Below are 144179 nucleotides of genomic sequence, written 5' to 3' on the forward strand. Positions count from 1 at the left end.
TTTAAAGTTGTTCATATTCATCTAAGCAAAACACACAAAATTTATGGAGTCTTGTATCTTACGGGCACTGGCCCAAATTGAATATGGACCTAGAACCATCTTTGCTTATGAGACTGGATGAAAAAGTGTGGTATAATATTCAGGATTCAAGAGAGATAGAGTCAAGTCTGTGTTGATTGTAAGGCTCCCTATATTAGATATTCCTCAACTCTCCGATAAGTAGAGAGTCATGCAATTCAGCTTTCACATGGTCCAATTATAAAATTTGATTCTAATGTCTTGTAACAAATAGCCAGAGAAGTAAAATAAATAGAGAAATTTCCATGTTTTGCTTCCATGCCATAAAAAAAACTTTCACTAAAAAGTTTATAAATATCTACCATGTTTCCCCAAAAATAATACAGGGTCTTGTTTTCTTTTGGCCCCCAAAATAAGCACTTGGCCTTATTTTCGGGGAGGTCTTATTATTTTGGGGACGAGCGTGGTCACCTCGTGATTGCTGCTGTGTTGCAATATTTTCACGGAGGGCTTATTTTTGAGGGAGGGCTTATTTTAATGCATGAGATCAAAAGCCCAATTGGTCTTATTATCCAGGGAGGTCTTATTTTCAGGGAAACAGGGTCGTTCTGATCAAAATGGGTAACATGGTACCATTAAAGGAACAGTAGTATTGGCTATTGAGTTAAAAAATCTCAGGTACCTGCTCATGATTAGCTTCTGGATAAAGGCAAAATGCCTGTGATGGATTTTGGCTTCCATTATCTGTACCCTTGGAGGTATCTATGAGGGAAGATGTCAAACATTCAAGTCAGTGACTCAGTCTGTGTGATTTGAAATCTTCCCATTTTTTAAGTGCAGCCATAAACTTGGCTTTTTTGACCTCTTCTTGCAAACATCCCTGTGGGTCTCTTTACCAGAATAATTTGCATTGTTAGATGGACTCCAGCATCAATTAGAGTTAAAAATCTTACATCCTGAATAAGTTTGAAATTTGAAGCATTTTAAAGGAAGAAAAAGGTAGAAAAATCTGCCTTTGGGGGCAAGTCTAATATTCTGAGGTAATACTTATTCCTGCCTAGTTGTTTGTATTTGTTCTTCCCTAATTTAAACACTTTAACAGCTGAGATTATCCTAAAATGCAGCCCATATGATTCAAGATGATTGAAATTATTTATGCCCAAAATGTACTGAAGCAAACTTCAAAGATAGCTGTCTGAATAAAAGGACTTAGCTATATATAAAAAACTAGCGGCGTGTGTATGTTCCAGCATAACTCTGGAACGCCTCTAGCAATTTCAACCAAACTTGGTACAGAGATTACTTACATTCTGGAAACAAATACTGTGGAGGTAAGGCACCCATAACACCCCTCGGGATGTGTGTTGTGTAATGTCTTAAATGGCTTCATTTATTTTAGTTATCAAATATACAAGCAACAGGCAAGGGAACTAAACTGAAAAATTGTATTTGGCATCTTCAGAAGTTATTTGTAAAAGAAAAATAGTTATCTATGGAAATTGAAACTCAATGGTAAATTTATTGATCTATGTTCCTGCCGTTACCTTTTCTCATTATTCTATCAAAATTTATTTATTCTTCTTGTTTTGATCATGTGATAGCTCTCAAGCATCAGGCTATGTTTTAAAAAGATGTTATTTTAAAAATAACTATGGCCATTTTGAGTGATTTCTTTGTTTGGCATTTCTTTTTATTGTGCTTAAGATAGTTGACTAAGATTTTTTTCATTGTTTGTGTTGCTTTCCCAGCCCAACCTTCCTGATGGTCAGGTTCATTATAACATGGTTTATTCTAATAATATGCTATGCTGAAACAAATACACCGCCTGCTTTAATATGATGGACTCATTCACACAACATTTTTAAGACAATGGCTCAGTTTTCTACATCCTGTTGAATTATAAACAATTCAATCAACCTCAGTCTATGCTAATTGTGATGGAATCTGTTCCAGTGTATCGAAGATCAACTGCTATAATCTTTCAATCATTGGCCATGCTGTTTTAAGGAATTATGGGAATTAAAAATCTGAAGACCACGAGATTGAAAAACAGTGCCTAAATCAACACATGCTTTGTGAATGGTCTTAATGTTCCTGAAACAGTTTATTAACTACAATGGAATCTTTTAATAGTTTTTATAATGGCTTTCAACACAGAGATAATTTTTAAATCACAGAAAACAATTGTTCTTTATTCTGACTGAACAGCATTCAGAAAAATTAGAACCAATATAGATCTAGGGAACAGAGGCAATTACAAGACTAAAAATCAAGTCCTATCAGGAGAAATTGAAGGTATTATGAATATTTAGCTTTGAGAAGGGAGGATTTTTGGATATGATAGCATTCCAGAACACAGAGCACAAAAATGGATTTAAATTGTAGGAATATAGATTTTCAATCACTATGAGAAATGATTTCTAATATTAAGAGAATGGAATCAATTATCCCAAGTAGTGAGCTCCATCCTAATGGAAAACAACAATGGCTTCAAGCAAAGTCTAGGCAGCCATCTGTCAGTGGCTCATTAATTTGGATGTTTGTGCTGAGTAGGAGGGTTAAAACTATGCTTCTGTGATTCAGTAATCTCCAGTTATTCTGAAGAGATGTTAACCTGCTTGGCTCTTAATTCCCTTTTAACTATTCTCCAGGGCTCCAACGCTTTCTTCTGAGAAATGAAAAGAGACAGCTTAATTGTGAACCTTTGTCAGAAGCTGGAAAATTGGCAAGAATACACGCTGTGAACCCCCCCCCCCAACAAATTAGGTGAAGTCTGGCCCAATAGTTAAAAGCAACTATGGTACATACTCACAGTGTGTGGAATAATCAGTGTATTTTTCTCCCTATGAGCACTCTGAAGCATGTGAAATAGTTTATTCCTACAAAATTAGTGCTAAGTGTCCTACTTTAAATTACAATATTTTTCTAATGAATCCTTCCCATAAAGCAGAGAAGAAAACTACATAATAAAGTCTTACTGAAGAAATCCTTTAAAGCTAATCAAGAAGATTGCTGAGGTTGTGGTTGTATAGTTCTAGAGGAGTTCTAAGGGGATTGTAGCCAGAACAAAGCTTTTAAGAGTTGTAAAAGCAGAATAAAGGGACGCGGTGGCTCAGTGGCTAAGACACTGAGCTTGTCAATCAGAAAGGTCAGCAGTTTGGCGGTTCGAATCCCTAGCGCCATGTAACAGAGTGAACTCCGTTACTTGTCCCAGCTTCTGCCAACCTAGCAGTTCAAAAGCACAGAAAATGCACACAGAAAGACCGTTGGCTTACCTGAACGGTCGTTCTCGGGGCACTGCGAAGAGAGCCCAAATGCTGGGTTAACACAGCCTATCTGCCCTTGGACTGAGTGATGATTTTCTTGACCACGCCTCCCTTTGCCTGCACATGCTCAATTCGAAAACGAAGGAACCGTCCTGTAATCAATTACAGTCAATACAGCCACATCGTTCAAATACAAACACCCGGGTGGGTTTGGGCTCTCTTCGCAGTGCCCCGAGAACGACCGTTCAGGTAAGCCAACGGTCTTTCTCCAGTGCACTGCTCAGAGAGCCCAAATGCTGGGACATGCCCAAGCTATTGAGTCCCAGGGTGGGGAAGCGCCGAAGCCTCTGGCATTTCAGCCACTCTTTGTAATACTCTTCTGCCAAAGGAGGCTTCGGCTGAGGCAAAGGTGTCAATCTTATAGTTTCTAATAAAGGCCGTGGGGGAAGCCCAGGTGGCCGCTCTACAAATGTCTAGGATAGAGGCCTGGGTTGCCCAGGCTGCAGACGTTGCAGCGCTCCTGGTGGAGTGAGCGGTGATTCTTCTCGGAGCCGTCTTGCCCTGGTGCTCATATGCCAGTTTGATGCAAGCACGTAACCAACGTCCCACAGTGTGAGAGGAGACCTTGCGGCCCAGGGACGCAGGGAGGAAGGAGACAAAGAAAGCCTCTGACCGGCGGTGGTCCTTTGTTCTCTTTACATACGTGCGCACGGCCCGTCTCACGTCCAGCTTGTGCCACTCACGCTCCTTAGGGTGAGAAGGATGGGGACAGAAGTTGGGCAAAATAAGTTCTTGAGTCCTGTGAAACAGGGAGTTAATTTTCGGAGCAAATGACGGATCAAGTCTCAATATTACTCTGTCCGGGTGAACTACGCACAAATCCTCCCTGACAGAGAGCGCAGCAAGCTCGGCTACCCTGCGAGCGGATGTAATGGCCACCAGGAAAGCGGTTTTGATGGTGAGGTAGCGCAGACTGGTCTTTTTCAAGGGCTCAAATGGGGCTTTGGTCAGGGCCTTAAGCACAAATGGAAGATCCCATGACGGATACCGGTGAACAGTTGGAGGGCTGATGTTCGCTGCTCCCTTGAGAAAGCTCTTGATCTGGGGAAGCTGACTCAGCGAGCGAGAGGAGCCCTTTGCCAGGATGGTAGACAACGCTGCAACCTGGCGTCTGAGGGTGCTGACTGCAAGGCCCTTATCCAGACCCTCTTGCAAAAAGTCTAGGGTCTGGGGGATCGAGGCTGAGGAGGCCTCTATGTTCCTAGTCTTGCACCACCGTGAGAAGGCGGCCCAGGTGGCATCGTAGATTCTAGTCGTAGAGGGCTTCCTGGCCGCTTGGATTGTTCGAATGACCTGGTCAGAGAATTTTTGCTTCCTCAGGAGCTCCCCTTCAAGTGCCAAACGGCTAGCTGCAGCCACTGGGGCTCCGGATGGGTGATGGCCCCCTGGCTGAGGGCAATCTTGTCCCGGGGGATTCTCCAAGGTCTTTGAACTGAGAGGCTGACCAGGTCTGCGTACCAGGGCCTTCTGGGCCAGGAGGGAGCCACCAGAATGAGGTCTGCCTTTTCGGTCAGGAGCTTGTTCACCACTTGAGGGATGAGCGGAAGTGGAGGGAAGGCATACAGAAGTCCCTGAGGCCACGCTGACCTCAGAGCATTTGTTCCCTCCGCCTGGGGCGAGTGGTAGCGACTGAAGAAGCGTGGGAGCTGTGTGTTGTTGTGTGTGGCAAACAGGTCTACCTGTGGCTTGCCGAACCTCCTCACGATCTGCTGGAACAGGTCCGGGTGCAGGCGCCACTCCGAGTGGTCGATGCGTTGGCGGCTCAGCCAGTCTGCTTCCCGGTTGCTTACGCCGGAGATGTGATCTGCACTGAGAGAAGCCAGATGACGTTCTGCCCACCTGCCCAGCGCTTCTGCCTCGAGCATGGGGGCCTTTGATCGAGTGCCCCCTTGCCGGTTTATGTGCGCTTTTGTCGCCACATTGTCTGTCATCAACAGTACATGAGCCCCTCTTACTAGAGATGCGAACTTTCTCAGCGCTAGGCGAGCTGCCCTCAGTTCCAGCCAATTGATGCTGTGGGCGGCCTCCCTCTGAGTCCATCGGCCTTGGGCTAGGTGGCCCTGACAGTGGGCGCCCCACCCCAGGAGGCTGGCATCCGTGGTGACAACTAGTCTCTCCGGCTCCTTGAACAGGCAGCCCTTCCTGACTGCCTTGGACCTCCACCATGCCAGAGACCGGATCACCTTTCGTGGGAGCCGAACCCGCCTGAGTGAGTTGCTGTTCCTGGCCCTCTGCACTGGCAGCAGAAACCACTGCAGCTCCCTGGCGTGAAGGCGAGCCCAGGGAACCACCCCCAGGCACGAGATCATTATCCCTAGGAGCTGGGACAGCTGAATGATGGGTACCGACCTGGCAAGGCTGCAGTGCTTCACTCTGCGTCTCAGGTTCGACAGCCGGTCTGGCGAAAGAAATACCTGGCAGGAGGTGGAGTTGATGACCGCACCCAGGTGCTGTATACAGGTGGATGGTCGGAACTGGCTCTTCTCCATGTTGACAGAGAAGCCATGGTACTGCAGGGTCTGCACAGTTAGAGAAACATCGCGGTGTGCCTGCTTGGTGGTGAGAGAGTGAATGATTATGTCGTCTAAATAACATTCCAGACGAACCGGATGGTTGCGGAGATGAGCCGCTAGCACTGCCAGAATTTTGGTGAATGTTCTGGGCGCAGATGATAGCCCGAAGGGAAGAGCCCTGTACTGGAAATGCTTCCCTTCCGCGTAGAACCTCAGGAACCGCCTGTGGGCCACATGGATGGGGACATGCAGGTAGGCCTCTTTGAGATCTATTGATGTCAATAGGTCCCCCTCCCTCACACAGCCCAGGATGGAGTGGAGTGACTGCATCTTGAACCTCTTGTAAGCCAGATGCTGATTTAGGCTCTTGAGGTCCAAGATGGCCCTCCACCCCCCTGAACTTTTGGGCACTAGGAAGAGGATCGAATAGAAGCCCCTCCCCTGCTGATCCCTGGGGACTGGCTCTATCGCCTCTATCTCTAGGAGATGGCAGATTTCTGCCCTCATGCGTTCCCTCTTTTCTGGGTTCCTGGGGGTAGGACAGCGGATAAACTTTCTTTGGGGAAAGGATAGGAAGTCCAGGAGAAGGCCCTTGCGAATGGTGTTGAGGACCCACTTGTCCGATGTTATCTCCTCCCACCTGTCGGCATACAGCCGTAGCCGACCCCCGATGGGGGGATCCCTGTGACCGTCACTTTCCCTTACGAAAGGGCCGGGATCCACCACTGTTGTTTCCTCCTCCTCGGAATGGTCTCCGAAAGGAAGACTGGGATTGGTTGGCACGAGCCCCGAAGGATCTGTCTTGGTGCCTATCCCCCCCCTGCCTGAAAGGGCCTCTGATAGGAGGAAGGGTGAGAAGATTGCCCTGTTTCCTGGCTCCTGTAGGGTCTCTTACGAAAGGACCCCGCCCCTTTCCGGTCACCCCTTTTAAAGGTTGCCAGAAGGATCTTGCGTTTGTCCTTGGTTTCGGTGACAAACTTGTCCAGGGCCTCTCCAAACAGAAAGCCCCCTTTAAATGGGGCCGATGCCAGCTTCCATTTAGCCTTCATTTCGGCCTGCCAGTGCCTGAGCCATAGGAGGCGGCGGGAGGTGATATTGGAAGCTAGAGCTCTGGAAGAGAATTTTGCTGCTGTCAAGGTGGCATCCGCCGAATACTCGACAGCGGTAATAATCTTGGTTAGCTCATGGCGCCACCTAGATTTCCTTGGCGGGGGTCTGGACCTGAGTTGGCGCAGCCAGAATAGGGTGGCCCTAATAAAAAAGGAGGCAGAGGTGGATGCCTTGATGGCCCAGGCAGACGCCATGTGTGTTTTCTGACATGCCTTTTCTGACCTCTTATCTTCTGCCTTAAGTCCCTCTAGGAGCTCAGCTGGCAGATTGGAATTGGAAGTTAGAGACACGACTGGGGCATCTACTTCTGGGAATTTGAGGATTTCCTCCATTTTATCTTCTACTGCATATAGAGTTCTATCCCCCCCACTGGGGTTGGTCAGGGTGCCTGGCTGTAGCCACTGGCGCTGTACCACGTCCATAAATAGGTCTGGCACAGGAATAACCTCGGGGGTTTCTACTGTCTCTTTGAACAACCCATGCTTAAGATCCTTGGAAGTGGAAGCCTGAGAGGCCTCAGGTCTGGAAGTGGGGCCTAACTCTGTGGCCGTCATGGCTTTGTGCAAGATAGACTTGAATAATGACGGTTGAAACAGGCCAGAGAATTTTGGCTTGTCAGGGGTGGGGTTTTCGTCTTCAGAAAGGGCGAAAATCTCCCCTTCTTCCTGCTCAGAACTTGATAACCCAGAGTGAGAGGGGCTTGAAGATGGGGAGGAGGATACAGGCTCCTTAGAGGTGGAGGCCCTAGGTTTGCGTTTCTCCTTTGGGGCCTTGCCCTTGCTAGAGCCCTTGCGCTTAATGCCTTCAGCTATCCCTTGGGAGATGGCTAAGGCAATTACCTCCCTCATTTCATCCGAGAGAGCAGAACTTTTCCCCCTTTTTTTCTTTTGCTTACTGGGCCTGCGCTGGCTAGGCCTGCCTGAGCTGGATCCACCCTTCCCAAGGGGGGAATTCTGGACAGAATCTCGTTCCTCTCCGATGGAGGAGCTAGGGGAGTCAGGGTACCCCCAAGATGCTTCAGGAGATGGATCCCTGGATGCATAGTTATCCCCAGACAAGAATTCACTGTCCCCGGGGGATTGGGCCTCACGATCAGGGGAAGCTGACTCCCTGCTGCGACGGTCTGGGCTAGGTTCTGGCTGAAGGGGCCTTGAAACCTCCCTGGGATCCACTGTGGCTCTTGGAGAAGACCTTTCAAGTGAGCCTTTGTGCCCTTTGCCTTTATTTACAGAGGGATCCAGCTTGCAGCGCTTGCTGGAGGGCCCCACCTGATCCCCTAAGGCCTCCCTGCATTCCTCAGCCATTTCAGGTCCCCACGAGGCCTGGGAGATAGCTGGAGCTGGGATGGGCACGCGCTGGCCTTTGCAGTCCAAAAGCGCTGGCAGAATCTCCAGGAGGGAAGGGCCGCCTTGGGGTCGGATTTCCTTCCTCCCACCGCCCTCGGTTCCCCGAGACTTAGCTTATTTTCCGGAGGGAGGGGCTAGCTGGCTTCCCAGACTAGCCCCCAGCCTCCCCGCGGTGTTCTGCAGTCGTTGAGGGCTCGCTGAAGCTCCGTTGGCTGGCTGGGCTCTTCTTGCTGCCTTGTTCCTCGCACGCTCTGAGCTCTGCCGCTCTGCCCGGTGAGTCGGAGCGATCCAAAATGGCGGGGGGTGCGCACGCAGCCGCTTCCCGCTCTTTCCAGCCCTGAAGGTGTGCGAAGGCTCCAGCCGTCGCTGCTGTTGCCGGACAAAATGGAGCAGGCGAGGGAATCCCAGCAATCCGGCTCACCTGCTTTAGAGCCTTCTCAGAGCCTTGCTGGACTTTTCCTCCCCCTGGGACGCCCCTGTTCCAACAGGGAACTTGGTTTATCCCACTAACTGCTCCCTTGCTAGCCAGCCCCCGCTGTGCAAGCCTTTTCAACCCCCTGCAGTGCTTGCAATTAGCAACAGCAGGGAAAAACCGGCAGCCCTTCTCTTAAAGCGACGGAAGCCTCACTGGAGGCAAATAGACAGACCTGATGTAGAAGCGTGATTTCCTCTATCTGAGAATTTAAACGTGGTCCAAATTGGGAAACTTTTTCCAGCCTTTCTGCTCTTAGACTGGAGCTCTCCCAAAACAGCCCTAACTCGGGCGGACTGAGTTTTCGAATTGAGCATGTGCAGGCAAAGGGAGGCGTGGTCAAGAAAATCATCACTCAGTCCAAGGGCAGATAGGCTGTGTTAACCCAGCATTTGGGCTCTCTGAGCAGTGCACTGGAGAAAAATAGGGACCACCTTTGGTGGGAAGGTAACAGCATTTTGTGCGCCTTCGGCATTTAGTCATGCCAGCCACATGACCACAAAGACATCTTTGGACAGGGCTGGCTCTTTGGCTTTGAAACGGAGATGAACACCTCCCTCTAGAGTCAGGAACAACTAGCACACATGTGCGAGGGCAACCTTTACCTTTACTTAAAGCAGAATAAAAGTTATGTAAGCTATCCTATAGACTTAGAACACATTAGTGTATAACAGCACCTTCACAATCTTTATCTTAAATATTAAGCAGGGTTAATTCTGTCTCATATTTCAAAACAATTTAACCAAATATGGAAATTTTGGGAGAGGATTTCTTCACTGGTATGAGAAATTCACCTTGCTGACTAACTGGAGTAGGAATAATGTTTATTTAAGAAGAAAAATGCTTAACCAGATCAGATGAAAGTATACTTTGTCCAGCAAAAATTCCATGAATGCCCACCAAAAAGTAATCAGTATAGAATGTAATACTGTTTTTGTAAACATACCTGCTTAACTATGCTTAATCTATTTTTCAGCAGCATTTTTAATTCAAAACTACCTATGAACAAGAAAAAGGGGGAACACAAGAGTTTAAGCTATACAGAAAAAAAATCATTTGCAAAAGTTAATTCCAGTGAATCACATGAAAAATCTGTCGTTTGGGTTTCCAAACTGTTTAAACTTGAATGCTTGACTGGAGAATTGTTGGCATGATATCCATGCCTCTTTTTTTCCCCAGTCAGAACCAAGAATGACAAGATGAAATCCTGAACCCAGGTAGGACAATTCTTCATTTATGACTGCTGTACGGGTAGTCTGTCAGGGTTCCAAATAGCATCCAAAAGTAAATCAGAGTCCAAGGCAAAGTACTGCTCAAAGTTTTAATTTATTAAGGGCCACGTTGGCACATCTGGGAAAACCCTAATCTGAAAGCTTCCTGGTTTTCCCCACCTAGTTGAAAGTTCAAAATCTTCCCCCCCCCCCCACAAGTCCATCATATGGTCCAATCTCCCACTGCCATGCTGGCAGTTCCACCCATCCAATTTCGGTAAGGTGCAGAGATGCAGAGACAAAGGATGACCTTGGCTTTCTGAAAGAATTTTTTTGTGGCTACATAGTATGTAACTCTTTACAATCCCCCCTTCTATTTTCCACAATAGAAAACGCATAGCAGAATAATAAAAATTGTGGCAGGCCAAAGACCCAAAAGAAAATATGGCTGCAGGCCTGACATAATCCTCACTGACCGATCGCTATTCAGAGACCATTCAACATTACAATGGCGCTGAACAAGAGGGATTTACAAAGGCTTCTCATAGGTGCAGCCGTTCCAGTGTCCCTATAGTTATGTGATCTTGGTTCGGACAGTTGGCAATTGACTCATAATTTTGAGTCACAGTGATCTGCAGTCACATGATCACCATTTGCGATCTTTGCTGTTGACTTCTCATCAGCGAAGTCAATGGGTAAGGTAGCAGATCACAAATGATGTGTGTGTGTGTGTGCTATGAAACAGAATTCACCTATCAAGAACAACTGCAGAAGGCCGTGAGTTCAAGTCCCTGTCTTAGCCATCAAATTGTGACTTTGGGCAAATCACTCACTCTCACTCCAACTCGCCTCACAGGGTTGTTGTCAGGGAAATAGGAAAGAGGATACTTTGGATATGTTTGCTGCCTTGAGCTATTTGTAAAAATAATAAAGGTGGGATACAATCAAATAAATGAGTGCCATAAATGCTGTAAGTTGTCACAATCATGTGATAATCAGACTTTACAACCATGTCATTTAGTAATGCAGCTCCCAATGATCATTTTAAGCACAATATCTGTGTCTGCAATGAGAGACAGTTTGGGGTAATGGTTAAGTGAACTATGCTAGAAATCGAGAGACCAAGTTCTATTTCTGCCCTTAATCATGAAGCCATCCAGGCAACCTTGGGCCACTCTCAGCCCTCTGAAGCAGGCAATGGCAAATCATTTCTGAAAATCTTATTAAGAAAAACTGCAAGGACCAATCCAGGCAGTCACCAAGGGTCAACACAAGCTTGAAGGCTACTTCCCTCTAATAATCTGCAATGAATTGAATCCCCTTGAGTTTGTACCTGCTGTGTCACCCAACAGATAGAACCTGGGTTGTGCATATCTAAATATAATCTATTGAAGTTAGTGGGTATCAGTACAATGCGCTATCTTGACTATGATCTGATTCTGCAAGGGACTGGCTTGTTGATATGGGTAGAAGTAGGGAATGTATTTATCAGTTAAGCTTTTAAAAAAAAATCATTTCAGACTTGAATAAGTGTTGGTTATCACTTTAAAACTTGGGATCTGGGTGCTTGAAAGCTACCTTTCTCCTATTGAAATTTCTCCTATTGAAATTTCTCCTGTCTTTTCCAGAGAAGATAATAGAGGAACTGTTCTTCACTGTGATACACTGACTAATATATATTTTTATCCCCGTGGAGGGGTTGCCATTGCAACTTTACACAAAGGGTGTTTTATTCTCTCAGGAATTTAAAATTCTGATTCCATTGGTTTTATTTGTAGTTAAATTTTAGGACCATTATTTCTATTTTATTTCTGTAGTTCTGATTGGTTATAGGTATTAGAATATTATTTAAAATATTATTTTTGTACAGCTGGTCCTTGACTTATCACCATAACTGAGCCCGGACTTACACTGGAAACTAGAAAAAATGTCTCAAGTTGTGGTTATATGATTGGGACACTGCAAACATCTGAAGTGGTGAGATGGTTGCCAAGCACCCAAAATGCAATCACATGACTGTGTATGGGTTGTTAATTTTGAAAATGGGCAGTAAGTAGGTTTTTTTTGGAGGAGGGAATGCATCATAAATTGAGGGCTACTGTAGTGAAACATGACCAATGAAACACTTTTTGTGAAACTCTATTTTGCTGTTGTTGAAGATCATTGTTATAATCATCCTGATTTTTGTGGCAGCTGAAAAACTGCTTAAAGCTTACAGGAGGAAAATGGTCTTGCTTTAAAATGTTAAAAATGCCAGCAGAACATTTTAATAGCTTAATTTAATGATTAACCATAACATATGGAACACAGATCACGGTCACATAACTATTTTGTTACATAAACATGCGAGACAAAAGTGCATCAAAATTTGATAAGTTTTTAGTATTTTACTATTTACATTCTAGAATGAATAAAGATGATATTGCAATTTTTTTTTCCTTTTGTAATTCCAGTTGTATTGGTCAAAATACATCATGATACAGTTAGACATAGGATTGAATAATGTGGACTGAGTGTGGTAACATTCTTGTATACATATTCAGAAGAATGTAAAACTATGTAAACTATTGAAACAAAATTAAATGTTGTACGCCATCTTTCAAAGTGTCATTTAATGACTTAGGAAATAATGGGTTCATCTATTCTTGCATTTTTTTGAAAGACTGAAAGCATGAAAAATACATAGAAACCTACAATGCATCAAGTTTAGATCAACATTTTTTTAATCCTGTGCCTATCAGATGTTTAGAACTACAAACCCCTCCTCAAACCAGTAGTGAAAAGGCCAGATACTTTTTTCCAAGGTCTATCGCAGACGAATTAAACTGAATGCATGAACAACAGTGAATACTGATTAAGATAATGAATTAGCTAATGATAATTTCAACAGTGAGATGCAGTTGCATGCACTTATTTTAAGCTAACCCCTGGAACTATCACAAGATTTTTCTGAAAATGTAAACTTCTAATTTACCTGTAGTTCTCCTCGAATATTTACTTTGCCAATGTTCTACCAGAAAAAAACAAATACTTACTAGCAGAGTAAGTGATCAGAGCTTCAAGTGTGGCTGTACAACTTCTAGAATTCCTTACTCCTGGGTATCACTAGTAAATTTTTTGGAGTTAGTGTTCGACTTAGAGAGCTACAAGTCTACCACCTCTTGTTATTTTCAATATTCTCCATTTATTGATTTGTGAATGAAGAACACCACATATAGTTGTACAGTAGCTTCAAATACTGAACTATTTGATTTCTTAATTCTAGGTGAGCATAACCATGACCTGAAACTATTTAATCTGAGATAAAATGTATTCTTAACATCAAGTTATTTAGCATTTACTTTAGAATTATTCCATATATTGTTAAAAGGAAGGAAGCTTTCTCTTCTACCTTCTCCCTCCCCCAATCAAGTTATGCTTTGATAGCTTTCTCAATGTGAAATAGTACATCATTTTAGAAAAAAAAACAGGTTCAGAGATCTAGGGAACCACAACATCCAGAGATTGACAGAGACTGCCTTGTTCATTTCCTTAATAGGAAAAGTTTAAAACTCACAAGATGTAAAGGTTAGTGGGGAAAACTTTTTATAAAACATTAAGTATTCATTTCAGTCATCACTGATAAATTGATGAAGAAAAATGACTAAGATTCCATGAGAGCACCAGTTCATATATGGAATGCTGAAAACAGCATTAAACCTTGACAAGTGCATTTCCTAAATCATATTAAACACATACATATTGCACATAAATATATCCGCCTTTGGCATCTTCTCTTCACTATAATTAAATAATAAATGCACTGAAACATGTAACAGCAGACATTCAGATTTTTTACTTTATGAAACCTGCATAATAAAATCAATATAAATATTCAATACCATGCAGACACAAAGACGACATGTACAAAACAAGTGGAAGCTGATGTCATTTAAGAAAAAAAGCAGAATTTTGTTACCATCCATCAATTTATAAATATAGAATAAGCATATTTATTTGGCTTTCATTCAGAACACAAGAGAATTACTTAAACCCGCTTTAGCAAAAGCTTAGCTTTTGTATTTGCTTTGTTCTCTACATACAACTGTGGTCAGTCATTAAGCAGTGTGACATCTGTGCTAACATACCAGCAACAGAGAAGATTCGCTGAGCACTAGTATGATTGGTGATACTTTACTAATTTTAAAATACTCCCCAGGATCATGTCCAATTCCAACTAAGTGACTTTTCTAAGCACAATGTTTTATAGCTATATTTAAATAGATAATGCCACATACAAGTATAATAAACATCCAAACATCCAATTTCTAGGAGCTGTTGAAAAGTGTGATAGAAGGAAGTAAGTTGGTACTATCTAAAGCAGTGTCAGCATGTGTCACTTGTTTGTAGTTTAGTATCTCAAAATAGAGAAGGGGTGACTGTCTCATTCTGCCCAATGCCAAAAGCAAGAACAAAAATGATAACGCTCTAACAAAAACTATCTTTGTGCTCTAACAAAAACTATTTTAAAACATTTCTCTTGCTTTATGGTTTTGAAAGCTCCAGTTAGCATTCTGACCGCACGTAATGATATTGTTTCTTACTATGAGCAAAATAGAGCCTCTGAGCCTGCCTAAGTTGAATAGATTTGAAAGCAAATTCTTTTCCCTCTTCATTCTACAGGCTGTAGTGTAAACTTACATTCACTTGCAATGGAGAGCAGCATGTGATTACGAAAAAAAGGATTATTTTCCCTTTACAAAAACTTTTCAAATAGTATTATGTGGCTGCAACCAGCCCATATTGAAAGGTCTTCAAAATGACATTAGGACATCATGTTCTTGCACACTGGTATAAAAAGGTTGACCAAAAAGAAACGAATGTAAACCAGGTTTGAGCTTTTCGGCAAAAGCCATTATTATGTTAAGATCGCCCTCTGCTGTTAAGTCCAGATCTATCTTCAAGTTACGAAGAGATTTAAAAGGCTTTTTTCCTTTTTGCCTGTAAGTTGAAGAATAAAGATGTGGTTAAGCAGAAAACTTTAAAACTATGTCAAGATGCAAACTAGCCAACCCCATTGTTTCCTTTGACTTTACAACTCACGTATCATCTTCGATGTATTTGATGAGAGTTAAGGCTTTTCTGTGAAGGACTAAGAGGAACTGTGCAAGGAACACACTCCTTAGAGACAATCCAGGTTTCAAATGAAAGACCTGTTAAGAATTGGCACACACACAAATTACATCCTGAAAAAATCTCCTTTAACTGGAGTGCTCCCCCATTTTCCTGCAAACACTACCTTTATTTATTTTTATTAAACTTATATGATTGCTGCAGACAATATTTTTTCAAAACTTATTTTGGACTACATCCCCAATAATTATGAAATTTTATTCCCAAATACCTGAAGAATTGCTCAGCCTTGCTTTATGTGCTCTAAATACATTACATATTTTCTAAAAAAAATAAGTTTTCAAGAAAAACTATGCAAAATGAATATTTAATCATCAATGTGCCGTATTATTAGTTTTAAGTAAACTGAAACAGAGTTACCTGATCTAAGAAAGCTTTTACTAAAGTATCTTGGTGCTGAACATCTTGGAAAACATTCCTGCAGAAATACAGAGGAACAAAATAAAGCATAAAAAGAGAAAATCCTGGAACACTGGGGACTATTTTTAACTTGCAAAAAAAGGCAAACAAGAGAGGACACAATAAAAATGGTTTTAAAAAAACCATGCACAATATGGAGAAAGAGGGGAAGAAATAATAATCTCTCTCAAATTACCAGGACCAGGAAACAAAATGTAGGGAGATTTAGGACAGACAAGGAAAACTGTTGTTCACATAGCAGAGAATAAACAGTTGGAATCCATTACAAGAAAAAGTGACAGCTATTAATTTGGAAAGCTTTTTTTTTAAAGGATTAGATAAATTCACAGAGAACAGATCTATCAGGGATTATTAGTCTTGAGAATCAAATATTGTCTGAAAACTGGGGACAAGGTGTCTGCAGTTCCAGAGGAACATTAGTAGAAGAGGACTACGTCTCCATTTATTTCACAGGCATCTTGTAGCTCACTGTGAGAAGCAAGATATTGAACCCAGGTTTAGCTTGACCTGATCTAGCTATTAACATGCAGAAGGAAGACAGAAACCGGACTTACCCTACCCCTCACTTCACAAAATGATCCTGCCCTGCTATCTCATTGGGACAGGGAGGTTGTTCTTGGGAGGGATGAGTAAGAAGGTCAGAAGTGATTGCCACAAGTATATACGTTTAGCAGGCTCACCAAAGGCCTGAACGCAATCCCAGCTACCAACAGACAGAGGAAATATTGAAAGGTTTCTGGAAGTGAACAATCATCTTAGTGACACCGCAAAGCCACCTATCACACTGTGCAAGAGAAAGCAATGGGAAACCCCGTCTACATTTTACCCCAAACCCTGTGCACAAGGTACAGGGAGCCCTCGACTTACAGCAGTTCATTTCGTGACCATTCAAAGTTCCAAGGCCATTTTTCACACCTATGACCACTGCAGCATCCCCAATTGGTCATGTTATCAAAGTGGTCATGTGATCAAAATATGAGCCAGCTTGGCACCTGGTTCATATTTACAACAGTCGCGGTGTCTCAGGGCCATGTGATCCCCTTCTGACATGCAAAGTCAATGGGGAAGCCAGATTCGTTTAACAACTGCATAACTAACTTAACAACTGCAGGGATTCACTTAAGAACTGCGGCACGAAAGGTTGTAAAATGGAGCAAAATTCACTTAACTGTCTCACTTAATAACAGAAAGTTTGGGCTCAATTGTGGTCGTAAGTCGAGGACTATCTGTATAGTGATTGAAACTATAGATTTAAATATAAAAAATGAATTATAACAAACACAGCAACCAGCATTAGAATTGAAATAAAGACAGCGAGATGATAGATAACTTCTTCCTTGATGATCAACTATTAACAGGATGGAGATAGGGAGGGAGAGAAGGAGGGAGACGGACAGACAGACTGACACAGGCATGTAAGCACACACACAAAAAGGATACAGATACTATATCTGAATGATGATGAACACCAACATAAAATGCACATCTATATTCAAATGTCTGCTCACTGTATTTACTCAAATGTATTAACTCACAACGGACAGTACCAAATAACATTTTGGTAAACTCCTCAAAAATACATACAAGTCAGGAGTAAAACTTTCATCCGTATAGATGATGGTATCTAGAGGCATTTCTTCATCCAAAGTAGCTCTCCAAAATGCTGTTAGTTCAGATCTCATGTACCGTCGTTGATTGTAAATATGTTCATGGCATGGAGGCATCTGTTTCACTGTGTTAACATCTACATCTATGTGCGTGGTAGGGTACGGGGCATACATCACTTGACGGAAAGGCAACACAAAGCTTCCAGTCACATCCTGCCACAATAAAATTTCAAAAATTAAAAATGCAAAATATCATTTTGAAACAATTGTCACTCTTTGTCAGTCTTAAAAGTAAGACTGTCCTTTAAAGTTTGACTTGTGTCCTGAAAATATTCAAGATTCTACTGTTTAAAATATGCATTGGTACTCAGAAATGAAATCTATTTCAATTCATTGGAATACAATTGCTAGTACTTGGATTTAAATAGCTGTTTCCCTATACATTAGTGAACAAAAAACATGTGTCTTCTGAGTAAAGATTACAGTATTAAATATAGAAAAGTTGAGCCAACTGAACTTTGCTGTTATTAAACTCCACCGACAGTCCCTTAGAAACCTTAGCTATCCTTAAATGACTGAAAATGTATGTGTCAAACTGGAAGTGACTTCATAGAAACTCACAATGTATAGATCACAATGAAACGTTGGAATTTCTTTCCAAGGATACACAGATCATGACTCTCCAATTGAATTCTTTGTGTGTCTACCTCAATAATGTTGGACAGCTTTTCAGTTACAACCATTACACAGTCCCTTGAGGCAATGATACAATCAGTCCTTCTTACCTCAGTCAGAAACATGGTTAGAATGGTAGTTTTACATTTCATTCATGCAATTATCTGGTTTATTCTGTTTATTTTTAATGTTACAACTTTTAGAAATGAAGCATAAGAGGTCAGAATCTAAAGTAAATGAATCTAGGAGTAGCTTTGTTCTTTGTAAGATCAGGGTAATAATGTAAGTAAATAATTAAAAATAGAAATAATTCCATCAATAATATTCTAACCTGTAGAGAAAGTGTTCTGCATATGAGAAGGAAAGGCAAAGATGTCAATTTTTTTCCCTTTAATCAAACGAACTCTAATGTACATTAAACTAAGAAAGCAGCAGGCTTTACTAATTAGATAACTGAATAATTTATGTCATTGAAAACTACGTTTTCTTGACTTTAGAAATCTACTTAAAAGGAAAAAGCAAGATGGAAGAGATCATCTAGAAAATAGTGTAACTTACAGAATTGTTTTGATTAGAAAAGGGGATTTCTAATTGCTTGGTTTTTAACAATACACATAGGTTTTGATTAGTATGAGTGATTCAATACTCGATTTAAGTGTAGAATATAAACTGATACCAGGTCACATTTAATGTGAGGGTAGCGCATACATGGTTGGGAATAGCACATGTATCCTTGCTTTTGGGGTTTTAGATGTTAATTGTTCCATGTGCAAAATGAAGAAAAGAAGGTTCAAGCTGAGGAAAGCTAAAAAAAGAAGAGGCTCATTTTGAAGAACTATACAAGAATATAGATGACACTTTGATTATGAGTCTATTCTCCAGCTTTTCTCCTTTATTCACTTTATTTATTTTAAATATTTGTAAAATCTATCTAGAAGGCCTTGTGGCAGGTTATAATGAAGATTTAAAGAAAGAGACAACCAATCTGTCTCGGTTGATAAAAGTATTTTGACAACCCTTAAAGACATTTTGTCAGTGTAAGTTTACCTTTAGGAACGATATTTAGAATTTGGTTTTTTATTTTGCTTTCTAAAACTACTTTGTGACTTCATTAAAATAAATTTAAATTGTAAGTATAGTTTTAATTTTTTATTATCATATTTAATTACCATATAAAATTTTACGTCTGGAAATTTTCATTACCCATATCGATCAAGCAGGAAACAATTAGCCTATTTTCCTCAGAAATATCGCCTCAGATAGTGTGAATCTGAATAATGCAACCATTTTGTGGGATTCATTATCCGCACTAATTGAGACCTTCCTGTATGCATGAAGAAAGAAAATATCTTACCTTCAGTAACCCTTGCACAAATAGACCTGACTCATACTTAAAAGATGTTTCATTTCTACAAAGGCGAGAACATTTTCGCTCTGCTGGCGTGAGAAAGAGGCACAGTGTCTGTACTATCTGTAAATAAATAAATAAACAAACAAATAAATAAATAAATAAATGTATATGTATATGTATATGTATATGTATATATGTATATATGTATATATGTATGTATGTATATATATGTATGTATGTATGTATGTATGTATGTATGTATGTATGTATGTATGTATGTATATATACTGAAATAATGTAGAAAAATTGTCAAGAATGTTTGCAGCATGACTACTATTAGGAGACAACCCAGGAGCAAAACACAGCACAGAGACTTAGACATTTAATAGTGGTTTAAATACAACATATACAGAAATATATGTGGTAGTAATTACCTGATAAGCAATCAATCTTCTTAACTCTACACGGAGAACTTAACAATGGATACTGGACATAAGGAGAGAGATATACAAGGAGAGAGATACACACTCTCATGGACTCCTTTATATAGACAGCTTTTTAAAGTGGCAATAACCCGGCTTCTTAAGCGGCTATACCTCTGCTGACTGACTCATCCTCATTTCATCATTTTAGGTTACAGCCTTACATTGGCTGGTCAGCTTTAAATCATCATTACCTTGACAAAATTTTTGTAGATTGACAGTTCTGTTGTACTTTTTATATAGGGCAGAATTACAGAAGTACAGAAAACCCCTGGATTTCCTAGAAAATTCCCTGAGGGCTAAAACACGTTAGTTTTCTTGATCAAACCTTAAAGTGTGGTTATTATGGGATAAATGTTTGCCATCTTGAGTTCTTGAATAAAAGCAAGATACAAATCAAACATATAAATAGTACTTGTATACAAATCTCATGCATGACTTTTCTGTATCCAGATCAGGAATTCTTGAATTTCAAACTTAAGACAAGATTTGGAAACGGCAGATGTTTATGGGTAAATTGAATAAATTGATATTAAAAATTTAGCTAAACAGATCTTTCCTTCACCCCCTAACTTCTTCCAAAGCACTAAATATTTCTGCAGACAAAATAAAATTATTGCTTCTATGATTTTAATTAAATCACCCTATTTGGGAAATAGTTTCCATCACTGTATAGAAGACACATACCTTATTAACTTTTTCTGCACTGCTTCCTATAACAACTGAGCAACCACAGGTTTGCAGATGTGAACTTATGGCCCTGAATATTAAGCAGAGGTTAAAAAAGTGATTTTTAAAAAAATTTACAAGTTGGAGCCAAGTTTACATATTTCAGAATCTTATTTTTTAAGTCTTTTAAAATAGTGCCCTTAATCTAAAATCTGAAAGTTCACACATACCCTATTCATATGCAAAACAAAACTTGAAAATACAATTTCAAGAGTACATATAAAGGTAGTCCTTGACTTACAACCGTCATTTAGTGACCATTTGAAATTACAATGGCATTGAAAAAAATGACACGACTGTTTTTCACACTTACAAACATTGCAGCATTCCCATGGTCATGTGACCAAAATTCAGGTACTCGGCAACTGACTCATATTTATGATGGTCATGTGATCCCGTTTTGCAACCTCCTGACAAGCAAAGGCAATGGGGAAGCCAGACTCACTTAACAAACATGATAGTAACTTGACTATTGCAGTGATTCACTTAACAATTGTGTCAAGAAAGATTGTAAAATGGGTCAAAACTCACTTAACAAATGCTTCACTTAGTAGTAAAAATTTAAGTCAAGGACTATCTATATAGAGCAGTGGTTTCCAACGTGGGGCCCATGCCTACAGGGGGGCAATTTGATTTTTAATGGGGGCAATTTGAACCTTGTTTAAACCAAGTTAATGGCATTTTAAGCTTCCTTCTTGTGAGTAGAGTTCACTTTTTGAGTAAAGTAAGAATTATATGTCACGGGTTGGGGGGGGAATCAGGATTTTAGAGATGCTTAGATGGGGCAGGGCCAAAAAAAAAGGATGGGAACCACTGATATAGAGGAAAGTTTGGATAAGAAAAAGAATGGCTAGCCATATTTTTAAAGAAGACCCATATTTCATTGAATACACTTCAGGTTCATAATATCCATGATCAAATCTCTTTTTTTTTAAAAAAGAAATTCTTTCATAAAGTTATCAATTACAACTATATTTTATAGTTATAATTTGAAGTAAGAATTCTAAAAACAAAAAGTATGAAAAATAAAATATCTTCTGAGCTCCTGCTTGTTGCACAATGAAGCTTTATCAGAAGTACATTAGACGTTAACCTGAAGCTTTTCATTTCTGGGGAGTGGTGGGGGTTCCCCCAGAGAAAGCAAGTGTGAAAGAAGAAAACTGCAAACCCACTTTAGTTGTTATTCCTTCTCTTCACAAATGGCATTTAGTGTATCCCCTTTAAATTTCATCATACCTGTTTCCATGCAGATAGTCCTCAACTTATGACTTATCACTTAGTGATGTTCGAAGTTCTGACAGATCTACCTGGGGGTTACTTATATCCCAGATTCGAAAGTCTTATGGTCTCGCCCCATCCCCCTGGTCACAGGACTGCTCTTAGAAGTTTGGCAACAGGGTCACATGACATTTTGATATTTTTGACCAAAACCAACATTTACTTCTGGTTTTTGGCAAAATACACCCATAGCAATTTATTCACTCACTTACTGACTGTGGCAATTCACTTAATGACCTCCACAAAAAGGTTGTAAAAATGTCATGAGTTACAACCATAATAGGCAGGCTTCATTATGGTCATAACTCAAGAACTACCTGTATTTGTAAGGCTTTTGTGCTTTAAAAAATTATCAATTTTTCAACTGAAGTTTTCAAAAGAATTTAGGCTCTCTTTAAAAACCTGCTTTAACTTTCTGTAACAAAAACTAATCAATTTCTATCCCAACAAGTCCCCTATCTACGGGATCCACCATTAAATCTCCACTTTCAATGTGTTTTCACAAAAGTGTAATAAAAACAGAACATACTTAAGTAGGAAACTTTCGTGACAACTGTCACCAATGTCATCATCACTAAGCACAGTATCATGTATCTGGAATACAATGAAAAGAAGAATAAGGTTCAGTTATTATGAAAATCAGAGATATGAACATATCAAAACTGATTTTTATTTTTGAAAAAGCAAAGTCAGAGTTATTGACAGTATGAAATTATTATCCTTCCATCTCCAACACTATCCAATACAACTGACGAGGCTTCCAAGATAGGAAGCGAAATGTCTTTTTCTTCTAAAAAAAAAAATTACTCCAGTTGCCTTTTCAAAAATAAAAACCACTTCTGATACAACCTAGATGCCTGAAAATATTCATAAACACCTATATAAAGATATTTGATGACAATGAAAAATTTAAAGACCCCAACATCTTCCAAAAAATTCTCATAGCAATAGCAATAACATTTACACTTATCTATAGTGCTTTACAGCCCTCTCTAAATGATTTACAGAGTCAGCCTACTGCCCCCAACAATCTGTGTCATTTTACTGACCTCGGAAGGATGGAAGGCTGAGTCAGCCTTGAGCCAGTCAGGATTGAACTCCAGGCAGTGAGCAGAGTTAGCCTGCAATACTGCATTCTAACCAATGTGCCATCACGGCTCATAGAAAGTTAAAAAAATAATACACTGCAGTCAGCCTCAATAAGTATTTCTGCCAGCGTTAAGGAGCGTACAAATTTCTTATTCAAGGCAATTTTTAGTTTCTGTCTATCAAATGTGATGTTTTAACCCAGGTTGTCAAACTTGATTTCATTGAGCGCCATATCAGTGTTGTTTGACCTGGGGGGGGGGGGCAAGGGGGCCAGGGACAGCTCAACGTCACTCATGTCAGGGGCATCTGTGGTGGCCAAGTGCTAAGGCAGGACTTCCCTCAGATCCTCCCTACCTCTCATTATATTTCCCTTCCTTCCCTTCTTTTTCTTCCCCTCTTCATTCTCCTTTCTTCTTCCTTCCCTTCTTTCTTCTTCCTTACTCTCTTCCTAGCTTTCTTTGTCTTTCCTTTTTCCCTTTCTCCTTTCCTGTCCTCCCTTTGATGCTCAAATGCAAAAGGGAAAACATTTCTCCTTTTGTTTTGTTTTGTTTTTAGTTTGTTTGGCTAGCCCGCCGAAAGCAAAAATGGAGCTCAGGAGGACAGCCACAATGGCCTTCTGCAGCTTTCTGCCAGAAAAAAATGGATCTCCCCGAGCTCTGTTTTCACTGGCAGAGGGCTGCAGGAGGCCATTGCGGCCAAAAACGGGACCCCGGGGTTGCTGCACAAATGGCCTCCCCATTTTTGCTGGCAGAAGCACCACGGGCCAGCCCTGCATGCCAGGTCTAAGAACCCTGCAGGCTCCATCTGGCCCGTGAGCCTTTAATTTGACACTTCTGTTCTAACCCTTTCTCACCAACACATGATAAAACTGGACATCTGTGGTCAAATGTAGATTGATTGCCAGGAGGGAGGTGATGCATTCCAGGAAACCAAGAAACAGCAAAGTTTAATTTGGTTGTGAGGAAGAAGATCAAGACAGCTTCTCTTTAGGAGTTCTTAAGAGTGTATCTTTAATGATGCAGATAGCTTTAGTTTGGCAAGATTTCTCTCTACGGGTGTGGAATAATGAAAGAAACTGCTTAGAAGAAATTCAGGATGTTTTACTTAGTTTTTTGGAGTCTGACATGATATTCACATGTTCAAAGGCAGACTAAAAGTGGCAGCTACCGTGTTTCCCCGAAAATAAGACAGGGTCTTATTTTCTTTTGACCTCTGAAATAAGTGCTTGGCCTTATTTTTGGGGAGGTCTTATTATTTTTGAGGTGCAGAAGGCAGCGACTGTGGTTACCTCATGGCTGCTGCTGTGTTGCAATATTTTCAGGAAGGGTTTATTTTCGGGGAAACAGGGTAGTTATATTCAAAAAGACAAAAAACAAAGCGGTGGAGGTTGCATCAATGCACTCTTCTTGGCAGAGTAAAGTGTCTGCTGTTGCCTTTTTTCAATGTTTTAAAATTTCCAATATAGTTAATATACTTGGAATTCTCAAGAGGTCCACCACCAAAGGATTAACCAGGTTTGACCTGGCCTAGTTTCAGAGATAGTCAGCCACCTGCTGGGACTTTAAAGTACATGCTTCGGCTTTACATCTGTACATCTTACATTTCTAAGCAGCCAAAGGAATAAATTGTTCACCACACATTAATATTTGCCTAAATGGAATTCAAAATACAGGTAGTTCTTGACTTACAACCGATCAGTTAACGACCATTCAAAGTTACAATGACACGGAAAAAGATGACTTATGACTGTTTTTCACACTTACTACTTAGCCGCCCAGAGTCCCAATGGGAGTGAGCGGCATACAAATTTCATTAAACTTAACTAAACTAAACAACTGCTGCATCCCTGTGGTCATATGATCAAAATTCATATGCTTGGCAACTGGCATGTATTTTTGACAATTGCAGTGTCCTGGGATCAGGTGATTATCTTTTGTGACCTTCTGACAAGCAAAATTAATGGGGAAGACAAATTCATTTAACAACTGTTAATAATTGCAACAAACTGTGGCAAGAAAGGTTATAAAATGAGGCAAAATTCACTTAAGAAATGTTTTGCTTAATTGGGCTCAATTGTGGTCATTAGTCAAGGACTACCTGTGGTTAAAAAAAAACTAAGGAAGTCAGGTACTTCCTTTCATGCTCTGTGCACACGCATGTGTGTTGTCAAGTATACTTTTGACTCCTAGTGACTGCCTGGATTAGTTCCTGCAGGTTTTTTGGCTTTGCCTTCTTACCCTTGCTTTCTTCCTAGGTCTGAGAGGGAATGACTGGCACAAGGTGACCAAGATGGGACTAGAACTCACAGTCTCCTGATTTCTAGCTTCACGTCTTAACTGCTACATCAAATTGGCTCTCTTCCTTTCACATAAAGATTTACATCTATTTCTTCTGATTTCTGACTCTCTTTAGCACAGGAGAAGATAACAACATTACAACCACATTTTTTTTTATTCCCTTTACACTGTTTCCCTTTACACTTCTTCCCCACCACATTTCACAAGTTTTCTTTTCTTAGTTTTAATGTTTTTTTTCTTTGTATGTTATACTTGGATAAGCCAATATAAAACATTTAAATTCAAAGACTTACATCTATTTCTTCTGGAACACTGTGTGATTTCATAGATGATAGGAGTTCCATCACAGGAATTACCTCCCCTGTCAGCATTGGAATGATACTCTGGCCCTGTACAGTAAATCAATTTTTTATTAAATAAAACAAAATTGTAACAAAATTGTAAGAAAAGACTATTTAACGACAAAAAGGTTTTTGAAGGAAAAAAAGAGAGAAATTAAAAGTAATTTTGAAAAAAATATTTTTTAGATTTATTCTAAAATCATCAAAGAAATAGGAAATCAAGAGTGAAAATGTGTACATTTTTAAATCAGGGGGTTAAAATTGAACTTATATAATGTAATCTGATCTAGGATGGAAGCAAGCTAAAAATGAAATGAATATAGAATTGTACTTTATAATTAAGAGATTACAAAAGGAAATCTTTCGTGCTTCATTTCTTATTCAATATAATGTAATAAATCTCAACTATGTATAACCTAACATTCATGCATATTGGCAATTCTTTTTCTGATAGATGAATGATGTAGAGAAATCTTTTGACAAATTGTTCTACTTTGTTAGGAAATGACCACTCTTAAAGACACTCCCAATTCATCTTAACTGTTTTTGTGGAATAAAAATATTTAAATATTTAGATTTCCACTTTCTATGTGGTTTAACATAATTTAACTTCATATGGCTTTTCTGGAGCACATAACCAGACATGTCACTAAGGCAAAATCATAGAACTGTGTCTCCCTAACTTTGGCTGTGCTATGGGAGGGAATTCATTGGAGAAAGGTAATCTTTGAGTTACCAACAGGTAATCTTTGAGTTACCAATGTAATGGAACCTGCCAATTACATTCGTAACCCAAGGATTCGTAGGATCAATCACGTAATTTGAATGTGATCACTCCCTGCTTTTGCCCATGCATTTGCTAATCGAATGTGTGAATCATTCAGTGAATGAGGTATCTCAGGGTAAGGAAGGCCATGGGGGGCTTGGTGCTTTTGACAACCTTAAGGCCTCCCTCGACCCACCGAGATATCTCAGGATTTCCCCCAATCCTGCCTGATTGGGTCACTTACTTTATGTCCCAGGCTCTGTTGTCATCAGCAAAGGACTTGAAGAAAGGACTTTGCCGCTGTAAATGGAGGCCCAGAGGGATACATGCACCCCTCCCGGGCTCCATTCTCGGCGGCAACGACTTTTTACAGAGACAGCCAAAGGCTTTGCAAATGGAGGGAAGGCTTTGGTACTTCAGGCCTTCCCTCCATTTACAAAGCCTTTTGCCACAGATCTCATCCAGACCTCCATTTGCAGAGAACAGATGCCTAAAGTACCGTGAGATCACATAAGTTCTTGTGGTACTTTAAGACTCCATTTTCTGCAAACACACCAAAGACTGAAGACTGAAGCAGGCCAAGAAACTGTCCTAGTGCCTGTGGAGATGCAGCGGGGCCGGGGGGGGGGGGAGCAGGGAGGGGAATAGACAGGGTGAATGTTACAGTGTCTATGGGGTCGTTCATAAGGGTAAATGACTGCCATGGTGTTGCAATATTTGTAACTTCGGGAGTATGTCAAAAATACTTGGTGTTATGTTGTAACTTTGAAAGGCCGCTAAGTGAAACTCAAGGATTGACTGTATGAAAAGTTAGTGGTAAAAGGAAACCAGGCCACCAAATAGGTGGACACAATCAAAGCTGACACCAGGCAGAGCATAGAAAAACTCAAAAAAAAAAAAAAAAAAACCAGTGCAAGATCAGAAGATGTGGAGAGAGAGAAAGACAGACTTGGCCCATAGAATTGGCAAGAGTCAAGAGTTGACTGAATAGATAACATCATCATCATTGCATTTCTACCCACTATTCAGAAAAAAATATGTGTGAGTGTATGTGTGTGTGTGTATGCATATTTTATTCTCAGCATTTTGCTATATGTGTTTTTCTTACTTGATCTTCCACTCTTTCTGCACCTTCCATAATAGACTTCTGGAAATGTTGTCTTTCCTAAAATAGAAAACATTTATTTACAAACAATAAAGACTTTTGACTTTTTACAAACAAATTTTGACCTAAATGTGGTTCTATTTAAAAAATCAAACTTATCATTGTATTCAAACCCAATGACAATAAAATAAAATTATGCATGATAAACCAAACAGAGATATGTTTTTAGACTCTTGCACAGGCATAAAATTCAAGGGAAATTATGATCTATTCAGATTTTTTTCTCCAATCTATTCCTTTCTATCAAATTGTTAGCAATCAGAAACAGGATACTACCATTTATCCTACTGGAGCATAACAACAAAGTGCAAGAATGTTTCACTTTGCATAACATTTGAATTATATTTGAACACAGAATTATTAGAATCCAAAATCATCTCAGAATTATTTTGCGAACATTTCCCTTGAAGTACATTTTATTTTATTCATTTCATGAATACTGTGTTTCCCCGAAATTACGACATGTCCTCATAATACAGTCATGCCACATTTTTCGGGTGGGCAAAAATATAACAACCCCCCCCCACATATAAGCCCCCTGGACAACCCACCTCTGGCTAGATAGAGCGCCGCTCACCAACCTAGCGGTATCTCGAAGGTGCGAAGCCACGGGAACCTGGGGGGAGACAAAGGTGATCGTGTTGCTTGGTGCCTTCGAGATACCGCTAGGTTGGTGAGCAGCGCTGTGCCCAGCTGAAGAGTGGGGTTGCTGGGCGGCTGCTCTCTTGCAAGCAGGCTCCCAAAGAGCCAGGCACAGCCTCATGGGCAAATGGCTGTGTTGCGCTGTCGCAGCAGCGCAACACAACAGCCTTGAAGCGACTACGCTCATGAGCAGCCACCCGGCAAACCCCCTTTGCAGCCGCTAGGAGTATCACCAAGCCACATGAGCACCTATTCGCCACCCCCCGGCGCCCATGGCTTGGCGCCTTCCAAATGCCAGTGAATGGTGCTCTGCACGGCTGGAGAGGGGGATTGCGCAAGCGGCTGTTCCGCTCTTGCTCACCCACCTCCCAACGCATGGCCCATCTCTCATTACAGAGCCAGGGCACCTCCGCTGCTGCCGCCATACCACCCTGACTTTTTCCACGGCTTCCAACTTGAGATTTCTGGCAGTGGCCGCTCTGGGCGCACGCTCTATGGTTGTACGCTCTGCAGGCAGCTGGCCCACAACCATAGAGCATGCACCCAGAGCGGTGACTGGCGAAAGACTCGGGTTGGAAGCCACAGAAAAAGCCAGGCTGGGATGGCGGCAGCGACGGAGGTGCCCTGGCTCCGTAATGAGAGCTGGGCCATGCATCCTGAGGCTGGGAGGGGGGTGAGTGAGAGCAGAACAGCCGCTCATGCAACCCCCCCCCCTCCACTCCAGCCGTGCAGAGCGTCATTCACTGGCATTTGGAAGGCGCCAAGCTGCAGGAGCCGGGTGGCGGCGAACAGGCGTTCACGTGGCTAGGTGATACCCCTAGGTCAGTGAATGGCGTTGTGCCTGGCTGCAAAGGGGGTTTGCCAGATGGCTGCTCATGAGCGTGGTCGCTTCATAGCCATTCGCCTATGAGGCTGTGCCCAGCTATTTGGGAGCCCGCTCGCAAGAGAGCAGCTGCCCGGCAACCCCAAAACAATAAACCCTCCCCCCATAATAAACCCCAAGCCATATTTTGTAGGTAAAAAGAAAATAAGACCCTGTCGTATTTTCAGGGAAACACGGTACTTTAAAAATAAATAATCTATGTTAAAATCAGGGACTACAAATGTTTTTCATAATTAACAATCTAATGAATCCTACATGAAAAAAGCCAGTGAGATTCTTTTAAAATTACTATACATTATTGGATAAATGGTTATGCCATATGATCAGTTAGGAAGAAAACACTGGATAACCTTCCAGATGTTCTGCGCCATTAACAACCTATTTTATTCATATCCCACCTTTCATTCAGAAATGAATGCTGCTATTTTTTCTAATGTCAAGCCAGTGAAGTAGGTGAAAAAGTACATTTCTGTGGCTTGGAGTGATCCACAGCCTTAGTTTCCCTGCTGCTAGACCAACACATTAACTGCCATACTAATTTTCATGTTTAGTGGGTTTTAGAAAAGTTCTAATCCAAAATATCTGATCAGAACCAATTTAGCTCTTTTCTAACAGGAAGACATTTTTTATTGGCTATTAGAAACTATATATATTTCTGAGCAAGTTTGCATCACATGGTCCATATTAGGTAGTTGCATGTAATGAACTTCTATTACTTTTTTTCAGAATTACTGTATATGTCATTTTTAATCAATTAATACCAATTGCAACTCTGGGCAGCCAATATAGCCTTATAATTAGTATAAAATCAAGTAAAATAAAAATAGAAATAATGAAAAATGAGACAATTAAGACTAGTCCATAATACTACAGAACAGTGAGCTATGAATTCTTAAATATGTCCTGAAGGTTTATTATTTCAGCTTCTGAAACCCTGAATTGGTTTCACGTTAATCATTCTTGAATAAATCTATGTAAGTTAAAATTAGAATCTCTCTTAAATCAATCTAAGCTCCTAGTGGTTTCCTGAACATGGTTTATTAATGCATTTTTCCAGTATACCATTCAGTCCTGAAATTTCCTGCTTATCTTCCACTAATTCCTAAACAGATCTGAACTGGCTTACGTTTATGAGAACAGCCAAGGTCAGCTGAATGCTAATGAAATTGATTATGATAAACAAGTTTCACTGGTTTCACTCGTTTTGCCAAAGTATGACTAAATCTGGACTCATAAACATAAAAATGTTTATTTTTAAAATGGAGGATATCAGAACACCAATGACAAGATAAAAGCTTCAGTCTTGTCTTGTTTGCCATGTGTTAGAACTTGTGATATTTAACATTGAGAAGAGACAGATCTTCTGACCTAAATTGTTTAACAAGTAGAAATATTACAATGTATTAGAAGTAATTTCAATTAAAAAAAAACAACCTACCTTATGCATCCATATTCTTCCTTTCCTTATAATGTGTGTCAATCTGTCAACACAAACTCTGTGCAGGGGAAGGTAGAAACTAAGCTCACTCTGTGGAAGTATTATTGATAATCCGTATGTACTTCGGTCCCCATTCCAATTTCCATCAAAAATTAAGGACACAATAATGACTCCTTTCTCAGATAAAACAAAAAACTTCACATCTATTGCGCCACTCTCTGCATTTCGAAGTATTTCTCCATTGAGCGTATGATTTGCAAGGAATGTTATTTCTCCATCACTGAGAAGCTGTTGCTCTGTTTTTGGAGCCCAAATATGTCTGACTCTGGGACCAAGAATATTATCCCAATATGCAAATGTGGCAGCTAATAAAGGGGATTCTCCACTTAGTGCAATTTCTGTCTTGGCAACAGCAGGAGAAGGAGGAGGACAGAGAGCAGACATGATGATCTCAGCAGTCACATTATTGAAACCTAAAAAGCATATGCTGCAAAATAAGCAAAACAAAAATGTTTATACAAAGCATTTTGATGCTCTAAATCTTGAAGTGCAATTTTTAGCAGAAATAATTGTGTAGATAGCAAAGTTCATAATAAACTACTACATGAGATCCTTACTCTACTTCTAGGCGTTACAAATGTCCAGTCTGCAGATTTCCAAAAAAAGCAAGTTTAATCCTTACTTAGTGACTGTCACGCTCAGCTACTATTTAGTTATGATGATTCTGAAAAAATACATTTATGAACAATATCTGCATTTATAATCTTTGCAGCATTCCCCAATCATGATCACCATTACAGTTAGTATATATTGTTCTGTTCCTGACTGTTTCCTGCTCCATCCACTAGAGTGGAAAGTTTGGAGAGAAAGGGATTATAGGAGAGTAAGCAGGCACACAAATGGGAAATGCATATCAAAAGCAATGCTGTAGTGGTAACATCAACAGATGTAGCATGTTACACAAAATACTTGGTATAGTCCACATTCTATACCTGCTTATTCTCTTGTAATCCCTTTTTCTCCAATCTTTTCACTCGCAGGGAGTGGGGGGAATGGGTTAGGTACAAAAGAGACTATTTACAGAAATCACTTGATTTTTCCTCCCACCGCTGGAACTGAGAAAATGCTTAAACAACTGAGAGATTCTTAATATGCATAGCACTGCTTTGTCTCAAACAAAAATCAGTGGTGGTATAATAATAATTCATCTTATCAAACTATTGGAAAAAGTTTATTTAGAAACTCAATGTGAGGCAACTAATTAAAAAAAACATGAAATTGAAAGAGAATTTCAATATTTCAATAGTAATTACATAACAATTGTAAAACGATCTTCTCCCATTTTGTTTCTATTTGGGGTAAAAGCAGAGCATTTCCACTAATTTCCTTCTATGGTGCAAGCCCAAGAAAACCTGACTAAGGAAGTTTCGTAAGAAAATAGAAGCCTGGCTTACTCAATATGTCTCAGTTCAAGGTTGAGTTTCACCTACTTAAGTAATCACATATTTGTAGAGAAATCTGGTATTCCATCTAAAATATGTCCCCTCCAAAAATATTACTATTACATTGAAAGTAGTCTTTGGTGGCAAAGAGGGCTACCAGATCAGTAGGATGACAGAAATGTGATACAGACACAGAAAACTCTCTTAGCTGCATTAGGTGGCAGACAGAATTTTACAGTCCAAATTTGGTAACTCCAAGAAGTCACTGGAATTTGTTTATAACTTTTTTTAAAAAAATCGCAAGACAATATGTGTCTATGTCAACGAACATTGCAAAACAAGCTGAAGAGACAAGCTATCAACACGCTTTGAACTGGGGATTATAAAAACAATTAGAATAATACAAACATTAAAATATACAGCAAACTCAAATAAATTATATTTAACACAATATGTCACTAGAGTCCTGCTAATAGAAACTGCATTTTTATTAATATAAAATATATTGTAAAATGCTATATGTCTTAAATATATATGTATATATAACCTCAGGTGAACACACAAATTCAGGGTACAGTGTCAACTTTGAATCCTCACACAATTTGAGAGGGGCAGAAATATATATGTATGTATGTGTTTGTGTGTTTGTATGTATGTATGTATGTATATGTGTGTGTGTATATATATGTATGTATATAGCCTTTATTTATTTATCAGCACAAATACTATATATATATATGTTATATTTTATGCTGATAAACAAATAAAGGGAGACTAGTATAGATCTATTTCAAGCTATTTAGCTCTCATCAGCTAGCCACACCCTTGTTGGGAATCGAACCTATATATATATATATATATGTATGTATGTATGTATGTATGTATGTATGTATGTATGTATATATATATATATATATATATATATATATATATATATATATATATATATATATATATATGTATATATATATATATATATATATATATATATATATATATATATGTATATATATATGTATATATATATATATGTGTATATATATATGTGTATATATATGTGTATATATATGTGTATATATATATGTATATATATATGTATATATATATATGTATATATATGTATATATATGTGTATATATATATATGTGTATATATATATGTATATATATGTATATATATGTATATATATGTATATATATGTATATATATGTATATATATGTATATGATGTATATGTATATGTATATGTATATATATATATACACATACATATATATGTATTTGAAAGCCTTGATTTCAATATATGTTGTATGTGTGTGTGTGTGTGTATGTATGTATGTGTGTGTATGTGTATATATATATATATATATTCAATATATTCATATTCATACACATATACATACATGCATGCATACATACATATATATACACACACATACATGCATACATATAAATATGCCAGCCAATGTCCAAAGATGTCTCCGTGGTCATGTGGCCGGCATGACTCAATGCCAAAGGCGCATGGAACGCTGTTACCTTCCCACCAAATGTGGTTCCTATTTTTCTACTCTCTCAATTTGTGCATTCAGCCTGTGATTTTGGACTAATGCTACAATGCAATTATCAATAATTATAATGGAAAAAATCTGTTGTACCTCTGATTCTTGTGTATATCTCCTTTCCACAAGTGCCATAATTATAAGCATCTAAATCTAATTTGACTTGGATATGGGAATAGATTTTTTACGTGCTTTCAAACTGCTAAGGTTGGCAGAAGCTGGGACAAATAATGGGAGCTCACTCCATTATGCGACGCTAGGGATTCCAACAGCCAAACTGATATTGTTTGACAAGCTCAGCATCTTATCCACTGAGCCACAGCGTCCTTCCATATTTATGTATAAAACCAATTTCGTTGTATTTAAGTACAATGACAATAAAGATTATACTTATTTATATTAATGTTGGGTCCTCTAGACCTCTTTTCTCTTCCTCCCAAGAAACCCAAGTTTGCAATTAACTTCAGATCCAAAAAGAGACCAGCCAATTTTCTCAGACCAAATAGCTTTTTCATGGAAACCAGAAAGAAATCTTTGTGAGTTGGACTCCAGTTATCATCTCTGCCAGCTTTAGTTACCACTGCTGCATTTCCTTCCTATTATGTTGGAGATATTATATTTTCTCCCCTAATTTCCCATCCCATATTTACTTCTGAAACACAGCAAGCCAGCAAAACCAGTCAGACACCGTCACTTTAAGGGTTATCTCTCCCCGCCCCCCATCTCTTTTAGTCATTTATTTGGTGCTCAGACAGATCGTTCCTATAAGATGTTCAGTCGGTTCAATAAGTTGAAGGAAAGCCCCTCGAGCGCCAGTTATTACACTGGGAAACGACCACTCAATCTCAAAAGGAGACCCGAACTCGGCTTCTAGGGCAAAGCAGTCAGACGAAGGTGCGATACCCGCTCCCATCATCATCATCATCATCGTCGTCGCCGTCACCTACTTACCTGGGCGCGTAACTGTCCGAAGCCCGCCAAGAAACCACGTTATCCCTCTCCTCCCTTTACTAGCCATTCCCGATTATAAACACAACCAACCCATCGGCGCGCATGCGTCTTTCGGACGGCTCTGAACTTTCACGCCGACGAACTCCCATCCACTCCGAGGAAGAGGCGGGGGGGGGGGAGGAGAGTTGAAGTGACGTAAGGGTCGAAGTCTTTTTTTTTTAAGCACTGTAGTGAGAATTCAGCCTAGAGGTAAGAATGGCAGAGAGTGAATGTGTAGCCGTCTAACTACGGCTCTTTGTCGGCATAAGAAATGCAGCCCTGTAAAGTCAGCAAGTTAAAGAAAAGGTATCCGTGGCCCTCCGAGGTTGAAAGTCATACGGAAGCCAAGAGCTACAGGCATACGTATGTATGGCCTTTTTGGGACGCAACCCCCCCCTGCATTTATTTTTCTTATTTGCAGGTTCCTCCTACACCTTTAAAAGTGATATCACAGGATAGGAGGGTTTCCTACAGAAGGGTTCCAGTTAGAACGCATGGATCAGCTAGAAATCTTTTAACACGATAGTTATAATTTCGCTATTGAAAATATTTATCTGGCTGGCTTATGGTAAGAATCAAAACTTTGCTTTAAAAAAAATGGAAAGATACGTGATTGTTAAAGAAAGCAAAAGCTTTTATTACTTTGACTCCTAAGTGTATATAGTGGAGGCGGTGACCCTTTGAGAGCTGTATGCAACCAAATTTCATTTTAATGTATGCTGATTAGCGTACCTTCAAAATGACAATAAAGCTATTCTATTCCATTCCATTCCATTCCATTCATGGAGGACTCGGAGACTGTCATTTGAGAGCCTGAGCTCTTTATAGAAAACCTATACGTATAACTCTTAGGTTAGGTCCACTTGGGATTCTGACGGCCGAGAGAGAGGAAGGAAAGCGCGCAGGCGCGTGACGGCGGCCAACATTTTTCTTTTCTCCTTGAAAAGAAATCTTCCCATCTGTTCATTCTGGAAATTCCCACCTCGTCTGCTTGCGAGCATGTGGGGAAGGTCACGTGATTGAATTTGCTGCTGTCGCTTGATTTACAGAAAATGTATTTAACATACAATGACCGTGTTTTCTGCAGCGACCCTGTTTCCTTGGGGAAAAAAAATAAAGAACAAGTCTGAGAAAAGGGGAAATCTGAAAGAGGTTCATAAGGATTTTAGACACACACACACATACACACACTATATATATTGCCAAAAGTATTCTCTCACAACTGACTCTGATTATGTGGGTGGGTAGCGAATACTTTTGGCAATATAGTGTACATACACAGACAGAGAGTTTATAATTTTGCTTTGGAAAGGAAAGTATTCAAATTAGATGTAAATATTAAATATTATTCAATTCATAATATAGACTTTATAACTATACAAAAATTATAAATACAAATTACATGTTGATAGCTCTGAAAAGGGTATCTCCTTGGACTCCTTGCTGCCTCACCAGCCATAAAGCTCACTGCATGTCACTGCCTTGGAAAGGCATTCCACAAATGAAACATCAAAAGAAACAATTGCACCTGCCATACATGTAGTCTTCAACTTACAACTCTTTGCTTTGCGACAGTTAGAAGTTATGACCTACCTGAAAAAAAGGGACTTAGGAACCAGATCCGAAATACCAATGATTGGGCTCCCCATATGTTCATGTGACCGGAGCTTGACAATACAGCCGCCTTAATGGCAGTTTGCAGTATTCTAAGTCATGTGATCACATTGTATGACACTTTTGCCAAAATGATCACAAAAATCAGAAAATTGTTTTATGACAATAACAATCTATGACCATAAATGGCCAGGCTTATTTCAGTCATAACTCAAGGAGCATCTGCAATGTTCCAGATATGTCGATCTTCAGTCGATCTTCAGTTGCAATCTTCTAATTGGAAAAAAAAGAATTTATATTTAAGTAACTTGCTACCAAATTAAATATTTAAAGAAAACCACTATGTACTTGGCTTGGAAGCATAGAGATGGTCAGGGCTGCTGTTTTTGACTAATATAATTGTACCTGTTAGAATTTTAGGTGCAACATTCTACAATTTATGATGTCTTTGCATTATATATCAAAGTGTTGAAAGAAATGTCCTTCTGGGTTCAGCTCCAAGTGGGGAAAAAGACACTGGAGACATGGAGGCTGCTTGGAAAGATGGTTTATTGTTGGACAGGGCCACATGGCTTGAGCCCTGAACAGAAAAGGTGATCACATGCTTCAATGTTGGTGGAGAAGAAGAGAAGGGCTGAAGGAGAGGCTTGCTAGGCTTTTTATACCCTGTTTAGTCCCACCTCTCTGTTTCCTGTTCCTGTGTAAAAAATGTATTCTGATTGGTTGTCAGACTCCCATGGGGCCATGCAGGGGCTACTCTCTAGGCTGTGTTTTGAATCCAGGTATGGATGAGTTCTCAGATGCCATGTGGAGAGTTAAGTAAAGTTCCTTAATCCCTTCCCCCTGCAGCTGCAGTGGAGAAGTCTTTATTATGTAAAAGTGGACTAGCTTGGTTAAGGTGACCAGACGTCCTGATTTCAGCGTGACAATCACACTTTATAACAATTTTTCCCATTTCCCGCTGCGTTTTTAAAAAGTCCCGATTTTCTGGCTTCATGTTGAAAGCCCAGTGGATTTGCTTAAGAAATCCTAACCGGGGCAAGACAAAAGACACTCTGTCTAATCCCTCTCTCTGTCTCAGTACTTTCATTGAAGATATTAAAACGTTAAAGCAAAAAAACGGACCCCCTACACCCCTTTTTACTCACTTTTATAAGAAAAAAATGACCAAGCACCATAGAGCTGCAGGAAACAGAACTGCCTAGAGTAGTAGCAACTGTTCCTTCCTGGATTTCCCGGACGGGAGGGGCACAGAGTTTGGAGGTCTGCTCGTGTGGGGGAAAAAATGGTGTCTTCTATTTTTCTTTGAAAAATATTTCCCTGGGACTATTTCACCATTTTAATTTGCTCATTCTGGGTTGACTTGGAATGTCTGCCTGCTGGTAAGTGACCTGGCTTTTTTTTCTTTTATTTTTTAAATGTATTTTAAAATAATATTTTATTTATTGTGCATAGGTTTTATTAAAATAGTTTTATTCTGTGTGGATTTAAGTTAAGAACTCCCTGTTATTAAGCTTTCCTCAATTAATCTCTGAGTAGATTCCCACCAACTTCAAGATCCCAAGGGCATATCTTGGAAGCTACACCTTTGCTTAGTTTATAGATGATGCCTTTCCTTAAATATGAAAATAAATACATTGTTCAAATTTGTACATCTCAATAGAAATGACTCTCAGGGATGTACAACAATCCACTAAAATAATAATATAAAACAGTAATTACAAAAACAGGAGCAACTGTTATGAAAATTATTATTAAAAAATAAAGAATAAAAATGGAGTTATTAAGTATATTAAGTATATTAGCAACCACAATACAATACCTCGGTCCGTCTTTTCATTAAACTAGACATACCCAATTCTAAGGAATTAAAAGACGCTTGCTCCTGGGGAGGAAAGCTATGGCAAATCTAGACAGCATCCTAAAAAGCAGAGACATAACCCTGCCAACAAAAGTGCATCTAGTCAAGGCTGTGGTTTTCCCATTTGCAATGGATGGCTGTGAAGGTTGGACCAGAAGGAAGGCTGAGTACCAAAGAATGTGAAAATGGTCATCAGTCACTTTTTTCAATGCCATTGTAACTTTGGTCACTATACCACCTTTCTTGTCACAGTTCTTAAGTGAATAACTGCAGCTGATAAGTTAGTAACATAAGTGAATCTGGTTTCCCCATTTGACTTTGTCAAAAGGCGATTATATGACCTCAGGACACTGAAACCATCATAAATACGAATCTGTTGCCAAACATCAAAATTTTGATCGTGTGACCATGAGGATGCTGCAACGGTCGCTAAGTGTGAAAATAGTCGCTAAGTGTGAAAAATGGTCATCAGTCACTTTTTTCAATGCCATTGTAACTTTGGTCACTATACCACCTTTCTTGCCACAGTTCTTAAGTGAATAACTGCAACTGGTATTTTGTATTTTGGATAGAATCTTTTTTTAAATTTAAAAAAAAGCAGGAGGTTGGACTAGATGACCTCCAAGGTCCAAGATGAGTTGCTCTTTCTGCAGCATCACTCAAGGCTCCCTCCCTTCCTAGAGCTGCATCATAAAAGGGCACCACAACCAGGAAAGGTCACAGCCATCAGGAACCTAACTGCCTGCACAGAGCACCAGCTTGTCTCTCCACCAACAGAAGCTGAGGTGAGGGACAGGAGCTCTCTCTGCCACACAGATCTAGGGCTCAAACCCACGAGAGCTGAGACTGTCTCCAAAATCATTAAGCCACTGAGCCACCTCACTTCCTACAATTCAAATGATCCAAACATATATGAGTTAACAATGTCCAAAGTAGGATTAAAATATGCAAATAACAATTAATAGCTGAAGAAATGGGGAGGGAGGGAAAAAAGAAGAATTGCTTCTTGAATACACTTTTTATAAAATTCCACCCTTTTTTGATTTTTAATTTTTTTAAATGACATTATTTAAGGATGTACATGCAATTCTTTTTTATTTTTATTTTGCTTTCATATCTTAGCCAATAATAGATTCCCCCCCCCCCCCACAAAAAAATCAACAGATGTTGGATTAGATCTTTTTCTTTGATTTTTAGAGAAAGAAAACAGAGTCAAAAAGATTTACTGTTCAGGACTAAAAATAGAAAAATATGACTCATACAATTGATTATTATAGATCAGCTATGGATGTCTGCAATGAATTATGGCTTCAACCTATTGAAATGTGCATGTCTACAAATGCGTATCTCATGTGTTTTTCTTTCTTCTCTTACTTTTCTCCCTTTTATAATTGTATTATTTTCTGTTGGGGTTTGTCTGTTTGTTTATTTATTTATTGCATTCAGTTTTTTAAAAAGCTGTTCAGGCTATCATTGGTCATCTAGATTTTCCTAATTTGGTATTGGCTGGGCATCATTTTTATTGTGAAGTCTCACCACAATGAGTGTGTTTTACATGCTCACAAACTAGCTAAGAAATACAAGCCTAGATTGTTGCATGAACCCAGCCTGTGTAATTAAGATTCAATGTGTGATATGAATTAAATAATGGCATCATTGTGACTCAGTTTATCATATGAGTACAGTTAGTAATAGCTAGTAATATGGAGTGTTTTCATGAAATGCATATTTGATATAAAATCTATGCTATATATTTATGAAGTGGGGAGAATAATCTATTGGTTCAACTTGAGCCGCCATCGATGGCAATGACATCATATTTCAAAAATGCCAAACTTCATATTCACCACGGTCTGATTGTACTACACTTGCGGCAGCCACACCTCAATGACTGCCGGTTCCACAAGGCCGCACAAGCCATGACTGAAGGGCAACATCCAAGTGTAGAGGAAGTTTTGCTTGGATGTCTTAACAAAGAATGAAAATTGAACCTTTGGAATGTTTTAGATTACAGCCTTTTCAATAACAAGTGATATTTTGAAATGATTTTATTTGTTATTAGAGATGCAGTGAAATTAACACTTAATTTTTTATTTTTTGACAAAGAAAATAAACGTAGAATCAAAAGATTTATTGTTCAGCACCAGAAATGATTCTTAAAAAAATTGTTATTAAATTGAATAATTTAAAAAGTTCAGGCTATCGTTGGTCATCCACATTTCTCTAATTTGGTGTGGATTGGACAGCATTTTTATTGTGAGGTCTCACCACAATGTATTGCGTTTGTCCCACAAACTAGCTAATAAACACAAGTCTAGATTGTTGCACCCTCTGTATTTAAGATTCAGTGTGTTTTATGGATTAAATGACATCATCATGACTCAGCTTATCATAGGAATACTTTCAATTTAAATATTCAATACACAGATGCTCCCTAAAGGTAATAGATTTTCTGTCACTTATTCTCATCATCCAAAAGGTTCTGCTGTGGACAGAAAAACAGGAAGAAAACTACACCGTTTCACAGTAAATAATGGCCAAGCAACACATTGCACTTTGTATATCACCAGATCAGGCAGAAAATAAAGGGCTGTTGCTGAATTCAGTTTGAATACTGTGTCTTGAAGGTGTCCCCCCCCCCCCCAGGAGTAAAAGGCAAGTACAGTATGGTGGAGCAAGTGCCGTACTGTAGTTTACTCTGTTAAGCACAGGAATCTCTCCAATTCTCTCCTCTGCACTCTAAATTGTGCATATTTCTCCATAGATCTCCCTGCTTTCTTCAGTGGCACTAATTTTTCTATGGCATTTTTCTTGTTAGCTAATCCTCTGATCCCACCAAACTCATCAATGGGATTTTGTACTGACATTGTCACCAATATTGAAAACCAAATAAAACTCTTGATTAGTCTTCATTTAGACCATCACTTTATTTGGCTTTTCCTTTGTGAGGTGATGCTTCATGATGGTACTGAGAGGTAGATGTGCTCACAAAGGGGAAGTAAATAAAATCTCTGGGTGGGCTGAGTGAAAGTTGCTCACTGACGAGTTTTACTTTGTGTGCGCGTTGACTAGTTGTAGCTTAGATCAGATTTTGGCTTTCTTTAACTTTTCAGTCTTTATTTGCTTGCTTATTTGCTTACATATCTTATTTAATCTACTTGTTTACTTATATTACTTTACACACAATATTTATTTATTTACTTATTTCCTTATCTATCTATTATACTTATTTATTATATTTACTTATTTATTTTATTCACTTATTTTATTCATTTATTTTATTCATTTATATTTATTACATTTAATATTTTTAGTTTAGGATTAGTTTAGTTAAGTTCCTGGCATTAGGGATGGAAACGTTCCTTTACTACGCCAGAAGCCTTGCCTTTGAAGTAAGAGATCCTCCATTTTGTTCATTTCTTTACTTGCCAACTTGAATGTGTAACTCTAGGATTAGTTCAGGATTCAAAATTCTATCTACTTCTTTGGCAATTTCTTTAGGGAAATTGTTGAAAAAGTGATGGGCCTCTTGGGCAGAAGCAGCATTGGTTGCCGCTGGTGGGTGACGGGCTCAGGACTGGTCGGGGAAGTGCCCCTTTCTTGGGTCTTTTAAATTTCTAGGGGCTTCAGTATTATTCACCAAAACATCCTGGAAGCTCACCAGGGTAGGAAGTTGAGAGCAACTTGTAAAGATTCTGCTGCTTCCTGAGTGGGTGATTATTAGGTCATCCCTCAGTTTTGGATGTAGGATCACTGAGGCAAACCAAGTGCCCTGGGATGTGCCAGGAATATGGTGACAGTCCTGACGGAGGATTTGGGGCTGTTAGGCTCGAAATGAAGAAGCTGAGATTGAATCTAATGTTGTTTGTCAATTTAACTTCACTATACACAACAGTGGAACCAGAACAGTTCATGTAACAATGTCTTCTCTGATAAATGTATAGGAGGAAAGATGGATAGAAGCTGGCTCAGGCTGACTGATTTAATAGCTCTTTTATACTGCTGGTTCCATAGGAAGTCTTGACAATTTACAAACAGCTGCATAACATCCATACAAATAGAAATTACAAGGCCCAGAATCACCTTACGCTAAATTAGAGATGGGAGAATCCCAGCTTCAGACCATGTTGTCATCAACATTATTTTAGAGGCCCTGTCAATTGTTTGTACAGCAAGGTTTATCTTGGAAGAAGAGTGCCTTTGACAGCAGAGCAACTAAAGGCAGCTTCAGGTGTCCCTGCAGTTGGCTAGAGGTGAAATTCAGGTGATGTCATGTGGGTTGTTGGTTAACAATGGTTAGTGAGGGTATTCATGCTATAGTTAGAGGGACATGTGGATGAACTAGCTGAACTGATTCACTCCAGCTCTCTAAATAAGATTAGCATATAGGATCCAATGGAACTTTTGTTCCTGTTAATCTAATTTCCATAATTGGGAAATTTTACCATATGTATATTTTTAAAAAATCAAGTGGCTTTTTGTGTCCAGAATATGTTTTTTTTTTCAAATTTTACTTGACTTGCTGTGACCTCAACAGCAAAAGACCATCTGAAGAAAAGCCTTGGAAGTGTAATTTCCCAGAATTATTATTTTTCTCAGATTAGGAAAAAAATCTGAAAGATGACATTTGCCAACCATTGATTTGCGTTTCCACAAAAATTAGTGAAAACATGGATATAGTCACTAGGGGGGTCTCACTCTCTCTATCTCTCCTCATCTCCACTAACTAGGGCAGTGTGTCCCATCCACGACCATTTGTGTGGATTTCAACTCCCCGAATTTTCTCACCAGCATGAATTCTGGGAGTTGAAGCCCATACATCTTCAGGTGGGCAAGCTTGAGAAGCACTGAGCTAGTGAGCTAAATTTGGCTCTAATTATGAGACAGGGTTTTATAAGAAAAAGAAAGATTATGAGGCAATGCTTGGGTTTTCTGCCCTAGAAATGTTGCACAATCTTATTGGGCAGAACAGAGGTTGCCTTTCTCCATCTATATTATTGGCCATCTTAGACCAAGCCAAGTCCAAAAACATGAGAGAATTCCTGGAAGCCTGGCACTCTGACAAACTGGCCATCAAGAGGCACATGAACATAACATATACACATTGTGCAAAAAAGACAATCAACAAGTAATTGCACCCAGTGTGACTGTATCCACACTATGATTTATAATACTCAGTAAATTTGCCTCCTCCAGTTGGTTTGTCCTCAGGTGTTGAAAATGTCTTCTTTTGGCAGGTCTATTTGCAGAAATACCAAAAATACCAAAGAGACCAAAGTAAGTAACCAACTATTTTGTTTGTGTGAGAACCTGTAGCAGGAGTGGGGATACAATGCAATCCTCCCTCTGCATCATACCTGACCCTTCCTATTTAATGGCCATTCTTGAATCTCAGTGTTCTTGGTGGGCTGATATGTCATGTCTTTTGTGAATATTGTTTAATAGCACAAGTGTTTTTCCATTAAAATGCAGAAAAGAAACAGAGAGAAGAACTCTTGTTGAGGTATGAAAGGGAGCTGGAGGAACAAGATCTTCTAATACAAGCTGTAAGTCATTCATTTCCCTTACAATGTTGTTTCAAGCTCCTCTTTTTGTTCATGTATTTATATTGTATTACTGATATTTGCTTCTTATAATTTCTGCATCTTAGTTGGAAGATGAGAACAACTATCTGGGGACAAAAATGACCCTGTATATAAAACTAAACAAAGAGCTGGAGAGAAAAATAAAACAAAATCTAGAAAGTAAGTATCATTTTTACTTGACATTTTAATTATTTTTTTTATGTTCTGAGGCGTCAATAACTGAGGAGGCAGCAATGCAAGTAAACGTTTATTAACAGGAACCACTATAGACAGAACAGAGAGACAAACCCCGTCTGACAGCTATTTATATTTGTAGCTGTCAGATGGGGAACCAATGGGAGATCTGCTTTTCTCCCGCCGGCCGCAGACGCATCTGGACCAATCAGAGGCGTTTCACACAGTGCCATCTGCTGGCCGCATCTGGTGGAACACAACACCCCTTTCCCCTGAAATGAACATGAGCGTAGTCGCAGAGATATCCGGGGCATCTGCACACGTGCTGTGATCTTCTTTCCAAAGGTGTTGCCGTCGCCGAAGGAGGAGGAGTGCCGGAACCATCGTGCTGCCGTATTGGCAACAAGAGCTGTGCTGGAAGCCCAACCCCGAACATGGCACCAGATTCCAAAGTAAGGCAACCAACGAGAATGTAACGGGTGGCGCGGACTCGGAGCTAGAATTTCTTGGAGTGTCTGGCCGGCAGGAAGCGTTGGTAGGACCTGTTTGTCCCTGCGTGGCTGGGTGGTTCTTGGGTCTCTCCAAGTTCCGCCGACAGAGTTGGTTTACATCGCCAATGTCTCCCATCGCCGAGGAGGACCCTGTAAGAACAGGGCCCCGTTATCTCAGCAATGTGACTGGGCAACCATTTTGCGTCACCCGCAAAATTTTGGGAGAAAACCCCCTCCCCCACCAGAAAGGCCCTAGGGGGCTCAGGGGAGTGAAAGGTGCCGGCAGGTCAGATACTCGAGGTTCAGAAAGGGTAGAACGGCAAATGGAGGTCAAATGGCCTTTCTTGCCGCATTTACAGCAGGCAGCGGAGCGGAACCTGCAGGAAGAATGGAGATGGCGGCCTCTGCAGCTGAGGCAAACGCAACCGTTTTTGTGAAACAGGGATTGCAGGCAATCGATGGCCAGGTCCAACTCTGACTTACAAAAGTCAGAGTCTTGCTGGTGATTTACAGCAGAGGCAGGAAATTGCGGGGCTGTAGGCTGAGGAAAATGGCGGAAGTCAGGCGTGGACTGGTCTGCCATCTCGCAATCTTGAGGGTCAGCACAGAGCTGACGGCTCTGAGGATGCAGCTGTGGAGGTTGAGATCTCTGAGGCCATAGATGAACTGCTCGAGCAGGGCCTCATCGAGATCTGTGAATTTGCAGTTTATGGCAGCAGCCCTGAGCGCAGCCACATAGTGCCTGATGGATTGTCCCTCAGCTTGGATACAGCGGCGGAAAAAAGTGGGACGGAGCTGGCTTGTAGTGGGTTTTAAGTTTAGCTAAGAGGAGATCCCACAGCATAGTGTGGACCGGAGTAGGCAAAGACAGCGCCCTAGCAGTAGCAAATATCTCGGGACCACAGTAATTCAAAAAAACCGCCCCATTTCCTGTCAAGAGATAGGCTGGTGAGATCATGGGCTAAAAGAAAGCATTCGAAGCGTTCAAGGAACGCGTCCCATGATTCAGCCTCAGGGCGGAAAGGAGAGAAAATTGTAGCAGTAGCCATAGGTGGCACTTGGTGGGGATCTGTTTCGCCAGGCCTCATCGCCAGTTTTATGTTTTGAGGCATCAATACCTGAGGAGGCAGCAATGCAAGTAAACAGGAACCACTATAGACAGAACAGAGAGACGAATCCCGTCTTATAGCTATTTATACTTGTAGCTGTCAGACGGGGAACAAATGGGAGATTTGTTTTTTCTCCGCTGGCTGGTAGGCGCATCTGGACCAATCAGAGGCATTTCACACAGCGCCATCTGCTGGCCGCATCTGGTGGAACACAACAATTTTCATTTGAAAAATAAAAGAGATTTATTTCTAGTTAAGTTTGACTGTAGATGTTCTAGTTTCTTTGTTATCTTTTTGCCAGAAGATGCTGACAGAGAGGAGGACCTAAGAGACCAACTGGAGAAATTCCAGAAATCCATAAGAAGAATGAAGACTGTAAGTATTGTACATGATAATAAGAAATTAGAACAATCTCTTTAAGCGAGATTTTATAATGCATTAAAAGTTGATTTTGATTGTATTTCATCCATTTTTTTTACAGAAGATCTCAAAAGAGGCAGCCATTAATCGGCAACTGGCAAGGGCTCGTGATCAGGCCATTGACACCATCTGTACTGATCTCATAGCCCTAAGCATCAGGGGAAGACCCAGACTGTGAGATTTGTCCTTCGGTTCTTTGTAGAGAAATAGATGTGTTTCAATTGATGATTCTCTACTTTGTTCCAAAATGTTTGTTTCATCTTTTTCAGGCTCTGCCTGAGAAGATGGCACAGAATTTGACAGCTTCCTATAAAAGGACTATCTGTCAAACGGGCCAGCGCTAAATTTGTAAATAGTTGCTAATAAAGAGTTGTTGTTGTCACTAAAACCTGAGTCTGTCTCATCCATTCACTCACTCTAACATCCTCTGCAATGGCTTAATCCAAACAGGGATAACCAGGACTGTGCATCTTCTTGTGAAAGGTGTGAAGATTTCTGGTTATTTCCTTCTCAGTAAGTCTCATGTTCATCTGAGAAGGAAAAGTAAGGCTAATTTTTTAGCATATACCATTAATCTAGAAACTGTTGCGAGTCCAGATAATGGAGGGGGGAGAAAGAGAGAAAGAGAGAAAAGAGAGAGAGGGCAGAGGGAGGGGGGAGAGAGAGAGAAAGGAGAGAGGGAGGAAGAGGGAGCATAGAGGGGGAGAGAGAGAGAGACAGAGAAAGAGAAAGAGAGAGATATGGTGGAGAATTAGTTGATAATCTAATTATCAGGGGAGGTTGGCACTCTTGGCCAGGATAAGTACAATGGGACTCATATCCTTCCTGCCATCAAATTCACTGGCCAGAAGGAAAGAAACTACTTTATCTGCTTTCCACCAGTTAATGGCATATAGGCCCATGAGGAAACATCCCTGCATGTTTCTCCGTCAGCCACGTTATCATAAGGTGACCAGACGTCCCGCTTTCAGTGTGACAAGCATGCTTTTCTACAATTTGTCCCAGGTCCCGGGCAGTTTTCAAAAAGTCCCGCTTTTATAGCTTGCTCGCTCCCCCTCCCATCTGCTGTTGCTCCTCCCCCGCCCATCCACACTAAGTCTAAGGCAGCCCAGCCTGCCACTCACTGATTGGGCCTGGACTTCAGCCAATCAGTGAGCGGGCTGGGTGGAAAAGTTTAAGCATGCTGCTGACTCGAGTCTCCATTTCGCCTTTGCCTATGTCTCACGTGGCTGATAACCTGGTCTCTACAGAAGAGGTAATTTTAAAAACTTCAGAGCGAATCCAGAAAGAGGGGAGAAAGAGTATGCAGGAGTGTTTGCACAGGAGGGGGAATTTTTAAAGGCCCAGTGAATCCAGAGGAGGAGTGTGTGTGTGTGTGTGTGTGTGTGAGAGAGAGAGAGAGAGGCTGGAGTGTTTGCACAGGAGGTAGAATTTATAAAGGCCCAGTGAATCCAGAGGAGGAGAGTGTATGTGTGTCTGTGTGTGTGTGTGTGTGTGAGAGAGAGAGAGGCTGGAGTGTTTGCACAAGAGGTGGAATTTATAAAGGCCCAGTGAATCCAGAGGAGGAGTGTGTGTGTGTGTGTGTGTCTGAGAGAGAGAGAGAGAGAGAGAGAGAGAGAGAGAGAGAGAGAGAGAGAGAGAGAGAGAGAGAGAGAAAGAGAGAGAGAGGCTGGAGTGTTTGCACAGGAGGTGGAATTTATAAAGGCCCAGTGAATCCAGAGGAGGAGTGTGTGTGTGTGAGAGAGAGAGAGAGAGAGGCTGGAGTGTTTGCACAGGAGGGGGAATTTTTAAAAGCTCAGTGAATCCAGAGGAGGAATGTGTGTGTGTGTGTGTGTGTGTGTGTGTGTGTGTGTGAGAGAGAGAGAGAGAGAGAGAGAGACACTATCATCAAGTGTTGTAGCTTCTGATTCTTGATGAATATATTCTATTTTATTTTTCTTTATGTACACTGAGAGCATATTCACCAAAGACAAATTCCTTGTGTGTCCAATCATACTTGGCTAATAAACTATTCTATTCTATTCTATTCTATTCTATTCTACTCTACTCTACTCTACTCTACTCTATTCATTTCTATTTCAATTCTAATAAGGAATTTAGCTTCTCTCTCTTGAAAATGTAACTAGCATAAGGCATTATAATGCAAGCTAGCTTTAGCCTTCAAACAGTTCATTTAGTGACCAAAGTTACTGATTACCATTTTTCACACTTAGCGACCATTTTTCACACTTAGCAACCATTTTTCACACTTACCGACCATTGCAGAATCTTCATGGTCACGTGATCAAAATTTTGATGTTTGGCAACAGATTCGTATTTATGATGGTTTCAGTGTCCTGGGGTCATATAATCACCTTTTGCCAAAGTCAAATGGGGAAACCAGATTCACTTATGTTACTAACTTATCATTCACTTAAGAACTGTGGCAAGAAAGGTGGTATAATGGGCTTAGTGACCAAAGTTACAATGGCATTGAAAAAAGTAACTGATGACCATTTTCACACTTAGCGACCATTTTCACATTTAGCGACCATTGCAGCATCCTCATGGTCACGTGATCAAAATTTTGATGTTTGGCAACAGTTACAATTTATATTTGTAAATTGTAGTTATGTTGAAATAAAAAAAATATTACAATACTATTTTTGCGTTATATGAAAATTTTTGTTGCTTCGTATAAAATTTTTAATCAAGGACCCCCCCCCCCGGGTCAAAGGTGTCCCTCTTTACCAATCTGAAAATCTGGTCACCTTAAGCTTGGTCCATTAACAGTGGGGATGGGCAGGAAGCTTCAGGCAACTATTCTGTCTTTTAAAACATGTTTCTTTCTCCTCACATCCAGATAAATATTCTGCCTTTTCAATATTTCCTAGGATATTTCATTTTTTCTGGGAGAGGGCTGGATGATAACTTCCCACAAAAGAAAGAGAGGAGAAAAATAGAATAAGTGATATTCTTTTTTTACAAGCTGATACTTTTATATCTCATTATGAAAGCAAGTATAAAAAACATAAGCAGAAAAAATGACAACTCACTTATTTAGCAGTAAAACTAAAATCTGTATCAGAAAATGTAGAATAATGAGAACAGTCCTGAAAAAAACATCTGTTGGAAAAGGAACTTAAAACTTTTAGTCCTGTATTGACTTTGGATAAAAATAGATGCGTTGATTATGATGAATCCCTACATCCTCTTCAGCTTAAGAGAAGTAGAATTCAATAGTGGAAGTAGTATGCAAGATGAAACTAGCAAACCATAGCTTGTTTTGAGACCATTAGTAAAAAATTGGATGTAATTTACACTTAACAGAGAATTCAGTTACCATTACCAAGGTTTTAACTAAAACTAAAATGAGGAAGATGTCAGCATGTTTGGAGAAAATCCAAAATGCCATCGTTTCCTTTTTTTTTAAAAGAGAAATTGTAAGAATTTCTTACAATTCCTTTTTAAGTTTCCGATATCCCAAATTTTATGAGCAAGTACATTTTAAAAAATAATATTCAGAGTGACAGTTGAAACATGGTAGTATGTGTGGAATATGCTTGGAAGGAATGCTTCAGAACATTTGAAGCATATACTACAACTTTCTTTTGTAGGATCCAGGTGTTAACGTGCATTTTAAACAAATATTTCAATTCCTATGTGTCTATTTCTTTTTCTTGAGGGAAGCTTCTGTTATTAAATTATTCAGTGCCATTGAGATCTGTTTCCACACATTCATAAAATTTGTCACATTCATTTAGAGTATCGCATACTCTGACATTAATGAAAAATCTATGTGATACTACTAAATTAGAATATGATTTAGGAGATTAATCTAGAGCAGGGGCCAGCAACCTTAAACACTCAAAGAGCCACAAAGGTCCTAACCGGAAGCCCACTATTCACTTCTGGAGCTGACCGGAAATCCGGTTCCCCCACCATAGAGTCTCCTCCTAGCATGGTGTCCTTTTTCCTCTACCTATCCTAACCGAAAACTCTACTAATTGTCGAGCCGACCGGTGACAGGGAGCCACAGCAGAGGGATGAAAGAGCCACATGCGGCTCCAGAGCTGCGGGTTGCCAACCCTCGTCTAGAGGATACTTGCTGAAAAATTATTTACGTTTTAAAGTGTGTATACCCCAATCATTATTGGGAAAGATTCCAAAAAGCAAATTAGGTAAATTTAAATTAAAGAAACAGGATTATGATCCAGAACAGCGTAACTGGAAGCTTCAATTGGTTCAAAATGCAGTAGCCCACATTTTGTGCAGGCCTCAGTGTGCATATGTGTCGTCTCAGTGTGCATATGTGTGGGGCTACATTGGTGCTAGTTTGTTTCCGGGTCCAATTCAAAGTGCTGGTTGCTACCTTTAAACCCTACATGGCTTGGTTCCAGGTTATTTGAAGAGACTTTCTTTTTGTGATCACATCTACCCAACCCACCAGAGAGTGGGGAGACATGGAATGCTACAGGTTCCCTCTCCTAAGCAGGTCTTCCTGGCAAGGCTAAAAAGAAGGAAGGGCCTTCTCTGTGGTTGCTTCCTCCCTGTGGAACATAATCCCTATGGAGATAACAATAACCACCACTTTGACACTTTTTCAATGGCCTTGAAGGCCTTTTGCCAGTGGGCCTGGGGACCAACTGAGGCTTCACTGAGTGAAGATGGAGTGGGATGGAAGCCCGGTGGATTGATTGATTGATTGATTGATGCCAGGGTGTTAGGATAATTTTTTTATTGTTTTTATATATTTTTTTATCTTTCATAAGCCACCAGGAGTCACTGAGAGTGAGTTGGGCAGCCTTACAAATAAATAACAGTTTTTAAAAGGTGAGGAAGAGAAAACAAAAAAGAACCAAACTGAAGCTTCAATTCACTAATTTATAAAATGTTTCTCTTGATTAGGTTGGATGGAGACAATGGAAGATTTAAAAAACATACTTTGCTGAATACTGAAGACCCAGGAATCCCTTCTTCCTGTAGTAATTTGGTATGTTGGTGTTCTGACCTAGGCTTCCCAAGAGCATGAAGAAAACTACTGGTTTTATACAGGGGAGACAGATGAAAAGTAATGTCAGGTTAATTATTAATGCACTAGAATATTTGGGAAAGAATAACTGATCCCTGCTGCATTTGTATTCTTGGATGCTGAGAAGGCCTTTGATCGAGTTAACTGGCAATTTCTGTTGAAGATATTGCAAAAAATGCAGATAGGAGATAATTTTTTACAGTCAATTAAAGCAATATACCAACAGCAAACAGCACAAATCATAGTCAATGGAAGTTTAACAGACTCTTTTCAAATTGGAAAAGGTACAAGACAGGGCTGTCCTTTGTCCCCACTATTGTTTATTATAACTTTGGAAGTATTGTTGAATAAAATACGGGGCTTGGGTGGTCTAAAAGGAATCAAGATTAGGCAGCAAGAATACAGAATGCGCGCTTTTGCGGATGATTTGGTCATAATATTGGAACAACCGCAGGAATCCAGTATGGTCTTAATGAATATGATTAATCAATATGGTCAAGTGTCTGGTTTTAAAATAAATTTAGGGAAAACAAAAATATTAGCTATAAATATGAGTACTAAACAAAAGGAAGAATTAGGAGTGATGCTAGGATGTGAGGTAGTTAAAAAAGTCAAATATCTTGGAGTTAACATTTTAACTTCAAATGGGAAATTATATAAGCATAATTATGAACCACTTTGGCATAGTATACAGACAGAGATGAAAAAATGGGAGAAACTGCACTTATCTTTGTTGGGTAGGATAGCGGCAGTGAAAATGAATATCTTACCAAAATTTTTATTTCTTTTCCAAATGTTACCTATACTTAAAAAAGATGCGAATCTTTTAGAATGGCAGAAGGGTATCAACAAATTTGCATGGGCAGGAAAGAAGCCGAGGGTAAAGATGAAAATAATGCAAGATATACGTGAGAGAGGAGGCTTGAAACTACCTAATTTAAAACTATATTATGATGCAGTGGCATTATCTGTAATTAGTGATTGGACTCATTTAACTAATGATAGAATATTGAATATTGAGGGACACGATCTGGTATATGGTTGGCATGCTTACCTGTTATTCAACAAAAAATTGGATAAGAATTTTAAAAGTCATATTTTAAGAAATGCTTTACTGCGGGTCTGGAAAAAATACCAATATAAATTAAATGACAAGATACCCATGTGGGCAATTCCTAGACATGCAATTGAAAATATGAATATAGCACAAAAACAGGACAGAATTACTTACAGACAGCTTCTTACCTCGGAAAGGGGGGTACTACAATTAAAATCTTTAGAGGTATTAAAAGAGGAGAAGGTAGTTCAAACATGGTTCCAGTATGGGCAATTACAGGCTAGGTGGAAAATAGATCAAAAAATTGGTTTTATCCAAGTTGAGGATACTTTGTTTAAACAAATAAGAGATCAAAGTTTAATGCATATAAAGAGGATATATAATGTATTAATACAGATGCATTCGGAAACAGAATTAGTTAAAGATTGTATGATAAAGTGGGCTCAAAACATTGAAGAACCAATAATGTTGGATACATGGGAAAGAATCTGGGTTAGAAATGTGAAATTTACACAAGCTCAAAATCTGAGAGAAAATTTTTATAAGATGTTCTATAGATGGCACTTAGATCCTAAAAAGCTGGCTTCTATGTATTCGAACTTACAGCCTAAATGTTGGAGATGTGGTTCTCTCGATGCTACATATTTTCATATATGGTGGACCTGTCAAAAGGTTGGCATTTTGGATAAAAATATGGTGGATTATGCAAAATATTTTTAAAAGAAGGATAAAGTTTACTCCTCAGCTATTCTTACTAGGTATATGTACTGACTTTACAGTGGTAGAGACTAACTTGATTTTGCATCTAATAACGGCAGCAAGACTGTTGGTGGCGCAATACTGGAAGAAGGAAGATTTGCCTACAACTCAAGAATGGACATTGAAAGTTACAAACTTAGCTGAGATGGCAAAAATATCGGCATATCTTAAAGATCACTCAAATGAGAGATATAAACGAGACTGGAAAAAATGGATTGACTATATACAAAATAAATATGGGACCAAGAAATTCCAGTTAGCCTATGCTTAAGATCAGAAATGATTTAAATTGTTTAAAGTTGGTTCAGCAAGAAGAAGCTAAGGTCAATGTAGAATGTTATTAATTTTTTTTATTTCTTTTTTTTTCTCAATAGATTTTAGACTGTGTTTGTTAGAAATCCATACCGTGTACGGGTTCTGGGAAGTCGGGGGGGAAGGTGGAGGGGGGTTGGGGGAGAGGGTGGAGGGTGGAGGGGTATATATTAGGCTAGACAAGAATTTGGTGGTAAACTAGAATTATTTTGATATACAAGAAATTGTACTTCAATGTTTTACTGATTGAGGAATGATGAAATGTTTGCCTTAAAAGAAATAAAACTTTTGAAATACAAGGGGAAAAAAAAGAAAACTACTGGTCCCGACAAAAACCCCTTTTATTAATTTACTGTGAATTCTGCTCATTTACATACAGCAAAGTCTTTCAAGGGAGGATTTACAGTCACAGACCTTATCTGACGTAGAGCGCTGCCAGGCCGATATCTGCAAAACCTGGCAAGGAGTCTCAGAGAGTCACAAACCAATTAAGCGAACTAATTGTCTCCTGCAAACTCCCTTCCCCTTTCGCTCCTCTTTTATTCCAGCTGTTCGTCTGTCTCACTGCTGTTTGACTCTGAAGGCAGCTGATAACTGGCATACAGCTCTGGCTCCCTCTCTGCCTCCAACACAGAGCCCTCACCAGAGCCTTCCCCAGACTCCAGGACTGGCCCATGTTCCTCCCCAACCTCCTCCCTGTCTGAATCTGCTGCCAGCTTCGCTGGCCGCTAGTGGGCCACAACAGTTGGTATCTAGAAGATGTTATTGCAACATACTGTACTCTTCAAATGCAGAAATAGCAATCCTGAATTCTTTTACTATTTTGCCCATTTCTGAAATTGTTCATCACCACAAGAGTCCTGTGGTAAATTCCAACCACGGCTTTAGTCATACTTTCTGAAGCCTTAAATTTTATTAAAGTGAAAATTGAAACCAAACTATCCCCATGAAACCCATGCTACATCAAAAAGAAAACCATCACAAACAAGGAAGATTGGCAGTGTAATTTGAAAATAATGAGAAGTGACTTTAGAAAACTGACTTTTAGACCAACACCTGAGTGATATAGGATGAATGTGAAACAAATAAAAGGACAAAAGTACAACTGTGCCTTTGTGATTCATGTTTCTCCATTTTCTACGGTGGGTTAAATTTTCAGAGAGAGCAAGTTCTATACCAGTTGCTATCCAAGTAAAATTTGCTGCTGTCTTTTAAAGATAAAGGTTCCCCACACACATATGTGCTAGTTGTTTCTGACTCTAGGGGGTGATGCTCATCACCATTTCAAAGCCAAAGAGCCAGTGCTGTCCAAAGATGTCTCCTTGGTCATGTGGCCAGCATGTCTAAACGTCAGAGGCGCACAGAACGTTGTTACATTCCAGTGGTGGGTTTCAAATTTTTTTGGAACCTACTCTGTGGGTGTGGCCTCCTTTGTGGGAGTGGCTTACCAGCCATGTGTTTTCTCTCTTTCTCTCTCTCTCTTTCCTTCCTTTTGTCTCTGTCCCTTTTTTCTTTTTTTCTTTCATCTCTCTCTCACTCTTTTTCTTTTTTTTTCTTTATTTATTTCTTCCTTCCTTTCTCTTTCTCTCTCTCTCTACGTCAGTGTGTCTGTGTGTGTGTGTGTGTGTGTGTGTGTGTGTGTGTGTGTGTGTGGCAGTGGTAGGTTTCAAAATTTTTTGGAACCTCTTCTGTTGGTGTGGCCTGCTTTCCGGGTCCACTGGTGGAACCTAACCGGTTCGGTAGATTTGATGAACTGGTTCTACCGAATAGGTGCGAACTGGTAGGAACCCACCTATGTTACATTCCCACGAAAGGTGGTTCCTATTTTTCTACTTGCATTTTTACATGCTTTCGAAATGTTAGGTTGGCAGAAGCTGGGACAAGTAACGGGAGCTCACTCCATTATACGGCGCTAGGGATTTGAACCACTGAACTGCCAATTTTTCTGATCAGCAAGCTCAGTGTCTTAGCCACTGAGCCACCACTTCCTTCTTTTTGGACTCTGTCTTTTAGGACAATGTAATTGTATTGTAATTTACATTAATCTAAGTAATGATGATTAATAAGGAAAGAAATACAAAATATGGAATATTTTGAACAGTTGTAATGATAATAGTTTGCAAAACGTATTCCCCAAAACTTTTTATACTGGCCAAATAACCCACATATGCAGTAATGTATTAGCCATAACCATGATCTCTTCGACATGTTGATGAGCCAGAAGACAGTGTTCAGTGTAGTTTGTTTCTGTGCTCTGGCTTTAATGATGTTTCTCAGAGCTGATGTTTTTGTTGGCTGTTGTTTTCGGAGTCCTTCCCTTTGAAGGCAGATAAATGTCATCAACACATTTTTTTAGGCTCCCTTCCACATGAATTCAGCATCTGCTAACTAACCATACAATTCTGAAATTAAATCCCTAGATAACTTCTGTAGAGCCATGCAAAATTATTAATATTAAATGTGACTGATAGACGGAAATAATGCAACTGAAAAGAGTCATTGAGTGATGGCGGTGTGAACACCGAAGATGCATGCAATAAGTTTGCAGACCTACTGCTATTTCTTACCCATTTTTGAAAAAGTATGGACAGTAAGAAATTCAACACAATTTGTGCATTCAGCCTGTAATTTTGGACTAATGCTACAATGCAATTATCAATAATTATAATGGAAAAAAACTGTTGTACCTCTGATTCTTGTGTATATCTCCTTTTCACAAGTGCCATAATTATAAGCATCTAAATCTAATTTGACTTGGATATGGGAATAGATTTCTTTTCCAATTTCCCCAGTTCTAAAAACAAAGTAATTTATTATTTCAATAAGAATCTATTATATGCATTTCCTACTGTATCCTTTTGGGATATTGATTTCATAGACTCCATTTAACCTTGTCCAAAGTCTCTTAAATTATGTTCCCCTTCCCCACCAATCATTCTAGGGCTTATTCAAGTCAAATGGAATTTCTTTGTTGGGTACAAAACGGAACATGGAAACAAATGAGACAGTTTCCACCAGCTGTAAAAACAAAAACCCAGAAATAAACAAACAAAATGATTTATTTGGCTTAAGTGGTTTTAATGCAATTTGCATTAATCCTGACATAAGTGGAACTAGAACTGGGTGGTAACAGTATATTGAAAAAACTATAGCGAAAGTAGCCCAAATGAAGAGTTTGCAAAGCTTGGGTGTGTAAAGAGGAGATGGTAGGCAGCCTGCAAGGCAAGTAAACAAACATGATATGGAGTGGAAAAGCTATCTCAGGCATTCAGCAACAACCAAATAGAGATAATGATGTCAGGCACCACAGCCACAACAAGATAGGGTGAAGATGGCAGGACTGTCGTTCACAGTATAGTTTCTAAGAATTGCACTTGAGTTATTCAAGATCAAACTGGGAAGGGAGGAAGCAAACTTCTGTTTTTAATACATTATTACAAGCTGTCCTCGACTTACAACAGTTCATTTAGTGACTGTTCAAAATTACAACAGCAATGAAAAATGTGACTTATGGCTGTTTTTTCATCTGTATGACCATTGCAGCATCCCCTTGGTCATGTGATAAAAAGTCAGACGCTTGGCAACTGATTCATATTTATGACAGTTGCCGTGTCTCTTTAGCAACCTTTAGCAAAGCCAGTGGGGAATCCAGACTCATTTAACAACCATGTTGTTAAGTTAACAACTGCAGTGATTCACTTAACAACTTTGGGAAGAAAAGTTGTAAAATGGGGCCAAACTCAGTTAACACATGTTTCACTTAGCAACAGAAATTTTGGGCTCACTTGTGGTTGTAAGTCGAGGACTACCTGCATTAGGGTTGGTTGTACAGTCAGGCAGATGTTTAAGCTGGGTTTGGCATTTTTACCCACCTACTGAGCCCTTCCCAAGGACCTGGGATAGCCAGATTTCTTTTGATAGTGTTAAAGGTATTGTTGCAGGATATAAGCTCAAGTAAATCTGCCTTTTGCAATTGACGGGCCTGGTGATTTTGTCAATGCCGATGGTGTTCAAGTGGTGCTCCAGATGTTTTGGGATTATACTCAAGGCTATTAATAACAAATCACTATTTCTTTGTTTTCAGTCTTTGTACATTTGTGACAGGTAAGCACCTTTTTCCTGCAGTAGTCCTGTAGTTGCTGCCCCTGGTTGTTCAGCCAACATTCCTGAGCCCTGTAGCACATTTGTCACCAGATGTCCAGGAATTCCAATACCTAGCATGGTCCTTGTTGACCCTGGTGATGACTGATCCAATATGGGTTTCTGTAACTCATGTCTCATGAGTTGTTGTTTATGGGAGAGACATTCTTCATCTGTCTCCTCTAATGAGATCTGCCCAGTATGATGAACTTTGACATAACTCTTATCCTCCTTAGAGCACATAAGCCCCACAATCTCACTAGGGCACAAGCTCCACCACTACTTTAAGAATAGTGTCCATCTTCATCATCATCATCATATTTGGAGGAGCAATTTGTCTAAGTGACCCATAGAAGACAAGTTGGACACGTAAGACGTTTTAAATATTTTCTACAACATAGACTTAATAAAACTCATACATCAGCATTTTGTTGTATTGTCTTTGGCTCATCAGGGTGTAAATAGACTCCAAGGTAATTTTTAATCTATATGGAAATTAGATGCTATTACTGAGCCACCATGCAAATCAGTCAACATGGGAAAGGGAAGGAAGCATCATTTGTTGAACAGTCACCTGCAGATGGAGATGAATTGGATTTATTTTAGGATTGCTTTTGATGAATCTGTTAACACAGGGATTCAGCTTTCACTTATACATTTGTCTCCCAGTGTGGAAATGGCAGCTGTTATTTATGATTTTTTCATGGTATGTTCATTATATCCTTTCAATTGATGCAGTTTAGGATTAGACTCCCTATAGCCGTGATGGCAAACCTATGGCATGAGTGCCACAGGTTGCACGTGGAGCCATTTGTTAGGGCATGCGAGGCGTTGCCCTGTCAGCTCCACTGCACATGCGCGTGCTGACCAGCTGACTTTGGCCTTCTTTTAAGGTTGTTTTTCACCCTCCGGAAGCTTCCTTGAAGTCTCCGGCACGGGAAAAAACGGCCCTATGGGCAAACCGGAAGTTCGGAATGGACTTCCAGTTTGCTCATAGGGACATTTTTCGCTCTCCGGAGCCTTGAGGAGGCTTCCCTGAAGGCTCCAAAGGGTGAAAAATGGCCCTATGGCCAAACTGGAAGTGACTTCAGAGAGTGAAGCCTCTTGAAGGCTCCAGGGGGGCAGGGGAGGCTGTTTTCACCCTCCCCAGGCTCCTAGAAAGCCTCTGGACCCTGGGGAAGGCAAAAAATGGGTCAATCATGGGCCGAAAGCGGGTGGGGGTAGGGCAGGGATCACATGTGCGTGCACGTGCGGGTCGTGTACATAGCATTATAGGTCAGGGCACGACTCCCCTGCACTCCCCCTGCTTTTGGCACGCGATGGGAAAAAGGTTAGCCATCACTGCCCTACAGAATAAGAATAGTAACACAATGACTTTATTTCCCCATTTTCCCATGAGATTTGAGAAAAGCTGCTGGAATGATCAGAAGAGATAAAATCAGAAATGAGACCATAAGGGAAAGAGTTGGCATAGAACCAATCTTAAAAAAATGATTTTCTCATCTGGAGAGGATGTTTTGGGATTCCATACTGTATAAGGCCTAGACAAAAAGAGAAGAAGTTCAAAGAACATGAGGCAGAGCCAGAAGAAGATGGAGAGACAACATCAAAGGCACGCTATAACAACGTCATTTAACAATGGTTAAGACCACCAGAAGAACAAAAAACCAGAAAGTTGTGTCTCCCACAGTACCCAAACAGGTAGAGGAGGAGGAGATGAAGAAGGAGAAGGAGAGATTTCAATGTATTGATTAGAAAATCAGTAGAAAAGATATTGAGACTCTAGAAAGAGTACAGAGAAGAGCAACAAAGATGATTAGGGGACTGGAGACTAAAACATATGAAGAAGGGTTGCAGGAACTGGGTATGTCTAATTTAATGAAAAGAAGGACTATGGGAGACATGATAGCAGTGTTCCAATATCTCAGGGATTGCCACAAAGAAGAGGGAGTCAAACTATTCTCCAAGGATTTATTAAATCTTAATAAAATGCTTAAAAAAAAAAGGCACCTGAGGGTATAACAAGAAGCAATGGGTGAAAACTAATCAAGGAGAGAAGCAACTTAGAACTGAGGAGAAATTTCCTGACAGTTAGAACAATTAATCAGTGGAACAGCTTGCCTCCAGAAGTTGTGAATGCCTCAACATCGGACGTCTTTAAGAAGATGTTGGATAGCCATTTATCTGAAATGGTATAGGGTTCCCTGCCTAGGCAGGGGGTTGGACTAGAAGATCTCCAAGGTCCTTTCCAACTCCGCTATTGTATTGTATTGATTACCCAAAGTGTATTCTGAAAATGTTAGTCAAAACTAAGACATGTAACACCTGCATTCAACATTTTATGGAAATGTACTTTGTATCCTAGCAACTGCAAAGAATATAACTCTTTCTTGTATCAAAGTCACAGGGAAGCCATTTCAGAGTAAAATTTATCCTGCCATTGTGTGCTATTTATCAGGAAACCCCACAAAGAATGGGGTTCTACATGCAGGCATATAGTTTTACAATTTACTGCAGAATTCATGCCTTAACACTGCCTGCCAAAAATGTGTCAGAATGTTAAACACAGGACTGTAATATTTATGTCTTATTAGACCAAGAAAATCACCCTAACACTTCATACGGGAACTTCTAATGTTCATTGTTATTTCAGATCATCTGAAATTCATAGAAGAATTGTTGTTTTTAAGGCATGTGCTTCAAACTGTCCTTGATACCGTTGAGCTACCAGTAAATTATAATAATCGGTGCATAAAGCCTGGTGGGAATTCATCTGAAATAATCAGATTTTTTTCTATTCTTTTCTGTTCCAAGAATTACATACCAGCAATATGTTAGCCGCCTCCTTCATAGAATATAGATATAGACTTCAATCTTTCCTCATGTTATCTTCTATCCCATATTCATTTTCCCCACTGACTGCTTTCGTAATACATCTTTAGGGAAACTGCAGCTTCTATTTACTGCTGGGTACAAAGTGCTATCATAACATGAGATACTGCTAGAGAGTGTTCAGAAGCAAAGGAACAATTCAACCCATGTAACACTCACAGACAGAAAATTGGAACCAAAATGAGAACTCACAGCAGTGATTGTAGCTTCTAACTGTAATAGTACTGCTTCCCTTTCTGGTAGAACATCTATAATTACAAGGTACCTGCTCACATTGTAAACAAGGAAGTCATTGTATCATACTGGTAGCAGAACTAAATTTGAAAAACTATCTTCATTACAGAAACTCACATTTGGAAGACATCTCTGCAGGTCTCCTGATCATCACATTTTTGGCGTTTGGCAACTGGCTTGCATTTAGAATTGTTTGCTACATCCCGCCATCATATGACTGCAATTTTTGGCACTTTTTTTTTGCCAGAAACTGATGTTTATTTCCACTTTCTGGCAAAAAAAATGCACTGACTAAAATGGGTTTGCTTAATGACTGTTGCATTTGCTTATTGACTGTGGTGGTGTTTGCTTAACAACCACCACAAAAAAGAGTTGTAAAATCAGGAGTGGTGATATGGTGATCTGCTTAATGACCACTACAACTTACAACCTCAGTCCAGGCTCAATTATGGTTGTAAATTATGGACCACCTATATTGGGCTTATACATTGTAATTTTCTTATGAACCTCTTTCTTCTTCTTCTTCTTCTTCTTCTTCTTCTTCTTCTTCTTCTTCTTCTTCTTCTTCTTCTTCTTCTTCTTCTTCTTCTTCTTCTTCTTCTTCTCCTCCTCCTCCTCCTCCTCCTCCTCTTCCTCCTCCCGTCCTCCTCTTCTCCTCCCTCTCTTCCTCCTCCTTTTCCTTCTCCTCCTCCTTCTCCTTCTTCTTGCACCTTCAAATCAGTGTTGATGTAGAAGAAGAGCAGACTGAACTCAAAAGTAGTGTTAAATATGTTATCAGTGTGGAGTCATTGCGTTGCCACAAGATATCCAAGTTCAGCTCCCTGTGAATTCCTTTGACACTTATTTGGTGACAACTTAGCTTTGAATGTTAGCTGATTAGATTCTTGCATAGAGGAAGCAATAATAAGCTCCTCTGTGCTTTGAACTCAATGAATGCTCCTTGTTATTTGCGCTTGATGTTGACAGACAACAAATGGCTCCCTGTAGTTTTCTTGGCAAGATTTAGGAAGTAGTTTGTCCTTGCTTCCTTTCTGGGGCTTAGGGAGAATGACTGGCAGCCCTCTCTAAGTGGTTTACAGAGTCAGCATATTACCTCCAACAATCTGGGTCCTCCTTTTACCTACCTCTGAAGAATGGAAATGGTTACACTTTAGCACAACTTGTATCATATTTCATATGCAATCTCTTAAGTCATACACCCATTTTGCTACAAAGAACCAGTGCCAGTCAGAGATGCAATACCACTTTGGCAAAAAATATTCTAATTTGCTCAAAAGCTGCCGTATTAATATCCTCCAAGGAATTCTGTCTTTATGTAACTATGTTTACTTTGTTTTTCCTGATTTTTTCATTTCATATTTGTCAGTATTTTATGAAGCAATGTTTAATGAGAAAGATAATTTAGTCAACATTTTGACATTGAGATTAAAGTCAATATAGCAAAAGTAAAACTCAAAATGATAAAAGGTTTTCCATTATAAAGTAGTTTATCATTTAAGAATGTCAGACTGGTAAATGGCTTTGCATTATATATATACATTATATATATACACACACTTATTTAGTGAGAGTGTAAATGATTTAAAATGGACAGCATTGCATAGTTTTTAAGAAAAAAAATCTTATAAAGGACTATCCTAATATTTTATATTAATATCAATTATATTAATTCCATTAATATTTTGTTTAATGCACTTTAGCATATATTTTCTTTGTCATAATGTACCTGTTGAATATCCTCCAGTAACAATCTCCTGATGAGAAATTGTAGAACACAAACCTTTGTGTCATTTGAGGTTTTTTTTTCAAGAAACCTGCCTGTAAGAATATGGAAGAGGAAAAAAGGTCTAAACTTTATATCAGCATGTATTATTGATTATATATCACATAATTTAATGTCCTGTTTCTGATGCATGTTTTGATATAATGCGTGTACTTTTTGCTTGTTATGTGCTAGTCGTTCCCGACTCTAGGATTTGGTGCTCATCTCTGTTTCAAAGCCTGAAGAGCCAGCACTGTACAAAGATGTCTCTGTGGTCATGTGGCTGGCATGACTAAACGCCGAAGGTGCATGGAACACTGTTACCTTCCCACCAAAGGTGGTCCCTATTTTTCTACTTGCATTTTTATGTGCTTTCAAACTGCTAGGTTGGCAGAAGCTGGCACAAGTAACAGGCGCTCACTCTGTTATGTGGCACTAGGGATTCGGATAGTTGAACTGCTGACCTTTCTGACTGACAAGCTCAGCGTCTTAACTACTGAGCCATCTCATTCCTAGACAAGGAGTAGAAGTATGCCAAAATAGATAAGAGATTAAAAGTAGCCTGTGTTCAGGATTATGGGATAGGATCAACAATTCAGTTTCGTTATGTATCCCAATGTTTAATAAAAGCATTGGGTTGGCATAGAATGAGAAAGCTGGATTGCAACTGAACAAAAACTAAAGCAGAACAAAAAACAAATCTAAAAGTACAATTCTGCATCAGGATAATTCAAATTCTGTCATGACTCTTATGGACATTGCCATCAATATTCAGCAAGTTCTCTGGCTGTCAATCCTGCCTCAGCTCATCCTCTAAGCAATAATAGTTGTTGACTCCATTTGTTGATAAAGGTTCAGTTTACTAAAGGTCAAGTGAAATACAGTAATTGAACCCAGAAGTGAGGTTTCTCTGCGAAATTTTCCCTATTAATTTCCCCCATGCCTTAATCATGGGGGATTCAATTTTTTTTTTACTACTGGTTCTGTGGGCATGACTTGGTGAGCGTAGTGTGGCTTGGTGGGCATGGCAGGGGAAGGATACTGTAAAATCTCCATACCCTCCCGATCAGCTGGGACTTAGGAGGCAGAGAATAGATTGGTGTGGGGCCAGTCAGAGGTGGTATTTACTGGTTCTCCAAACTACTCAAAATTTTCACTACCGGTTCTCCAGAACTGGTCAGAACCTGCTGAATATCACCTCTGATCCTTTTCCATTGCTAGTCTCTCATTGTTCAATCAAGTTTAAAAGAGATGTTTTGGAAACAGTCACTCTTCTTGTTGACATTCTTCTTCCAGGAAAATGACCTTGAACACTTCTGGCTTTGTCAGATCTCACCAGACATTCCTTAAACAATGATAAGAACTACAGGAGAAACTTTCTGGAAACTTTCTTTTGCCAGATGTTTAAAAAAATTGTACTGTGTGGAGTTTGCATCTTATGGTCAAAGAAGAAAAATAAAAACTCTTAGGTTTTGGGTTTATTTTATTAAAGGTGCTTGATCTATTGACCAAACTGTCTCAATAATCATTGTGCAGTGAGAGCTTCCAGCTTGCTTTGTCCTTTTTTCCACTTTGGACTTTTAATAAGAAGCAGAGATTAACTGAGTGATTCGTAAGATAGAGTCCATGCCAATAGGCTGACCTTAGGAACTGAAGCCAGAGAAAAGAGACCCTGTATATATATTGAAATTTGCATCCCAGGTTTTTTTTTGGGGGGGGGGGGCTCTTCTAAATGTCAACTGACCTTCAAAATCAAATATTGAATAGCTGTGATCTTTAGTGTGCTTCACAGTTCTTCAGAGAAAATAAATTGGGTGCTGTTCTTCAACTATTAATTAATCTTCTTCCTGTGGGAGTTAGACATCTTCTGTCTGCAAAATTAATTAGCTGCAAAATGCTAAGAGTTGTGAGCTGTAGAAGGAACCACCGTGGAAAATTGGCCATTACAGAAAAAGTTGCATGTCACATTGGGCTGGGTAATCTATTGGGAAGGTGATCTTGAAAAGATAACTGGAGCAAGATGTGGTGGAGGAGAGGAAAGAGGGCGAATTGTGTGGGACGCAGTGGGTTGGAGTACCTGGTGTTTGTGTGTGAGGGAGGCCCTGAAAATAGCAATAGGGTGTAGACTTATATACTGCTTCGTAGTGCTCTATAGCCCTAAGTGGTTCACAGAGTCAGGAAGGATGGAAGGCTGAGTCAACCTTGAGCCAGTGAGATTTGAACTGCTGAACTGTAGCTGGAACTCAGCTGAAGTAGCCTGCAGTACAGCACTCTAACCACTGTGCCACCTCGGCTCTTGATGCAGGCCAGGTGTGAGCTGGGCAAGTGCTAGGCCTCCCAACATCTCCTGAGGCATCCAGTGCTTTTCTTATCAATTTGCAAAGTCCTTAATGACCGCAATGGGGAGAGCTGGGATTATTCAGCGAGTTGATCATGTGGGCATCTCACTTAAAGACTGCAATGATTTATGACCATAATTGCCAACTCAATAGTGTTCATAAGTTGAGGGCTACACATAAGTAAAAGCAGTTTCTTGTCTGGTACTTATTAGAAAGTGGGAGAGAATTTTTTTTTAGAGACAAAATTGTTTTCCAAACCTGAAAATATCATTTCAGATTGATAAGTTATTCACATGGTTGTTAAGTGAATCTGGGTTTTCTACTGACATTGCTTATCAGAAGGTCACAAACGGGGATCCCATGATACCAAGACACTGCAACAATCTTAAATATGAACCAATTGCCAAGCGTCTGAATTTTGATCACATTTGCAGATGCAGCAACGGCCGTGTGAAAAATGATCATGCCTCTTTTTTCAGTGCCATTGCAACTTCAGATGGTCACGAAGTGAACTCTTATAAGTTGAGGACTACCAAAACAAGAGAAAAACAATGACTCTAGCTTTTGTGTGTCTTGTGAATTGGTTCATGTCTCTGAGCCCACAAAAATCTTGTGATTAAAAACCCTGCTGTAAAGCAAACAAATATTGCCCTTTTGCTCAGAATAATATCTAACTTAATTCTGGAAGGTAAATGTTACAAAGTAATACAAATTGTTGTGTAAAAGATAGGCTCAACAATAAATCAAAAGGAATGTAATCTGTGTCAAAAGGCTGGCTGCAGGGAAATTCTTCCTTTATAATATGTTCTTAGTTGCTCTCATCAAAACATAACAACTTTCCAATAGCCAAGAAGAAAGAAATGCATTTAACAACTCGGTTCTCATCCTTTTATTTATTTGCATTTGCTTGATATAGATTCAGGCTGGCTTCTTTGTACAAATCAATATAATCATACCTCCATCACTGAACAAAGTCAGTGCTTTTGATAGAATAGACAGAAAATCCTATATTTTTGCTTGAAAAGTAAATGGAATTTTTATTGAACGTAAGGTGAAAATAAACATAGCATTTTAAAGCTTGCTCTCTTTCACATTATTACTTGGGGACAACTCCATAAAACTCAAGGACTGTGTTGTAAGTTTGGTTGATAGTTTGAAACCTAAATCTTGCTTTCCAAAGAGAAAGTATATAATTGATCTATGTTTTAAAAAAGTTTCTCTAGATACTAGATATGATTGAGTGGGAAACATAGAAAAGCAACCACAATACCTTATTGGTTTATACAGACAAATATCCTTTCAGATTTTTAGAGGTAATTTAGAACAATTTTATAGAAGAATGTTTTTTCTTTGAATTAGGATGTTTAAAAACATGCACCATTTAAAAATATTTTTAAAATATGAAAAATATAAAAAAAAATCAACTGGCCTGATGCATGAAGTATAGGAAAAGATCATAATTAGTGCTACATGGGCATGTTCAAAATAATGAAGTTATTTGGTCCTTAACTAAAACACATTCACATTTGTTCAAGGTTTTCTCTGAGTCTGAAAAATGACAGCAGTGCTTCCACAGTTGCATTAAAGATGTGCTTCTTTAATTATTTGATTCATTCAAGCAGCTACATCTTTTTACAGGTTTACCCAGATTCCTGAAAAAAGGCACCTGTGTTTCAATGAACAGAAAGGTATGTGGTCTGAAGCATTTATTCTGAATTATTTTTGAAGTGTGCACAGATACAGATAGACATTTGGTGGCATGCCAGCCGTCAGCTCTGGTGCGCATGTGCACGCTGGCCAGCTGATTTTTTGCTCTTCCGGAGCCCTCCCCGGGCTTCAGAGGCTGGAGAGAGTGAAAAACAGCACCAACGGCCCAACAGGAAGTTTGTTCCCGACATCCGGTTGGTCCCTTGGGGCGGGGTTTTTCCCTCCCTGGGCTTCAGAAAAGCCTCCATAACCTGGGGAAGGGTCGTGCATGCATGTGTGCGGGGGGGGGGGGTATCGTGCGTGCATGTGCAGGTGGGTGGGGAAATGGAATGAGCAATTTTGGCATGCTGTAAGAAAAAGGTTCGCCATTACTGGTATAGGGGTTCCAGTTTGAGTTGCAGGTTCGATTAGAACACCTCCATGTTTCCTTCCCAGATCTTCAGTTTCTCCCTAAATACTTTTTCCATTTTAGCTGCCATGAGTCCTGAGAATTCTTTGTTCTCAGAAGAGAAAAATACATATTGAACCAGTAAACGCTTCTTGCAGGTAACTCTGTATGGATCAACATCAGCTATGCTAACTGCTTCCAGCCTTTCTGTGGTGAAGTAACCGAATTTGGAAGCTGATCAATATCCCAGTGAGGCAAAAGATTTATTTTCATCAAGAAACTTCAAGAAGCGAATGAAGGATTCTTATAGCAAGGTATGCCAGAGATGATACACCAGTAAGAAAAAAGGAGTTAAAATATTGGAAAATTACTGTAGATAATTTCCAGCTTAGTCTAAACTGTTTCCCTCTATTCCTTCAAAGGTTAATTGTAAGAGCAATCTCCAGCTTGCAGAATAATTCACTGACAACTCAACTCACGAAATATTTCAATCATACATTTTTGCAAATGGCTGGTTTCAGTTGTGCAAAATCCACACAATTTGGATGAATCTGAACTCATACATATTTTTTCACCCCCAGTTCTATTTCCTATCAATAGACAAAAGCAGCATATGTTTTATTATTTAGTTACTAAAAGTATTTATATACCACTTTTTATTTTTAAAAAGTCCCAAAGTGCTCGCAAATCATTATAAAGGAAAATTGAAACAGCATTCAAAGAGTTAAAACAGAAGAAAAACAAATAATGTAAAGGTAACTAGAAAGGGAGCTCACAATTACAGAAACGCAAAATAAAAAGAACATTTTTAAAAAAATACGGTAATATGTGTGGAAGAGCAGGCTGCTCAGACAGTTGTCAGCACCTGTGCTTCTCCTGTCTGGCCTTTTCAAGATCTAATCAAGCATCAGCATTCTATATATCCGGCTGCACCAGGATCCGGAACCCACCACTGGTCCGCACATTCCCCCCCACCCCCGCATAAATAAATACCCGGGCAATGCCAGGTTATCAGCTAGTTGTGTATAAAAGCTTTCCTGTGAAACAACTGAGAGTAAGTGGGGGAGAGAGATGATGTTTGTCTTTGAAGTAAAGCAGCCAGAAAGGGATGTTTTCTTTATAGCAAGGGTTGCCAATTTTGATAATGTTAAGATGCATGCTGGCTTGGGAAATCTACTAGTTGGTCCACACATCTTAAAGTTGTCTTAACAAGAAAGCAGGAGTTAGAATAAGTTTTGGAACTGGGAGAAAACACATCTCTTTTCCTTTGCTCTCCTCAGATGTCCTTCCAAAGTTGCTCTCATACTTGCCTTTTTATGGCTTCTTATGTTCACACAAATTATAATTTATAATTACCGTGTTTTCCGGAAAATAAGATAGGGTCTTATTTTCTTTTGACCCCTGAAATAAGCACTTGGCCTTATTTTCAGGGAGGGAGGTCTTATTATTTTTGAGGTGCAGGAGGTGGCGAGCGTGGTCACCTCATGGCTGCTGCTCTGTTGCAATATTTTTGGGGAGGGCTTAATTTAGTGCATACGCTCAAAAGCCCAATTGGGCTTATTATCTGGAAAGATCTTATTTTCAGGAAAACTGTATATATTGTATGATTTATAAAAATAATAATAAAGGATGGCTATAAATAAATACAACAATTATATGGTATGAATGATTGAAGCCTCTCTTTGAACAGAGGCAGATCTGGCATCCACTGTCATAACGTTTGTCAATCTCAACAACTTTAAGATGTGTGGATTTCAACTCTCAGAATTCCCCAGCCAGCATGTGCTGGCTAGGGAATTCTGGAAGTTGAAATCCACATGTCTTAAAATTGAAGATGTTGAGAAATATTGCTTCATAACAACACTTTCCTTTTTTTGTACATCTTTGGCAACATTTGGAACCTGGAACATTTTTGTAGTTCGTCGCAGGAAATGAATTCAGAGAAAGTGTTATTAATTGGGTTTCAGAAATTATTCAAGACCAAGAAGTCCAAGTTTAGATGCTTCCACATTTGTTCCTTGTCAGCGTTTTGGCAGCATGACTAGTATTATGCGATATACAAAGGAGCAATAACGCAGCACACAGAGCCTTAAGACAATTAATAGTGGTTTATATACAACTATATACAGGCAAACACATGCAGGAGATAAATTCCCTTACCATTCACTACAGAGAACTGAAAACATGGTGAGAGAAGAAGGAACGCCCACTAATAGTCACCTATATATAGATAGACTTGTGTGGACCTCCCATCAGAGTCCTAAAAGGGTTATACGGTACCATAGCTGCAATGCACCAACCTTATTTCATCAGCTTTGCCTTCAGCTTACAAATTACACCTTATACTCTTACATGAGCTGGCAGCTATTAAATCCTCATAGCCTTGACATTCCTTGATTAATCAATTACATCTAGCCATTGTTTTCTTTAAAAAGTATTGTGATAACGGCAGCTAGATTACTGATGGCTAAATATCGGGGACAAAATTGAGATATTCAAAGAAATGAATGGTATAATGAAATTTGGAGTATGGCAACAAATGATAAATTAATAACAGAAATTAAACTTAAAAAAGGGATGATTAAAATAAATAATTATTTTTATGTTCTGAGGTAAATGACTGAGGAGACCGGTTAACAGCAACTAGAACGGTTTATTCAAACAGAGCTTGTCAAACAACAGGCAACAAAACCCCCACCTGACAGCTATTTATACAGAGAGCTGTCAGATGGGGAACCAATGGGAGTGCAGGGTTTCTCCCGCCAAGAGGCAGATGCATCCTGGCCAATCAGAGGCGCCTTGCACAGCGCCATCTGCTGGCCAGGACACAACACCCCTTTCCCCTGGACTGCATGAGCATATTCGTGAAAGTAGTCCGGGCGTCTGCGCATGCACTGAGTGCGTCTCAGTAAGGGTGTGGCAGCCACCGAAGAAGGAGGAGTGTGAGCGTCTCTGTGCCATTGGATTGGCTGCGGGAACAACGCTGGAGGGCCCACCCTGGCCATGGCGCCAGTTTGCAAAGGTAAGTGTCCCGGCGAGAACGAGGTGGGCTGTGTGGTGTTGGAGCTAGTTGTGGTTTGTTGGTCGGGCCGGCAGGTAGCGTTCTTAGGGCTGGATGTCTCTGGAACGGCTGGATGGTCCCCTCCGCAACTCACCAGCGGAGCTGGTCTACATGCCTCCGACAATGTCTCCCGTTGCCGAGCAGGACTCTGTAGGAACAGGGCCCGGTCGCATCTGAGATGACGCCAGGAATCCACTTTGGGTTACCCGCAAAGTTCCGGGTGAACACCCTCTCACCCACCAGAAAAGCCCGAGGGGGGGGAAGACTGGAAAGCAGAGCAAGGGGTGTAGTGGGGTTGCAGAAGGTCCAAAGTAGTGCGGAGTTTGCGGCCCTTAAGGAGCTCCATAGGAGATTTACTGGAGATGGGCAAGGATAGTGTGCTCCGCCAAGCCATTCCCCGCAGGGTGGAACGGGGCCACAGGAACATGGCGAATGCCGAGGCCAGACAGTTAGAGCTGGAATTCAGAGGAGAAGAACTGGGGGCCGTTATCTGAGACCAGTATGTCTGGAAGACGATGGGTGGTGAATAGGGAGTCAAGGACGCGGATAGTGGCCCCAGAGGTTGTGCACTTCATGGGGAAGAGCTCAACCCACTTGGACCACGCATCCACGACAATAAAGAAAGTGAGACCCTCAATAGGACCCAGGAAGTCGACATGCAGCCGGCTCCATGGAGCATGGGGCAGCTCCCAGTCCCAGTGTGGGGCGGCGGGAGGCGCTGGCCGCACCTGCTGGCAAGCTGGGCAAGCCTGCACCCAGGCTGTAATGTCTGCATCCATGGAGAGCCACCAGACATAGCTCTGCCTGAGGCTTTTCATGCGAACAATGCCTGGGTGCCCTTCATGGAGGTGGGTGAGGACAGCCTGGCGGAGGGAGGAAGGAACGACCACACAGATGCCCCAAAGGAGGCAGCCCTGGAGCACAGAGAGTTCCATACAGCGACGGAAGAATGGAAGGAGGGAAGGGGACGGAGAGCTGGCAGGCCAGCCCCAGCGGACAGCGTCGATGACAGCTGGGAGGACAGGGTCAGAGAGGGAAGCCTGCGCGATGTCAGGGGATGACATCAACAGATGGAGATCATCAATCAAACAAATGGAGTGAGTTGGGGCTGGGTCATCCAGCAAGGTGGGCAAGGGGCAGCGGCTCAGAGTGTCCGCATGCCCCATATGGCGGCCGGGCTTGTGGAGAAGGGAGTAGGAATAGGAAGCTAAGAACTCGGCCCACTGGGACATGCAGGGGGAAATGATAGGGGGAGTAGGCTGGTCGCCAGCAAGAATCCCCAGCAAAGTGAGGATGGTGAAGGGACGGCCAAGGAGATAATGGTGAAATCTTTTTACCCCAGCAACGGCGGCCAGCACCTCCTTATCCAACTGGCTGTAATTTTGTTCAGTTTTGGATAAGGTGTGGGAGTAAAAAGCAAGGGGAGCCTCCGACCCATCAGGGTAGGTGTGGCTCAGGACAGCCCCGACCCCGAAGGGGGAGGTGTCACAAGCGAAGAACAAGGGCAGGCGCTCATCAAATTGAGCCAGGACGGGCGGGGAGGTCAAAGAGTGTTTGACAGCTGCGAGCGCATGCGCCTCGCGGCTGGTTCAAACCAGGAAGCGGAGCTGTCTAGCAGCCGGTGGACAGGCTCCACAAGAGAAGCCTTATGGGGGATGAAGGCAGAGTAAAAGTTGAGGAGGCCCAAGAAGGCCTGCAACTCAACTTCGTTGGAAGGGGAAGGAGCGACTAGGATGGCCTCAATCTTGGAGGGTGCCGGATGGATGCCAGCCTGGTCTATCCAATAGCCAAGGAAGTGTTCAGCAGGCACCCCTAATTGGCACTTGGAGGCTTTTAGACGGAGGCCAGCGGCGCGGAAACGCCTCAAGACCGCCCACAGTATTTCGACAAGCCCTGATCTGTCCTCAGCGGCAATCAGGACATTGTCGAAATAGGGTGTGACCCCAGGAATGCCATGGAGCAAATGCTCCATGAGGCCCTGGAAAATGCCAGGGGCCACGCTAATCCCAAATTGAAGGCGCTTACATTTGAAAGCCCCGCGGTGCGTGACAATCGTCTGCGCAGCTGCGGAGGCGGCATCAACAGGCAGCTGTTGATATGCTTGCGCCAAATCAAGTTTCGCAAAAATTTTACACTTGCCTAAGGTGTGCAGGACATGTTGAACAATCAGCACCGGATAGGGGTGCAATTGCAGGGCCTTATTGACGGTGGACTTAAAATCACCGCAGATCCTAATGGATCTGTCGGCTTTCATGGGAACTACAATGGGGGGGGGGTTTCCCAGGGGGCAAAATCAACCGGCTCCAAAACGCCCTGGGCGAGGAACTTATCAAGTTCTGCGTCTACCTTAGCCTTTAAAGCCAGGGGCAGGCGCTGCGCCTTCAAACGGATAGGAGTGACAGTGGGGTCAAGGCTGAGGGAAATAGGGGTGCCAGTATAGCAGCCCAAAGTGGGGGGGAAAACATCTGCAAACTCGGATAAGAGGGAGGAGAGGTCATCCCCTAGAGGCGGGGAAGGAGAAATAGAGTGGACCCCAGAAATAGACAGCCCCAAAGCTCGAAACCAATCCAACCCCAGAAGGGAGGCTAAGGGACTTTTTACAATAAGGAGGGGGAGGCGGCCGCTGAACTCTCCATAAGAAACCCTGAAATGGCCGCAGCCCAACAGAGAGACTGGGTTGTCCTGGTAGTCATGGAGATGACAGCGGGCGGGCAAAAGTTGGCTCTTTTGGTAATGGGGCAAGAGAGCATGAAGGGAGTCCCAGGACATAATGGACCTAGCAGAGCCAGTGTCCAGCTCCATAGAGCAGGGCCGTCCGTCCAGGAGGATGCAGAGATGGAGCGAGGAGGAGGAAGAGGCTGAGTCAACCAGCCACTCGGGATAAGCGTCGGCTACATCCCCTACAGAAAGGCAGTTTTGGCGACGGACAGCAGGAGGGGCCTGGGAGTGGTAGGCGGCAGCAGGCAGGCTGGCAGGGCATTGGTCCGACAGACCGGACTTGCAGACGGAAGCCAAATGTCCCTTCTTGCCACACTTGTGGCATACAGTGGAGTGGAACCATCAAGTAGACCGGGCATGCCGGCTGCCGCAGCTGAGGCAGGAACACCCGTCCTTAGGCACCAGAGACTGCAGGCGGTCAATGGCCAGATCGAGCTGGGAAACAGCTCAATCTACCATCAGCAAGCCTGGAAGACGTCAGAGGCTTGCTGACGGTAGACAGGGTTTGGCAGGAACCTGAGACAAAGTAGCTGGTGGGAAATGGCAGAGATCAGGTGTGGACCGATCAACCATTTCATAGGCACAGACGTCATCCACCACAATCTTGAGAGATAGTTCGGAACGTGAGAGGATGCGCCGGTGCAGATGGACGTCCCTGAGGCCATAGATAAATTGCTCCAAAAGGGCATCTTCCAGATCAGCAAACTCACAGTTAATGGCCGTAGCCCGAAGGGTAGCACATATTGGCTGATAGACTGCCCTTCTTTCTGAACACAGCAGCAGAAGAACTGGCGCCGCGCATAGTGGGAGGGAGAGGGCTCGTAATGGAGCTTAAGCCGAGACAGGAGCAGGTCCCAAGGCACAGAGTTGGAGTATGGCAACAAATGATAAATTAATAACAGAAATTAAACTTAAAAAAGGGATGATTAAAATAAATAATTATAATGAATTATGGAGGGATTTTATAAAATCAGTGTTGGTGGAAGGAAAAGGGAATAAACCTACTAAAGAATATATGATGTTTTGGATAGTGTAAGAACACAATTGGAATATATTGTATATCTAAGAAATATAAGGTGGTGTGAAAGATCTCCAGAGGATGGGGTGCACTGTAATATGTTTTTTTTCCTTTTTTTTTTGTCTTTCTTTTGTTGTATTCAGTTGTATATGTACTGTTTGTATTATTTGTGTTTTAAAAAAACTAAAAGTATAGTTGTTTAGATACTCTTTGTATAATATATATAATTATGTGTTTACCTGCAATTCTTTATAAGGGCTTATTATAGAAAGAAACAATTAGTTTGTGAAAATAATCTTACAGCATATCATTAAAATTTGAAGATCTGACGCTTCAGGACAAATATAAATCAGACTTCTATTGTGTTGTTTTAGTATATCACAGGAGCAGTTAAAGAGAAACCCAGAAGAAGAAAAATAAAGCACATTAAACAAATAATATGTTGGTGCAAAGTGTCGGTGGGCACAACGGCAGTTAGTTTATATTTCAGTGTGTCATAATAATGCAGAAAATGTGGGTTAATGAAATCAACCAAATTAAGCTCAAGAAGAAAAACAGGTTAATTGCAGTGAGATGAATGAACACAGTCATGAAGAGATTCCAAACAAGAACCAGAAGCTTCAAAAGTCCCTTCCGACCATATTATTCTATGTTCTAAATCTCAGTGGAGAAACTGAGAAACTACCAATATGGATTGCAAAAATCTGTATGACTTCTATTGTAGATTGCTCTATACAAAAGTGTTTTCTGCATCTCTTTGCTGCCATCTTGTGGTCACCCAAACGTTGACAGCAGTCCTATATCCCCAATTTTTCTTCTTCTTCCGTTCGATCATGTTTAATTCTTAGAAATTGCCTTGGACATGTCCCTGCAACTTTCTTGGCCAGGTTTTTCAGAAGTGGTTTGCAATTATTCCTAGAGCTGAGAGAAAGTGACGAGCCCCAGGTCAACCAGCTGGTTTTGTGCTGAGTAGGACTGAAACTCAGTCTTCTGATTTCTAGCCTGATGCCTCAACTCCACACTGTCTTTCAATATTGCAAACTACTGTATTAATGTGCAGTACATTATTTGTTCTGGTAGCTGGCCATTATCTGACTGCTTTGATTCTCCAACCCAGTAACCCCACGTTGGTGGTCAGATTGTTTTAGCAACAGTCAAGAACCTGTGATAAATGCCAGATGAACAACATTTGTCAATTTATGACTTGATAATGAAGAGGCATATACCCCGTTTCCCTGAAAATAAGCCCTACTCGAAAGCAAGCCCAACTTAAGAGCCTGCGCAGCCAGACAGCCACCTATTCTGTCTGGTTGCTTGCGGTACCACAGCCACAAGGCAAGGTGAGATGGTAATGGAGCTGCCCCATATGCCCCACACTGGCTTACCTCAGCCGCAGCCATGCCATCCATGCCCCAACAGCTGCCTCATGGTGGCAGCACCATAACCCATGTGAAGCCAGAGCCCACGTGACCACCAGCCTACTTCTGCCTGCTTGCGACCACAATGGAGCAGGAGGCTGAGTGGTGTGCCGGTGCTGGGGCCGCGAGGCAAAGCAGGTGTCATGGAGCTGATGGCCTGGCTGCAGGGCCCTGAGGTACGCTGGTGCAAGGCACTTGGGGCAGCTCCACCCACCTCTACCTCACCATCTGGCTACAGCACTGGAACATTGCTAGGCCTCCTGCTGCATTGCAGATGCAAGCAAGCAGAAGAAGTGGGCTGGTGGACACCTGGGTTCCTGCTGGATGGGGCTGCTGAAGTCGCCACTGCAAGGTGAAGGAGGTGTCGGGGCATGGGTAGCCTGGCTGCGGTGCCCTGAGGTAAGCTGATGTGGGGCGCATGGGGCAGCTCCACCCCCTGCCTCATGGTGGCAGCACTGGTGCACCTCATGGCCTCTTGCCCTGCCACAAGCAAGCAAAAGAAGTGGGCCTGCCATACATGGCAACAAATAAGACACCCCCACAAAATAAGCTCTAGTATTTATTTTGGGGCCCAAAAGAAAATAAGACCAAATCTTATTTTGGGGGAAACACGGGTATTACTAAAACCTGGCTGAGCAAGGACAATGATATTGCCCTATTAAAAATCATCCATATTGAGTTTGGGATCTGCATCAGCCTCAAGGCTAGAACCAACGCGGGAATGACATTGATCTATCAGGAGGCCTTGCTTATGATAGTTTGTAACTCCATTGGTATAAGGTTGGAACATAGAGAGAATCTAGACTTACCTAGTGAATGCTGCAGTCATTAAATCAATGGGGTAGGTTATGCAAGTCTATTTACCCCAATGGGCATTTTTTTGCTGGAAACCAGAAGTAAACACCAGAAACTGCCCCCAAATTGTCAGGGAACAGATGTTACGTGACCATAAAATATTGTAAATATTAGCTGATCGCCAAGCATCCAAAATGCAATTATGTGACCATGACGATGTGGGCAGCCAGTGGAAGTTCAAAAAGGGCCTTAGGTAGCTCTGGAATGGTCCATCCTAACAACTGGTCACTTAGTGATGGCTATAAGTGAAGAATAGTGGAGTTTTTGCATTTGACTGGTGTCTCTGAATGGAGAAGCATGACCACTGAAGGAGCAGATTGTCTTCTCTAGAGTATTTGAAAATTAAGGACTAGATTTTGGGATTTTAAATGTGTTCTTAGTCCTTTTGTCAAGCCCCGAGTCCTGGGCTTGCAACAATAGGGCAGGAAGGAGCACGGGTGGTGGTGGGGTGTTGGGACCGCCATTGCAGTGATCACAGAGCATCAGTGACGGGGGTGGTGGAGTTGGGATGGCTGCAGCAGTGATGGAGGTGGCCCAGCTGTGTGGCAGGCAGGCATGGCAAGGACATTACTCCTAGCCACAATCGGCTCGGCAGCCTCAGTGGCAGCAGAGACAGCAGTGGGATCAGCTGTGGAGGCCTGGCACCACAAGAAACAGCTGTACCGGCCCGACAATCAGTTGTTCTGGAGCTTTGCTGCAAGGCATCCACCAGGCGAAACCAGCGCTGGGAAGAGGCGTGGCTTGCCTACTTAAGGGTGCTGGGAGGCGGAAACTGTCAGCGCTGACTTTGCAAACCCAGTTTGTTTCCTCACGGACTGCGGAGTTTTCCTACTGATGTCAGTCTGGAGCTTGGATTTTTGTGACCTTTAATGAGTGTGTTTTAATACTTGTGGATTCTTGTAAAGCCACCAAAATCCTGATAGACTGCATAATATGCCTCTTTTGGGTTATTTATAAAAATTATAAAGGTGGATAAAAATCAATAAAATAAAAATTTAAGAAGCCTAATGTTTAAGGGATATAATAGAGGAATGTTCTAATGAGATAATCAGAAAGGGAACCTGTGGCTTCAGGCAATCCATAAATTACTCACTTTTAATTTAAATATTATTATTCTTATGGCCATCAGCAGGTCAGTTTTAGACACAATAGCAGTTGTAAACCAATACAGGTAGTCCTCAACTTACGATCACAATTGAGCCCAGAATAACGGTCCTTCAGATATTGCTGTCATTAGCCAATCTCAGCTCTGCCCATTGCAGTCATTACACAGAGAAGGGGGCGGAACTCAAGGGGTGAGGGAGGTCATGCTAAATGAATGGTCGTAAGTTGAGGACTACCTATAATAGCCTTTGCAGGAGCAGTGGAAGGATTTTGTACATTTTATATCGAGTACATATCTTCCCCTAAATCAGTGTTTCTCAACCTTGGTGACTTTAAGTCCTGTAGACTTCAACTCCCAGCATCCCCCAGCCAATGCTGGCTGGGGGATTCTGGGAGTTGAAGTCCATAGGATTTAAAGTCACCAAGGTTGAGAAACACTGCCCTAAATAGATTGCTTTCAAGCATTCACAACAGTTATAATCTGAAAGCCTGTTAGCGCATGGTGGCATTTTTACAACCAAAGACTATAATGCAGGGGTGAAATTCAGCAGGTTCTGGAGAACCAGTAGCAGAAATTTTGAGTAGTTCGGAGAACTGGCAAATACCACCATTGGCTGGCCCCAGAGTGGGGTGGGAATGGAGATTTTGCAATATCCTTCCCCCAGGAGTGGGGAGGGAATGGAGATTTTGCAGTATTCTACGCCTGCCACACCCATCAAGCTACGCCCACAGAACTGGTAGTAAAAAAAAATGATTTCACTACTGCTATAATGCTCTAATATTGCTCTTGCAAACAGCTATGGCATTCATTAGCACTGAAATATATTCTTTCACCCTTGTATTTAAAAAAAACCATGTATGAGAACCCATAAATGTTATTTTCCTTATCTAACACATTCATTTCAGCTCTAGGAATGAATTAAGTCCGTATGAGGAAACAAGGTTATAATCATCTTCGCTAATTGGTTTTGTTGGTTTTCAGCCCTGTGTTTCATTTGCCATCTACTTGCAATAATGATTCTCCATTGAGCTATGCATACCACTTGTTATTTATTTTCTAAGTGAATTATAGAGGGTATTAAAGGGTATTGGATACCCTTTAAATAGCTCAAGAAAATTATATGTGTTAGCTGCAATCTAGTTTGAATGTCTGTAGAAATCAAAATTACAAAGTGAATTGTAAAAATAATACAAATAATAATTTGAGAATCAGTTTCATTTTAAAATACTTGGGATTATTTCTGGGACAGATTTGCTGAAGGCTTCTTTCATTACTCTTGGGAGGCCGAGCAGAATTTGTTATTAGAAATCTAAATGTTTTAGCAAAACATTGTCAGAGATAAAAGATAACAAAACACATTTCTATCCCAAGGGATTTGTAACTCCCAGCCATTTCATAATATTATTTTGGCATTGCAAATGCATTTATATTTAGATTTTTCCTGCTCCAAACTCAAGGGAATTAACAAAGATACCCTAAAGTCACACTAGGTTAGATAATACTTATGGCCAATAATAAGCTTATCAAATTGAAATTAAAATCACAGAAAATCTGTCCACAGCAGCCTTATATTGACAATATACTGCCCCTATTAGGTAATTTCTATATCCTTCTTAAGGAATCAATTCCTAAATATTATACAATGTACTTTTGGGAACATACTTCACAACTTTCATATAACTTATACACATGTGCTGTCAGCGTTCCAAATATCATGCAGAATTAAATCAGTGACCAAGGCAAAACTATCCTTAAAGTTCCAATTTAATAAGACAGACATGTTGGCATCATGCTATGGAATCCCAATACTGGAAATGACATCAGAATTCCACCCAGTTAAAAGTTCATGATGTTGTCCCCACACCCACAATCCATCACATGGTCCAATCTTCTTCTTCCACGCTGGCATCCATACCCAGCTGCTTCCAATCAGGTGTAACGGTGCGGAGACAAAGGATGACCTTGGCTTCTAGTAAAGATTGAAAACAATACATTCCACAATCTCACTCCTGTCTATTCCCCCCTCCCATCAACTATACTAAAGAAACAGCATAATGAAATAAGAGAAAGTGTGGCAGGCCAAAATCTAAAAGGAATATAAATGCAGGCCTGACATGTGCTTTATTTCAGTAAGTTGGGAATAAATTGTTCTTGTACAGATTTCATAGGCTCATAGGGTTAGGAAGAATAGTGTTTTAAGATTAAGGGGTGTGCATAAGTGCACCAGTGTGCCTAACATCCCTGTCCTACTGCCCCCATTTATTTGTACCCATTTACTGTGTTCATACTTTCGTTTATGCTTATACCTGTTATCTTTTACATGTTTGACAAATAATAATAAATAATAAATAAATAAGATCACTGATTACTTTTAATCAATTAAACAGGTTTTCCAATTGAGTATGTTATTTTTTTTTAAAAGGACATGGATTTGCATAATAAAAAATGCTCTACTCAAATATCTTTTAAAACTTCCTACATTCTCTTCACGTGACGTATGATTCCTTCACACACAGGATTTTTTTTACTGCATGCTTAAGATTAATAGTTCTTGTTCTCAATAAACCTTAAATCTGTAAAATGATTTTACATGTGCAGACAGATATCGATTTATTTATGTAACATTACAATTTATACAGCTGCTCATCTCTCTAGCAATGATTCTTGGCAGCATACAAGAAGCTTAAAACAAACAACAAGAAAATGGAACAACTAATAATCCACAGAAATCAAATTGTGGGCTGAAGAAAAATCATTGCCAATTGATCACAAAAAGTACCCGTAGGAGTCTAACCAGCGAGCCGAGCATCAGAGGTCTTTTGCCCAAATGTCTGAGGATACAACCACATTTGAGTACCTTACAAAAGACTATCAAAGAGAGTGTCACTCAAAAGTCCAGGGGAGTGCTCTCTGCTACTGTGAAAGAGAAGGCACATTGTCTGGATCCAATGAGATGACATTGCTTAATAGAAGGGGAGCATGGAGCATGATCTGGAGGAGTGAACAGAAACAACCAGAGACGAGCAGTTACTTGGTTGGTTCTCTCTCTCCCCCTCTCCCTCTCCCCCCCACTATACTATTTATCTATTTCTATCCAACTGTCTGTTTCAATAAATGAGATATTTGTAATTCAGGGTTGAAATGAGGTGTCCTTGGTGCTCTCTGAGCTTGCCTATTTTCTTGTAAACATTTAATTACCCTAATTGTCTTCTATCTATCTATCTATCTATCTATCTATCTATCTATCTATCTATCTATCTATCTATCTATCTATCTATCATTATCATCTATTTATCTGTTTATCTATCTATCTCAATCCAACTATCTGAATTTGGTTTCCCTATTGACTTTGCTGCTGGCAGCGATCAGGACATCATTGAAGTAGGGAACAACACCAGGGAGCCCATGGAGCAAGCACTCCATCAGGCTCTGGAAGATTCCCGGGGCAATGGAGACTCCAAATTGCAACTTGCGGCAGCAGAAAGCCCCTTGGTGGGTGACGATGGTCTGGGCGGCAGTGGCCTCATCATCCACCGGGAGCTGCTGATAGGCCTGAGCCATATCCAGTTTGATGGTCGACTTATAGTTGGCGCAGATCATTATGGGCCCGTCGGCCTTAATGGGGACCACAATTGGGGTCTCCAATTTGGAATAGTTGATGGGTTCAAGGACGTCTTGTGCCAAGAGCTTGTCGAGCTCCGCATCAACCTTGGGCCTCAAAGCAAATAGCACCCTGTGGGCTTTGAGTCTGATAGGGGCAACCTGGGGGTCTAAGTTTAGGGATATGGGAGAACCCTTATATTTACCAAGTGTTCCGTCGAAGACTTCAGCGTATTCATTGATGACGTCTTTGACAGAGTCAGGCATGGGGGACGTCTGGTGGACTCCCATAAGCGACAGCCCCAGGGACGGGAACCAGTCAAGGCCCAATAGAGCTGGCAGGGGCTTCCCTATAACTAAGATGGGAAGCCTGACATGGAATTGCCCATAGTCCATCCACACAGTTAGGCAACCCAGGGTTGGAATTTCTGTCCCCTGATAGTCTTTGAGGGTGGTGTCTGCAGGGGTCAGCTGGTTCTGGGTGATGGCAGGGCACAGGCCAGTCAGGGTGCTCCATGACAGAAGGGACCTGGACCAGCCGGCGTCCACTTCCATTGTGCAGGAGGCTCCTTCGATGAAATGCAAGATGGTAATTTTCTTTGCGTCAGCAGAAGCCGATTAGGAAGAATTTGAATCTCTCAAGAAAACCAGCCCACGACTCTGTAGCAGAGCTGAACGGCGTGAAATGAGGAAACGAAGCCATAGCCACAATACCAGCGATGAGGAGAAATTGTGGGGAGAAGGAATAATAATAATAATAATAATAATTCCTTCTTCCCAGCTGTTCGAGTGGGTCGATCCTCAGAATCCCATCCTCGTCACTAGAATTGAATACTGAGTTGACAGATGAGGCACAGATGGCTGAGGTAATGTAGAACAGCTATTTATTAAACAGAACGCTAGCATGAGCAACTATTTACAAGTTCAGCACCTTGCCCTGCTTGACAGCTATTTATACAGGAGCTGTCAAGCAGGGCAGCCAATAGCATAACAGTAAAAGCCCGCTTCCAGCCCAGTGTGCCTTAACCAATAGGCGTGAGCCCTTGGTTGCCGGGCTGTTATTCGTATGTTGGGGACTTGCAGCTGGCCGTAAGTCGAGGACCTAAGACTGGTCGCAAGTCTAGGACATAACACTTTGGATGTTGCTGGCAAGACATAAATGATGCCCCTGCAGCTGTTCTTTTAGGAAATAAAAAGAACCTCCTCTGAATAGAATGTGGGAATGACCTTGGGGGACAAAGAAAAGAGATGCTATCTAGGGAATGGTCCAGTGGTGGGTTCGGGATCCCATTCCAACTGGTGCAGTTGGAACGGGCCCGGAGACATCCACATGGATGCGTGCAGCACACACATGTGTCTTAGTGCCTCCATGAGCCTCCGTGACGCTCCAGCTGCTCCGCAGAGCATCGCACAGGCACTGTACGCACTATGCATGTGAGTGGAAGCGCGGAAGCCTTAAAAGACAGGTAAGGAACTCGGGTGGGTGGACATGCCCTTCGGAGCACCGTACCGGAACGGTGCTCCAGACAGGCTCCGGTACGCCCATACTGGGGCATACCACCTGCAACCCCCCACTGGAATGGTCAGACAACCAACTCTATAGCCTGAAGTTGCCTAATGGGTAGATATGCACAAAGGAAACAATCTCCAACAGAAATTTTCAGGCTATAAAGGACACGGAGGGAGATTTGTACTGTACTTTCAGGCTGGCCAAATTCTTGCAAATGTAGCCTTACAGAAAAGTAGAATTAGGTCATCTAGCTGCATTCCCTCTCTGGTCTACCTGAGAAGCTGACACTTTCCCACTGAAACCAATGAAAAGAATCATCCTTGTAGGTTCCTTGGTAGATATGCTTAGTTAACAGAGAAGCTTTGACCATGACAGATTAATTGTATCTCTCAACGTGTTCCCCAGGTTCTCCTGGCATCCCTCCTTTGGTCCCCTGACTTATAAAGAACAAGCCGGGGAGGTGTGAGAGAGGTTCTTGAGGTCAAGTTTCCTCCTCAAAAGAAGGATTTTTTGCCTCATTGGCAGAAGGGCAGAACTGAAGAATCCTCTGGCCACAACTGCGTTCTTCCAAGTCTCCTGCAGATTATAGCCTTAATATGTCACTTACAATACTTAGATAGAACTATGGAATCTCTAGTATTATGTGGATAAGCTTAATTTCACATTAGACTCTAGCTGTATCTCAGCCTTTTAAAATTTCTGTGTCTAAGGGAGGCATTTGTTATATGAGTTTTGCTCAATTTTCCAAACTTTCTTGCCATAATTGTTAAGTGAATCACTGCAGTAGTAGCACAGTTGTTAAGCGAATCTGGCATCCCCATTGACTTTATTCTTGTCAGAAGGTTGGAAAAGGTGATCCCATGACCCAGGGACACTTCAACCTTCATAACCATAGGTTGGTTGCCAAGCATCTAAATTTTTATCATGTGACCCTGGGGATGCTGTAACAGTCCTAATAACAATAGCACTTAAACTTGTATACCACTTCACAGTGCTTTACAGCTCTCTCTAAGTGGTTTACACAGTCAGCATATGGCCCCCAACAATCTGTGTCCTCATTTTACTAACTTTGGAAGAATGGAAGGTTCAGTCAACCTTGAGCTGGTAAGAATCGAACTACCAAATTGCTGGCAGCCGGGAGTCAGCAGAAATAGCCTGCAGTTCTAACCACTGTGCCACCACGGCTCTTCATAAGTGTGAAGAACAGTTTTAAGTCACTTTTTTCAGTGCTGTTGTAACTTTGAATGGTCACTAAAGAAACTGTTGTAAATTGAAGATTACCTGTAGTAATATATCCTGGAAGCTACTTTTCCTTCCATGCCCTTCTCGTCTTCATCTGATCCCAAGCTCCCAAGGCAGTCTTAATTACTACAGTGTTGCAGTAATATTTTCTTCCTGATACAATTTTGTTACACACTGCCCCAATCATTATGTTGGTGGTACTGGCAGATCAGGGAAACCTCAAGGATAGGACCCGCCCCTTTCATATTTTTCTCCTTAAAACTGGGATGGTTTCTTTGTCTGGTCCCTGGGCATCATCCTCCAGGGCCATTTTGGTTTGTGTAATGCAGAAGTGTCAAATTCAAGACCTGGGGGCTGGATCCAGCTCGTGAGGTGCTTAGATTTGACCCACAAGGCCACCCTGGAAACAGCCCATTTTCACTGGCAGAGCTCTCTGGCCACCACAGGCACCCTGACATGAGTGATGTATAGCTGGCCACCCCCACCCCGCCTCCCGAGGTCAAACACAATGCTGATGCGGCCCTCAATGAAATCGAGTTTGACAGCCCTGGTATAACGGAAGATTTTTCAAACCAGATTCTTCCCCCTTAGTTCTGAGAGTAGGATCAGCCTGACTAAAAGATGGGATGATTGGAAAAGATCCAATAGGTAGACAAAAATGCCAGATTGCAAATTGCCAGACTAAACATTTGCCTGAGTGTGCAACCAATTGTAATAATGCTTCAGGTGGTCCCCTTCCTTTCCCCCTGTTCTCTGTATTTGTTATTTGAGCCGTTGCTCTCCTCAGAAATGGTGTTTCTACTCAGTTCACTTAATTATAGCAACCACAGCCTCAGGAGGGAAACAGTGCTGACTCATGGATTTCCAATCAACTTAAAATTGCTCTCAAATGCAGCCCATTACAAGAAGTTGTTCTCAGGTTTTTCTCTCCTTTTGAATAATAGCATTTCCTTGATGTCAAGCTTCTCTATCTTTTAACAGCAGCTCAATGTTTAGTTGTTGTTGGTGGTTTTTTTTTACCCATAGCAGTTTTCCATATTTTAAATCTCTTTCTACTATCTGAATTACATGTGCTTATTTCTAGTACAGGTATTTTATTATAAGTTATAAGATACAAGCTGTGAGAAATGTCTTGGCAAGTCAGGTTCCTCAACTGGCAAAGAAGCAACTGGAAGAGCAAACAATAGCATCATTGGATAGGATATCCATTTACAAATATTCAAAGAAAACATAGAAGATTCACAATCCAGCATAACTCTGGAACGCCTGAACAATTTCAGCCAAACTTTGTACACAGATGACTCTCTGGAAAAAAATACTGTGGGGGTAAGACACCCCTAACACTTCCCGGTGTGTGTACTCTGTTAAGATACAGCCTGTTGTGTCTCAAAATGGCTTCTACTGTACTGCTGTAAAATGGCTTCTACTGTGCAACGCAGTAGAATTTCCATGGTAACAGCTTCACAGTACTCCACAAGGGGGCTCCCTCTGGTAAGGGGGAGAATCCAACATTAGAAATTATGTTTGGTCTGGACATTTCCCCCCTATAAATAAATATCTAGGCAACACCAGATTATCAGCTAGTAATAGATAAAAGTATAAGCAAGGACAAGCACACACAATCATTATGTCTTGATGATGTGACAAATGCCTTAGGCACAGAGTATATAGTGCATGCTCCAACGCATTTACTTGATGTTATTTTTCCTAATATATATATATTCCTCCTCCAAACTGATTTTTATAACAAGTCTTGCAAAAAAAATTGTAGCTTCTGTGCACTGCCAAATAGAATGTACTTCAAAGTTGCAAGACAATACATTTTCCTTCTGGATGTTGCTAGCTGAAGGAGTATACTACATATCTCAGCAGGGAAAATCAAGGTGGGCGATAGACTGGGCGTCTGATAAAATGAATTATAATCCATTATGAAATGGATTATAAATTAGGCAAATAACATTCAAGTAAGCAAGACATCGAGGGCCTGGGGCATCTTAAAGGATCAATGAGCAAAAAACGAACTGATTTCTCAGTGATTTCTTGTAAAAAAAAGCTTGTGTCAGATGTTTAGGATTGAAAGAAAGAAGCTTTTTTTCACGGACAAAAAAAATGAACTAAAACCAATGTTTTACTATCTTCTTTTCAACCAACTCATCCAACCAACTTGCTGCAACCAATGAGCCACAGGATAACTCACCGCAGGACAATTCAATGCTGTATGAAGAACTGGCTCGCCCGTCAGGCCTGGGGATAAGGATAGTTACCCCTCCCGAATGATGAATGTATGTTGCCTACTATTTTATTATATGTCTTCTATCTTGATGTTTGTGTTCCCCCCTTCCCAGTTTTATGTGAGCCGCCCTGAGTCCCCTCAGGAAAAAGGGCGGCCTACAAATTCTAATAAAACTCAATAATAAACTATTAATTGTTTCATTCAGTTACTTTTATTATTGGTGGCCATGTTTTCATCAAAATTATTGTAGCTGATGTATTCCTGTATTACCTTTTTTTTTGCTTTATTATTATTATTGGTTATGGTTCTATTGAAATTAATTTAACTTTTGTATTTGTTGAATTGTCCTGCAGCGAGTTTTCCTGCAATGAGTTGGCCATAGTGAGTTGTCCCATTCTGGTCTTTCAAATGAGGCAGGCATATAGCAATAGCAATAGCACTTAGACTTATATACCACTTCATAGTGTTTTTACAGCCCTCTCTAAGTGGTTTACAGAGTCAGCATATTACCCCCAACAATCTGGTTCCTCATTTGACCCACCTCGGAAGGATGGAAGACTAAGTCAACCTTGAGCTGGTGAGATTTGAACTGCCAAACTGCAGCTAGCACTCAGTAGCCTGCAGTACTGCACTCTAACCACTGCACCACCTCAGCTCTATGGATGTATGGATGTTATCCACATTTCTTAGATTATTTCAGCATGCAATTTCCATAGGCAAGCCTGAAGGGAGTCAACTCAATCATTTCACTTTTCTCAGTACCAGCCTGTATATATGGAGGAAATGGGAGCAGATGAAAGCTTTTAAATAATGTGTTTCCTTAAGGAAAGTCTTCTGAAGAAGTCAACCTTGAGCTGGTAATGCACATTTGATAACTATAGCTATGGTAGGTAGCTGATACTGAAGCCAGTTAAATTCTCTCAGCCCTAGGAAGGAGGAAAAGGCAAACCACTTCCAAATTTTTGCCAAGAAAACTGCAAAGGCTTGTCCAGGTAATTGTCAAGAGTCAACAAGGACTCAAAAGCACAGCAATAACAACCACAATAATAGCAATAATATTGTGGGATTTCTGGTATACAGACTGACTCAGTCATGGCACATAGCACAACAAATTTAACTGTGGTTCAGTTCATAGGGAATAAAGTGTGGATAATGGATATGGTAATTGTGGCCCTCCAGCAAAGCTGGTGGTAGACTCAAAAAGTGAGGAGGTGGAGGAGGAACATGGGCTAGTCCTGGAGTCTGGGGAAGGCTCTCATAAGTGCTCTGCATTGGAGGCAGAGATGGGCCAGGGTTGTCTGACAGTTATCTACCTTCGGAGTTGGATATCAGTGGGGCAGAAGAACAACTGGAGCCTGTTCCCAGTTTGTGCATGCACAGAACTACCAGGAGAAGGGAACAGCTAAGGAACAGGGTTGATTCGGAGTAAAGCCACAAGTGAATGGTGAATGGCCACTCCCATAGGGAATAAAGTGTGAAACGGGTGGGGAGTTTCCAGGAGACAATTATTAGAGTGAAGATCTGTCCCTGACTTCTTGCTGTTGTCTGCTACAGAGTGGCATTTGGAAGATATCAGCCTGGCAGCTCTCCAAGCCTGATAAAGGTCTGTAGTTGTGGAATCTCTTGAAAGGCTGTTGGCCGAGACTTTGCTGGAGAGGAATTAACTTTAAACTAAATAAAAGGGGTTTTATTGGGATGAGGAGTCGGCTTCGTGCTTTTGGGAAGCCTAGGTCAGAACAATAATATCAATGGATAATAGAACAGAAAATAAACAATTGAAGATCAGAGAGCATCAAGATTCGAAAACTGAAGTTGAAAGATTATGCCATAAACTGTAGTGGTCCCAGGGTTATGGGTACACTGACAAAATTTTCATTTGTCAACTGCATTTGACACACTGCTTGGATCTGCACATGTAGCATGCCTATACATTACAACATTCTACGTTTTGGGGAAGAATTTGATGCACGTAGAAGCCAACACCAACTAAGGAATGACAGCTATGTCTTTGTGTCTATAATGATAACATTAAAAACAACAACAACAGAATATGATGAAAGAAATCCTAACGAGCTTTATGAAAGAAATCAGCTCTTTCTCCCTTTTCACTGTGTTTTGTCTCTCAAGCCCTAAAGGATAGATAAAACATTACGAAACATTAGTCACCAGGACTGTGGCAGAATAAGCCACTGTGGGATGCATTCAGTACTTGGCTGATCTTTCTCACAGCATGTGCTGATCTCAAAGATTAAACTATGCATGTCTAAGGACACACAGATGTTAAGTGAAATTGCAAAAGGCATGCTGATTTCCTTTCCAGATGTCTTTATAAATCCCTGCCTTTTGCTCAGTTTTAGAAATTGAAGATACAATATACAGGTAGTTCTCAACTTAACAATTGTTCATTTAGTGACCATTTGAAGTTACAATAGCACTGAAAAACATGATTTATGACAGTTTTTCACCTGTAGGTCCAATGCAACATCGATCACGTGATCAAAATTCAAACGCTTGGCAACTGACTCATATTTATGATGGTTTCTGTGTTCCCGGGTCATGTGATCACCTTTTGTGATATTCTGACAAGCAAAGTCAAGGGGAAGCCTGATTCACTTTTACAACCCTGTTACTTAAGTTAACAACTGCAGTGATTCCTTAACGTTTATGACAAGCAAGGTCATAACATGTCTCACTTAGCAACATAAATTTTGGGCTCAATTGTCATAAGTTGAGGACTACCTGTATAGTCAATGGCATTTTTGGTCTGACTAATTGATTGAAATAAAACTTTGTGTGAATGCCTTTCTATATTAGAAGAGGCCTGGACTATACCAATATAAAGACTTCCTTATTTGGAAGGTTGTGAAGGTCTTGCCCATAGTCTGTGAGAGAGACATTATGTTTTAAACCAGTAGAATAAGTTGGAATCCTTTCTGATGTTCTAGCTTTCAATTCCCATCTCTCCCAGATGGAAATGCCAATAGAATGAAATACCAGTTGAAGGGACTTAAGATGCCCCTGAAATCACAAAATTCTAAAAGTGAGCATTCTTAATTCAGCATGACACATTAGAAGACCTGAAGATAGTTCTTTGAGTATGCAGTATTCATTTGCTTCCAGTCATTCAGAAAAGTCAATAACTATATATTTGTCAACTCTGAAAAATGTATTTGCTTAAAATTGCCTATTAAATTTCCTTTCAGGTTGGGCAACCAATATAGCTTTAGTAGTAACTATGGATCACAATGCTGCTTTCAAATAGCAAGGAAAAATCTTTCCCCCATAGTCTTATAATATGGATACATACTTACTTCTAGGTCCGTGACGGTGAATCTATGGCACGCATGCCACAGATGGCATGCAGAACCCACTCTGAGGGCATGCGAGCCGTTGCCCCAGTTCAGTTCCACTGCACATGCGCGCACGTCTCCCACTTGCCAGCTAATTTTTGGCTCTTTGCCACACATGCGTGGGAGGCGGGGCGTGCACAGGGGTGTCGTGATGCACATGAGTGGAGCCACATGTGCATGCATGGGGGGCAAGGGGTCACACACACGTGGGGTCAGGGGTCACACATAAGGGTCACACATGTATTGCATTATGAGTGCACGTGTGCGCTTTCAGCACACAGCGTTGAATAGGTTAGCCATCACTGTTCTAGGTTATTATGCAAAAGCAGTCTTGTTGATGAAGATTGGAATACCATCATGTTGTTAGGGCAAAAGGTGCCACTTGAACTATCATTTTGGTAAAAGCCACATGAATTTCAGGGTAAAAGTATCTGAGAATAGATGTCATTTATGGATGGAGGAAAGTGTCTCTCAAGACACGAGAATTAGAAATCACATCTTATTGTCCCTGCATCGTGACTGTACATCTAATTCTTGGGGGCAAGGTGAGAATCACTTGACAAAATAATTTCTATATGAAGAAGTATTTTTGGATCTGAAATTGGCAGCTTCAGGGCCACCCACCATCTCTCAATTGTTCCACTCAGTATAAATTGGGAGTGTTTGCCAGGTTGAACTGCCCGCACCAACATTTCAGATAGCACTGATCTATTCTTGGTACAACAGCCACTGGCCTCAATTTTGTCCTAAAAAGAGCTGTAGATGTCTAGGCAAGGAACCTCCACGCTATCCATAGAAAGAAAGAAAATAAGAATAAGGTGTTCTTTGGGGTGGATTAAGCATTTCCAAATCAGGAATGTGCTTAGACCTATATTATAAAAATTGCAAATTTTCCTTCTGGTCCTCATGCGCTGTATGAACAGATGTTATAAACCAATGTTTCTCAACTCTGGCAACTTGAAAATGTGTGGATTCATTTCCCCATGCTGTCTAGGGAATTCTGGGAGTTGAAGTCCACACATCTTCCAGTTGCCAAAGTTGAGAAACAATGTTATAGATAATAGCCCAATACTTATAAAGGTCTTGCTTAATCTAACAGCAATAACCCCCCGCCCCACTCCTCAGAAACAGAAGAAAAATAAAATTAAAGCTTAGCACTGCAGAGCAATTAGCAAAGGTGTTAAATTAATGTGCTAAGCAGCCTGTGATGTCAGACATGCAATCAACATAGGAGACAATAAAAGGCACTGTAATTAATCATTAAGTGGGACTGTAGGGATATAAAACACAGGAGGATCCTTCATAATTAAATTTGAGAACGGGCTGATCTTTTTGTCACTGTAGTTTCTGAAATCCATTTGTTCTTACCTTTAAGCCTTTAAAAAAACTGTAAAGCTTGTTATCACAGTTAACATACCTTTTGAAAAGACCTTTCTGGATTCCTCTCCCACCATATTTGCAAGAACGTATCCAAAATGCACGTGCTAAATGAATATTAGGAAGTGTAATACACCATATTGATAATAGTAGTAGACCTGCAGTAGGAAGGGGGATGAACTACAAAGTCTCTTTCAACCCTTATGTTTTCTATGATTCCGCTAAATTTAAATCCCTCTCATGCTTTCAAGTGGGATTCATTCATTCTGCTGACATGATCCTAATAACCATGGTTTGGCAAGAAAATAAGTAATATATTCTATCATGGAAACTTTCATAAGATGTAGGAAAAGTGTGCATAATACAGAGTTGGGGGATTACTACATGGTAATGTATTGAGTTGTCTACTTTATGTAGAATCATTCAGGTCATGGCTATCCAAAAGGTGCTTTTTTTCTCAAGAGGCAACTAAACTTTGTTTTTCCTTGAAGATGTTTTACTTCTCATCCAAGAAGCTTCTTCAGTTCTGACAGACTGAACTTCTGATGGACTTCGGAACTGAAGAAGCTTCTTGGATGAGAAGCAAAACGCCTTCAAGGAAAAGCAAAATCTAATTGCCTCTTGAGAAAAAAAAGCAACCCCTTTGGGATGATGTTGAATCATACTGAAACATGAGATAAAATAATGTTTATTTAATTTGAAATAGCTCATCCTTAAAAATAAGGTTTTCCCTGGATGAAACAAACATATATCAGATATTGACGACGACAATGAAGGAGTGGCAGTAATAAAGATAAAATTGAACAACTTTAAGTTACACTAATTATTCTAGATGGAAGTTCGATCTTTTATATTTCTCCTTTCTGAAGGGGAACCCCCAGATGCATTGCAGAATAAACGCATATGCTGAATCATAGCCCCATCCTATTTTTAAAAGCATTTGGCATTTTAAGACTGTTTGGAGTAACCTCTGAGGCATTTAGAATTCGGAGAACAAATTCCAGTTGCTTTTCAAGGCCATCGGTATCTGCCTCATTTGATGTACAATGTAATAGGATCAGACAGTCCTGACTTTCTGAAAGCTCCTTTGTAATTGCTGTGTCACCAAGCATCACTCTATGCAGAGTCTCTCCTTAGGCTTATATAAATGAAATTCACTACTTTTTAAGGAAGACACTTTAGTCAATGGAGCTTTTCGGCCCTGACATAGACAGATCACACCACAGAAACTCTATGGAGGGGGCACCAGCGTATTTCAGCAGAACAAGAGAATGACGATTTGCTTCCATTATCTGTCAAAATTACTATACACAAGAAGTGGTTTATGGCTGAAATAACCTCACTATTTGCAAGCATATATGGTACATTAGCAGGCTATTTCTAAGCTTTAGATCGGGTGGCAGCTGAACAATAATAAGGCTTGTTAGAAGTGTGATTATTACAGTACATCACTTAGAATCAGCATTTCTCAATTTCATGCAATCTATTTGTTTTAGGGGATTGTAATTCAATTATAAATATTATAGATGGGAATTAATATTGTTATTAACAGGGCGTCTTTCCGTCTACCTAATCCTGAGGCACTCTGCTGGTTGCCAAGGCAACAGAAGGATAATGTCCATGAACTGTTGCCTGTGGATTAAAAAAAAACCAAGTCTCTAAGAATATTACATATTTTTGAGAACATGCACATGAAATGTATAAATGTACCCACTGAATTTGCCCATAGCTAGTTACATGAGTGAGCTCACAATAAAGTAAAATAATATAAAATGGGGTTGAAGACTAAAACTTAACAAGAAAACATCTGCTTGGCTCTAATATCTCCACCTAGGCTGAAAAAACTTAAAATCTTAAGCACAGGAGAGTCACTGTCTATCAGATTCCAACTCAAAGGTGGTATTCATCAGGTTCTGACCAGTCCTGAAGAACCGGTAGCGGACATTTTGAGTAGTTCAGAGAACCGGTAAATACCACCTCTGACTGCCCCCCCATCTATTCTCTGCCTCCCGAGTCCCAGCTGATCAGGAGGAAATGGGGATTTTGCAGTAACCTTACCCTGGAGTAGGGAGGGAATGGAAATTTTACAGTATTCTTCCCCTGCCATGCCCACCAAGCCACACCCACCAAGCCATCCCATGTCTACCAAGCGATGCCCACAGAACTGGTAATAAAATTTTTTTTAATCCCACCACTGTTCCAATTCTATTGTTCACAATTGACCAAAACTCTGGTAGGCTCTCCGTTTCTGAAATAAGATTGCAAGAATAAATTCAAATTTCATTAAACTGACAAGAATTAAATGCATCACAGAGTGTATTACAGGAAGAGATGAAGTTTTGGATTTCGACCACCAGAACATGAAGCCAATTTTTCATTCCCAATATCTAGTACATCCAGCTTCTGTACATGGAGGTGCCCATAAAAATCATAGTTAATGTGTATGTAGACCACATGAGATTGAGTAAGTTTGTAAATAAGTTTAATTTTATTTATAGGCCACCCAATCCCGAAGGACTCCGGGCGGCTTACAGAAGGGAAGAAAAAGAAAATAAAAGAAGTAAAAATAAAATAAGACAAGTTAAAACGACACAGATACATTCATTTCAGTCAGCATGGACCTCAACAATGAGGTCAACAGCACCAGGCCTGCCGGAAAAGCTAGGTCTTGACAGCTTTTCTGAAGGCCATGAGAGTGGGTGAGGTCCGGATTTCTGGGGGTAGTTCATTGCAAAGGGTCGGGGCAGCCACAGAGAAGGCTCTCCTCTGGAGAGCCGCCAGCCGACATTGTCTGGCTGATGGCATCCAAAGGAGGCCAACCCTGTGGGATCTTACCGGCCACTGGGAGGAATGTGGCAGTAGGCGGTCTTGCAGGTATGCTGGTCCTAAGCCATGTAGGGCTTTAAAGGTAATAACCAACACCTTGAATTGCGTCTGGAGACCAATGGGTAGCCAGTGCAGCTCGCAGAGGATAGGTGTAACATGGGTACCTAGGTACACCCAATATCACTTGCGCAGCTGCATTCTGGACTAGTTGCAGTCTCCAAACGCTTTTCAAGGGTAGTCCCATGTAGATCGTGTTGCAGTAATCCAGACTTGAGGTGACTAGGGCATGAGTGACAGTTTGGAGTGCCTCCCGATCCAAGTAGGGCCGCAATTGGTGCACCAGACGAACCTGGGCAAAGGCTCCCCTGGTCACAGCCGACAGATGATGTTCCAGTGTCAGCTGTGAATCCAGGAGGACCCCCAAATTGCGTGCCCTCTCTGAGGGGTGTAAGTTTTCACCCCCCAGGATCAAGGATGGACTATCTGGGCTGTCCTTCGGGGGGAACATCCATAGCCACTCAGTCTTGTCGGGATTGAGCACGAGTTTGTTTACCCCCATCCAGATCCTAACAGCCTCCAGGCACCGGCACATCACATCCGCCGCTACATTGAGCTGGCACGGGGCAGAGAGCTATAATTGTGTATCATCAGCGTACTGATGATACTTAACCCTGTGCTGTCGAATGGTCTCATCCAGCAGCTTCATGTAGATGTTAAATAGGAGGGGGGACAAGACCGAACCCTGCGGCACCCCACATTTAAGGGGCCTAGGGGTTGACCTTTGTCGCCCGACTAACACCGACAGCGACCTGTCAGAGAGGTAAGAGGAGAACCACCATAGAACGGTGCCTCCACCACCACTCCTCTAACCGTCGCAGAAGGATACCATGGTCGATGGTATCGAAAGCCGCTGAGAGGTCAAGAAGCACCAGGATAGAGGAATGTCCTCTATCCCTGGCCTGCCAGAGATCATCGGTTAGTGCGACCAAAGCGGTTTCTGTGCTGTATCCAGGCCTGAAGCCAGACTGACAGGATTCTAGATAATCTGCTTCATTCAAGGTCCGCCGGAGTTGAAGCGCCACCACCTTCTCAACAACCTTTCCCAAAAAAGGAAGGTTGGAGACAGGACAATAGTTCTTAAGAATAGCTGGGTCCAGAGAAGGCTTCTTAAGGAGGGGCCTTACCACTGCTTCCTTAAGTGGCTGCGGGAAAGACCCCTCCTGTAAAGAAGCGTTTGTAATCCTCTGGAGCCAGCCTCGTGTTACCTCCCTGCTGGTTGAAACCAGCCAGGAAGGGCAAGGGTCCAATAAACAGGTGGAGGAACTCATCGCTCCCATGGCCTTGTCCACTTCCTCAGGGGTGACAAACTCGAACTTGTCCCAGAAAATCTGACTAAGACCCTCCCTCGGCATCTCAGCTGGTGCTGCCCAAGTAGAGTCCAGGTCCGCCCAAATCTGAGTAATTTTATCCAACAGAAACTGGACAAACTCCTCAGCTCTTCCCTGCAAGGGTTCCCCCGCTTCCTCACCTTTTAGGAGGGAGCGGGTCACCCTAAACAGGGCAGCTGGGTGAGATTCCACAGATGCAATAAGAGCAGAAAAATATGTGCATTTTGCCACCCGTATCACCACTAAATGAGTCCTAATAAAGGCTCTTAACAGTGTTCGGTGAGATTTGGAGTTACTAGCCCTCCAGCATCACTATAGGTGCCTCTTTTGGCACTTCATCTCCCGGAGTTCCTCGGTGAACCAAGGTGCCCTCCTGGATCCACTGCCGTGGAGAGACTGCAAAGGTGCAATCCGATCCAGAGCCTCAGCCGCTGCAACATTCCAGGCTGCGACTAAGGCCTCTGTCGGGTTGTGGGCAAGGGAATCAGGTATCCCTCCAAGCTTCTTCTGGAATCCTTCCAGATCCATCAGGCACCTGGGGTGGAACCACTTAATTGGCTCCACCTCCCTGTGATGGGAGTCTTTCTATCTCTTTTTAAAATCAGTTTGGAATATTTAAGAAAACTATTGCTATGCATGAAAGATCAAAGCCAATTTCATGTTATATATTTGCCACATAAAATTTTGGAAGATTAAAATCTGTCCATATCAGTAGTTAGTCCTCAACTTATGAACACAATTGAGCCTAAAGGTACCATATGATCAGAGGGGGATTGCTACCGGTTTGCACCAGTTTGGGCGAACTGGTAGTGGAAATTGGGACTGGGTTGCTGAACCGGTAGGGACTGCAGGCTGGTCATGCCTCCAAACTGGTTCCCCGGTCACTGTTGCTGTTACCGGCTCAGTTTTTAATCATTTTCTCATGTTCTGCACATGCACAGAACAATTTACACTCAACTGCGCACATGCGTGCAATGAAGCACACACAAAGCGAATCGGCAGCAATGCTGGCAGCAACCCACCCCTGCATATGATCTTGTTTGCCATGGCTGTTAAGTGAATCACTCCAGTTATTAACACAGTTGTTAAGTGAACTTGATGTCAGCCTCTGCTTTGATGCTGCTTTGGCTGCCATTGAAACGGGGAGGGGGGCATGGTATTTGGGAGGGGATTACTAATTGTGCTGGAGGAAGATTCTCGAGTCTCTGCTGCCTGTCTTACTGTGAATGCGGAGGAGGTTCCCGCCAAGGCCAACGGCACCGACATTCCATCTTGGTGATGTTTTTCGAAGTTATCTCACACCTGACACTTGGAAGAATTATGATTGGACTGTAACTGGGAAGCCAAGGGGTGGTGAATGGGTTATTCTATATATCAATTGCTTTCGCGCCTAAATAATCAGTCTTCGCTTTGCTACGCTTCTGATCATTTATAATTAGTAAAACTACACTTGATTTCTATCAATGGAGTCTCGTGGTTTTCTTTCCTGATCATCCAATGAAGGAGTGCTGACACCTGGCTTCCCATTGTCTTTGCCTGTCAGAAGATCACAATCAGGGGTCACATGACCATGGGACATCGCAGCCGTCATAAATACGATATGATAAATATGAACCAGTTGCCAAGTGGCTGAATTTTGATTGTATGACCATGCGGATACTGCAATGGTAAAAGTGTGAAAAACGCTCATAAGTCACCTTTTTCAGTCCCATTGTAACTTCAAATGGTCCTTAAACATGCTCAGGCATGAAACACTCTAACCTTCACTCCCAGTTCAGAACCGGGAGCACTTGCACGCAACACTTCTGTACATGCACAGAACCTTGTGCACATGTGCAGAGCGTACGTGTTGACGTCTGGGTGGGTGGGCGGAGCCTCCTGCCATCCCCAATACCGAACAAGCTGTTGTAAGTCGAGGTACAATAATTGTCATAGACACATGAAAACCCTTGCCCTGGAATGTAATATTGACTGTTGTGTTCATGTAATAGGTTAGATTAAGATGAAATGGGGCTGAGTAATTTTGTAGTTAAGTGTATAGTGGGAAATCTAATCATTTTCTTAGTATTTGCTTGGTCATAGCATGTATGGAATTATGCACACGTAGGAACTGCATTTTTACGTGGAATTATGTTAAGCACTGAGTCAACCTATAGTAAACTTTGCCCAGCCATTTTTAATACTGATTCTCCAGGATATCTACAATGACATTTTTTTTCTAGCACAACCTAGAGATACAGAAAATGCAACCTAGGACACTGGGTATGCAAAATGGGCCTCTACCTTTGAGCCTCAATCATAGTCTAAGCCTGAAAGTGTTAAGATGTTGTTATGTCATTTTTCATATATATAGCATTAGCAATAGCACTTAGATTTATATACTGTTTCATAGTGCTTTACAACCTTCTCTAAGCGGTTTCCCCCAACAATTTGGGTCCTCATTTTAACTACCTTGAAAGGAAGGAAGGCTGAATCAACCTAGTCAGGATCAACCTGCTGGCAGTAGGCAGAATTAGCCTGCAATTCTGCATTGTAACCCCTGTGCCATGCATTGTTTCTAAGTAGCAACATCAAACATCTGTTCAGACCAAGCCATTCTTCACTTCTGGAAGGGCTTCTGAGTTCAGATTGACTTCAGTAAAGTCTTTCTTTACCAGAAACTTAGAATTCAGGAACAAGGAGGTGTCAATCCTGACCAGGACATAAAATTCACACAATCTCCTCTTTTCACTACTTTTATTGACATTGGCTATAATAACAGAATCTTGCAAGTTTAATTTTGTGGTACCTTCCCTCCTTATATTCCAGTGAGTTAGGGAGGCATCTACAAGAGCAGCTTCCAAATGTTATCTCATTTCTCAGGGCTAAAAAATATTTCAGCCCCTTTCGTCTGGGCAACAGTTTTTTGCGTATTTCCATTAAGGTCATTTTCTTTACTCACTACACCAGGCTTTTAGGGTTGAAGGCATAGCTTTTGAGAAAATTCATGGCTTTTATTCCTTGAATGACACATTTCCAGTCCACGTAATACCTGAAGCTGCACGCTATGATCTGATTCAATCTATGCAAGAATAACTTCTGACCTTCAAGAAGCCAAGAAATCTTCAGCTCTGTAGCAATTTCATACAGGTGTGTGTGTGTGTGTGTGTGTGTGTGTGTGAGAGAGAGAGAGAGAGAGAGAGAGGGAGGGGGGGGAACCAGCAAAACTTAAGGATGGTATTAAGGTAAAGGTTCCCCTCACACATATATGCTAGGTGTTCCTTACTCTAGGAGGTGATGCTCATCTCAGTTTCAAAGCCAGCGCTGTCTGAAGACGTCTCCGTGGTCATGTGGCCAGCATGACTAAATGCTGAAGGCACACGGAACACTGTTATCTTCCCACCAAAGGTGGTCCCTATTTTTCTACTTGCATTTTTTACATGCTTTCAAACTACTAGGCTAGTAGAAGCTTGGGCAAGTAACAGGAGCTCACTCTATTATGCAGCACTATGGATTTTAACTGCCGAACTGTCAACCTTTCTGATCGACAATCTCAGCATCTTAGCTACTGAGCCACTGCATCCCATTATTACATTATTACACTAGTTCAAAAAACACAAAAGGAAAACTTACCTGGATTAAAAAAAACTATATGTGTGCAAGAACATGTTTGTGTTGGGTTGTGCAATGGCTGAGATTCAGGGTGGGAAAGGTGAGTCTCTCTGTGTGTCAACATTTCATCTATTAGTAGATTTCGACAACATTGCCCAGTGCAGAGACAAAGCAGTATGAGAATGGCATCAGCTATCACAACTATTGGAGTTTCTGACTTTCCCTTTCGGCCTTGCAGCTACTTAAGTAGAACCTGTTCACGTCTGTTCTAATGCTGCATATCACAAAGGCTAGAGAAGAACATTTATTGTACAGGACATTGTGTTCCTGCTATTAGTAGCCAGCCTTCTTTCTGTGCATAGCCTTACTTACCCAGACCTTTAAAAAAACTCCAACAGCCAGCCAAAATGATTTTGCACAGCCATCTATAATGAACAATTATTTCTTTCAATTACCTATTCAGTGTTTTCCATTCTAACTATTCCAATGGATGGAAATTAACAAAGTCAGAGCACTTTTAAACCTATTTAGACTGTATGGCAACACTGCTAAAATACCAATTATAAATGCAAGGAAGAATCAGGCATAGCACATCAGTGTTACAAACAAAAATAAAACTCAAACATTGGAAAAATAGGATGTAGAACAGATTGTTAAACTCTTCCATATTTTGGTTTGACTTCATCATATAGGGACGTGGTGGCTCAGTGGCTAAGACGCTGAATTTGTTGGTCAGAAAAGTCAGCAGTTCGACGGTTTGAATCCCTAGCGTCGCGTAATGGAGTGAGCTCCCATTACTTGTCTCAGCTTCTCAACCTAGCAGTTCAAAATCATGTAAAAATGCAAGTAGAAAAAAAAGGACCACCTTTGGTGGAAAGGTAGCAGCGTTCTGTGTGCCTTCGGCATTTAGTCATGCCAGCTATATGACTATGGAGATGTCTTTGGACAGTGCTGGCTCTTCGGCTATGAAACTGAGATAAACACCATCCTGTAGAGTCGGGAACAACTAGCACATATGTGTGAGGGAAACCTTTATCTTTACATCATTATAATTACCAATTGTTTTAGACAGTTAAAGCTACCCCAATGTAACAGCTGGCCTAATGTAATAGCTGCTTACTGTAACCCCACTAGATCATGACAACAACAGGAAATGGAAATTCTTTATGCACACTCAAGAGCTCCCAGATACAGATCTATCACCCATGTCAGATACTGAAAACACACAAAAGGTATGTTTATTTTACTCTGCAAGGCTGAGGTGGCAAGAAGAAAAGACGAGAAAAGAAGACAATTTCTCCTAGACTCAGCAAAACCTCCAAGGCTAATTATGTCTGGAACAATTAACAAAACCTAGATCCTATAAATATCCCCAAATTTATCTTCAAATCGTGGCCACCTTCAAGTGTTGAATTTTGTGTTTACTATGTTGTTGAATAAAGTCTACCTTCTTTTCAGCCTCAGAATGGGACAGAATTTTCTCCTAATACCTAAACACTATCCAGACCAGTGATGGTTTCTGGACGGTATGGTCCGGTACGGCCATACCGGTAGTAGCCAGGAGCAGTGGCCACCATACTGGTACAGTGGCTCATTTGTCCCGCCCACCTGCCTGCATTCCATAGCTGTTTATAATGTGACCGGCCAATTGCACATGTCTGCACAGCATGCGGCACCTCCACGATCTCCGCTGAGCAGCCGGGTGTCACAGGGCGGTGGCGTGCGCATGCGTGCACAGCGCACGTGCCTGACTAGGACGTCTGGCCCCGTGTGCAGTGTACCAGTTGCGATGGAGTCCGGAACCCATCACTGATCCAGACAGTTTCTATGACTAAGAGGTTTCAAAATAAATTAATTAACTTAAGTTACATTGCACTGAATTATCTTCTGTGGGATACAGATGATTCAGAATTTTGTTCCAGAAAATTTATGTTGGACATTTTGACTTTGTTATCGGTACGGGGGCTCTAAGTGAGTCAAATGAGATTGCATATTTTCTTGCAATAGCAAATTGAAAAATTAAAATCATAAATACAGAACAAGAAACAGAGGACCATTACTGTTTTTCTAAGTGACAATCATCTAAAGCACCTGGAATCAAATTTAGATGTTACTGCTATAAACAAAATTGTTTGCGCGCACAAACACACACACCACAATTATATGTATTTGTGTGTGTGTGTGTGTAAATCTGTGTGTGTGTGTATCTGCTACTACTATTTAAGAAATAGTGTTCACTATATATAATATATTTTATAGCAGTATATTTTAATACTCTCTGATTATATTTCCAAGACAGCCTTATTTCATATTCTATTGGTGTCCTACAGTGTTATTTTACCTTCAACATATGGTTTGTAGTGAATATCTCTACTATTATTTGCACATCTGTTGAATAATATTACATTAAACTGTTAAACGCATAATTATGTTCAATTATTTTAAGAGAATTGCTTTTACTTCATCTAATCCTCCTGGGCCTTTTGCTTTATCAGTTATAGAAAGTTAGTACAGGATAGCAGATGGTTCTGTGTAATTTCTTCCAGCTAATAAATTTAAATGCCAAATACACCATGATAATTGCACATACATATGCATGTGTGTGGGTAATAAATAAATGTGCCGAGAATGTGAGTGTGTGTAATGCAATGCATCATGCAAATATTCTAATACAAAACTAAAGCATTTCACTCTTTTCGAATTTTCTTTTTTAACTGTTTTGGAATTATTTTTAGCATAGTAATTTTATTCCATGCATTATGATCCCAGCTAAGGTTTCTTGCTGTCTCCTCCTCCTTAATTTCACCCCTCTGGAAGTAGATTACCCTGAAAAATTGGTGTCCTTTCCAATGGCTAAAGAGAGATTTGAACCAGAGGTAGGTTGCTCCTGGTTCAGCCCGGTTCAACCGAACCAACCGGTAGTGGAATTCAGGCATGGGTCACAGAACCGACAGCAACCCAGGCTTGCCACGTCCCTGAACTGGTTCCCTCGCGGCTGCAATTTTAATGACTGCATGTGCGCAGTTCACTGTAATTTTTTCTGCGCATGTGCCAAGGACAATTTATACTGAACAATGCACCTGTGTGCAGTGCACATATGTGCAGCATGCGTCTGGCGTGTGTGTGTTGCAAACTGGTAGTAAAACTGGCAGTAACCCACCCCTGAATTGAACCTTGGATTCCCTAATCCTAATCTAACAACTCTATATTGTATATCGTATCTTCTTCATTGTTCAGTAACAACATGAAAATGGATTGCCACTGTCTTATTCTAAGTTATACAGATAGTCCTTGTTTAACTACCACAACTGGGACTGGTGACTCAGTTGTTAAGTGAAGCAGTCACTAAGTGAAACTGCAACAGCGCTTATGATCTTACTTGAGTTTTTCTTTATGGATTTGCAAAGGCTGAAAATACAAGGATTGGTGGCAAAGTCACTTTTTCATCACTCTCGTGATGAAAATGTAAATGGTCACTAAACAAGTCAGGGGCTAAATGAGAGATACTTGTGTTTTACATTATCAGCAGAGGTAGTATTCAGCCAGTTCTGGCAAACCAGTAGCGGAAATTTTGAGTAGTTCGGAAAACCGGTAAATACCACCTCAGACTGGCCCCGCCTCCATCTATTATCTGCCTGCCAAGTCCCAGCTGATCAGCTTCTGCGCAGGAGAAGGAACTGGAAAGCAGCTTAGTGGAGTAGGGTGGAAATGGAGATTTTACAGTATCCTTCCCCTGCCATGTCTACCAAATCATGCCCTTCAAGCCACACCACGCCCACAGAACCAGCAGTAAAAAAAAATTAATCCCACCACTGAAAGTTTCTGCCCTGTAAGGAAAGGGCTGGGCCTTACAGCCCCAGCATTCCTTGCAAGTCTCCTTCCTAAAGTAAACCCTGCCAGCTTTTACTGTATTTATGCTTTTATTTCGTTGAGGTTTTTATGGCTACCTAGCCCTTTGATTAATGAGTCAAGGCAAGCAACAGTTTTGTAATATGATTGCTAACAACAGGAAGCAAACAAATGTGTTAAGATTCCCAAAGAACGCAGCATAAAAAACACGCAGCAGGGCAAGCTTAAGGTTCTTTCAAGCATACCAACATATTCAGTGGCATTGCTGGTTGCTGAACTCCAAGGTTGAAATGAAGACAACTATGTGTGACATTCCTTGTACAACTCCATCCCTCCAAAATAACACCCTCTCCCTTTCATTGAAGGGCAGAAACTTTTGCATCTTTCTTGAATCAAACATGCAAGTTGTACCTACCATAATCATTGCACATATGCCGTATGTTAGGAGGATCAGATATTAATATAAACGTGGCAACCTCCGTGACAACTGGTTGTGAAGTCTGCCACAGAAACAGAAACGGGGATCTAATCTCTCCTTTCCTTCTTTGCGGTTGGAGTTTTCCTTACAATCTTCAAGCAGGTGCTCATTCTGTTTTGCTGTCCCCTGATCTTTAAGTCACATCCTTAATGAAATGTTATTGATTTCTTTAGTAGGTTGATATTTGGATGTTGCTAGTCTAGCTAGTCTAGTGAAGAGAAGGACCGGAGAGACATGATAGCTGTCTTCCAATATTTGAGGGCTGCCACAGAGAGGAGGGGGGTTAAGCTATTTTCCAAAAAAGCACCTGAAGGCCAGACAAGGAAAAAAGGATGGAAACTGACTAAGGAGAGATTCAACCTAGAAATAAGGAGGAACTTTCTAACAGTGAGGACAATCAACCAATGGAACAGCTTGTCTCCGGAAGTTGTGGGAACTTCATCACTGGAGGCTTTCAAGAAGAGACTGGACTGGACACACACACACACACACACACACACACACACACACACACACACACACACACACACACACATCCTTTGGGTGGAATCTGCACTTTCCTCTCTCCTCTTCCTCTTCCTCTTCCTCCTTCTCCTTTTTATTATAAGAACTTATTTCTATTCTATCCTAAAGGTCCTTTTTTCAAGAGGCAGCTGGACTTTCCGGTTTTTCTTTGAAGACATTTCACAGAAGTTCTTGGGTGAGAAGCAAAGAAAAACCAGAAAGTCCACTTGCCTCTTGAAAAAAGCACCTTTGGGACAACCATGACTTGTATGACTGAGAATTTCATAAACATTTATTTCTATTCTACTTTTCCAGAAAGATTTACACACAAAAAAGGAGTGCCTGTGGATTTTATTCCACTAGTCATTGCCAATGTTAGGGGGTGATGCTCATCTCCATTTCAAGACCATCGAGTCAGGTCTGTCCAAAAACATTTCTATGTTCCATTGTGGCCAATGTGACATCATGAAGCACTGTTACCTTCCTACCAAAGTTATACCTATTTATCTACTCTGATTTGACTGCTGTTGAACTGCTAGATTGCCAGGAGCCAAGGTGAGGATGGGAGCTCACCCCATCACATGGTCTCAAACTTGGGCTGCCGGCTTTCCAGCCTACAAGCCCAGAGTTTTTTTAAAAAAATTAAAAGTTTTATATTTTTAGTTTTCAAAATAGACACAACACAAAAAAATCCTCTTTCTTTACATACTGTAGAAAGTGTATCAGTTGGTTACAAAAAGTTTTCGTGCATTTCTTTCATAATCACCCATGATTCATATTAATTCTAGTATTTTAAATCAAATATATTTGTACATATTACCATCATCCTACCCCCATTCTCATTTGACTATAATTGTTTAAACATCCTTCCTCATAAAACATAAAAAAACTCAAAACATAACCACATGCTGGCATCTCATTTGCTATTTCTAGTATCCCAATAACACTATTCCTTATGGCCTATTCTAGCTAAACTTCAATAACATTTAATAACAAAGGTTTCTAATCTTCCTTTCCAAATTACTGTTTACAATTTACATCCAATTTCCCCATGTTGTACCCATACCTGTATATACATTGTTATCATTATCTCTCCTTTATTTGACTATATCCATTATCATAATTTAGTTCTTTTTTATTATTTATATGTAACCAAACCATTTCTCATCTTCCTTTCATAGGTACCATTCAATATTCATATCCAATTACCTACTTGCTATACTAATACATATGTATACATTATTATCATTTTCAATTGTTTATTTAACCATATCTATTGTCACTAAATTTCACTAAGTCCAACTAATTTTAGGTTAAACACTTTCATCTATCAGCCGGTATCTTTCCAGAAGCAAAACAGTCTCATGTCTTCTGTCATTTGTGGCATCAGTCTTCTAATCGTCTCCTTAATCAACTCCTCCTTTGCAACTCCTTGTTTATTGATTCTCTCATGTAATTTTGATGCCCTTCTTCTTTTTCCTTAACCAGCTTGTCTTTAATTGTCAGTGTTGTTATCGATGGTGTTACTAATAAAATTTCTCCCTTTAAATCCATAATTTCTTTTATTTTTTCTTCTTCTGTGTCTAGCCATCTAAGGTAGGGTTCCCATCCATCTGGTTCCCCTTTCCATATTCCATGTTTTCCATTTCCAGACAGAAACCATTCACCATAGATGTCAGCAGATTTAATTTCTTTGTAGTCATTTTTCTCTTTATTGCTTGGGACTCTACCCTCTATTTTTCCCATTTGATAAGCATTTCCATCCTTTTCATCATATTTTTCTGTTAGGTGCTCTAATTTTTCAAACATTTTCTCAAATGTTTTTGATAATTTCTGTATTGCAAATATTATCTCTTGCAAACTGACAGATTCTCTCTGTTGTTGGAAATAAGCCATTATTTCCAGCTGTAGAAACACTACTGCTCTGACTTGGAAGATTTTTACAAGATTATACCTAGGTTCACCATGAGATCTCTGGTTAAGGATATACTTCAAAAGAACATTTGTATAAACAAATGGTGCTTTAATTCTTATCACTTTCTATAATCAAACTGTGAGACTTTAAAGTTCCAGACCAGAATAATCAGTAGTGAAAGTAAAAGTATTTCGTTTTCAATACTCAACTTTCCAGTCTTTGAGCAGCAGTTATCTCTCCCTTTGTTGTTACAATTGTTGCAATTCTCTTTGTTCTTTTTGTATCTTTTAATATTCCAAGTTTTTTAAAAAGTCAAATTCTTACATGAAATAGAGAAGAAAAAGTAAGACACATGCAGTGATGAATAAGGAGAAATTTAGTCCATAGGTTGTGAAATTTTAGAAGAAATCTTGATCTCTAATTAAGACCTTATACAAGCCTCATACGCTTTTTGCACGCTGCGCAATTTTTAATTTTTAAATTTAAAATTTTTATTTTAAATTGGTATGATGAGTGTATGAGACTGCATGTGACTGAGTGAATGCGCCCACTTTTATTATCCTATATTGTTGTATTTGTGTGTTTTTAATTATCACGTGGGGACTGTCTGAGTGAACGAATGAGTGTGTCTGATTCGGAGGGCCTGTCCGGGAATGCGGGAGCTATAGGTGTGGTTGGGGGAACCACGGACACGGGAGTGGGTCGGAGCATTACGGTCATAACGGGGAGGGGCAGATATGGCGGGGACTTTAGGGCTGGCCATTACCGGGGAAGGAGGGTTCACTATGTCACAGCGATCCCTCCTTCCGGCCCTATGAGTCCCACTCCGAGGCCAGATGGCGCGAGTAATCAGGACCCTGGTCTCCGGCTGTTGTCGCTAAATGCCAGGTCTGTTGTTCACAAGGCTCCCCTCGTCCGGGACTTAATTTTAGACGAGGGGGCAGACCTGGCATGTATTACTGAAACCTGGCTGGGCCCGGAGGGAGGAGTTCCCCTCGTAGAGATGTGCCCAGAAGGATTTCAGGTGCTTCATCAGCCGAGAGCTCAGGGAAGGGGTGGGGGTGTGGCTATTGTTATTCAGGAGTCTTTGGTTCCTCGTAGGATCCCTGCTCCGGAGCTTGTCGGGTGTGAGTGCCTGCTGGTGAAGCTGGACCTCAAGGGTCAAGTGGGCCTGCTGCTAACGTACCTGCCTCCCAACAGCGTTGCAGCAGCCCTCCCCTCGCTCCTCGAGTTGGTAGCCGAGCTGGCAGTTGAGTTCCCCAGGCTTATGGTCCTGGGGGATTTCAATTTCCTACGCTCGGTGAACACTCGGATGGGGCGCAGGAGTTCATGGCTTCCATGACAGCCATGGGCTTGACCCAGATAATTCGGGGCCCAACTCACTCTGCGGGTCACACGCTCGACCTCGTATTCCTCTCGGAGCAGTGGACTTGTGATCTTGGTCTGAGGGGTAATAAGATCATACGCCTGTCGTGGTCAGACCACTGCCTACTGAGGCTTGACTTCCGAAGACCAAACCCCCACTGTAGGGAGGAGGAACCGACCAGCTGGTTCCGCCCCAGGCGACTTATGGACCCTTTGAGGTTCCAGACGGAGCTTGGGGTTATTCCTGATACTCTCGCCCACAGTCCGGTAGAGACTCTGGCTGCCGCCTGGCATTCGGCAGCATCAGAGACCCTCGACCGGATTGCGCCACTACGGCCCCTCCGAGGCGGCGGATCCCGGAGGCCTCCTTGGTTCACCGAGGAGCTCCGGGAGAGGAAGCGCCGGAGGAGACGCCTAGAGCACCTGTGGAGGTCCGATAAATCCGAACCGAATCGAGCACTCTTAACAACCTGCACCAAGGATTACATCAGGGCACTTAGGGCAGCAAAGAGATCTTATATTGCCACCTTGGTTGCGTCCGCCGAGTCTCGTCCAGCCGCCCTGTTTAGGATAACCCGCTCCCTCTTAAATAAGAGGGATACGGGGGACCCCTTGCAGGGTAGGGCTGAAGATTATGCCCAGTTCTTGGCGGACAAAGTTGCTCGGTTTCGGTCGGATTTGGACTCCACCTTTGCAGAACCAGCCGAGGCACGAGAGGACGATTTGGTTGACCATCGCTGGGTTGAGTTTCAGGATGTTACTTCCGGGGACGTGGACAAGGCCATGAGGGCTGTGAGTGCCTCCACCTGTGTACTGGACCCGTGTCCCTCCTGGCTGGTTGCTAACAGCAGGGAGGTGACACGGGGCTGGATCCAAGCGGTTATTACCGCCTCGCTTCGGGAGGGGCACTTCCCCGCCGCACTTAAAACGGCGGTGGTGAGACCCCTCCTGAAGAAACCATCTTTGTATCCAGCCGTACTTAACAACTACCGTCCAGTCTCCAACCTCCCCTTTATTGGGAAGGTTGTTGAAAGGTGGTGGCCTACCAGCTCCAGCGGTCCTTGGAGGAAGCCGATTACCTGGACCCCTTCCAGTCCGGCTTCAGACCTGGTTACAGCACAGAAACCGCATTGACCGATGATCTCTGGAGAGCCAGGGATGGAGGCCATGCCTCCATCTTGGTTCTCCTCGACCTCTCGGCGGCTTTCGATACCATCGACCATGGTATCCTTCTGCGACGACTGCAGGAGGTGGGGGTGGGAGGCACTGTCTTGCAGTGGTTCTCCTCCTACCTCTCGGACAGGTCGCAGTCGGTGTTGGTCGGGGGTCAGAGATCGACCACGAGGCCCCTATCATATGGGGTGCCGCAGGGGTCGGTCCTGTCCCCCGTACTATTTAACATCTACATGAAACCGCTGGGCGAGATCATTCGGAGGCACGGGATAAGATACCACCAATATGCGGACGATACGCAGCTGTATCTGTCCGCCCCGTGCCAACTCAATGAAGCGGTGGACGTGATGAGCCGGGGTCTTGAAGCCGTTAGGGACTGGATGCGGGCCAACAAGCTTGTACTCAACCCAGAAAAGACCGAGTGGCTGTTGTGTTTCCCTCCCAAAAATTTGGTTAGTGTTCCAACGCTCAGGCTGGGGGGTCAAAATTTACACCCCTCAGACAGGGTTCGCAACTTGGGAGTCCTCCTGGATCCACAGCTGACCTTTGATCACCACCTGTCGGCTGTGACCAGGGGGGCATTTGCCCAGGTTCGCCTGGTGCGCCAGTTGCGACCCTACCTGAATCGGGAGGCTCTCACAACAGTCACTCGCGCCCTCGTGACCTCTAGGCTGGAATACTGCAACGTGCTCTACATGGGGCTGCCCTTGAAGAGCATCCGGCGGCTTCAGCTAGTACAGAATGCAACCGCGCGAGTGATCGTGGGTGCACCTCGGTTCGCCCACATAACACCTATCCTCCGCGAGCTGCACTGGCTACCTGTTGACCTCCGTGTGCGCTTCAAGGTGCTTCTTACTACCTATAAAGCCCTCCATGGTAGTGGATCTGCGTACTTGGGAGACCGCCTCCTGCCAATTACCTCCTCTCGACCCATAAGATCTCACAGATTAGGCCTCCTCCGAGTGCCATCTGCCAGCCAGTGCCGGCTGGCAACTACGCGGAGGAGAGCCTTTTCTGTAGCAGCTCCGACCCTCTGGAACGATCTCCCCGTGGAGATTCGTACCCTCACCACCCTTCAGACCTTCCGCACAGCCCTCAAGATCTGGCTATCCCGCCAGGCCTGGGGGTAAAGACTATAGTTTGCCCCTGCCCGAATGTTGAATGAATGTTGTTTGATCTTAATTACATACTGTATTTTTATGTTATTGTATGTCTTCCCCTCCCATAAGTTGTTAGCCACCCTGAGTCCCCTCAGGGAAAAGGGCGGCCTATAAATAAACGCAACTCAAACTCTATTCATTTCAAACGGTTTGCATAAATTCCATCCATGAAAATTTAAAACTTAAGAAAACACACTGACCAAAACCATCCAAAGCTTAATTCCACCGCTTATTTCTTTTATTCTTAGATTTAAATTAGCTTTAAGTTTTTTTATAGGCAGCCTCTTTTAAAACAGGTAAAAATTCCTCACCAGCTGTAAACACTTTCTCTTCAGTTTCCTTTCATTTTGGAGCCGTCCCTACTTCATCAGCCTAGGGGCTGAGCTTTTAACGCCAGCTGAGAGACCTTCTCCTGCATCAATCAGGGACTTTGTGATGTCCCTGTGATCAGCAGAATGTAGTCTTTCTGTTCACCATCTCTATGGGACGGTTTAGGTCCAATTGGACCACCCAGCAAAAAAAGTATTGGCGGCGATCTCAGAGCATTGAGATCGGGGGACCATTTCGTAGCGACATAGGCTCCTCCTCTCCCAAGTCCAGAGTTTTAACTGCTGAGCCACCAGGCCGTTTCTTTCTCGAAAAGTAACATTAACACAAATCTGATAACATCTTTCTCAAAAATAATAAAGTCATATTAAAATGTTAAAACATTTACTAGAAATTGAAGATCCACACTGAAAGAGAAATGAGCCATAATTCCTTTAAAAAAAGCAACAAGAAACCAAGCAGTCTACAGTATATTGGGGCAAAGTATTGGTTTTTAAAACCATACAAATTGTTCCTTGATGGGGAAAGGCATCAAACAGTAGTCACCACTATAAACAGAAAGTTGCTTTACTCTGGAGTTTAGGGGGTATCTCGGTGGGGAGAGCAAATATATTCTTCAAATGTCATTTTAAAGAGATGATTGGCCAAGCTGAACTATATATATGTATATATATTTAAGGTGGCCAAGTTCCTGGTTCCAGCCATTTAGAATCATATTAAGTAGCAGAAAATCCCACTTATCTAAAACCACATTTCACTGCACACAGTGAGAGCAGTTTCATTCGAAGGGGCTGGTTCTTGCCAGCAATAGATTACCAAACTGCACGACATTGTACCCAGCTCAGAGACAAGGTTTTTACTGGAATATTTAATGAACGTGAACAAATATTTGGAGTTGTACACAGCTCCTAGGGGGAAGTAATTAGCTATAGGATTTGCTTAAGAACTCCCAGTGATTTTGCATATTAGAATAAGGTCATTATGAGCCTACCCATGCTCAGCTTGTGGGCTGAGACTCGGAGATTTATTCCCCATCTGACAAGGTAATTTAAAAGATTATTCCCAGTAATTCTGTGTTTGAAAAGGCAGCTCAGAACAGGACTCAGCCACAAGCGATAACTAGTCACAAGTGTATAATGTACAGATTACCAGGCAATCTCTAGTGCAGTGAAAGCCAAGAATGCTTGTGCAAACGGCCTAACAATCTTTGGCATAGCAACCCTTGTTTCCGCAAGCTGTCTCTATCCAATTTTCCCTCCCAACTCTCCAAGGACATTTTTGGCAGGCGCAGGAGGAGGAAGGAAAGGAGAAAAATGTGATCATGCAGGCGTGCTTGTGCGGCACTAATTGTAAGCATTCCAGCGGCAGGAATGACACACAAGCCGTTCGGAATCAGTGGATGGAGGTTGACATTCTAAAGAAGAGCTTGCCAATTTGGTAACACCTGGATGTGCTGAACTGCAACCCTCTTCTCCCCTCACACACACACACACACCGCACTGAAGTCATGCTAGAGGAGGAAACTGTAGAAATGATGAGCCCCAGTCTGTAGGATACTTAGGGAAGGCTGATCTATAACCCAATCCAAGAATTCAGTGTCCTCAACATACAACCACAATTGGGATCAGAATTTTGGTTGTTAAACTAGTCTTGTCTGATTTTGTATCCTCTTTTTTTTGCAACAGTTGCTAACAAACCATTGCAGTTGTTAAGGATGTTAGGTGAAACTGATTTCCTTCATTGATTTTGCTTGTTAGAAGCCATCTGGAAAGGTCACAAATAGTGGACACAGGCAGGGGTGGGCTGAAATGGCTTCACCTGGGTTCGGGGAAATCTGTAGCTTATGTTATGGCTGTTTCAGAGAACCTCCAAATCCCACCCCTGGCTGGCCCTGCCTATCCCACCCCTCCAACCCTGCTCCTCCCTTCCCAGGAGTCTCCACGTGGCCTGTTTTGGGCACGAGGTAAGTGCAGGGCCCACGCAGAGACTCAGCGAAGTGAGAAAAATGGGCCTCCCGGAATGCCTCCAGAGTTTGGGGAGGCAGTTTTCACCCCCCCCCCCAGGAAAGCCTCCGGAGCCTAGGGGAAGGCAAACTCTGCCCATGGTGCAGGAGGATAACTAGGCCACATCCACCATGGCCACGCCCACCCAGCAAACAGGGAGAGAACCCATTGCTGAAATTTTTGAAGCCCACCCCTGGTCACAGGAACCCAGATGCTGCAACCGTCATAAAAACCGCCATGTTGTTTGCCAACATGCTGATCACATGACTATAGGGACACTGCCATGGTTGTAAGCATGAATATGGTTGTAAGTCACTTTTTACAGTCCTGTTGCGATTTTGGGCATTTCACTAAACAAATGGTTGCAAATGGAGGGCTGCCTAGATAAAATCCTATATATGAATTCTGCTTTTTCTTTTTTTCTCTTTCAGACACAACTGAGGCCGTGGACAGATGAAACGCCAGAACTGGTTTTGAACTAATATATAAAGCTCTCGTGTAAATGTGTCCCCAGCATTATAGTTAAAATGGATGAAATTGACTGGTTACATTTTATTTGACTGGGAAATTCTTGAAATTTTGGCAAGTAGTAGCTTACTGAGCAACAGCCCTTGAAATCCCCTTGAAGAAGAATGAACAAAATATAGTATTAGGGAAAGACCTACTTGATTTAAAATTAAAGGAAGATTTTATCTCTGCTGATGAAATTGGCTACGTTCAGAAACAACATGATTTGTTGAGCCGTGGTGGCACAGTGGTTAGAATGCAGTGTTGCAGGCTGAGTCTGCTTACAGCTAAGGGTTCGATCCTGACCGGCTCAAGGTTGATTCAGACTTCCATATTTCCGAGGATGGTAAAATGAGGACCCAGATTGTTGGGGGCAATATGATGACTCTGTAAACTGCTTAGAGAAGGCTAGAGGTGGTATTTAGCAGGTTCTGATCAGTTCTGGAAAACCGGTAGCGGAAATTTTGAGTAGTTCGGAGAACCAGTAAATATCACTTCTGGTCCCATCCTCATCTATTCTCTGCCTCCTGAGTCCCAGCTGGGGCTGATTGGGAGAGAATGGAGATTTTACATGCCCATCAAGCCATGCCATGCCTGCCAAGCCAAGCCACACCCACGGAACCAGTAGTAAAAAAATTTGAATCCCACCACTGGAGAGGGTTGTAAAGCACTGTGAAGCGGTATATAAGTGTAAGTGCTATTGCTATTTCTTTAAAGAGGCAGCAAATTAGGAAGCAATGTTATGAAAAACAAACATTGATTTTGTTGGGGGCATGATAGGTTAGTGGTTAAATATACTCAAGTGGTTCCAGGTGTGAGACCCAAGCACTAAGCAATGGGGAGAGCTCCCATTACTTGCCTCAGCTCTTGCCCACCTAGCAGTTCATAAGCCTGGTACCACTTCAGTGGGGAATTAACAGCGTTCCATGAGCATCAATGTGTATAGTCATGGTGGCCACATGTAAACATCTTCAGACAATGCTGGCTCCCTCAGCTAAGAAACAGAGGTGACCACTGCCCCCCTAGAATCAGAAATGACTGGGCAGGGGGAGCTTTTAACTTTTACTTTAAAGCTGATTTCATCAGAGGGGTTAATTTAAATAGATTACCTTCCATCTTGTTTTGAAGTTGGTTTATTTGAAATGGTCACAGAACATGAGGAAACGTTAATCAGAATGAAAAGAAAACTTTTAGGTTTATTCCTTGTTGGCTAACCAGGAAATGTGAAGGGAGTACAAGAACCAGGTATGAAGGAAGATTCTTTTAATTTTACTGAGCCCGACAACTTTTTGAACTGCCATGCCCATTGTCCCTAACCAGCCTGGGCACATTGTCTACTGATAATATTTTATTTTATTTCAACATTTCCGAGGCTTGGAATGTTGAAGAAGGATATTAAACCATAACACGCTCCATGAGTTCAGCCATAAAAAGAGTACCCTGCAAAGTTGTGGGGAGTCTGGATCATTTTTTTCTGACCTAGAAATTTAGAAAAACATAACAATCCTTTTGGAATGATTAACTGAGCTTAGTGGTGGGGAACATATTTCCATCCACTGTCTGCAGTGGGCTTCTAGCAATGAAGGAGAAAAAAAAAAGAGAAGAATGAGCTTCTAGCAATGAAGGAGGAGAAAGGATCATGTTGAATGAAACGTATGCTTTTTTTGGTGTGTGTGTGTGCGTATAAGTGAAAGAGAGCAAGGATGTGTGTGAAGTGGAATCTGCACATCTGACTTCAACATCTGTGCAGTCCTTGGGTGTAATGTCCAATGATAGCTGAGAAAAAAAATGTGAGAAGCTCTTTTCCAAAGCACCAGAAGACAAGACAAGAAACAATGGATGGAAACTAATTAAGGAGAGAAGCAACCTGGCATTAAGGAGAATACTTACAGTCTTCCTAATAGTGAGAACAATCAACCATGCAATGGCTTTCCTTCAGAAGTTGTGGGTGCTCCATCACTGGAGGATTTCAAGAAGAGACTAGACAGCCATTGGTCTGAAATGATATAGGGCAGTGTTGCCGAAACGGGAGCATGCGCACATGCACATGCCATAAACCAGAAGAACAGCCGCCCTGTGCACATGTGTGTGCTGGCCACCTGGTCTTCAGGTTCCTGGCACACATGCATGCACAAAGACCAGCTGGTCTTCATGCTTGTGGGAGTGTTGGAAACCAGAAGAGCAGCCACTCGGTGCGCATGCACACACTGGGAAGAAGGTCTTCTGGTTACTGGCGCACTGGGAAGAAGGTCTTCTGGTTACATGCGCACTGGCCAGGTGGTCTTCACATGTGCACCAGAAACTGGAAGACTAGGTAGCTGGTGTGCATGCACGTGCCTGAAACTGGAAAACCATCTTCCTGATGCACGCATGCGCACTGGGCAGCTGCTCTTCCGGTTTCCAACGCTCCTGCAAGCGTGAAGACCAGCTGGTTTTTGTGCGTGCATGTGTGCCAGAAACCTGAAGACCACCTGAAGACCAGGTGGCTGGTGCCCACATGTGCACAGGGCACCTGCTCTTTTGGTTTACGGCATGCGCATGCGCACACGCTCCCGTTTGGGCACTCAGTGCCAAAAAGGTTTGCCGACACTGCCCTATACCATTTCAGACACATGGCTATCCAGTCTCTTCTTGAAAGCCTCGCAAGTGTGAAGAGCAGCTGGCTGGTGTGCCGGAACCCGGAAGAACAATGGGCAATGGCTCATGTTCCCAGAGAGATGGCTCTGAGTGCCACTTCTAGCACATGTGCTATAGGTTTGCCATCATGGGTATAGGGTCTCCTGCTCGAGCAGTGAGTTGTATTAGATGACCTCCTACGTCCTTTCCAACTCTGTTATTCTGTGTTCTGAACAACTGTTCATCATTGCTCTAATTAACAAAAATCTTTGCTCAGCTGAAGGTCACATTCTCATATATTTTCATTCTTGCCAGCCCACCAAGCATTTATTTATTTATTTATGGCCAATGTTATCCCTACTTAAACTTTCTACAAATAATTTCTATGTTGGAGAGCCTATGTATTTTTAACTGAGCAGATCAGTGCCTACAGCTGAGGAAATTGGCCATGATCCACAAGGATGTATGTTGTAATGAGTTCCTTGACATAATCCTGACATCATTTTTGTATAATAAGAGGGAAGGCTGTTGCCTTGTTTAAACTTTCAGTGTAACTTTAGGAGCGATCATAATAACTTGGGGAACAAATACATTTTTTAAAAAGGAAAGGAAAGGAAGGCAATAGACCCTATTGATGGGATGATACCCAAATAGCTGCGGTTTCTCCATAAAGGAACATATAATAGGAAAATATCAGCTGCAGCATTTATGAGTTTTGAGATAGGAATTGCAAAAATGTCCAGCTTTGCTAAAAGAAGCCTGAAGGTGGAGCTGTTACCCCATAGGTCCAGAGTATCTGAATGGCCCTTTTGGCTCCACACCGATAAGAAAGTTGCATTTCAAATGAACAATAAAAAGAATTATGGATGCCTATATGAGGGATCGGCTGGAAAGAAGAAAAACTCAATGTGTCAGCCAGCAACCGGCTTGGTGTGGATGACCTTGGAAACCGAAAGACACAAACAAGAACAAAAAACCCAGGGTGGATAGCAAGTGGGAGAGTGGTAGGAAAAATATAAAGACTTATTTCTGACATTCTGTCAATGAATTCTACAGATAGCTTAGCACATGAAAGCCTTCAGCTTAATACAAACCAAGAAGTCCGTGAACTCATCCATGCTTTTAATTTGTTTTATTATCTCTCTCGTTCTAAAACCTCTTAAATATCCATGAGAGAACATAAAGAACATTTTTTTAATGTCTCTTCCCAAGAGACTTTAAATTCCCAGGGTAATAGGACTATTGTGCTGGATGGACCAAAATGCAAATTCCCGCTGCTAGAGTCAGCATATTACTGACTCTTTTATACTCTGGCTGTAGGAATGGTGTAGGAGTGGTGAAGAGTTCATGAATTATAGGATGTTCATAATTTAATAATCCATCTGGGTTGAAAAACAAGGATAGACTTCTTCATTCTTTGTAACATTCTGGGAAATGGACATGGTCTATTTTATCTCATAAGGCAAGAAGAGAAGAACTGCTTCACAGGACTGGGCAGAGAATATGCATTCGCAGAGAGAAGATAATTTGGAAAGTATGGGAGTGATCACACATTTCCTAGGTCAGAAAAGCACATTTAATAGAAGATTTGGACGGGACCTCAGAGGTCTTCTAGTCCAACCTCCTGCTCAAGCAGAAAACCCTGTACCATTTCTGACAAATGGTTATTCAATCTCTTCTTTAAAAACTTAGTGTTGGAGTACCCACAACTTCTGGAAGCAAGTCATTCCGCTGATTTCTTGCTACTTCAAAAAGATTATTTTCTGTTTTATAATTCTTTTACCAGGTTGCTGGTGTTTGAAAGGAAATAAGGTAACAACATGGGATCCATTAACAGTAATATATTGTCATGATTTCAAAGGAAGTTGAGTCATGTTCAAAACAATCAATATATAGGAAAGTCTCCCTCAAGTTGAGTTTGACTCCTGATGTCGTCATCAACACATCCATGTTGTTTCCTTCACAACAACACCAAACATCTTCTTTCAGGACTTTTAATTCTGTTTTGCAACCCTTAAGATTTCCCATCAAAACTCCAACTGGTGCTAATACCTGCTGAGTCACCAATAATAAAAAAATAACAAATGAAACATTATATTTCCTCCCTCCCTCCCTCCCTCCCTCCCACCTTCACTTTTGAAAGTCATTTGACAATATTGGAGGGGAACCTTAAGGTAGAAAAGTCAAATTTGAACATTAATTTGCATAACATCTGCATAATTTGTACACTGAATTTTGATCACATAACCATGGCGATGCTACAATGGTCATAAGTGTGAAAAATAGTCATAAGTAATTTTTTCAGTGCCATTGTAAGTCTGAAAGGTCACTAAATGAACTGTTATAAGTAGAAGCCTATCTGTACATCGAATCAACAAATAAAACATATTAGCAGCAATTCTTAAGAGGATTCCCCTTCCACTTTCTTCTTATAGTGCACAAGTGTCAATAAAGATCCTTCACAATTTGTGTTGAATCCTTTTACAGATTAATATATTTAACCCCCCGCCCGCTCAATCCTGGGTGATTTACAGCATTAACTGCAGTAACCAGCAATTTTGGCCCTTGTTCCTCATATTGGAAAAGCTTATCATCTTTTTTCTGGTATTAAACCAAACCAGTTTTGTGAGTGTGTGTGCGCCATGCCTATTTAATCGATGTTCAATATTTTCTTTATCAAACTTTGGGCTGTTAATGGAGTATCCCACATGCAAGCACTTTGTAATCATTTCACAACAGCTGCACTGGTTATTAATATGTTTCCAGAGATGATTTACAGTAGTAGTGATTACTTTTCAAGCCCTAAATGACTTCCGGCAAATATTTTATGATACCCTTCCAGCCGTATTTGGTGATTAGTCTACAATAACAGTGAAGCACTTAATATATAAAGCCACAGGAATGAATGAATGAATATATATATATATTATCCCATATATATATATATTATCCCTTCCTCCCATAATTGGGGCTTACCAGGGGTTGTAAAAAAAATCATATATATATATATATATATATATATATATATATATATATATGAGATTTTTACAACCCCTGGTAAGCCCCAATTATGGGAGGAAGCTAACTGCTTCCATCATCTGTCCTTCGGCTCGTCACAAGAGTCCATCACGACAGAAACTCAATATTTTTACTGTTGCCTTTGTTATATTTGTGTTTTTTTATTTGTGCTGATAAATAAATCTAATAGATACCTTTCACCCTGGCTTCGCTGATAACAGGATAAGAGCCTGTGGCCTAATGGCTAAGATCTCTGCCTAGTGTGCCTAGTATGCCATATAGCCCAGGTTCAAATCCCAGTAAGGGTATGGCTAGCTGATGAGAGCTAAATAGCTTGAAATAGATCTATACTAGTCTCCCTTTATTTATTTATCAGCACAAATAAAAAACCATATATATATATATATAACAAAAAAAGGCAACAGTAAAAAAAAATAAAAAATATTGGGTTTCTGTCTGGATGGTCTCTTGTGACGAGCCGAAGACAGAGAGTGGAAGTGTGACCTTCCTCCCATATTTGGGCATACCAGGGGTCGTGACTTTATATATATATATATATATATATATATATATATATATATATATATATATATATATATATATATATATATATATATATATATATATATATATATATATATATATATATATATATATATATATATATATATATATATATATATATATATATATATATATATATATATATATACCAGGGGTTGTGACTTTAAGTATATACCTCCCACCCTGGCTGGCTGATAAAGGAGTCGTTCTCTGTAGCTCAAATGGTTAACTCCCTCCCTGGGAGGCAATGGAGCACAGGTTCGATTCCCAAACTTGGGTATGGCTAGCTGATGAGAGCTAAATAGCTTGAAATAGATCTATACTAGTCTCCCTTTATTTATTTATCAGCATAAATATAACATATATATATATATATATATATATATATATATATATATATATATATATATATATATATATATATATATATATATATATATATATATATATATATATATATATATATATATATATATATATATATATATATTGAAATAGGATAAAATTATGAAGGCAGCAGGTTTTAAACTGCTTCTACCTACTTTGGCAGAATGGATGGTAACTATTCAAGTTGTTTTGCATGCTGCATCTTGTACACATGTTGTATCGTTCACAACATGAGCCTTTTCTAACTTGCACTTGCATTTACTTCTCAGGATGTGCTATAGAAAGCCAAAATATTTACCTGTGTATAGAATGTAGGCACAGTACCCATGATGCTTCCCTTCAACCCAAGATTGTAATAGCAAAACCAGGAACTTTGATCATCCAAATGTGTTATATGTTGTGGTGTGGTTTTAATTTTTGTACTGTATACTATCCAGTTTCACTGCTGAATGGCTCTATGAATCAGGCATATAAACAAATGAACTGCAAACTCCTAGTTAACATCAGTCCTGGGGTTGCCCTTTTGTTTAGAAAATGTCTATAAGAGTTCAGGGAATCAGTAAAATATTTGCTCTTCCTGAAAATTTTCAATAATTACTCCTAAAACTTAAACAATTTTTTTTATAAATAACCCATTTGGGGAAAAATGTAAGTTGCCATTAATTGGGTCTTATGATTTAGAATAATTAGAGCAGGGGTATCAAACTAAATTTTATTGAGGGCTGCATCAGAGTTGTGCTTGACCTCAGGGGGCCAAGGTAGGCTGGCCAGGATGGGTGTAGGCAGTAGCTCAACGTCACTTCTGTGTGGTGGGCCAAGCACTCTGGCAGCAAAAAATGGGCTCCCGAGCGCCGTTTTTGGCTGCAACGGTCTCCTGCAATCCTCTGCCAGCCACATGCAGCCCTCCTAAACTCCATTTTTGCTGTGAGAGGCACTGGTCCTTCACTGTTTGCAGGATGGCCCTACTGGCCAGATCTAAACAATCTGTGGGCCAGATGTAACCCCCGGGCCTTGAGTTTTACACCCCTGAATTAGAGCATTAAAGGTGCTACGGGCAGTCCTCAACTTACAACCTTTTGTTAAGTGACTTTTTGAAGTTACCATGGCATTGAAAAAGTGACCTATGACCGTTTTTCACACTTACAACCTTTGCAGCATCCCCATGGTCACATGATCAAAATTCAGATGTGTGGCAATTGATCTAATGTTTGTTATAGTTGCAGTGTCCCAGTATCATGTGATCACCTTTTGTGATCTTTTGCTTCTCACTTTCTGACAAAGCCACAGTGGGAGCCAGATTTGCCTTACAGCCATGTTACTAACTTAATAACTGCAGCACTTCACTTAACGACTGTGGCAAGGAATGGGACGAGACTCACTTAATATCTGTCTTGCTTAGCAACAGAAATTTTGGGCTCTATGGTGGTTGTTAGACAGGGACTACCTGTATTAAAAACTAGAAGACCAAACAAAAACATGAGGATTGCTTTTAAAAAATGGAAAATGGATGTTCCTCTTAAAAAGCAGGAGACCCAAATTAGAAGCTTCCATAGGAGGCTAGGTAAAGAAAAGCAATACAGAAGGAAGAAAAACAATCTCATAACTTAAAGGAACAGTTCTATCTATATCTTCAAAGGGTTACTTCAATGATTAAATATACCACACTACTTAAACCTTCTGCCCCAGAGGACCCTGATTATGTAGAGGATATACAAGGCAGCTACTTGATTATATGGAGTTTATAGGGTTCGGATTTTATAGTGTATAAATGTTCCTTTTTACTGTGATTCTAAATATTGATTGTATTGCTCTCACATGATTTTAATTGCTATGAGTTTTCACCTGTTAATTTTGACTGCACGTGGACCAGGCTGTGATAGTGAGGCAGAGGTGGGTTCCTACCAGTTCGCACCTATTCGGTAGAACCGGTTCGTCAAATCTACCGAACCGGTTAGAAGAGTGGACCCGGAAAGCAGGCCACACCTACAGAAGAGGTTCCAAAAATTTTTGAAACCCACCACTGGTCCTTGGATATGATTATTCTACACTATCATGCTCATATTTATAAAACTCAGTGCCTCTGTGAAAGGTAAGGATGACTGCTGCGTTTGTGGTGCAATCAGAACATTGCGTGTGTTGAAGTTGTTTTAACGCAAACCAAAGATGCCTTTTAAAAAACAAGTTTACATCATATTCTTATGCATGCCAGTGTTGTGTGTGAGGTAATTTAAGGTGGTTCTGACAAGTGTCATCAGCATCTTCATATCCGGTCACAGGGGCAGCAAGCCACTCCCATCTGATCACATGGGTGGCAAGCCACTCCCACAAAGGAGGCCACACCCACAGAGTAGGTTTGAACAATTTTTGAAACCCACCACTGCAGTGAGGATATGCTATACACATAATTTTCTTACTGAACAGAAGTAAATTAGCAACAGGGGAAGAAGTAGGATGAGATTTTGAAGCTAAAAGGCAAGGTCTCCAAAAATGTTCACCCACAAACAGTGAATGTTAGGGCAAATACTCCAACATTAGTATCTCAACCAGATTCCACCAGATCCTCCAGCTTTTGGGCTAAAGCCACTATGCTTTAGGAAAAATTGTTAGTTAATTCACTTTCTGTTCCAAATATCATGGTTGTCCCTATTTCTAAACACATACACAGCATCTATACGCAACCCAAACAGGAGGGATAGCAATAGCACTTAGATTTATATACTGCTTCACAGTCTTTTCTAAGTGGTTTATAGGGTCAGCATCTTGCCTCCAACAATCTGGACCCCAATTTTACCAACCTTGGAAGGATGGAAGGCTGAGTCAACTTTGAGCCGGTGAGATTCGAACTGCCAAACTGGCAGTCAGCACAATTAGCCAGCAATACTGCATTCTAACCACTGCATCACCACAGGACAGTTATATTTACTTGGAGAATTAATCTTCACTTTCTTCTCATTCTTTGAATTCATAATTAAAGGTACAGTTGACTCTTTGGGGAAGGCTTAAAGTAATAGTGTTCTTGTTGCCATTGAGTTTTTATAGAAAGTGATTGCTGTGTTCCAGGTCAGCGCTCAGTTTTATGACATTATATATTGCAAGGAATACTCTGCAGCAGTTCCGCTTAGCACAAGGTTTCAAGATATATTGCGGTCTTTCTTTGGCCAACTCTGCTAGCATTTCCCTAACTGAAAAGCACACTGCCCTTTGTGACAACGTGAACTGTAATGTGTTTGTAGCAACATCTGTAGCCCCTAGCTCCCTAGGGGAATATAGACCCCGTGTTGTATTTAGCAGGAACATCTGCAGCCAACTCTTTGAAGATTACCCATGTTGTTCTTATGTATACAGCTGGTGGAGCCAGTCTTTGAGGGGTGGCTGACTCTAGCAAACTGGGAGGGTGTCCCAAGTAATGGAAAGCCAAATTCCTTAGTGTAATTGCTTCTGTTAGAATTCTGCAGTGTGCGTAATGAACAATCTTGTTCCTGATTTGCATGTCACAATGAATGAGCTACTATATAGAGGGAATCATCAAGATTTGCCAGATGTGATCATTGGCAGGAAGAAACAAACAGAATGGATAGGCAGTATATAGCAGCATCCCAGCATATCAAAATCTTAAAGAATTCTGGCTTATCATTGGGTGTAAATACACCAATGGAATACCCTGATACCATGGTGTCCAGGGAGGGAGGGGAATGGTCGGGTGAGTCAAAAACGTCAAGATGGTAGCATGGCCATGCAACGTGGCACATAAAAAGGGATAAGGCTTTGATCACTTGGTCATGGTTGCTATTTTGATTCTTTTAGCTCCTGCAGATGCCCATGGTAAATCAGTCAGATCAAAGGACAGATAAATTGCACCATGAATTTACAAAATTAGTGATTCTGATGGTAGCATGGTGATCACAAATTGGTTATTATAAGGAATCCAGAGGGGTCAGATGTTTAGATTTGATTCAGTATTTTCATCACCCCATTGAGCCTTTCCCAAGAACCTCGGATAGGCAGATATTGTTGTTTAATGGTATTAAAGGTATGTCTGCACTGCAGGATGTAAGCTGTTCCAAGTAAAGCTATCTTTAGCAATTAATTGTTGCTGATTTTGTCAACGCCAATGGTGTTTAAGTGGTGCTTCAAAAGTTTTGGGATTGTATCCAAAGCTCCTGTCACTATTGGTACTGTCTTTGCTTTCTTTTGCTGTAGTTTTTCTAATTCTATTTATAGACCTATTTATATGTCTTGTATTTTGTGATTTTCTTCAGTGTTTTCTCTTCTCCTATCTTCAGGTACTGCCACATCCAGTATCCAGATTTTTTTTAGTATCTTACCAACAATTGTTATATCTGGAGTGTTATGTGGCAGGTGCTTTTCGGTCTGCATACCAATGTCCCAGCATACATTAGCTTCTTCATCTCTTATTTCTTTATTTTGGTCAGAGAGCAGCATAAAATTACAAAACTGCAAAATTTACAGTCAGTTACTAGAATATAAAATGTTAAAAATAATCAAAGTACCAGCATTGGTATCATAGATGCCCACTATTATTAAATATTTATATTAAGACTAGACAAAAGATGCAACAAATTATAAAATAAAGCATTATAAATATTAATAGATGTCTTGGATAACAATTAAAAAATGAGCACTGAATGAAAAATATCAGAGCTGAAAAAATCGGAGACAGCTATGATGCTGAAAAATTCAGATGATTCTTCCATATTTTCCATTCTGTGCAAATCGTGATTGGGACTTCAGATTTGACAAACTGGAAGAAGAAGAGCTGGTTGTCCTCCAGGTACCATAATTTCTGCTTGATTCAGTATCTAATCCAAATGTTGTCTTTGGCATGGTAGGGAAAAATATTGAAAAGTTAAAGCTAGTTGATCAACTATATTGGTCATATCTTATCTAGCCTGGCCCACATGTTATTATTTTTAAATAAACATATGGACAAAATGCTTGAAGCCATGCTTCCTAAATAGCATCTCTGTATTATCAATTTAAGAAGAGTCACTTGGTAGGAGAGTGGTCCAATAAAAAGAATGATAAAGAAGTAAATAAAAAACAGAAGTATAAATTAGGGAATCGAAACAAATGTACATCACTCTTTCCTGACCTGATGTCCTCTGATATGTTGGAGTTCTCTAAATCCTTTGCTCCAGCACAAAAGAACAATAGCACCTTGACCCATTCAAAAGGCATCAGCCTAAGAAAAGTTGGACTTGGTCTGACTTAAAGATTTTTTCTTAACATTCTGAGAAATGCAGACTGCCTTCATGATAAAAGAGGCTTTAGTTGAGCTAATCATTCAAAACAAAAGATGTACATGTAGAATTTTAGGAGAACATAGCAGTGTAAAAGATGTTCTTCCATACATATTTAATTCATTAACTGCAAAATATAGAAATGGCCTCCAGAGTGAGTGGTGAAAATGTTTGCTTCCCACTTGGAAGTTTGAGAGTTCAATCCGAGGCAGCGGCAGATGTTTTTCTATCAAGGTGCAAAAAGAAAACACCTGCTGCAAACTCTGCATAGGCTACAGGAAGGGCATCCTGCTCAGCTTCATTCAGAGGGTTGCAGGAAGCTGTCACAGTCGAAAACAGAGCTCAGGAGCCTGTTTTCACTGGCACCCCCGACATGAGTGATGTCGAGCTGGCCATGCCCACATGCCCCCCCAAGGTCAAACACAACCCTGATGCAGCCCTCAATGAAATCAAGTTTGACACCCCTGAATTAAATGGTCATTAAAAAAACAGAAATGGCCCCCAGAATGACTTAAGTTATATTCCGAAACAGATGAGGTTTACTTTGGCATAAATCCAACTTTTTTCCCCACTGCCACCAAAAAGATAAGCAGAGATCCAACTATGAATTTGTTGCCAATGTGCATTTGTGTGTATGAAAGGGTGCTTTCATTTTCTTCTAAAATCGTTTCCAGGACTTGCCGTGAATGGAGAGCTGCAAAAGGTATCCCCAGATTTTTAATTATTAATAAAAGATGCATTCTTCAGTAGGAGTTTACATTAATAATAAAGACAAAGGCAGTAAGTAAGTCCCACTGGAAAGCACAGACTTCACCAGTAGTTAATTTTCTCCAGTCAGAAACCTTCAGTTGAATGCAGTTCATGCCATTGAGAGAAAGCAGAAGGCCTTCAGCAATCACTAATGAGGTACATCAAAATCTATAATGAATGTGTTTGGCCTGCATAGATTTTCAGCAAAACTTCTCTTTGAAGGAAGAGAAACTTATCTGGTTGGTTATTTCATTCTATAGATCTGTTATCGCTTGGTATGGTCTCCTTGCAACAGTCCAGGAAAGGCTTCAATGAACACTGATTTTTTAAAAAGAATGATGGAGCTTTCAGACTTATGCCATCCAAGACTGGGGCATTAAGATAATAAATAACCAGCACTGTATGTGCTCAGAGCTTTCTTCAGGCACAAAATGAATTAGTGCTTGTCAATTCTGAGATAAAGCAGCAATGCCATGTTGGCTGGGATACAGAAATCAAGAGTTGAGCCAGGAGACAGAACTGAGAGACCAAGCTGTAGAAGAGGATGCCAATAACCCGTAGAACTGATTAGAACCAGAATGACCCTGTTTTAAACCAGAGAGGAGACCTTCTTATTGAAAAAATACAATGCTTGGACGAGTGCCTAAGGGAACTTCACCTTTAGAAAGATGCAGCTTGTTCTAGTTTCTTGGCAATCCTATGTGACACTGCTTGTTATATTTCATGTCTCAAGCTCCCATAGAAACCCTTTAATCCACTCCCAACAGCAAAATCTGGATGTGAAAATTATAGGCTTTGCATTTAATTTTAAAATGTGGTTGTCTTTTGCTGTAACCTGGTCTTGGAGGCTCTCTTTTCTTCTAATGCCTTCTTGAGTTTTGTTAGTTCATTTATTTAATCACCAGGGTGGGCTTCTCTGTTCTTAAACCCACAAGTCAGCTCTATGAGAGCAATAGTGAAATTCAGAAGATTGGATGAGCTATGGAAATAAAAAAGTAGTTTAATAGCAATAGTAATAGCACCTAGAATTATATACTGCTTCACAGCCCTTTCTAAGTGGTTTACAGAGTCAGCATATTGCCCCCCAAAATCTGGGTCCTCATTTTATCTACTGAGTCAACTTTGAGCTACTCAGAATTGAACTCCTGGCAGTGGGCAGTGAGTTAGCCTTCATTCTAGCCACTGCACCACCACAGCCCTAATCTTATTTACTAGTGGTTAAGGGATCAGGCTACAAAACAGGAGATTGGGAGTTCAAATCCCCCCCTTTTTAGTCTTGAAAGCCAGCTGGGTGACTTTGGCCCAGTCACTTTCTCTCAGTCCAACCCACTTCATAGGATTGTTGATGTGGGGTGAATAGGAGGGGAATTTGTGTTGGATGTGCTTGCCATCATGAGTTATTTGTAAAAATAATAAAGGCAAGATACAAATAAAATAGTCACTCACGCCCTCATGACCTCAAGACTGGACTACTGTAATGTGCTTTACATGGGGCTGCCCTTGAAAAGTGTTCGAAGACTTCAGCTAGTCCAGAATGCAGCCGCGCGAGCGATTGTGGGTGCACCTAGGTACACCCCCGTTACACCTATCCTCCGCGAGCTGCACTGGCTGCCCATTGGTCTCCGGACTCGCTTCAAGGTGCTAGTTGTTACTTATAAAGCCCCACATGGCATCGGACCTGGGTACCTGAGAGATTACCAATTCCTGCCAATTACCTCCCAAAGACCAATTCGATTGCACAGGCTTGGCCTTCTCCGGGTTCCATCTGCCAGCCAATGCCGGCTGGTGACCTCCCGGGGGAGTCTTCTCTGTTGCTGCTCCGGCCCTCTGGAACGAGCTCCCCGTGGAGATCCGGACCCTTACTACCCTCCCGGCCGTAAAGCTACTAAGTCCTGGCTGTTCCGGCTGGCTGGGGGCTGTTAAAGCACCCAGCCCCGTCTTAATTGTGACTGTTGTGAATTTTAAAATTGTTTGTATTGTCTTATTTATTCCCTCCCCTGTTTATTGTGAGCCGCCCAGAGTCCTTCAGGAGTGGGCAGCATACAAAGCGAATAAACCTAACCTAACCTAAAATAAAATATAACCTCCTTCTCTGTTGTCACTAGTCTGAGATGCTAGGATGAAAGTATAAAGGTAAAGGTAAAGGTTCTTCTTGAACATATGTTCTAGTCATTCCCGACTATAGGAGGTGGTTCTCATCTCCGTTTCAAACCCGAAGAGCCCGCGCTGTCCATGGCGCTGTCCATGGTCATGTGGCCAGCATGACTAAATGCTGAAGATGCACGGAACACTGTTACCTTCTCAGCAAAGGTGGTTCCTTTTTTTCTACTTACATTTTTACATGCTTTCAAACTGCTAGGTTGGCAGAAGCTGGGATAAGTAACAGGAGCTCACTCCATTACACAATGTTAGGGATTTGAACCGCTGAACTGCCGACCTTTCTGATCAACAAGCTCAGCTTCTTAGCCACTCAACTACCCTAGGATGAAAGTGTACCAACAGCAATTGTGTATTTTATAACCACAATTTATAAGGTAGCATCCTCCAGAGACATAGAGCAGTCATGTCAAGCAGGTTTTTTTTAAACAAACAGATTGCAATAAGGCAATAGCTATCCATATCTGCAAAAGTGGAATACTGGCTGTTAAGCTACTGCCAGAAGTTGGGTCATGTGAAGGAAAACATGGTGCTTTGTAATGAGTCAGTTAAGTGGAAGGCTGGAAATCTCAAAATCCATTTCCAAAAACTCCCAGTGTCTTCGTAGCCTGGTCTAATTTTCTACGTAGTTTGTGCTGTCACCATTCACCCAGAATGTCAGCCAGAAACCTGGCTGGGATAACTGGCATTCACACCTAACCTGTCTGAGGAGTAAAAAGTAAATTAATGTATAATGCAATCTTATGGTCTTTTAATCTAGAGATGCAATGTCTAGAGAATTCAATTCTTGGCATGTATGCCAATCTCACAGGAGATAAACTAAACTGAACTTCAGTTAATAAAATTAAAGGAAATATAAAATGTAGCCCCTCCCCCTTTTACTTTAAAGTATTAAAATGTACATGTTCAGTGTTCAAAGAGATAAGTGAGAAAACTGCTAGATAACTGTCAGCCTCTCCATAAATCAGTTAAAGAAAACCCAAAGGAAAATATAAAGTGTCAGAAAGAGCAGACCGTGGACCTCTTCTGCTAAAGATGGTTTATTATTTGTCTGGGAAGACCCTTACAAGAAAAATCCTAAAGAAGAAGAAAAATCTTCTTCCAGATGGCCAGTAATATGAAATAAAGGTTGGGATTACAACCTTAATTTAGACTTACATATTGCTTCACAATGCTTTACAGCCCTCTCTAAGTGGTTTACAGAGCCAGCATATCATTTTACCCATCTTGGAAGGATGGAAGGCTAAGTCAACCTTGAGCTGGTGTGAATCAAACTGCTGGCAGTTAGCAGAATTAGCCTGCAATACTATTTTCTAACCACTGCGCCACTACGGCTCCTTAAGAGACATAACAGAAATTGTAAACATAGTACAAATTCCAGCCTAGGCATTGCATCTATTTTTTACAGAAGCAAATGATTTTCCTGAAACAAAAGTTCATTAATCTAACTATATTTCACACAGGTTCCTGGAAATTCTGAGCTGTAATCATAGACTCTGGTGAACAAACGTAGTCCTGTTCTTTTCCTAGAGTGGATCCAGAGATTCAATAGAGTTTTCCCTTTGTTTTAAAAGGACCGAACCTTTGTATTTTATTTTTATTTTCAGAAAGAGAGGTTGGAGTAATCTGATTCTGTATGTAAAAATAGCCATATTTCACTTGAAGAGGTATGAATTCTGTCTTACTTTACTTTCGGCACAAGCGTATGCCTGTTGTATCTGAGCTGATAGTCTGGCAAGCAAACTACAATTACTCTGCTTTGTAAAAAAAAAGTCTTGTAAAATTGCTCTAAATTTCAGAAGAGACTATACTACAAGTTTTGACCAGCATCTCTGTGGCATTGCATATGCTAATAGAATAATGATAGACTTGTGGCAGTAGAAGAACAGCAACATCGAGCTCCTGCATTAGCTGAAGAAATAACTTGGGCCAGCTCTTCTTAAATTCCCCTATATCAGGGAGTAAACATTCATCATTCTCAGTGATGGAGCAGCGGCCTAAGTAACCAATTTATTAGGATACTTTCATTAACAGTTGGTTGACCTTGGTTGTTCTTGGAAAAATAAGTTCAGTTCTGGTTTCCTACACAGATGGGAAAGCAACAAGAAATCCAGTGGTGGGATTCAATTATTTTTACTATCGGTTCTGTGGGCGTGGCTTGGTGACCATGGCAGGGGAAGGATACTGTAAAATCTCCATTCCCTCCTGATCAGCTGGGACTCCGGAGGCAGAGAATAGATGGGGCGGGGCCAGTCAGAGGTGGTATTTACCGGTTCTCCGAACTACTCAAAATTTCTGCTACCGGTTCTCCAAAACTGGTCAGAACCTGCTGAATACCACCTCTGAAGAAATATCAAGATGATCAACTAGAGATTTGAAAAAAACAAAAACCCAGAAATGACTTTGGCAAGCAACATCTATGTTGTTGCTAAAGAAAGTACAATTAGTCTTTGATTTACAACAGTTCATTTAGTGACCATTCAAAGTTACAACGGAACTGAAAAAAGTGACTTATGGCCGTTTGTCACAGTTGCAACCTTAGCAGGATCCCCATGGTCATGTGATCCAAACTCAGATGCTTGGCAACGGTTTCATATTTATGACCGTTGCTGTTGGTCAGCGTCATGTGATCCCCTTTTGCAACCTTCCGACAAGCAAAGTCAATGGGAGAAGCCAGATTCACTTAACAACCGGTTTACTGACTTATCAACTGGAGTGATCCACTTAACAACCGAGGTAAGAAAGGTCATAAAATTAACATTGACAAATGTCTCACTTAATAACAGAAATTTTGGGGTCAGTTGCGGTCATAAGTCGAGGACTACCTATAGTCTCGACTTACAAACATTCGTTTGGCAACTGTTTGAAATTATGATGGCAGTGAGAGGTTCAATTCCCTTCCTGACCCGCATCTCTTGCACATCCTTGCTTTACGACCATCTCACTTAGTGATGGAATGGCTTTTAATAAAATACTACTAGACCCTTCTTGATTTTGGTTTCCCTCAGGCTAACACATCTTGAAGTCACCTTGAGAGAATCTTTAACTGCCACTTTCTTGTTGGCTTTCTGTGCTACTTCCATTTTGCCAAGTCTATAGCAAAAAGCCTTTGAATATAAAGAGGGAGAAGATATATTGCAAGTACACTTTTGTTAAGACAAGTGGCTGTTTATTCTTAAGAGCTAGGTTTCTGAAGGAGTTTGGGGGTGGGTGTTAATAGAAAGTGGTACAGGTTGAATTTAGCATCAGCTTTCAGTGATAGATATGTGTTTCTTCGTTAATGTTTCAAAGCTGCCCCGATAGAACCTGCAAAAGAGACAAAAATCAGAATGGAAATTTACTTACAGAGTTGTCAGTCAGTAAGGCAATTGGTAGGCCAAGTTTCTCCTGGTAGTTTAAATTTAAATTAAGTTTAATTATGACAACAGTTATATCACTTAGGTTTTTCCTTAGCGTGCCTTGAGGATGCCTGTCCCTTTTTGAAATATTTTGTCTCTTTGATAAAACAGTTCTTTTTGCTTTTATAATCGTGCTGATTTTTTTGCAGAAAGAAAATACATTATGATAACCAAGATAATTAATTTTAAATGTCCCACTTTGACCCCCCCAATACTTACCAGTGCAAATTAATGTCCCTTGTTACATATTAGCAAAATAACCACCTTTATTACTTTACAATGTTTAAATGTGTTTTTATCTGATATTTTTATTCGCATAAGTATAATTATGAAAAGAATACTATTTTTCAAAAATATACTTTTCTCAGAAGACGGTGAACCAAGAAACCTCTATTTATTAACTTTTTAAAAATCGCATTTTCACGAAAAACATGTATATTATGGAACCTCAACATTTTATCCTATATTAGGCTACATTAGAATAGACCCCAGAAGCACACTAGGAAATTCAAGGGCATATTGTGCCCTTGAATTTCCTAATGTTGTAAACATCATCTGAAAATGGCTGCTGTGTGAGTCTGGCTTGCCACTTAAAATATGTGTCTACGGGGGGGGGGGGGGGGCTGGCCAATCATAAGACACCCATTTACTGGATGGATGGTAATAAAATGGTGACTTTACTGTCTGCTATTTTTTTCTAATCTTCCAAAAGACTAGGAATCCAGTTTTCTTCTGATTTGTTTCTGGGCAGGTGAGCACAATTCCATTGCCCCAAACTCTAGGGAAGTCAGGCGTGGAGGGGTGCAGAATGTCCAAAGCAGTTGTGATACAAACCCATCCTTTTAGTGCTGCCAAAGGGGAAAAATTTCCAGAATGAAATTTGACAAAAGCCAGGCACGTCTATAAATCCCCATGTCTGCAGCTATACAGAACTTCTTCAGCTTCAACCTCAATAATACATGGGCAAACAATCAGTATAAATTCAAGGTAAACTGCTCCAAACTCGATTGCAGAAAATATGACTTCAGCAACAGAGTGGTCAAGGCCTGGAATCCTTTACCTGACTCCATTGTTACATCCTCTAACCCTCACAGCCTCAACTTTAAGCTGTCTACGTGGACCTTACCCCATTCCCAGGGGTGGATTGCTGCCGGCAGTACTGCTGGTTCGGTGAGCATGCAAATTTTGCTCTGGGTGCGTGAGCATTTGCACATAAATAGGTCTACGCATGCACAAAATGTTAAAAAATGAAAAACAAAGCTTAAATTTGTGCAATGAAAATTGTTCTGCACATGCGCCGAACCAAAGATCAAGATGGTGCTGCTGTAGGAGAATGGGTTCGGGTGTGTGGCAGGCCTGGGTTGCTGCCAGTTCCAGAAACCAGGCTACCAAACCACTACCAGTTCAGCTGAACCAGTCCGAACCAGTAGGAACCACTGCCCATTCCTAAGCGGTCCATAAAGGGGAACATGCATAAATGAACCAGCGTGCCTCCCTGTCCTTCTGTCTCCATCTATTTGTATTCATTTCTTTCGTTTATATCCATGTTTATACCTGCTATCTTGTGCATGTTTAACAAACTAATAAATACAATAGAAATACAAACTTCGTGAGGAATGATTAATGCCACACTTAGCCAAGGTTTGACTTAGGAATCCTCAAATTGCCCCAAAGAGCAACTTGCAGTTGCCAAAGATTGAAAGGTTCGTCAGTAAAATGTCTTTTCACATTCATTCTTTTCCTCTTATATTCTTTACAAATCCATGCAAAAGCACGATTTCTTTGGAAGTTCAAACAACTTGAGGAGATGGCTTCTTCACTGTTTCACTTTTAAGACCAATATGGATTGTATCGCTTTAGTGAAATCCTGCAGGTGGTGCAGAACAATCTTCAGGCACCATGTGGAAAAAATATGCAGATTCCAGTTAAATAAATGAGTCATCAGAACCACTGACCTCAAAGATTAATAAAGAAATACCCAGGATGGTTCAAGACCTCCAAGATCCCTTCCAGCCCCATTCTGTTCTAAGTGATTTGTTTCTGTTCGCTTGCAACTGCCCAAACATCTCAACCGTGTTCACCCCGTGTTCCACATTAACCTCATTAAGCCTGTTTGTGTCTCTACTTTGCGTCCACCTCTCGACCCTCCACCTGCGCCCCTCTTGGTTGACGGTGAACGTCATTTTGAAGTTCGCGAGATACTGGACTCTAGACGGCGATGTAATCGGGTCCAATACTTAGTGGCTTGGAAGCATTTTCCTCCTTCTCATACGGAATGGGTTGACAAGTCCCATGTTCGTGCCCCCCGACTGCTTCGACAATTTTATTCTGCTTATCCTGACAAGCCTTGATTTCCCCCCCCCCTTCTTCTCTCTTTTATGTTTTTGTTGTTCGTCTGTTTGTTTGTGTTTTCTCGTTTTCCAGGCCTGACTGCCTTTTTCCGGGGGACGGCCGGATGTCAGCCTCTGCTTTGCTGTTGCTTCGGCTGCCATAAAACGGGGAGGGAGGGCATGGTATTTGGGTGGGGTTACTCTTCGTGCTGGAGGAAGGTTCTGGAGTTCACTGACTGATCGGACTACGCATGCGTGGGAGTTTCCCGCCAGGATTAACGGCGTCGACATTCCATCTTTGTGATGCCTTTTGAAGTTATCTCGCACCTGACACTTGGGAGAATTATGATTGGCCTCTAACTGTGATGCCAAGGGGTGAGGAATGGGCTATTCTATATATCAATCGCTTTCGTGCCTAAATGTTCAGATTTCGCTTCGCTATGCCTTTAATCATTTTTAATTAGTAAAAGTACACTTGATTTCCACACATGGAGACTCGTGGTCATTCTTTCCTAATTAGTAAATGAAGAGGAGCTGGCAGGACATTTCTCAGGCTTAAAAGAGGCCACAGTTATTCACTCCATTCACCCAGAAGAGTGAAGGTGTCAATGCTCTTGGAAACAGGGTAATTTTCAGCAGAAATAGATCACACAGCAAAGCAGTCACTGTACCTGAAGGCTTTAAAAAATAGCCCAAATGAAAACCATTGCATGACTATTACATATTGTCTGGAATTCTGGGACATAAAGTTAGTGAAAATGCATGGTACTAGATTGGGAAGGCCATTTTAAAGCAATGATGGAGATATTGGCAAACTGGATCTCACTCAGGGGTAGGCTGTTAGGGGTTTGCATGGGTTCAGGCGATCCTCTAGCTAGGATTCTGCCCAGTTTGACGAACCCCCAAATGCCACCCCTGGCTGGATACCCTAACCTTACCGGAAATTCCAGAAGTCTAGAAACAGGCCTGTTTCCAACCTCTGGAGGGCTTCTGGAGCCCAGGGGAAGCAGTTTTCGCCCTCCCAGAGGCTCAAAGGAAGTCTCCGGAGCCTTGGAAGGATGAAAAATGCCCGCCATCCTGCTGTGGAAGAGGCCAACAAGGCAACACTCACCATGCCCATGCCCACCCAGTAACGGGACAGCAAACCTGTTGCTGCAATTTTTGAAGTCAACCCCTGATCTCACTATGAACAAAGGTTGAGAACATATCTTGCCTTCCACACCTCCCATCTTCCTGGTTCTGTTCCACACATCTACCGAGAGAAAGCTGGACACTTTCACTGGTTGTTTGACTAACCGAGAGTTTCTCATATTGGAGGATAATTTAGAAAGAAGGCACGGTTTCCTTCGATTGTGCACTTCTTTGAAAACAGTTCTGAAACTGGTTTGAACCCATTGTGGCCATGACACAGTGGAAACATGAAGTTCCATTGTGAATTTCAACATGGGCCCCAACACTCCGTCCAGGCACCCCACTGAAGCAATTCTAGAAAGGAGGAATTGCTACTTGTTGAAGTAACCAAAAGGTTGACTCAGCCTTCCATTCTTCCGAGGTGGGTAAAATGAGGACCCAGATTGTTGGCGGCAATATGCTGACTCTATAAACCACTTAGAGAGGGCTGGAAAGCACTGTGAAGTGGTATATAAGTCTAAGTGCTATTGCTCTTTCTGGAGGAGGAAGAGTTTGAAAAGACAGGGGAAATAGAAAAATAAGCTGAGCTGAAGAACTAGTAGGTCCACAGTTTTTGCTTCATACCAAGTTAGTAATTCAATCCAGTTGAATCGCTGTAAATGAAAATAGATGTGTGGGATAAATCTTGGACCTACAAAAAGGAAGGGGAGATTGAGAAGAGAGAAAAGATAAATTAATTTCTTATTTTCCTCATTTTGACAGTTCTGTGCCACTATAACAATGCATTTAAACGAGCTTAATGAGAGAAAGGAGGATGAGGAGATGGGCACATATTTTCAACTAAATCTTGCTGGTGAGAACCCGTTGGGTGTATTAGTAAGGTGCCAGACTAGAAACCAGGAGGCTGTGAGTTTTCATCCAACTTTAGGCATGAAACGTGGTGAGTAACTTTAAGACAGTAAAATACTCTCAGCCCTGGGAAGAAAGCAAAAGTAAACCACTTCAGAAAAACCTGCAAGAATTAGTTGCTAGTGGTCAACATTGACTCAAGAGGCATTTTGAGAGCAATTTTGAGAGCAATTTTGGCAGAAGCACCAGTGATAACCAAAGGCAAGATGATGGAAGGAACAGATGGAGGGTTTCACCTCTCTATAAGATATGGAATGAACAACAAGTTGCTAAGAGAAGTCCACATAAGACTTATCAAGAAAATACTTAGAATACAGATTCTACAAATGGCAAGAGATATTGGACTGCACTACTACTGGAAGGATACAGGATGATGAAATGAAATGTTACAATAAAATCAAGTTAAATTTAGTTAAACTTTGAGTATTATGTATAAGATAAAGTAATAATAGTTATAGTCAAATAAATGATTAACAATGACTCTAATGCATTTATATATACTAGATTAATTGTTCTGACCCCCCTCGTTCTACACCAAAGCACGCCGAAACAAAGATACTTCAAAGGATTTATTAACACACAGACAAGACCTGGGCAGCAATCCAGCACAGTCCAGACGTTGGCAGCAATCCAGCACAGACTAACCTTGCCACGAGAGTTCTCCAGCTCTAGTGAATACGTTGACTCCTGCAACGAGCGTGTGGACAATCATTCCTTTTATAGTCTTGAGAGGAGCCTAATTACCACCAGCTGAGTGCAATTATCTCCTGTAACTGCATAACTGTTCCTTATGCCTATTAGCTCTCCATTGCTGGGCATCCAGGACCAACTCCCTTGTCTCCTCCCCACTGCTCCAATGCATGACGTCGGGATCACACTCCCTTGTCTCCTCCCCACTGGTCCAAGGCTCAGGCGCCTCCTGGTGGCCAACCAGCCTCTCTGCGCCCTGTTCGGAGTCGGAACCCTGTCCAGGGTCCTCCACATCCTCCAGACCCAACTCATAGGGCTCCTCGCTGTCAGAGTCTGGTGGTAGCTCCAATGGCTCCTGCTGGGCTACAACAATTAATAATATGAAATTTTATATTAAATTGCAAGGGGACTATGGAGATGAGGTTGAAAAGCTTTTTATAAAAGATAAACAATTTTATATAGAATATAAAGATGTAATGTCATTGGATGATTTTAGGACAATGTAATGAAATGCCATAATATAAATTTATTTAGTAATGCTTCACATAAAAAGAATATAATAATAGCTATACTCAATGAATGTTTAATAATTATAATAATTGTATACATATTAGACTAATGATATTAATAATGGAAAAAATATGGAATTGGAAACACTGACTCAAAAGCCTCCCACCAGTAAAGATGGAACACTCTTAGCAAACTCCTTTCTGTTTTAGATAGCCACTGAAGCCAAAGAGCCATCACTATACGAAGACATCTCCGTGGTCAGCTGGCCGGCATGACTAAATGCCAAAGGCACACAGAATGCTGTTACCTTCCCACCAAAGGTGGGTCCGATTTTTCTACTTGCATTTTTACATGCTTTCAAACTGCTAGGTTGGCAGAATCTGGGACAAGTAATGGGAGTTCACTCCGTTATGCGGTGCTAGGGATTCGAACCGCCGAACTGCATCTTAGCCACTGAGCCACCGTGTCCACTAATAGCCACTATGCCTTCACATATTTTTGAAAAGTATTAGGGGGGAATTGAGACAAAATGAAGAGAATCCTTCACTGATAAAAAGAGTTCTATCACCACCCCAAATGGAGCAATGAACAAATGCATGCGAGTTACAGGGAATCATTGACTTACAATTATTCATTTAATAACTGTTCAAAGTTACAATGGCATTGGAAAATGTGACTTACGATCATTTTTTCATGCCTACAACTATTGCAGCATCCCCATGGTTACATGATCAAACCTCAGATGCTCGGCAACTGGCTCATATCTATAATGGTTGCAGTGTCCTGGGCAGGAGTGGGTTTCTGACAGCATTACTGCCAGTTCGGTGTGCTTCACTCATGTGCGCGCCTGATGTGTGCTCCGCACGCATGCGCCGTTGCCTATAAATGCACAGAACATTTTAAAAGGTTAAAAATCTTTTATGTCGTGGTGACCGGGAAACTGGTTTGGGGGTCTGACGAGCATGCCATCCCTACCGGTTTGGAAACCCAGTCGCCATTTCCACTACCGGTTCTACCGGTGTGAACCTTAAGAACCCACCCTCTGGTCCTGGGGTCACGTTATGTCCTTTTGTGACATTCAGACAAGCAAAGATAAAGGAAAAGCCAGATTCATTTTACAACAGTATTACTAAAATTAAAGAACTGCAGTGATTCATTGTAGAACTGTGACAAGAAAGGATGTAAAATGGGGCAAAATTCACTTAACAACTATCTCACTTAGCAAAAGCTTGCATGTACACTGAGAACTTATGTACTGAAGACAAATTCTTTGTGTGTCCAATCACACTTGGCCAATAAAGTATTCAGAACAGAATTTTATTGCAATGATAAACCAGAGATCAGAACAAATAAAAACATTCAATAAATATACAATTAAAATTATAGAATAAAATAATAAATAACAGATAAAATCCATGATAAAATCCAGTCTGTCAATTATACGTGGTCTAACTATACTAAAATCCCAATCCATAAACTGTGTGGCCCATAGTCAATGTACAGTATTATTAAAAGGGAAAGGAATAAGCAGTGCAAAGGGTTTGCCACATTTGTTATGTAAAATAGCTATGTGTTTCTGATGAAATCCCAGTATTCAGGGGTGAGCTTCAAAAATTTAGCAACTCTGTCTGGTTGCTGGGTGGATGTGACCATGGTGGGCATGGTCCATTTTTCGCACTCTCTGAGGCTCTGTGCACTTACCTGGCATCCAAAATGGGCCTTGTGGGGATTCCTTGGAAGCATGGGGTGGGCGGGGTTTGTGGGTGGGGTTTGTGGGTTCACCAAACCTCGCAGAATCTTTGCTAAGGATCTCCTGAACCCAGGCAAAACCAGAGCAGCCCACGCCTGCCAGCATTTCTATTCTATTCTATCCTATCCTATCCTATCCTATCCTATCCTATCCTATCCTATCCTATGCCTATGCCTATGCCTATGCCTATGCCTATGCCTATGCCTATCCCTATCCCTATCCCTATCCCTATTCCATTCTATTCTTTCTAACACTAAGGGTTTTTGCCTATGTAATAATTATGTAAGTGGATGAATATGCTTCTATACCTCTTTCTACAATATCTTTTCTTGGCTTTTTCCCAGCTTTCTCTGGGAAGAACGTATTTTGTATACTAGGTAATATTTTAATGGGGCTTTGTATATAGACGTGTTAGACTTGCTAAGAATTCCAAGCAGGTGTAATATGTACACCTGCACACCAGAGATTATGCAAATTGTCCCCAGCCTAGGGACATTTTCCTTTTTAGCTTTAATGGTAAGTTCATAATTGTTTAGGAAACATGTAGAGTATCATTTAGAGGCTTGAATAGAGACAGACAGGAGAGAGAAATAGCAGGCGGACACCTCATTTAAGATAGATCAAATATTTTGCACAGCTATAGACTGAACATACATTGGCTTGGCTCCACAAATTTAGTCACACTTGAATTCCACTGTGCTTTCCAGCTGAATGGAAAAGCAACGTCTGTATACAAGAAAACAACAAAGTTCATCTTGACCAATCTGCAGTAAAAAAAAAGGTGATTTGAAGTCTATGGAATCATAACTCTTCTTCCCCCTCTGAACCGATTTCTTACGTTCTTCAAATTTAGATTTGTATAGCATGCAAGTGCTTGCTAATTACACAAATATAAACTGGGCTTATATGTAAATTGTATTTTAAAAAAAACAAATTGTAACAGCTGCAACACAACCTCTATTTCAATGCAATGGAGGACAGGGTTTGATTCCCCCGCCCCTTTTTTGTTTGCAACTGATTTAGGATAGAAGAAAATTGAAGGGAGCAATTGTACAAGTAGTCCTTGACTTACAACAATTTCCTTTAGTGACCATTCAAAGTCACGACGGCACTGAAAAAAGTGACCAGAGGTGGTATTCTACTGGTTTGGACTGGATCGCCAGAACTGGTAACGGAAATTGTGGGTGGCTCACCCTACCTGTGCCCCAGCTCTATGGCATCCCATTTAGCTCATTTTTTTTTTTTTTGCCAAAAACACATGCACGCAGGTGTCATGTACGGTCACATAGGGAAGGTAAGTGTATACCACCCCTGAAAGTGACCTAGGACCAATTTTCACACTTAAAAGCATGGCAGAATCCCTGTGATCATGTAATCAAAATTCATATGCTTGGCAACTAATTCATACTTATGACAATTGCGCTGAGATCACGTGATTATTTTTTGTAGTCTTCCAATCAACAAAATCAATGGGGAAGCAAGACTTACTTAACAACTGTGTTACTAACTTAACAAGTGCAATGATTCACTTAACAACTGTGGCAAGAAAGGATGTAAAATGAGGTGACATTCACTTAACAATTATCTGACTTAGCAACAGAAATTTTTGACTCAATTGTGGTCGTAAGTCGAGGACTACCTCAGAGGTGGTATTCAGCTGGTTCGGACTGGTTCGCCAGAATTGGTAGCGGAAATCATGGGTGGGCCGCCCACCCACTCCAGCTCTATGTTGTTCTATTTAGGCATTCCTGGGGCACACATGAGATGAACCGGTGATAACAAAATGTGAAACCCACCACTGGACTACTTGTATTAGGCTGATTTTACCTGCAAACTGATTTCTTTTCACTTTGCTGGATTGTTGCTGAGAAAGAAAGAAAAACCCTTTAGCTTGTATCAGCTACAATATTAGATTTTTATAAGCCTCTCCCTTGTATTCACAGTCTTTTCCCCACCCCTGCAATCTGACAGTAAGATAATACATTGCCATTAGCAAAGTAATTATTTTCTAAAACCAAACAAGTAGAGTTATTGTCCAGAAATAAATATTCTGGACTTTTTCCATTATTCTCCATCACTTCTGCCTCACCAAGGATTTAGAAAAGAAACAGGGAGTCCCAAGCAACACATTTTTTCTACCCGTGGAAGAGATTGTTGCTTTGAAAACATCACAGCTGAAAAAAGATTTTATTTTCTTCTCGGTACAAATCTTTTTTATTTCCATTTCATTCTATACAATCACATGTTTACTGTGCAACCGAGGCATATAACATTGAGTAATAAACACAGCCCTCGCTTTTATAGAGAATGCCCCCTACAATACAAACCCAATATACCGCCTTAGCCCACCATACACCCTCTTTCATCCCCCTCCAACTTTCATTCTTCCTTCTCTCATACCCCTCTACACCTACTTCCCCTCCCCCTCTATCTAACCCTAACCCTATCACTCCCTCTCTTAATCCATTCCCTCCCTTCCTTCTCCTCCTCCTCTCTCTCACTCTCTCTACTCTCCTTCTTCTTTCATTCAGCTCCTCCCTTCGGTATCTCTTACTTTCCGATATATTCAGTTTGTTCTGTTTTGACACTAACATTAATAAAAACCACAGTATACAAGTGCAATCATGCTTTAAAATTTAACACATATTATATTTCCCCCTCCCCCCTCCCCCTAGATCCCCGCCTCCCTTCCCTCCCCCCGACTTCCCAGAGCCCATACATGGTATAACTTTTTGACAATCACAGTCTAAAATATCTCTACATTGAACTCAGCTTCTTGCTGTTACCCAAATTTTTAACAATTTACGTTATTACTAATTTTAAGCATAAGCTATCTGGAATTTCCTAGTCCCGTATTTGCTTTGTATATAATCAATCCATTTTTTCCAGTCTCGTTTATACTTCTCATTTGAATGTTCTTTAAGATATGCTGAAATTTTTGCCATTTCGGCTAAGTTTGTAACCTTTAAAGTCCATTCTTGAATTGTAGGCAGGTATACAACTCTGTAAAAAATTCTCGAAATCCCTTTTGGATCTCTTCCTGCTGAAACACTTCCTTCCCTCTGTAACACAATTTGGATACATTTCGAATTTTCCTTTTTTTCCTGATCTGATAAGCCAACCATCTACCGGGTTTATTTGCATTACAAAAAGCATTATGTTTAGCATATAATAAACTGGTGGCTACCTGGTCAGAAATCAGCATATCAAATTGAGATTTTAATATGGAAATTGCTTCTTTAGTCTTTGTATCACCTGGGTTCAATATTAATTCCTGCTCTTTCCCTTTAATTTCCTCTTCCAATTCTTTACGTTTTTGCCCTTGTTTATGTCTATGTATTTTATTTATATTTATCAATACTCCTCTCATATAGGCTTTGCTTGCATCCCATACATATTCCATAGGTGTACCCTTATTCATGTTAAAAACAAAGTATTCAGATAACAATTTTTTACAATCATTAACATACTTTTCATATCTGAATAAATTTTCATTCAGCCTCCAGGACCTTGTAGCCTGAACTACCCTTCCCAGCTCCATCCAAACTGGGTTATGATCCGAAAGGACTCTGGCCGTAATCTTTGTCTTCTTCACCCTAGAAAGTAAATCATTAGTAATTAATATAAAGTCGATCCTTGAAAAAGATTGATGTCTGTCGGAGAAGAAGGTAAAGTCATATTCTTCTGCATGCCTTTCACGCCAAACGTCTCGCAGTTCGAAGTCGTCTATCATGTCAAAAAAGGATTTGGGTAGTTTGGCTCGGAATTTAGTATTCGGGCGAGATGTCTTCTTATCTCTTTTGGTGTCAGTCACGCCATTCCAATCACCCAATAGTATGCACGACTTAAAGTCCCACTGTACTAATTTAGCATGGAGATTTCTATAAAATCCATCTTGTTGTTGATTAGGAGCATAGATTCCCAAAAGCAGTGTCTTTTTCCCTTCTAAGATTAAATCTAATGCGATATATCTTCCAAAGGGATCTGCTTCGATTAACTCAGCTTTAATGTCTTTCCTTAAGTATACTACTATACCATTTTTTTTTTCCGTAGCAGAGGTCACAAAGTGTTGACCAAGTTTGGGATTGGACAGATATTTTTGATCGGTTATTTTGATATGAGTTTCCTGCAAACAAATTATATCATTCTTAGATTGTTTAAGATAATGAAATATTTTCTTTCTCTTCTGTGGAGAGTTCAGTCCATTAACATTCCATGTCAGAATCTTAGTTGTCATTTTTGGTTGCCTGAAGCTTTTTTAGAGCCTCCCGCATGGCCTGTCTCACCTTGGGTCTAGCTCCTCCCACAGCTTCTGAGCTTGTTGCTGTAGCTCCTTGGTCAATGGCCGAAAATTGTAAAGATTGTTGCGTTATGGCTTGTTTTTCTGTTTGTCTGGTGGTCATATGGTTAGATCTTTGTTCCTTAACCCCTTGCCCTTCTGGGAGGGGGAAATGATACGTTTTGTCTGGTGATTGTGTAGTTTGCTGTTTCTCTTGTCCTGCTTGTGGTTTTTCTCCATATCCCGATGGTTCAGGGTGCCCCACTTTCAAAATCTTATGATAGAAATCTCGAGCCTTCCATACAGAGTTGAGACGATATCTTTGCTTATCAAATGTAACTATGATGCCAAACGGGGCATCCCATCTGTACTGTATCTGGCGCTTTCTGAGCTCTTCCACCAAAAAAGCATAATCTCTTCTGGCTCTTAGCATTTGAGGTGGTATCTCTTTCAAAACCATCAAATCCTGTCCGCCAATTTGAAGCTTGGTATTGTAGGACTCTTGTAATATCTTATTTCTGGATTCTCTTGTAACAAAATATATTACCACGTCTCGGGGGAGTTGCTTTTGTTTTGCCGCCCAGGAGTTGACACGAAAAATTTTATCAATCTGCCAATCAAGATTGGATCCCGGTCTTCCCACCAGACAGTCAAAGGCCTCAGAAAACATCTGCTTTAAGTTCTCCTGTCTCTCTTCACGCAGCCCCCTAACTCTTAATGCAAGTTCCATCTGGTTATACTGTATCATAATCATTTGTTTTTCAGCATTTTCAACTTTTCGTTCCACCTCTTCGGTTTTAGATGTCAAATTAATTTTGGCTTCATTGAGAGTTTCTAAGTTCTCTTCCATTCCAGAAATATATTCTGTAAGTACGTTTACGATTCCCAACATATCATCATTTATTTTGGTGATCTTGGTATCAAATTTATCATATGAGACCTTTATCTCATTGCTTATCTCTTTCCTTATTTCTTCTCTGAACTCTCTAAGAGCTTCCAAATTCTGTTCCCTTGATTCTCTAAACATTTCCAACAAAAATTCTTTTGTTACTACATCTCCACTAGGGGGCATAGAAGGTGGGGGCTGTGACTTTGTGCCAGGTATGGGAGAAGCAGATTTAGGAGGTAATTTTGCAGGATTCGACTTTGAAGCCATAATATCTTTGCTTCAAGCACTTAACAAATCACTATGCCAAGAAGAGAAAAGAAAATTCTCCCTTTTTTGCCAAGAATTTTACGGAGGATTTCAAAGAGCTGGCATTACGCCAAAACAGTTCAACAAAACAAAACAAAAAACAGAGAAAAGCCCTGTTCGGAATGTCTCTGGGTCAACAAAGGGCCTTTGAAAACTTTTAATTAGATAAGGAAGTCTCTTCAAAGGGAATAATTAGAAAAGCTGATTAGAAAAGCTGCCGGAATGTATCATCATTGCAAATACAAAGGCTGGAGAATCGCCATCTTTAAAAAAAAAATAATTTGACACTGAAGCTTGAGTTTCTAAAAAAACAGACGTAAAGTTCTCAAATATGAGCTCTGCTTGTATTAATTTCATAAGAAAAAAAAATAATTTCATTAATTTGTCCTAAGGGGGGGGGTCTTGGCCTTGTGCCGTTAATACAGCAGAGAAATCTGGCCGGAGATGACTCAGCTTAAAAAAAAACAACCCCCCCCCTCGTTTGCAGCAGAAAAAAAAAGCCACAAACTGCAAGGAAAAGTTCTTAGCAGCTGAGACGCTCACTACAATCTTCTTATCTGAAGTTTGAGTTATCTAAAGGGTGATTAATTAGATAACGAACCAGAAATCTGGGAGCGGCTCAATTAAGCCGCTGCCGACGGCTAAGTACCTCCCCGGAAGTCTCAAAAAAAAGAAAAAAAAAGATTTTATTTTCATTGGCTAAGAACAAAGGGAATATAGGAGCAGAGCATGTTTTCATTTTCAATTAGACAGAATATCTTTTGCTCATTTCCCCTTGTATTTTTTTTAAAGCTGCCATTCTGGGCCCTAAAGAAATACAGTGATCAACAACAGGTTTAGACTCTGAGAAAACCTCTCATTTCAAGAAGCATGACAACCCTACATGGCACATAGAACAAGGGGGTTGATAGTGCCTCATTTTTGCTCATCTTCTTGCATAAAAGGAGATTCTTTTCTACCCTTCCAAAGTGTTGTCCAAATGGGTGAACAAAAGAGCCAGCCATCCTTCCCTCCCTATTTGCCATGTAGCGTTGCCGCATGACTTGAACATTGCCTAATTAGCAAGTGATGGCTCAGTGGCTAAGACGCTGAGCTTGTCAATCAGAAAGGTTGGCAGTTTGGCGGTTCGAATCCCTAGCGCTGCATATCTGAGTGAGCTCCCATTACTTGTCCCAGATTCTGTCAAACTAACAGTTCGAAAGCATGTAAAATGCAAGTAGAAAATTGGGAAGCACATTTGGTGGGAAGGTAACAGTGTTCCGTGCAACTTCAGCATTTGATCATGCTGGCCACATGACCACGGAAACGTCTTCAGACAGCGCTGGCTTTTTGGCTTTGAAATGGAGATGAGTGCCACCCCCTAGAGTCGGGAATGATTAGCACACATGTGCAAGGGGAACCTTTACCTTTATATAATGTATAATGTGAAAAACACCTTGTCTAGATTTAAGAAACTAGAATATGGCAGCTCAAGCCACAAGATGTATTATGAAATCCCCAAAACAAGACCAAGGATGTCTCTTATCATTCCTCCTTAACAAACAGTAGTCATCTGTATTGTTTCTGATGATGGAGAACACTCACAATCGTCAGACCTATATATATATATATTTCCAATTAATTTGGCCTGTGTATGCTACCTTAAACCCATGGAAGAAAGATGGCGTATGAATCTAACAAACAAAGCAATCCTACTTTTTAAATTTCTGCTATTTATTTTGGTGGGATTTATTTCATTCTCTAATCCAACTATTCCCTTGTCTTTTGCAGGATGAGGTTGTGCAACTCCGATGTGATAGTGAAGGTGGCTGGGTGCACAGAGAAGCCATCAATTTCATCCTAAAAACATCATAATTAACTACAAGTCGTCCCTGACAGTTCCCTAATCCAGAAGGCACTTAAAAACCTCATTTTTTAAAAAAAAAACTCATTGTAATTTAAGTAAAGTCACTTAAAATTCTTTCCCAATGTGACACTCATCTTTATGTAAAATGGGTAAGAGGACTATTATATTCAATTATACCTCAGCCCTAGAATCTGACAAGGACTGAAACTGCAAGGTTTCTAATACTAATAAGTGCAATAAAAGCATTGTGATTTGTAAACAGGAAAATAACCAGTAATGGGATCCTACACCACCACCAAATATCTTTCTTAGAATTCAGAGTTGCTTCCTTGTAGCTGCTTGTTATATTCTGGGTGAAGAATTGAGGCAAGGCTTGAGTGACTTTTAACAGTTCTTTATTTAATACTGCCTGTGAGACAACCGTTTCTACCTGGCTGACACAGCTCCTTTTATAGGGAAGCTTATCAGCCCACAACCAATCAAGAGAGAGTATTTTCCTGCTCCAACAGAGGACTAGACTGAGAACTTCAAATGACAACTATATATAATATATACTAACACTGCTGAATCTAGAGTCAACCTTACTACATTTACTTTATACTCATTGCTTTCTTTGATTTGAACCAGGACACAAGCTTG

General features: G+C 41.0%; 2 protein-coding genes and 2 long non-coding RNA genes across 4 annotated transcripts; 2 read left to right on the forward strand and 2 right to left on the reverse strand.

Moving 5' to 3' along the window:
- Positions 1-3451: 3451 nt before the first annotated feature.
- On the reverse strand, positions 3452-7362 carry LOC148045447 (uncharacterized). Its single transcript, XM_087716138.1, has 2 exons — positions 5694-7362; positions 3452-5148 (listed from the first exon to the last, which is right to left on the reverse strand). The coding sequence occupies exons 1-2, from the start codon at positions 6362-6364 to the stop codon at positions 3597-3599; spliced, it is 2223 nt and encodes a 740-aa protein (XP_087572264.1). The 5' UTR covers positions 6365-7362; the 3' UTR covers positions 3452-3596.
- A 6446-nt stretch (positions 7363-13808) lies between these two features.
- Positions 13809-34428, reverse strand: C9orf72 (C9orf72-SMCR8 complex subunit). The gene is made up of 11 exons (XM_014054754.2): positions 34283-34428; positions 30332-30818; positions 27312-27368; positions 25390-25485; positions 22240-22304; positions 20391-20463; positions 19225-19341; positions 17173-17408; positions 15529-15586; positions 15079-15188; positions 13809-14976 (listed from the first exon to the last, which is right to left on the reverse strand). The coding sequence occupies exons 2-11, from the start codon at positions 30773-30775 to the stop codon at positions 14790-14792; spliced, it is 1443 nt and encodes a 480-aa protein (XP_013910229.2). The 5' UTR covers positions 30776-30818; positions 34283-34428; the 3' UTR covers positions 13809-14789.
- An 8601-nt stretch (positions 34429-43029) lies between these two features.
- LOC148045448 (uncharacterized) lies at positions 43030-43542 on the forward strand. The gene is made up of 3 exons (XR_015696580.1): positions 43030-43073; positions 43269-43342; positions 43447-43542. It is a non-coding gene; the product is annotated as an uncharacterized LOC148045448 (long non-coding RNA).
- Positions 43543-45453: 1911 nt separating this feature from the next.
- LOC148045449 (uncharacterized) lies at positions 45454-45963 on the forward strand. The gene is made up of 2 exons (XR_015696581.1): positions 45454-45530; positions 45637-45963. It is a non-coding gene; the product is annotated as an uncharacterized LOC148045449 (long non-coding RNA).
- The last annotated feature ends 98216 nt before the right edge of the window (positions 45964-144179 follow it).

The sequence above is a fragment of the Thamnophis sirtalis genome, unplaced genomic scaffold (assembly GCF_051295495.1).
Source record: "Thamnophis sirtalis isolate CommonGarterSnake01/CBP01778 unplaced genomic scaffold, rThaSir2_p1.2 scaffold_5, whole genome shotgun sequence".
In the NCBI taxonomy this organism is placed as follows: Eukaryota; Metazoa; Chordata; class Lepidosauria; order Squamata; family Natricidae; genus Thamnophis; species Thamnophis sirtalis.

Coding starts and splice junctions, on each gene's coding strand:
- LOC148045447 (XM_087716138.1), bottom strand. CDS start 6,364: ATGAGGGCAGAAATCTGCCATCTCCTAGAGATAGAGGCGATAGAGCCA. Junction 5,149..5,693: donor AAGCACTGCAGCCTTGCCAG/GTCGGTACCCAT, acceptor CTCTCAGTGCAG/ATCACATCTCCGGCGTAAGC.
- C9orf72 (XM_014054754.2), bottom strand. CDS start 30,775: ATGTCTGCTCTCTGTCCTCCTCCTTCTCCTGCTGTTGCCAAGACAGAA. Junction 22,305..25,389: donor GTGTTCCAGAAGAAATAGAT/GTAAGTCTTTGA, acceptor ATTGTATTCCAG/ATACATGATACTGTGCTTAG. Junction 19,342..20,390: donor GTGCAGAAAAAGTTAATAAG/GTATGTGTCTTC, acceptor ATTTATTTACAG/ATAGTACAGACACTGTGCCT.